The sequence below is a fragment of the Balearica regulorum genome, chromosome 5 (genome assembly GCF_011004875.1).
Source record: "Balearica regulorum gibbericeps isolate bBalReg1 chromosome 5, bBalReg1.pri, whole genome shotgun sequence".
Lineage (NCBI taxonomy): Eukaryota > Metazoa > Chordata > Aves > Gruiformes > Gruidae > Balearica > Balearica regulorum.
The window spans coordinates 16,719,144-16,863,322 of record NC_046188.1 but is presented as its reverse complement, the minus strand read 5'-3'; the positions used below and the strand labels follow the sequence as shown (position 1 = coordinate 16,863,322).

Here is a 144,179-nt window from a genome sequence, read left to right as displayed (position 1 = left end):
AGGTTGAAATATGAAGTCGCATTTTATGAACGCAGCAGGTCTCGGACACAAGGTGCAGCGGGAGCAGCCGGACCTTCCTTGCCGCAGCCGGTGCGGGGAGGTGTGGGGCCGGCTCCCCTGCTCCCGCACCACTGGCACCTCCACATCCTGGGCAGCTCTGCAGCAAGCCCAGGCGTGGGAGAGCTCAGCTGAGAGATGCTCCAGAGGGACGGGTTCAACAAGCCGCAGCTAGGCACAAACTTCTGCCCCTACCCACCCCAGGTGGGTCCAGCTGATCATCTCGCTCGCTGTGTAAAACCAGCACCCAAGCATCCACGCCCACCACTCTAAAAAAAGGGCAGAAATGGGGAACAGGTCAATAGCAGCACATTCTTTGCACAGATTCATGTTAAAAGCTTTTCTTAATATTTTGAAAAGGTGGTATATGTCTGACCTCATTGCACGAAAGAGAAAATACACCACTTTCAGTTATGTCACTGCATGCTACGTAGGAAAGCACGGACATTAACAAAGAGCCACAGCAAAGCATCGAGTGCATCTGAATTCTTTGTCTGCAGTCCAGGCTTTTCCTGCCTCACAGTGACAGGATCAGGGAAGAATTTTCTGTGACTAATTAGGTTTTAACTTGCCAGAGAGAACATGGACATTGGCAGTCTATTGTATAATAGCGAAGCAAAGTTTGAACTAGATTGAACTTAATTTCCTTTTCACTGAAAGGAAAGAAAGATTAATGAAATATCCCCAAATCCATCCTGTTAGCTTTTATTAAATCAGCAAATGAAATTTAACCTCCAATTCTGTTATAAAATCTTTTCCTGTAGATTAAATTTCTGCAAACGTAAATGAAATAGACATACTCTCCTCTGCAACATTTTAGATATGAAAATTACATTACTTCAGTCAACATCAATGTTACTTTAGGCAAATGCCATATTAAGAAACAATTATTTCTTGTGTTTCTTGTCACAATGTTACCTAGGTTTTATTAAATGCCAGAACTTTGCTAGTGATTTCTGAAAACCATTTGCTGATATTCCAATATGTCCCTGCTCTTTCTGCCAATAGTACAGAGTTAACCCTCCAGGAATACAGACCTTTCTTTTATTAATGTTATATTTCTCATCTGAGGGACTCTAAGTCATGTTCTTCTCTCACCTTCTCTACTTCTCAGTTCTAGTTATTGCATTAACATCTTGGCTGACTCTTTTCCTAAGCATCGCACTGAAGTCAACAGGGTTATTACATCAGGAAAACCCAGCCCCCCCGCCTCAGTAGATGAGGACAGGTACTTGCATTGGGCTCAATCAGTTCTCACGTGCTCTTTATGGAGAATCAGTTGGCCAAGGTTGCTCCCTAAACTTGCTTCCAGACATAACCTTGATGGATCAGTGGAGGTGAGATCTGCCTGGAGCATCTGTAACTGCATGCTGAATTCTGCACCTTAGGAGCTATTTACCTGAAAATGTTAAATCAAATGTGTTGGGGGAGGCTTTGCTATTTCTCACCTGGTGAGTTAAGCAGAACTGTAAATGTGAGCAAAATGAGCACATCCTGCATGGGGGATGCCCCAGCCCTGCTGCCTGCAGACAAGGCCCTCATCCTGCCAGGAGGTGGGAACGAGAAGCTCTGAGGGCTCCGACATGCTGCTGTGATGGGCAGAACCGCGCAGTGCATCACCTTCGAGGATGGGGTCCGGTCACTCCTCCCAGGTGAATGCTCCCACCATGCCGAACCGGCCCCACCAACACCGAGTCTTCAGAAAGCACAAGGCGCTGCAGGGGGAAAAACATCGCTGCCATAGAAGTTAAAACATTAACACTGTTTACGTCAAACCACCAGTGCTCAGTACTACACAAGACAATATGAAACTGTATAAAATATTTGCAATGATTGCCAAGAAAGTAGACGCTGCCAATACTCCAGAGCACATCCTCTGGAACTGATTACTTCTAATCCTTTAGAAAATGTAAAAATAAAATGATGCCAAGACTGATGGACAAGCCAGGGCACCTACTCATGTTTCTAATATATTGCCTTCCCTCCACCCCCTTCCTTTCTCTGTACAAAATACTCTCCTTTTTTAGTAACTTAAGTTGACAATCATCAAAAGAAATCAAACTGTATATAAATGAACATTCTGAAGCATGTCACAGTATGTCAGAAACTATTGAAATCTACTAGAAGTCTCCAAAACAAGTATTTAAATCTTTTAGTAATGCTTTAGTAGAGTGATTATTTAACTTACTAGCAAGAATGCACCAGAGGCGTTTACCCTTAGAATTAGCTACTCAATCACATAGCCTAATCCCAGAGGCCTAATCTGCATGTTAGTGGGAACACAGCAATTATCTACATTCATTAGAAATTAGAAAGGGGGAAGGTGGAGGAGAAAACCTCAATGGGTGGATAATTAGTTTCACATACTCCCATTGTTTGCATGGGGCCAAATCCATATTGCCATTGAAGTCAAAGGAGCTTTTACTAGACTGTCCTGCCTTTTCTTGCCGTCCAGACCACCAGCTATGATCATCAGGGCTGCTTGTCTTAGCCAAGGAGACACAAGCTTGTTCTAGCCTTAAATATATTAGAATGGTCTTTCTTTCTCGTAAGTGTCTAGTAAGCTAGAGTAAGTGGATTTCAATAGCCTGCTTGTTGGTAACTGCAGCTGGTGCCTGCTTTGGGTTCTTTATTTTGTGCTTAACACAATACTGCTTTAGAACAGATGGATTTAGCAAAGCCTTTAGCTAAGACACTAAATAGGGGTAGCATGTTCTTAAAGCAGCTGGACACAAATTGGGTAAACGTATAATGGAAGACGGTTTCTCTCGTTCTCCATGCCCTAATAAACATGTAATGATTTATCATATAGCTGGAGAACTGACATTCCTCTAAATGGAAAGGTAGTGTTACGCCTCACTATGAGTCATTTATGTTTAATCCCAGATAGGAGAAGAGAACAGTTTACTCTTGCAGCCTTATTTCTGCAAGCTCATTATAATTACAGCTGTCCTCAACCTGAAGAATTCAGACATATTTCATGTCTCCAAAGTTTTACTGTAGGTCTTTGTAGCAGCAGTTCCATGTTCATTCTGAGTCAATGCCATGGTAGTAATAAGATGTTCTGCGGTATCCTGCACCGTTATAATCCTCTTCTTCTAATGCCAGAAATTGGCGAAACCGCTGTTGCTGAAGACGTTTGCACTTGTCCATTCACTCCAAGTGACCAGGAATCTGTGTAAGACCCATCCACAGATCCCTATCCCAAGCTCAGAGTCAGACAGTGCTATTTAGAGATGATCTGCCTTTATTATTAACACACCATAAATATAAATATTAAGTGCTTTCTAGCATGAAAAGCTTGGCAAATGCTTATAATTCTCTTTCCTTTGAGAACATGCGTTGAAATAAGTCTTTCTCCTAGGTCAACTGACCAAGTCTATATACAAGCAGGAAAAATGTGTGCTTGAGCACGACTGATCACTGAGCCTGTGGTGTAAAATGTGGATTCCTCCACACATGAGATTCACGTTCTCTGCTCGGTGTAACACTGATATTTGCAAGGCCCCTGCTACACAAGGCAAAGGAGAAATAGAAGGATGAGAGGAGGTTAGCATGAAGCAGGGTGTGATGCATCTGTGTAGCAGTATGTTAAGGAAGTATTTGATGCCAGTTGCATTGCGACTGCAGAAATGACCTGAGAGTGTCTCTGAAGACATTAAGGGATTTTTGAGAGAAAGAAAAGACTACAGTTTCCGGATCCATACAAATGGGTTCTCAGCTGTGGCAAAGACCAGTTACTTCACATTTACTATAATTGCACGTAGGGAGATATGGAGGAAACAAAAGGTTGCAGAACATTGCCATGCTGCACAGATGCTAAAGGACCACTTCTTCATGGATACCCGAGTACTGTAATGCCCAGCGTGGCTCTCTGCTACATGAAACCTTGGCAGACATCTCATCTGCAAGTGCTTAGTGATAAAAAATGTAAAGTGGGAAGAACCAGAAGAAATTCTAGCCTTGAGTTCATTTTCAGAAGTAGATGGGGGAGATTTTTTTAAAATGCATGTAGGATCATAAGATAATTAGGTTTGGAAGAGACCTCAGGAAGTCATCTAATCCAGTCACATCCCTGCTGCAGACATGTGTGCCCCCTTTTACACAGAGAAACTCCTTGTAATGTGGAAACAAACAGTTAAAAGGCTAGCATTAACCAAGGATTCCCTTTTGCTGGAGTGATATTTCTACAGTTAAAACAGGGAGTAAAAGGCCATTCTGATGGCAAGGAGGTGCAAAAATGCTATAGTCAAGGACTGAAACAAGAATTTATAGGGGTGAAGGGTTTGTAGGAGAGTAATTAATTTATGAAGAAAAATCTGCCTAATATAATGTTGGAAACTCTATTAGGAAGATACTGGAAACAAATCCACAAAGCAGGAAGACAGAGTCCTTCCATGCAGCCCGAAAAGTTGCATGGCAGAAAAAAGAACTTGAAGATGCTTCCTGGAACAAATGTGAAGAGCTCACTGAGAGCTTCTTTCCAAGATGTGTGTTGTTGCTTACCCGCTTTCTGGGTGGTGGTGGTGGTGGTTCTGCTTTCTCATGTATCAACTCAGCCTCAGACACAAACTCATTATTATGTAAAATACAACATGCAAACTCAGAATCTAAAACCCTATAATCTTGAAATCCAGCATATGGAAAATGTAAATAGGCGGTATGGTGTGAGAAGCTGTTTTCATCTACTTCTGCCAGCAGCTGATGCCCAGAAGAAAAAAAAAAAAAAAAAAAAAAAAAAAAGAGAAGCTTTGTTTATGTGCCATTCTTACACCAAAACAATTTCCAAAGAGCCATCATCTGTCCCAAGTGAGGCCACTGCTCGTTCTGTTCAGAAACCTTTCAAAACACAACTTCAGCAGTGTGAGAAAATGAATTTAAAGCATTTTACTGAAACAATTTTGTTCTTTCTATGGGCATAAAAATAAAACCACAGACACTCATCTTGCGACTACTGCTTATTCATTAGGTAAGACAGGAGCGAAGTGGGGGTGGATCCTGGTCCCTTCTCCTGCCGGTGGCTCGTCCTTAGGCAAAGGCAGCAGGGGAGGGGGTGGCAACACTGCATTTCCTAAAACTACGCAACTGAACAGGGCATGGGGTCACCACCGAAAGGACTTTGGAGAACCAGGTAAATAATGGCCGAGGAGAGGTTCTGGGAGCAGCGCAGGTGGTCCTGCCGCATGGGGTGGCACAGAGGGACGGCAGCCTGCAGCGGGATGGAGAGGAGCCTGTGGGGCTGGGGACCGGCAGCTCAGGGAGAAGGAAGGGATTTTGTAGGACAACTGGAGAGAAGAACTTGGTCAAGAGCTACCAAAGACTTTCAGAGTTAAGGTAAAAGACAGACCTCTCTTTATGAGGAACTTCTATCTCTGGTTCACAAACCTGCCTTAAACAGTAATACTGCAGGACAGCTATTGTTTTGAGAGGCTTTAAAGTGCAGCTGCTCAGTGTATCTATCCATATTCTGTTGTAAGCATGCAAAGTAATATACTTCAAGCAATATATTTTCACCAATAGCCTGGGCCCAAGTCGTAAAGACACCATTGTAAGAACCAGTTAAAAGTATGCCATAAAATAACAAATGCATGAGCCTCCAGAATTATACTGTTACAAGACATAGAGCGTTAAGGGGCGCAGCCCAAGATTACAAATATTGCTACAGCTATGACCACGTTTGATAATCAATCTCATTTAGTGTTTAAAAATCTCTCATAGGTTTTAAATTAAACGTTAGAGGATACAAGTGATGGTTTTTGCTGTTGCACAGTATATGTTTATCATGAGATTAGTTCTGGTTGATTAATGTGCATGCACTCAAGGCAGTTGAGAATATTCTGCTTACAAGGCATGCAAAGTCTGCTTGTACTGTAGCGTACCTCAGCCACAATTCGCTGCCATGAATTTATTTTCAGGGAAGTACTACCTATTTTAATTATCTTTACATTATAGTGCCAGGTCAACAGATTTAGCAATTTCACTCAAATCTTTGTCCATTTTTAGAAATTAACTGAGGTGGATATTAGCCTACTTACTTACCTAAGAAAAGGAGGCTTTTGCAGTCACACTGTTTTTGTGTGTATCTGTGTCTGTCTGTCTGCATGTGCTTGCCTTGGAAGTTTTGATCTCCTTAGCAAAGTTCAGCTGAGCTTGACAGAGGTGGAAAGTCTCTAAGATACTACTTTCCTGTGTTTCATGCAAACAGGCAATCTTCTGGAGAAGATGAACTCTAGTATTTTCCCCACCATGAGAAAAGCTGCCTTATTAGACACCAGAAAACCTATGTAAGAAAGATAATTCAAACACCCTCAGTCACAAGAAATATTCCATAGGACCATAGGGTATTTCAGGCTGGCAGGGACCCCAGGAGGGCTCTTGTCCAATACCCTGGGCAAAGCCATGAGGCCAGAACAGGTTGCTTAGGGCTTTGGCCAGACAGGTCTGGAGGACCTCCAAGGATGGAGGCTGCACAACCTCTCCAGACAACTTGTCCCACCACTTACTGTACCCAGAGGGAGAAAGTATTTCCTGTACCCAGTCTGAAGCCCTCCAGTTTCAATGTACACCTGTCACCTCTTGTCCTCCCACCATGCAGTGCTGAGCAGAGCCTGGCTCCATCTTCTCCGTGGCCTCCCTGTAGGTACCAGAGGGCTGCTGTGTGGTCCCCCTGAAGCTATCTCTCCTCCTGGTTGAACAAACCTTGGTCCCACAGCCTCTCTTTGGTAGGTCTGTGCTCATCACCCACTGTGCCCAACACCCCTGCGAGGCCTTTCCTGCAGAGCTGCCCAGCCAGGCAGTGCCAGCCCTGATCCCTGCCAGGGGTCTTCTGCCTTCTTGGGGGCAGCACTTTGCCTTTGCCCTTGTTTGAAATGCCAGGAAGCTTATGAAATGCAAGCCGCTGGCCACCCAGCTGCTGGTGTCACAGCCTGGCCATGTGGGGTAGTCCAGCCATGCCCAGTGGCTTTCCAGCACACCAAGAGCGATACAGGACATCTGCTCCCAAACAGTGTTTTGGCTAGGCTGGCTCTCATCTCTGTGGTCAGAGCCACAGCATGGCTCTATTTTAATGTCTACTTATTTTAAAGATATTTTGAAGGCAAAATTTTGCCCTCAACACTTGGCAGAGGCTAGGAACTAGACTGACACAAGCTCATCTCCTGCCACCCTGCCTGTGCAGGACTGGACACACACTAAGGTGCTTTTCAGCAGGAGTAGCATGCATTTCCCAGAGGTGCAGACCAAGAGAGGAAAGAAGCAGGTTTCAGATTCAGAGTAAAACAAAGGAAATCGTGCTTCATACAACCTGCAGGTAAGTAACTGTCAAAACTTAACTCAGCTTCATACAGCAACTGGATAAAAGTGAAAACACATTCACAGCTATCATGTGAGACAGCCTCTGTATCAGAACATCCCTAAACTTAATATCAGAGGAAATTGAAATTGTATTCTGGGGAATATTTTTGCCTTGTTTGTATACATGTACTCCTTCCTGGACATCTATGGTTGGCTACCACCAAAGATGGGATGCCAAGTGCAATAGGTACCTAGCATTGGCCTGACATAGTGTGACTGTTCCTTTGCTGAGCCAACATGCAGGATTCATGGAGTTAGGTCACTTCCTACCACTGAAGTGCCCCTTCATGTGCTCCCATGCCATCGCCCTTCCCCCCGACTCCCGGGAAAGGTGACCATGCAGGCAGCCTTCCAGGCCTTATCCCCCACTCAGACACACGGCACAGCACAAGATAACGTCCCTATCCATTTAACCGGGGTTAAATCTTCATTCCCATTCAGGCAGTAAAGATTACAGAAATTGCCCAGTTTCAAACGGGACCAGAAGCCCGTCTGCTCAGTGGGCTATTTCTCACTCTATCAATGCTTTCTTTAAATACGTGTAGTAACGACTTGCTGAAAAACTAGGTTATTTGACATTGTTTTGAAGTTCAGGCTGTCTTCAAGGCCCTTACCTTCAATTCACATGTTGTAAGCCTTTCGAGTCTGGTATTAATAATAAATATTATTGCCGTGCATCCTTATTTTTTCCTTAATTTAATTACAGAAAATGTAATAGCCTTATGAAAACAATATATGAGTTTTCAAACCTAATTAACATGATACAAGTGCACAGGTCACTAAAACAGTTGTTTTATCTGGAAGCCTTCCATGCAAACAGATAAAAACAAAACTACATTTAATTCAGCAACTTCGGTTGGAAGTTAAATCAAAGATGACTAGTTCTTGCCTAGGGGTGCAGCCTTCCTGGTAATAAATGCTTTCCTCTTGTCATGATTTTAGAAAAAGAGAAAGAGATATGAGAACTCTATCAAAGAGTTTAAAGTATGTCCAAGTCAGCCATGACCAAGGCTTAGCTATTAGACCAACCCTCTATCACCAAGGAGAAAATCAACCCAGATGTATTGTATTGTATTGTTATCCTAACAGCAAGTTTTATATTTAAGGTAAACTCACCCATTTCTCTCCTTCCCCACCTTGGTATACCTTCTTTGCCATGTCTTAACACTCCCAGTCTGATCCTACAATTGCTTTTGGGGTAAAACGTGTCAGCAGGACCTCTGTGTCCAGTGAGACAAAAACTGAGTCTTATGCTTTTACTCTCATTTTACATTTTCTTGAATATTCTTCAAGTATTGCCCTGAAGGAAAAAAAAAAAAAAAAAGCTTGATAATGACAGCAGAGCCATTTGTAATTCAGGCCTGCAGACCTGCATTCAGCAAGTGGTTTATTGGTCCCAGTACAAAGAGAGGCAATTCCCTCATTTCTTGGAAAAGGGGAAAAAAAAAATGACTCTGGTATCCAGGATGTCACGTGTCTGCCTACCCACAGGCATTTGTCTGTCCATCAGCCAAGGAGAAACAACTGCCCACTGACAAATAGACAATGCTGTTTGACAGACATCAAGGCTGATTCATCAGAGGACTAAAGCAGACAAATATTTTCTCTATGGCAGTTGAAGAAACTCCCACCTACCACAACCTTGGATGGTGTTCCTGCTCCTGTACAGCTACTCGGTGCCCCTGCAGCTCCACAGCCAACGTGTCCTCCTCACGTCTGCATGCATGGCCATGCTGCCCATCATGCCATGAGAGGACCATGTTGGATAACCCTCACCCTCAAAGGGAATTCCCTTGGGTTTTCTATGGGTTGCATCAGAACAGAGGGTCAAGCACAGGGGCAGAGGAGAAACCTTGCAAAGGAAATACTCGAAGACCTGCATCTGTTGGGTGCAATTTGTCAACCACACTAGACGAGCTCAGAAAGTCAGTCTAGCTGCTTGGGTACATCAGGGTATGAAGAAACCTTCATTTTAACTACAACTTTCAGGAAACTAAAGCTATTCAACAAGCCCAGATGCACATCAATCAAGGATAAGCTGAATTTTTAGCACCTGGAAAAGACAAATCCAGTTAGGGTAAGCAAATCAGCAGTTCCTTCACTGACCAGTACCTCCAGCTGGCAGGTTCAGTGCACACTGGCAGCACCGAGGTGAGGGCATGGCAGCAAATGGCTACTCTCAGTCAAAAACAAGGCTTCCCAAAATGACGCAGTGGTTATGAAACCCACTCACAAAGCAGGAGACCTGCTCTGGGGTCCTTCCCAAGCTGAAGGTTTGTACCCACCTCTCTCTTCATACATCAGAACAGCCGAATAATGCGGTGCTTTGGTCTGAGCCCTGGAGAAAGAGCACACCTGGCTTCTGGCCCCTGCCTGCATACTCATTAATTTAAAAATACCACTGCAAAAGCTATACAAGCAGAGCAGCAGGAGATGCAGAACTCCAGAACTGTTGGTGGTTTCCCCCTTCCTGGTGCCAGCTGTCCTGCTTGTGATGCTCCCTTGGCCCGGGGACTGGCATGGCTGCCTGCACTGGCCCACATTGCTGGGGCAGGCTGCCCCATCCCAGCCTCACCCACGGCTCCTCCGCTCCCCAAAATATCCCCTCCGCACAGCAGATATTTCTGCAACAGAGCTGTAAGTGACGTGATGTGGAACCCCACCTGCTTCTCTAGGAGCTTCAAAGGATATCAAAGGGGTATGTGAAGACATAAAAATCCACATATCTCCATAATCCCCATATTCCAGTGACTTTCTCTGTGCAACAATCCATTAGCAGATTTTTAGAAACGGGCTCACAGCTTTGTGAGTATAGAGCCAATGTCACAACTCAAAGCCTGTATCTCCCCTTAAACTAAAACAAACCCCATTTTCACTTAAAGAATGAGATTCAAAATTTAATGCTGTTTTTCTACTTAGTTCAAACTTAAAACATTGAAAGATGCTACCAACTAAAATCATTACCTCTGCAATCCCGTCGGAAAAAAAACCCCACATTTTTTTTTCTATATCTTGATATCAGGACCTTCATTATTTTTAAACTTCTCTGCAACATCTACAGCTAATTCATGACAAAATATCCATTTTACAAGAGCTCATAACAGCACAAGGGCAGGTTTTGGATGAGTGCAGAATTACACAGTGAAACCAAGCAGGGTTTCCTCAAAGAAAGGCTGGTCATATGGCCAGCAGCTGTGACAGAGCAGTATTCTTATGTAATGTGAAAAGTAGTAATAATTACCATTTCCTGTGTTCCCCATTTCAACGATAAGTAAATGATAGCTTAGAAGTAAAAGAAGAAAGGTAATGTTTCTTTGTAAAGATAAAATAAAAGGTGAAGATTCAGGGGGAAAAAAAATAAAGCTGAAGAATGAATGAAAGGAAAAATACTTCAAATAGAAAAAAGAAGCTTTTGTACAGTCATACTTCCCCAGACGCACAGAGCGGCTTGCAGTCTAGAATTACTAGGGACAATTAAAATGAAACAATAACAAATGTGTAGTCCAAAGGCGAGGCGATCCCTTTTCCTCCCCTGGTCCCGCTCTCAGCCTGCAGCTGATCCAGAGAGCACAAGGAGGTTTGTCCCCTGCAGGCAGGTAAAGCTATGAAGTATGGGAGAAAAAGTCACCACAGGTTCACACCAAAATGAATATCAGCGCAGGTTTCCCAATAGGAAAGGACAGCAGAGATTTTGCGGTCAGCATCAACACTGCTAAATATAGATATTTCTCCCATCTGTCCTCCAAAGGCACTCCCTTCTTGAGTCACTAGAGAAAAAACAGCAACCCATCCCTGTCACACGCAGGAGAAGATGTAGAAAATGTTAGGTCTGACTGAATAATTAGAAGCAATAAGGAATAGTTATGAACACCCAGAGATTCCTGTGAAACAAGGAAAGAAAGACGTGACAAGAGCTACCAGCTAGAAGAGGAGACAGAGCGAGTGATGACAGGACCTAAAATGGCTTGCAGTTGCTTCTGGGCTGCTGCAGCTACTCTTTGCTATATTTAAAGAGCCAATGGCCAGAACAGCCTTTTGGGAAAACATTCCTCTCACCGAGGCACTCCTGCGCTAGAGGATGTCGCTATTCATCAGGGGAAGGAGGCCTTGGGAATCTATTTCAAGCTCATCGGCTGCTGATATGTAATAATATATCTGGTGATGAACCCCAGCAGATTTATCTTGTCAAACTTTTTTGAAAAACTTCCTCTAAGCATCACAGTCTGAAGGAACAGCTCCTAAATTTTGGATGCAGAGAGCTACAGAGATTACACTGTCATACATCACCAGTGGCACTCTCCCACCCCTGTCTTGTGCCAGCCCCAAGAGGTTCATATCCTTCACTCAGCACCTTTCTGTGCCCCACAAGTGCTCTCTGGCAAGAGCCTGATTTCCACCCAGGGCCCAAGAGCCACAGGGCAGCTCCAGGAGCACACAGCTTTTAGGTCTGGAGTCCCTGAATCAGTCCCCACTGTGGTCACTAGGACAGGTGCTATCACATAGACACGAAGCAGGACTTCACAACAGCACGTGAGCCAGTTTGCTCATCTATCAGGACAAACAAAATCAAATCTGAGATGAAAGCATGTGTTCCCCTGCCTAAGGCACATCCCTGTTTCTACTGGGGAGGTGTGAGACCAAAAATATGAACACAACAGGGCCACAGCTTTTCTTCTCTTGTACCACTTTAGTTAGGATGTGTTCCAAGGCAGCTTGGTTTTGGCAATTTCCTCTTTTCTCTACTCATTTTGCTGGCATTTCTATTTCTTTTCCTAATCAAAATCTCCAAGGCCAGAATAGCAGGCAGGAGTGAGAACTGCATCAGTCTCAAATCTCGACTAGTGATGAGGAAGCAAAGTGCAGGGTGAACACTGTTTGCTATAATCCCTGCCTGCCCAATACCCACAAAAGTTCAAGGATTCAGGCTGTGATCTGTTCTGCTTAGATTTTAACCTGGGATGTCGTGCTGAAGCAGCGTGAAGGGCTTGAATTTGACAGCAAAGAAACTTCAGGAGCATTTCTTATGAAGGTTGTACTCAAGATGGCAGAAACCTCAATATTTTGGCTCTCTTCCCGAGAGGAACTGGCTAAATTAAGGCCTATTTCAGTTGTGGATATAACCCTAAACCAAAACCACAGGGATCTGACTCAAAATCTGCCTGCCTGAAATTGAGGCAGCTGGAATTCAAAGCTGGAATTCAAAGACTTTCAAAAGGAAGGTTCAGACTTGCAAAGGAAAACCTAAATTTCTCAAACCCAAACAAACACATCTCAGCAGCAAGCTCTGAGCCCATCCTCTGCCTTCAAAAAGCCCCGTGTTCCTCACGTCCCTCTGAAAATGTAGAGCAGTCCTGTTATCCAAGTTCCTGCTTGCATGGAGACTGGATGGGATGGAAGGAAGTGACTGCTGGCATCATTTTGCTTTCCAGAGACCAGCACTGCCCAGGCTGCAGTTGCAGGTGGAGGATGCACTGCAGCACGGTGGAGACGCACCTCAACTTGCTCAGGCACTGGCAGTGATTGTCTGCTGCTTGGAGAGCTTCATGGTGGAGCTCAGCTACTGAACTTCTCCCCAAAGCCCAGAGGCTGCAGCATAGACAAGAAGTATCCTCACTTTCTTGAACTCTATAAATCAATGGTGAGTTTGACCTGGGTTTCTGAGTCTTGTTCATCAGGTGTCGCTGGACGAAAAAGAAAAAAAAAAAAGCTTGCTGCAGCTTTGTTAAAAATGTACTTTAGAAGCAGTTTAGGAGAGGGCATGTGGCTGCCCTTACAGCCCCCTTGGGATGCCGTGCTTGTGGGAAGTGCAGCGATGTTGGACGAAGTCTGCATAGCTCTAAATCTGCTGCAAACACCCCGCTGGGTCACAGCCAGGTGAGAACAAGGACTGAGGTGCAAGAGCTGGAGGCCACATCTTTATATCCGTGCAGTAGGGCATGGAGTCTTCTCTTTTCTAATCTCAAACAGATGGACCTGCCATCAAATGCACAGCACCCTTTTGATAACGCCTAAACCAAACCAAAGGCAGCTGAAAACATAGATGTCCGTTGTGCGTCTGCATTTTGCCCTATGGGCACCATTGCTAACTGCAGTTAGGGATGGGCCTGCCCCAAACCTCATGTGTGCCTTTCAAGCACACCCCAGACTCTCTTTTCAGAGCTGCAGATGTAAATGGGGTGAAAATACGGGTTCAGCCTCTGTATTTCAACTTGGATTCATTCCCCATATTTCCACTTGGATCTATTTCTAATTTTAACTACATCCATAATAACGTTTAGGGTTTGTTTTCCCTTCTTTAAAATAGCAGGGCTCTCAGCTCCACAGACAGCCTCGGCCGTGTTTTGGTTAATGTGTGACTGCACCAACGGATTCATGTCTCTGCAGACACGGGTGAAAAGGCCAAATGCAGCTGGCTGAAATTCTTGCCCAAAGTGAAAACACTATGTGACGTTTCAGTGACACGGTGACTTTGACACAAGGCTGGCAGTCCAACAGCCTGTTGCATTTCTCTTTAGGCTGTCATTCTGCCAAAGTTTGATCAGAGAGGAGCACCCAGGGCAGCAGCAGTTCCTTGAGGGTACCACAAAATTCAAGTATGCTGAGATCTGTGTGGCCAACACACAGCATCACTAAACAAACAAGCATAAGGGAACATCCCTCCTGGGGATGGGATTATGATAGTTTCCCCTATGCAAAACCCCTAAGGCTGCAAGCTTGCACTTGTGATTATTGTCTGATTATAAAGCCTGTCTCTTTGGTTTGGTCTAAATACAAATCTGTAACAGAAATTATTTACATTCTTTTCTTTTTTATTTTTAATGCATATGTGTGCATTAAAACATTTGATGTGCACAAGAAACTATAAAGAACTCTATATTCCTCATATTCTCCTGTACAAAGAGTTACAGAGACTTTGCTAGGACATCTCCTAGCAATTTATAAAATGAGCTAAAATATTTGTAAAAAGAAATCCCAATCCTCAATAAGAAATGTGATCCATTTCTATACAGCTCAGCATTAAGTAAACGTAAAGTGAATTTACTAATGTACTGTGCAATAACCACTCAGACTAATATGGCCTGATTGACCTCCTAAATTTTCTCACATCTATTGTCTCTTATCTTCTAGGATCATGTCTTTAGGGCAGAGGCCATTTCTTTGTTCTGTATTTTTTCAGCATCTTGTAGTTCTTGTCCACACCAGGGACGCCCGAGCACTGCAATATTGTTATTGCACAATATGGAACGATTGAACTACAATACTGTTAGTGAGCAACACAAACACAGGTACTTACCTAGTTCGAAAAGCATGTATTAGTACCACCCTGCCTGCAAAGCTGTCTGACTCTACTACAACTAAAATACATAATTTACCCAAATGTAAAGCACTGCCACAAACAAAATCAAAAAACTGGCCTCAGTTTCCTTTAATACTGCACTGACCTCTCCCTACAGCCACTGCCTGGCCGATTTGAAGTTCTCATGCCTAAAACCTACATGCCTTGTCCCCTTTACTCCCTGGGGCTTCAGCTGTCATGCAGAATAAGTATTGTGTCAGGAAACAAGTTTTCTTGCCAAGTTTATAATATTCTAGACAAACTGAGAATTGTCCTGGGCTGAGGTCTCGTGCACTTCCACTCTTGGGAAATTCAGTCTCATGTCTTAAGATGTGGTGTCTTGACACCAGGTGGTACCTGTATGTGCTTCCATACATACAGGTTGCGTACTGTTTCCTCTTAAGATAGAGGCTACAGCATTTTTTCAAGGTGCACAACAGAGCTGGTCATTGGCTGCTTCTTCAGTACAAATGAACAGGAGTAGCAGCAAGCTGAGTCACGTGAGTGCATTCAACACAAAAACCTTCACAGAAGCATTTACCATGTAGTCAACAGGACCATGACGTGGTATCCTCTTCTTTCATCTGTGGAATACAAGACTGCATCTGAAATGGGAGCTTCCAAGCCATTCCAAGAGGTTAGATATGCATTCAAGTTTCTTTATGTTCCAGAGAACTGGCTAGGGTACAAAAGTCTTATCCCAAGACAAAGATAAAAGCATCCCTTTTAAAAGGAATTTCTTGTTGAAGAACATGGGACAGACATTATGTCCCTCCCGAAGGGAAATTAGGGAGCTTCCACAGCAGCTCTTACACCACTAGCACCTATGCTAAGACAGGAGGTTGGAGGAGATTAGAGACCAACTAAATCTGAATTAAAATTAACATTATAAAAAGTTTCCAAACTGATTCTGGGAGTTAGGCTGTGATCTTATTTACATGGATATTAATCAGGATAAGCTCTAGTGGCTGCCTAGAGGATAATAACGTTACTACAGGATTTAAACTACTGTAACTGGGATCCAAATCTGAACTACTGGAGCTACTCCAGCTTCATATCAGTGAAATTAAGCAAATAATCTAGGCCTTCCTATCCCAATCCCCCATGGAGACCAGGAGTGTAATGCTGAGCCTAAGCAATCCACTGCAATGTATAATCGGGGAGATGACCAAGTAACTACACTTACACCTTTGTTTCTTACTTCTATTTGCATAGTTTCTTTATATTCTGATTCTGCCTTTATCTGAAATGATGGTTTAAAATAAATACATTTTTAAGCAACTGGAACATTGTCTCCAAAAAGCTGGCCAAATTCTAATTTCTTAACCTGTTGTTCTGGGAAATATTTTTGCTGTAATGTCAAAACACTTAAACGCACACCAATTCCCAATACCCTTACCTGTACTGTCTCCTTTCCCTTCTGAACACACCAAGTCTTTGGGAGCACATGAGCAGTTGCTGTACTTTAGTACAATGACAAAACCTAGCCTAAAGGAAGCAAACATTTTCGGACTGAAATTCAAGGTGTGGTTTAAGATCTACTAGAGGCAACGGTTCTGTGATCAGCCCATGGAGTGTTTACTTTTGGGGGGCAATGAAAAGAAAGCATTGGCACAGTGAGGACTCTCTGATATTAGGGATGAGTGGGTACCCACTGCTGATGCATACATGATTTGCTTGGCCTCAGAGGTTTTCAAGGCTGCTGTGGATGGATATTGTACGTAGGCGGGTGAGCAGTGAAGGTGGGTGCCGAAACCTGGACCCTGGGGTGCAGAGCCATGGGGCTTCCCTGCTGCTGCCTGGCCAGCACGCACCAGACAACTCCTCGTCTGCTGCAGAGCCTCCCTTCAGAAGGTGAATTATTACAAATTATGGAAAAGTTTCCTAATAAAGGAAAGGGAATAAATCCATCAACCTCTCTTCTGCCAAAGTCCCATGGCACTTGTTAAAGTTTGTGGCTGAAATGGGACCATAGGTAGGTTTTGATTTAATTTTGGCTCTGCTGAAGTAGATGGCAAAAAAAACTTGCTGAACTTCAGGAGGGGAAAAGATTAATACACTAAACCCCTTGTCCCTTAGTGGTTCTGCTTTGCAGAAGACAAAGTATCACCGCTTGCCTGAAGCATAGGCGAACAAACTCTTGCTGGCTGTAGTTTATTTTCTGGGGTATGTAGAAGTACTTGCCACTCTGCCCATTTGTGTCCTAGCTCCCTCCTTAAAACCTAAAGTGAACTCACTTACTCCACTGTGCCAAGTTTTTGCAGGAAACAGTACAGATAGTGAAAAATAAATAATTCACACTGTTCCTAACTTCCCATTAGAGCAGTCTTGCCCCTCCATCTCCCTGTGAATGCAGCCTGGTCTAGTAGGCATCTCAAAGCTCCTGTCTTGGTAAAACCAACCTTTGCAGCCTCCCTCGGGTTGTCCCCATTTTGCAGGGCTAGCAGGGAGTATAAGAGGTTCAGATTTTTTTGGGGTCATGCGGTTCATGAGCAATGGGGGAGAAGCCAAAACCATCAGCTCACTATTTTGTGCTCTACCACTACAGATGCCAGGTCACCCAATTGCTTTTTTTCACCAGTAACAGACTTTCTTTTGAAGAATAATAGAAATACTTGCTAGATAAGGTGTTTCCATTAGAAGGTCATGGAATTTTGTAATATTCCATGCATCAGTTGGTATCTTTAACCCAAGGATTTTCAGATTTTTGGCATCACTAGCGCTGACTTATTTTTTCAGACCTTATTTCATGATATTTGGAAAAGCTTATTTATAAGACTTGCCTTGAATGTATTGTCTTAATTCTCTATTTGGTTACAGTCCCAGTGGATAGCATTTTCCAGTGCCTACTAAAGCATACAGAAGGGGCCAAAATGACAGCTAATTCAATAAGCTCAAAAAAACACATAGATTCTGCTGAAGACCAAAATCCCATAAATTGAGTCTGTATTTTCATTGTATTCAGAAAAAAAAATTATTTTTTTTAATATTAAAAAGTTCTGGGTTGATCAAATTGTTGCATATTTCTTTCTGGGTAAGTGGTAGTGAGTAGAGATTTCTGACAGTTGTATATTAAATGCAGGTGGCTCTGTGAATGCTATTCCTGTCTGATACACTACATTAACCATAACCTGCAATTTCTTCCAAAAGAACTGGAATGAATTAAATTGTTTAATAAAACCTTACTTACCTGGATAAACTCATTTCTAGTTTGCATTTAGCTTCCCCTAATGCATCTTTCCAGATTATTGTTTGTAACATAAAAAGCTAGAAATGTTTACTTAGAAAAGCAAACATCAAGTGTAATCCTGGTAATTGTTCAAGATTTTCCTTTTTAAGACTGAACTTGCTGATATACCTTTTCTTGCCATATTCTGAATTGCTAAATATTTCATTTAGCATAAATTGATAACTTCATTCCCACTCCACAGCTAAATTCAAGGCTCAAAGACATACCCTTCTGCATCATTTACAGTTCAATACACCTCTTTTGAGCCTGCCTATAAACGTGGATTCAGGGACTAAAGACGTCAAGAGGTTTGGGGGTGGACATATCTGGATGCAAGTTTTTTTGCTTGTTGCTGTTGTTCAGTTTAAAGCAAATCCACAGAGCAGTGTAAAATGCAGCATCATGGATCCATACCTTAATAAGATCATCTCTCATTGAAAGGAAGGTTTTTAACACAGAAGCAATGCAAAGCAGTTAAATTTTATCAGGAGTACAAATCAAAAAATGATATTTTACTTTGTGCATGGGGAATACAATAAACTTAAAATTTTTGCTATTTTAAAACTTATTTTAAATGCCAGAAGAAAGTACGCTTGGGATAAGATAACAGCTTTATCTTGTTTTCATGGTTAAAGCAAACCATAAAATTCTTTGTAACTGAGAGTGGCTGAGGCACAAAATGCAGCCGCACGATTCCAAGTGTAGCATCATTCATATCCATAAGCAGATTAAATTTTAAAAGTTGTCTCAATACCACTGACCAGAGGAGCAATGTCATTGTTAGAAAACACACACACTGGTTACCTTATAATCAAATTTTCACTGCCCTTTCTGACAGGTTTTTAAGTTACTTAAGGGATCTATTTATATGTGGAAGCATCAACATCATGCAGTAAATCCAACCACAACTCAGTCACATATTTTATTAAGTTTAAGTTCAGTGAAAGTGCAGAGTAAACTAGGGCCCTATGTCTCTCAGTTACATCTGATTTGCGGTTGCTATAAAAAGGCCCACATGCCGCTCTTTCAGATGTGTTTTGGATTGAAAATAGGATTAATGTGCTAAAGTGTGATTAGAATGGTTAAACACGATTAATTGGAACAGACTTGTATTGCCAAGGGAGCTCCGCTGTTACTGGCCGGCCTCCAGTTTACCAAGTGAACAAAGCAGGCCAACTGTCCAAGTTTTTCCATGTCTTTGCTTATGTGCCTTTTCCTTTGCATTTTCTCATAGCCAGCTTGTCTCAGAGCAGATTAAATACAGCTGAGAATGTTGGTCTAGGTCTGCAGCGAGGATCCTCGGGGAATAAGCAGGAACCTCAGGCCCAGACTTGGCTTCTCCAGCGCTGGTTGAAAACTGCCATGCACCTAGGGCAAGGGTCCAGGTGGATCGACTAGGGAGTGGGAGTAATTTGGGGTTTTTAAAATGATCTATTAAACCCCTGAACTTTAATCAAGCTGCTACCATACTGACAGCTGTGATTTACTCGCACACGGCTGCGAGGGGTAAAAGGGGCGAGGACTGCAGAGCACAGGTACTTGTCCCACGCTGGAGACACCACGCGTGTGCCATGCGGGCGTGCGCCCGCCAAATTAGCATGCTGGGGTGTTTTTATCGCGGGCACGTTCGCATGCATCTATGCCACAGAAAATCTCTTTTGCTTTTGTTAGGAGATATTTGGCTGGACGTTCAGCAAATCCTGCCCCTCTCTACTAACTGCCCGCCCCTGCCTTTTCCAAGCGCAGATTAAGGATTTAAAGCTTAGGTAATCAAAGCTGATCCTGCCTGGAGAAGTCAGAATGGTTTAGTATATTGTTCTAAAAACAGAAATACCTCAGTGGTTTGTTGCATGGAGATATTAAAGCTTGCACAAATTAAACTCAGGAGTGCAGACATTTTGAGCTAAATTCCTGGCTATAAGCAACTAAAACCTTCGTAGCAATTAAAACCATGTTTGAATTTTTTTTTTTTTTAATAACTCCAGACGCAGTTCAAATCACAATGGGATTGCCTTTCCCAATAACTAAGTCATTGTACGGCTTGTGGAGTAACACCGTTCTCTCTGGGAATGGGCTTGGAAAATGCACATACATACACGAGATCTCCAAGGCGGCATGCACGTGTGTACACAACAGCCTTTCAATATTTAGTATTCTCCTTTAAAAACTGTCTAACCACTGGGGACAAAAGGGTAATCATATATTTATCTGCTGGGGTTTGAGATCCTGAAGCAATTATTAGAGAAAAAAATGAAAGATAAATTCAGGGATATTTCTTGCTGCACTCTAGTTCATTTATGTGACTGTACATAAATTTCCATTTCTCTGAACAATGGAGAGGCAAAGAGCATGCACTATCCTTGCTCATAATTTACAAACTTGCCTTGGAGTCAGTTCAGTGTCGCTTCCCCCTCAGGGACGCAGCAACAACCCATTCACTTGCTTTCTGCTGGCTTTCCCTCCTCTGCCTTCCCATGTCCCACTCTCTCAGCTTCACATACAGCTTCCCAAAACCAGGCTTACAGCTCCTATGTTTGTGGTTAAGGAACATCTCCACTCAGCCAGCTCAGTTTCTGATCAGGCTTTGCTATGAAGTCCATTGTGTTGGGTAGATGATATTGCTTTGGGTCCATAACTGGTGTTCTTCCAATATTCATTTGAAAGTGCGCTTAGCACACCAGAGGAGGCCCGAACAAAAAAAGACAGGAATCACAAGTCTCTTCATGAGCTTTCTACCTGCCCTTCACGTAAATGCAGCAACCTCCTTCAGCGCTGTGCAGGAAGCACTGGTGGCAGCAATCCCTTGCAGAGGTCTGATTTTAAGCTGCTGCCATATGTTGAGTTAAACTCCTAAGATTTTCTTGTATAGGTAGATGCTCAGCACCTTTAAAAACTAACTCCAGCTCCAGGAGAAAACAAGGGCAATTGCAGACATATGACACATTATAAGCTCTGTAGGCATCTAGGTGCTCTTGAAAACACCGTCTCAGTGCTTGCAGTGAGAGACTCATCCACATAAAGATACTCTCAGTGTTTCCCTTTGTTAGTGTTGGTGAGATATTAAAGCCTTCTTGGCAAGCCGAGATCACGCCTTTTACTCCTGGTAGTTCAAGGCATGCCTCTGCAGCTTGCCAAGCCTGCCACAAAGCACACCAATGGGTACCCTCCCACCCATCTTTTAACACCTGCCTCGTCAAACTTGTTAGCCCCACATCCAGAGCACATAACTGAATGTTCTCTAGGAGAAAAACGCATCCAGCAACGAAGGCAAATCCATCCCATCAAAAATGCCCATTGAAAGCACGTTTCCAAAGCCCCACACGTGGACAGTCCTTTGAAGTAGTCTGGTTTGTCACTAAAACAATGAAGTAACAATCCAGATGCTTTGAAAACCTCTCATAAGGACTTTCCTTAATCAAAACATGCTCAATTCACAACGCTGCTTTCTTTGAAGTGCAGTTTTACAACGCACTTGCAGACACTCAGAGGACAGTTCCCCCCCTGTTACACCAATGTGGATGAGATGCAGTTTGACAAGAAGAGGAGCAGTCTGTGGTTCACAAGTTCTGCCAGTTCAAGTTGTGATGGACAGAAGTTGCTGCTCCTCACCTCGCCAGGCTATCTACCCAAGTTACAGTACCTACGTGAAGGTGGGAATACCAGGCAGCCTGCCTGTTCAGAAGCCTTCAATGTTCACAGCCTGGTATACAAACAAAAAGATCAACATTTATTTCAATTTATGTTACTGTGCTGGCTACTGTGAAATAACTCAAAATTCCCATCGGGTGTAGCTGTTCTGGCTGATGAAGGCACCATCCAACCATCTTCTTCAGTCACCACAGCTTAACCCAACAGCGCTTGTTAATCAGAGCCCTGGAAGGGAATTTTGTCTTTTAAGACTTCCCTGGAGGGGAAGGCTCAGCATAGCTGATGTCAACAAGGTTGTCACACAGAGATCCCCCAGTGATGTGGATGTGTGGATGCCCCAACCTTGGCTGAGAGCAAATATTTCAATAGCATCTCCCAGAGAGCTACTGTATTTTTGACTCATCAGAAGACAAAATGAAAGGACAGTGTTTACATCTTTGGTGTGGTACAAACTGGAAACAATCATTATTTTTCAGGCTACTGTTGCACTCTGCTAAAATAAGTTTTAAGAACAGAAAGCTCACTGTCAGATGGGTTGGATAATTCCTCACCGTGTTCATGTCGTGGATGTGACAATTACAAAGTCATCAGACCATAACAGTACTGTTACCAAGTCCAAAGGTCCAGGCAGACCTGTGTCCTGTCTTTAACACCAGACAGTTACATTTTTCACACCCAAAAATGTTTGAAAGTCACCTTTTAATTGTAAACTGATTTTTCAGTTTGTTGTGGAGTACACTAAGAAAGCACAAGGTACCACCTCCCCCTTGACACCACCACCACGCATTGGAAGCTGTCACTGCTGAGGAGAAAGCTTCAGCTGTGCGTCCCATGGTGCCTGGTGTAAGCGATGTGACCGTCCACACATTCTGTGCCTTAATTATGCATTTGGGGATCTTGCCTTAGGGGAGGTTTCCATTTTTGCTTTTTTTTGTCAGATATGATCAGTTCTTAATGCATATGCAGACACATATAAGACCACTTCCAGATTTGTGTAGAAAATAACTGTAAGTGTCTGAGAGAAAGCTATTTACTTTGGTACTCATGTCTGCCGTTAAGTCTTATGTTAGTTACCTAACCTCAGCTTCAGTGATCTAATCTGTCACCTCCTTATCAAACGCGAGATACAGCAGCAGAGAACCTGAAGCTGGATGGTAAGCTTTCCTACAGGAGACATAGAGCAGTGACATGTAAATGGATGGGATGGAGTTACAGGAGTGTAGGTAGAAGCAGAATTGGGACCCACGCATTGAGTTAAGGCAATTCAGAAGTTACAGCCTGAGTACGATCCCCGCGTCTTTGCATGCCCATCAATTTTTTTGTCACCTATGGAAGTCACTTAGCTTCCCTTAGCTGTACATCCACAAAACTGGGGTACCAGCGTGACCTGGCACAGTGCAGTGAGAATAAATGCACAGAAGATGTAACAGGATGGTGGTAATTGCTATTGTGCAAGTAAACTGGATACATCACATTTGTTTTCCTACTAAGCCTTCCCCAAAATAATACTTTGACATTTATAATTCATGAGTTTTTCTGCTACATAAAGTGTAGCCTCACAAAATCCTTGCAAGCTGAGGACCATTACCTGCACTTTTACAGACAGTGAGGGAAAGAGAGAGCTGGAACAAAAACATCAAGGACTGAATCCAATAAGGTACTGACTGCTCCAACCCTGTTCAAGGAAAGCACAAGCACTGGTTACACTGAAGCCAGTGAGTCCTTCCTTTGATTTCAATAACATGCTTAAGTGTTTTGTTGGAAGGGGGCCAGAGCCTTCAGCACCTCTTAGGGCTGTGCACTCCCTGTGTTCCCCAAAGCCACGCAGCGAAGCAGCAGCAGAGCGGTCGTATCGTGGGAATATCTCCTCTGGATTCCTGAACAGAATGACGGGGAAATTAAAGATAAAAGTGAGTCTGTCCCAGGTTTTACACAACGCTCTGTGCACACTGGGAGAAGAATTTGGAAAGCTTAGTTACTGCTGCCTAAGTACATAGTCAGAGCAAAATTCTTTTCTACATGCACCTGGTTTGCATGAATGCCATGCTTGTGCGTGCAAGGGAGGCATGTACACGACTGAAAAGAGGAGCCTGAATAAAAGTGACCCCTAATTACATATGGCACAGCAGGGGAAAAAAGCCAACTTTACACGTACAGGTGTATGTAACTTTCTTTGGATCCAAAATCCACTGAAGGACACTGAAGTCTGAATATGATATCTCTGGTTAACTGGAGTGAGGCCTTTTGACTTGAGAATGATGCTCGTCCCATTAAGGAACACAGAAGCAATATATTGCCCACTCTGCCTGTTAAAATAGAGGGGAAAAAATAATCGGTCATCAATCCTTTAACATTTCTGCATTGTCCTGCTAAATCCTCCCACTTTTGGCTGAACCACACCCTTTGGGGAGGCTGAGAACTGCCATGATGCATGTGGAAAACACGCAGAGCTGGAGAGCGGCGTTTGGGGAGGAGGAGAGCTGACCCCGGGTCCTGCCGGCCCTGGGAGCCACTTGCAGCCCCACACAGGCATCCTCTCCTCCAGGCACCACCGAGCCACACAGCAGAATCAGGCCCTTCGGCAGGGACCGAATGTAACGTGCAGGCACTCAGCAGCTTTTTATACATCTTTATCTCTTCTGCCGTAAACTGCAGTGCACAGCACAGATTTATGGGAATTCTTTCCATGTTCACAACTTATAAGTATTAATAACCCGTCCAAGTTGGAAAATAATACACCATTCCTAACTCTATTAACTACAGAAAATCTGGCTTCAGTTAAAATAAGTTCCCCTTTAGCAATGCCCAATATACAATAAATATTATATATAAAAAAGGCAGGCCGCATCTTATCTGAGGTACGGTAACAGTAATGTTTTTGCCTGAGGCACTGCAAACTTCAGGCTTAAGAAGTCAAAATGATAGGGTGCAGATGATCACTGGAAAGTTATCATTTTTAACCCAAATAGTTACCTTAAAGTCTTTTTTTTATCTAATAATGATTACAGACAGGCAAATTCAGCATGCCCACAAATCTACACTGAGATATTAAAGTTGTAGATACCTTATTAAAAACCAGATTTTTTTAATATTTCTGTTTCTGTCACTGCTCTGCAAGTAAAAATGGCATTAGCATTTCTGCTACTGCTATACAAAAGTGACTCTGAGTTTCCTAAACAAGCAGTTTCATCCAGTTACCAGTCATTTTAAAACTACTTGCCTTCTAATTTAAGACTAAATCCTTCAGTCCTTACTCTTACAAAACCCCTGTTGCAGTCAGTGGAAGGTCTTTGGTTGAATTAAGACTTCAGGATTCAGGTTAAGATCTTCTAAGATATTTAAATGCCAGATTTACATGTTTTCAGTAGATGTTTGGTACTTGAATACCTAGGTCTGAACCGTACTGGTGCATAAAAACTACATCGATGTGTTATAGTATCTCAGTATCTTCCAGGATTAAATATGCCAGGAGATGTCCTTAGGGTTACTCAGTGAAGCCTTAAGTTGGAAATGCTTCAGAATGCTTCAGTACAGCCTCACTGGAGCTGTAATTGCATGACTCTCACCCTGCTTTAGTCTCACAGAAGAGACTCGCTGCATACTCTGCCTTAGCAGGGGTCACTTGCAAAGTCAGCTGCAAATCTGTGATATGCAACCTGTTGGAGAACGCAAATGCCTCCAGTTATTTACTGAGAACAGCCTGCCTCTGGCCTCAGAAGTTCAATTAACCTGATATCCAGTTAATTAGAAGTTAAAACCAGCCATTGTCTCAGGTACTACTCAGATGCCCAATTCCTGTGCCTCTGTTACCACATTTTACCCTTTTCCCCTCCCCTTTGGTGGGGGAACCCCCAGCGTGGCCTCCAAGGACAGCATTGGAGCGGTGGCCTGTCCAGGGGCTGTGTCACAGACCACGTACAAAATCCTGCTCCTAGAAAAGCATTAGCCTGTGTAGCTATGCACTGGTGGGAAAAATCTGTGAATTCATTAATTATCATTCCATCAGTAGCTATGATTACTATTTGCTCCATTTCTGACATCCTCAGAAATTCATGGTATTCATTCATTCAAATTCCCACTTTCTAGCATTATTTTGTGGCCTAGTGTTAGTCAATAGGCTAGATACCAGTTTAAAGAGTTCAGGACCAAAATTACCTGGAATTTGCTTTTATTCGAGGGTGTGGATGAAACTTTAAGAAAAGGAAACAAGCTAGTGATGCAATTCACAGCAGCCCATGGACTCTCCTGTACCTACAGATGTTAAATCCAGAACATTAGTTTGATGACATCTTTGTTAATCACATTGCAATACTGGCTGGCTCAGGATTGCTTTTTTTTTTTTTAGTGGTTTTGTCTGAGCAGAGAAAGTCAGAAAATTATCTTTTTGGCAAACAAGCTCTTTTCTTAATTTTTTTTTAACATCTTTGTCCAAGTTGCCAGTCTAGCAAGCTTAGAACGACTGAAAATTAAAGTCAATGGAGAAATTGAAAGGTTTCACATGCATACCAGAAAGCAAACTCATGTTCAGAATGAGATTTGGCCACTCTGAACATGACCTCATGAATCTGGCAGCTCTGTTGGCTTCCACCCTTCAGCAGAGTTTGAACTCTTTGGTGGATCAGTGGCTTAATCTCTGACTTACTTTTCATTATAACAGTGAGAGGAAAACCTCAATAATTTTGCAGGATTTTGCAAGCGTCAAATCATTCATTCATCAGACTTATGAAGAATCTGCAGCTGCTGTTGTTTTTATCCATTTAAGGTCTGTTCTTTACCTAGTCAGCTTCTGGTTTTTGTTTCTTTTTGTTGTTGTTGTTGTGAGTGAAGTGAGGAATTGCTTAGGGTCCCCACGAATTCTGAGAGAATGGTAATTTTACCCCAGAAACACACCCTTAGCCAGATTACACAAGACCTGAAATCCCCAGAGCCAGCACTTTCACTTGAACGATGTCCATTTGCGACATAACTCACACCACTGACTTTAGCAGGAAGATGTGAGATTTGCACAGGTTTGCACAGGGAAGCGGGCCCCTAGAGTTACTGTGCACATTGCTCCTCCAGTGATGCCAGGCTTTTCTGCTGGTCCAAACCTTTCAGACTTAACCAGAAGCAAGCACGGGACACCCTGGCATGCATTCAGACACGTCCCCACACCCGTCACCGTCGAGAGTCATCATTTTAACCAAGGGAGTGGGAAATCTGAAGGAAAGATGCTTCCACCACAAATTGGATGTTCAATAGTGTCTTGGGAAACAGCTGGACGCCAAGCTGCAGGCGGTGCTGGGGCAGACGGGTTTGAATACAGACCGTTCTGCTCTTGAAGTATTTTGGGAAAGAAACAAAGGGCTAAATAATGGGAGTGCATCAGGGTGGGGGAAACTCTTAGTTTTATTTCCCATTATAGTTTTCATCTATGAAAGAGGTTTGGCCAAACTCACTGCTTTCTGAGCAGCAGCATTCATACTTAGGGGAAAGATTGTGAAAACTCTGGAAAAATTGAAAAATACATTCTTTCATAACAAAGTATGAACTAAAGGACTTGCCTGGTTTCTAATATAATTGTCAGAAATTTGTGAAAGACATGAAAAAGAAAAAGAGGGAGCTTGCTTTGATCATCTGCATGGAAGAAAAGAGGTCTTCAGAAGTTTGGATTTCAAAGTTATCTTAGACAATTATGGCAGGTTTTGAAAGTCGTTAAAGGCTCCTTTCACAAGAAGGGTTTGGACTGGCATTTCCTCCAAACAGCCAGAGCTTCCTCACTCAAACAAATGAAATTTTAAAGAGTGTCTTTAATTATGATAGTTATTGTTGTTATGGAGGCCGAACGCATTTCCTGTTAAAAATTGCAGGGAAGTTTTTTATAGATTTCAGTTTGGACTCAATGGCTGTATCTTGAGCTCCATGCTCAGCACAGTGACATCCCACCTCCCACTCCAGGCTGACCAAAAAGCAGAGGGCCCATTGTACGAGGGCTCGCATGTCACCTGCTGCCAGGAACATCCACTTTGTGAGTTAAAGAGGACTCCTTTCATCCTTATCCAGTCCTGTTCTTCCCTTGGGACCACGGAAGTTTGCTGCCTGCGGTAGCTTTCACATTAATTTCAGGGTTCAAACCAATAACACCTAACCCACATACTAGTCCCATTGAAGTGAACTGGAATTACTCACTTGTGCAGAGATTAAATCTCTTGAGAAACTGTAGGAAAAAAGAGTCGTGCTCTTAATAAATGCTAGAAACATCCAGCCTCCTCAAGCACAGCCGTTTTAAGTAATTAATTTGCTATAGATGTAGTTAGCTGATTTAAAGAGTCAGATTTATTCTGATTAAAGCATTTACTTCAATGTCAGAAGAAGGAAAATTTACTGCCTCAGGAAAACATAAATGTCAAATGTGTGCTTGGATATACAGAGTATGGTAGATATAAAGAAGACGATGTTTTCACAGGCCATGTGCTTAAAGGTCAGTCAGGTTAAAGAGTACTTTTTTTGTTATTTTAAAGCTGCCATACCTGAAGAAGGAGTTGTGCAGCTGTAGGAAAAATGGCAAGAGGGAATGTGCTCTGATGTCCATGGGAAGAGCACCAGCCACTCAAAAGGAGCACATGCATAGAAACAATAGCTGAATTTGGCTAAAGACCCATAAAGGACACTTTTATACAATATTGTTCCAGTGCCAGAACTACTGCTTTTCTTGTCTGATGCACATTGGCAGTTTTGGTTTTTTGTATAGCCACAGTAACCATGGGTACTCTTCTCTTCATAGACTTGCAACATCTAAGATTTTTTATATTTGCATTAAAAGTTGCTACATCCAAATGGATTCCTATCTGGGGAGAATTCCAGCCCCCAGAAGACTAAGCCAGGAACATTTCACGTGCACAAAAGCAGTGGGAACATTAGAGAGAAATTATTGAAATAAATTAAAACCTACCTCTTCCATCCAGATATTCCTGTTGGACCTCAGGGAGCAGTGCCGGTGCCTAGCGCTAGGTATTGAGTGCTGTCCTGGACCTCTGAGGGTACCTAGCACGTTAGCACAAGGCCAGCGGAGATGACAGAGGACCCCTACATGAGACTCGTGCCCTTATGCAGTGGTGGCTGGAAGCCACCCGTATTTAGAGACTTAAATGTCTCCTTAAGGAACCGTAAGGGTGGGAGTTTTTAAAGCAGAAATTAGTGCAGAAGCCCATGAAATTCAGGCTACCCTAGACAGAAATGGGAAGGGGACGATGACTCCTGGAGTTTGTGTGTTCTGGGAACCAGATCCCACGTTCCCACCAGCAGTGCTGGCAGGGACTGAAATCCTGCTCTCTATTCCCAGTAACTTCAGGTCTAATCCTCAAAAAGCCTAGGCTTCTGCTGGCTGTGGTCAGTTTTGAAGCTGCTCACTCAGCACCTCAGAAGAGGTGTTGCAGGATGAGGCCATTAGCCTGTATTTACATTGTCTGGTAATGCCATCAAACGTTCTACTTCTAGTCATTAGCAATCCATCCCTCCTGCCTTTCCTCTCCCTGAGGAAGTGCTCTACAAAACCTGTCTCATGAATTTCTGTTTTTTCATTATTGTTGTAGTCTCCCCAGTTTATCTTGCTCTTTCATTAAATACAAACCACAGATACGGTTTCAACCTAGCAGCCTGTTTGCAGGAAACTAACCATTCAGGAATAGGAACACATCCTTTGCACGTTCTTTTAAAATTCATTTAACATGATTCATTGCTTTATTCTTTGCTTGAAGCATGTTTCACTTACATTAATAATATTTTACCTTTCACTTATAAATTCAAACACAAAAGCGGTTGCAGTTCTCCAAATGCTCATATACGTAAAATATTACAGTATTATCACTTTCCAAAGGTCAGCTTCTCTTCTTTCCCTTAATTAGGATTCAAGATTTCAATAAGTTGTTGGAGCAGATGTATAGGTCTTTTATGTTTACTAATTCACATCTCTGCTTTTTCACTTTGCAAAGAGGAAAAAGGAAATGGTTTTAAGTGGGATAAGTACACTTTTTTCTAAACAAAATAAAAGGAGGAAGTTCCAAATATGGGGGAAACAGAAGTAATTGGTGATCTGATTCAGTAAGAATTTATACACAGAGTACATCACTTCTTGAAAAGTTTATCAGTCAGTCCCCATAAAAGCCACATTGGAGTGAAGTGGTATCAGCATCTGATGCGCTGTGTCTTATGTGCCTGGACATGCAAATCACAGTTCCTTATTAATAGAGCTCCAGTCATGAAATGGATCTTCTCACACCTAAAATGACAATATAATATCAATATCTTGACCTTTATGTCATTTTTTTAATGTTCTTGCAGGAGTAGATCTCATTTTGTGACTGATTAAAATAAAGGGCAGGATTTCATTATGAAAATATACCCTAATTTGTCAGATAATACCTGAACGGAAATCATTCTTGTTTGGAGTGAAAAAGGTGTGTTAAATCAACCAACCTGTCTGGGAGGACAAAGATAAACATAGTGAGCAGTGTTATTTCCTGTAATATGATTTTGCTGCACCTAAATGTAGAAATCTCACGTAACGGGAACTGTGTCCTTTGGGTCCCACAACAAGAACCTTTCCAAGGGGACATAGACAAAGTTTATAAATGTGCTATTGCAAAAAATGTCGGTTGGAAAAAAAAATAAAACTTGAAAATGGGGAAAAGCGCAAGCGATCCATACACAAGGTGTTGTCTTTATAGCAAGAATTTTTCTTGATATGATTCCTATTGTTCTGATTTCATGTTCCTGGTATTCCCCCTAACCTGGCTGTGCTACAAGGGAAGGGAACTTTTTGGTTTGGTTACAAACCCTCAGGGTCTGGGCTGGATCCCTGCCTCTGCTGGAAACTGTCTGTGTGTCCATGAGCAGATGACTCCATTCCTCCCACGCCTCAGTTAGCATTTGCAGGATACTTGTATTTTCCTGTGGCATCCCTGCGCTTCCCAGCTCAGCACAGCCCCTGTGGTAATGCCACTGCCACAGACAGGGACAACAGCATCCAGAAAGTGGCACCTGGACCTTGTCAGCAGTCCAAGGCATGGCAGCCCTTCGGGGTCCAGCCTTGCAGTCACCAGTACCCTCCAAAAGCAAAGCTCCTGCTAATTAGGTTGCATGCAGTTTCCTAGCCCGGATGCCAGCGCTTTGCTTGGGAATCGCTGATCGCCTTCTCCGGAGGGAGCTGCCTTCCCGGGCAGAGCGATGGCGTTTCGGCCCCCAGCTGCCCCTTCCAGCCCTGCGCTTTGAGGTTCCAGCCCCGCTGCGGAGCCAACTCAGATGCCTGTGGAGCCGTATCAAAGCCACGGCAGTTCACAGCACAGTGTAAACCAACCCCAGCTTCAAATCACCTTCAAACACCAGCCAGTTCTGATGCGAGTCAAAGTCCTGAGTCCTCATTAATTCCTAGATACAGGTTTTAGGTGCTTTAATCCTTCCTCATAATTCCATTTCCCTGGATTCCCAGTCACTTTAACATCTCCTCTTTGAAGTTCTTCCAGTTTATCTAGATCCTTTTTGATAATAGGGTGCCCAGCAGTGAATGTAATTTTGTTTCCCTATATATTTTCTAAATCCTAGCTCTTAAAGCATTAGAGTTTTATGTGTGCATATATATTCTATTATGTATTATAGTATATCATATTATATATAATGTGAAGAATTTGCCTTCATATCAGTGATACCAATTTTATTGGGAGAGAAATATTAGCAGGATTTGATTTTGAGTCACCAGCCGGGTTTTTTTTAAGGTTATTTCTTTCCTATTGGTGTCCCAGTGAACAACTAAAATGTAAACTAAGTTAAGACTTAACAAAACATTGAGATGATTCATACAAGCATAAAATTATATCGGCCCAATTTTTTCTGAAGTGTCTCCAGAATGGTTTGAATTTACTGGACAGATTTCAGGCTGCTATCACAGAAGTTCAAAACCAGACTGAACCTTCTCAAGGCTCAGATATCTGCCATCCCAAAGCTGCAGTGCCATTTCTCCTATCAAAATCCACTTGCTGCCAAGCTTGGGCAGAGGAAAAACAACAGCAATGGTCACAGTACAAACTGAGTTTTCAAATATCTGTGCAAACACTTTTACTCCAGGTCTGAGGCAAAGGTCAGTGATATTAATAATAGACTTTCAATCGATTTTAGTGGGAACTGGCCCTTATATCCACAGAAGAGAGGTGTGTGTATCAGCAGATATCCACCTAAGTATAACCAACATACATTGACCCAGCAGAGGTTGGTGCCTCAGTAAGAGAGCTGTGTCAACATGTATAATCTAGGTGGAAAGGCTCAAGCAGAGCTATTTCAGAGTTAAAAAAACCAGAAAAGTTATACATGAAATACGAACCTCTAGTTCAATTCTGAAATCTGCCACAGACTCCTTAGTGATACTGGGCAACCTGCTTAGTCTGTCCCCAGATTCTTCACTATAATGAACATCTTCCTTGCTTCTTCCAAAGAGGAGATCCATAGGACCCAGCCCTCGCCCACTGTGATGTTCTTGATTATGGTAATGACAGTAATGGGCTTCAATGTCTTTGTTTCTGGGATTATTTGTTAGCTTTTTGTGTGTGTGTTTCTTCGGACAGAAAACTTTTCGGGAATTGGAGTGCTTTTGACCAAGTGAGATGACAGCAAAGGCCGCTTGCTTGCAGCCCACTGCCAGTTGAAAGGAAGGGGATCCACACCTCCTGAGGTGGGCAAAAGCAGGGGGCAAAACCCTGGCGGGGGTGAGGGGTCATTTTGGTTGCGGAGGAGTGGCTGGAGAGCAGAAATTGCCCCTGGGCTCCATTCAGAGACAGAGTCAAAACTGGTCTCACGCTGTCTTGCCAGAGGGAGCATGCTGCTGGTAGCCTGGAGCTGGTATCAGCCGTGCTTTGGAGGTACCATGCGGTGAACAGTGAATTGAAACCAGTCGCCGCTGAACAGACCTGCGGAAGTTTGCCTGGGCTGTCCAGCACACCCAGAACAAGAGCAACTTGCTATAAATTTGTTAGACGAACCTGGAAAAGGACTTTGCAAACTTAATGATGTGTTCTAAGATAGTAGTATTTCATTTTCCAATTAACTGGAAAAAAAAAAAATTCTCCACTGTCCCACACCTTGTGAAACAGCCCACCTAAAGGCTGGGCTTATGCTAATTTTGCACTGGTCTAAATGACAGCAGAAAGTAATAGAAAATCACACGTGTACCAGGCTGAAAAACAGACGAAACTCCACTTTTCCATTAAACAACCATGACTGTAAGAGGGGATTCATATAACCTCTCTGGCCCAATAAAGTGCTGCATGGGGTGAGTACTGTTGTTTAGGCTGAAAATCTTTGTCTCTACCAGAGATAACAGATGCTGGTAATAACCTCCAGAATATCAATCGGTGCTGAGCTAGGTATGTTTTTTTAATGAGAGCTTTGAAGGATTTAAGTAATTATATTAAAAAGTGCCTCTTTCCTTTGTAAGATACACAGTTACATACTATTGCAATCCACTCTGAAACTATTAAGCTAAAGGCAAGAAATAGAAAAACATGAGGACTTTTGAATAGTGAGAATTTGCACAGGGAATCAAAGAGGTTTCAAGTTCACTTAGTGCAGATGTTTCTATAATTGAGACACACTAGAAAAATGCCTTAATGCACAAATCAGTCTTGCCTACAGTTATCTGAACCATAAAAAAATGTCCATAGTCAGGATATAATTCCCTATTAAATCCAATAGGATAGTTAAACCCAGAATAACATAGGTTCTTTTTTCCTATTAAATTCTTTAGGACTTTTTCAGTGGGGGAGTCCACAGGGAGCACAAACCAACCTCAAATCTGTTGACCAATTCACCCCATAACCCCCTTTCATACACTCACCCACAGATACTAAGGACCTGAATTTTAATGAGGCCAGCTAAGTGCAGCTGGTGACCTGAAAGATTTATTCAGGTCCTGCTCTCGCTCCCATTTAAACCAGTAAGACTTCCTTTGGAACTGGCTTGAGCTCCCTTTACTGCATGTGTCCAGTCAGCCATCCAAACCAAGTGCAAATTCCTGCATGCAAGGGCAGGAATTGCACCTACACATATGCTGCTGATGTAAAATGCACAACCGTTTCACAGGGAGAGGGAGAACAAGGAGTCTCTCTGGCTTTTGACTTCTCAAAACTGTAATACTTGAAGCATGGAGACTAGTCCAAGGAAAGAAAATGTCTAGGACAAATCCGAGGCAATCTGAAAAGAGTAATTCAGTCCTCATCTTTCTAAATATGACATAATGCTCCACTTTTATGATCCCATATATATATAAAAAGAGAACTGGCATGTTCTTCTCAGCCATAAACAGTCAGCTCCCTATCCAAAATCAGCAAAGGCCAGCTGTGCCCTGCTGTAACATCCTTCAGGAGAGATGCCTTTTCTGCAGGTCTAAAATCCCCAGGAGTCACTCCTACCTGAAGGTTGCGCATCTATTTGCTCCCCAAGAACCCCTCAGGCACGCAGCCTCCTGCTGCTATGCTAAATTTTAACAAGGATGTCCTAACCCCAAATCCAGAGATTAATTAAGATTATCAGGTGCTGGTCCCCAAACGTATCTGTTTACCCTGCGTTGCTCCTCTAAAAGAACAGCAAACACTACTTTTTTTTTTTTTTTTTCTTTTTTTCCATTGAGACCATGATTGCCTTGATGGATCAAAATAATTATACAAACAAGAAGGAAATTGTGTCTTTCTGTTATCTCAGCCCAGCGGGAGGCGGATGGATAAGTATGAATAACAAATTATCTTGCAGTGGATTCCACTAATCAGCCCCAGGGCTGGGCTGGTTTAACATGAGGCAATTCTTTGCTTTTTGCAGTGCTAGTTTAGGACTTGGGAAGAGGACCCTACCCCCTAATTAAGAACCTGAAACAAATTGAAAACAGCTGTGAATAATTAGACAATTTAAGTGCTGTTAAGAAGGAATAATTTTTGTAGCCATCGTAATAAATCTTATGCTGTCTGAACCCATACTTTTTACGTGAACTTTTTTCTGCTGGTGGGTTAGTGCATTACTCATAAAAGAAACAGTATCCCTTTTGTTTTGATTGGGCCTGTTTAATAACAAAAGAGCATATCACTATAAGTGGAAGTGTGATGACAAAGAGAATAGCCTTTACTTTCCTTAATTTTCAATCGTTGCGGTTCAGATCCTATGTCAGATTCCTGGCATGCGGGTTTGCTGGAAAAAAAAGAATTCTTGATTTGCACTGTAAATAATATCTGAGCCTAAGCTACTTAACATTTTTCAGATTTTTCTGGAAAAATACATGTCAGGAAAATACTTAAAAATTTAACAACCGACTCTTTAGCCTTATGTAGCAGATAGGTTCTTAAGTATTAACTAAGACTTCAAGAAATCTATTTTTCTCTGAAATTTCCACCTTTTTTTTAATCTTCCCACTTGTCTGGAACTCAGTTAAATAGTTTCACGGAAAGTAATTTATAGAAGGAAAGTTTTCATCATGCACTGCCAAACTGTTCAGGGCTTGATTCAGCAACCCATAACTGACTTTATTGGAAATTAGTTCTGTGAACACCTAAATATATATTTAATTTTTATGTTACATATAGCTTTTCTGAAGGTGATATATCTGCTCATACACTTAATGGTAACACCATTCTTAAGTCCTTGTAGGATACAGCCTTTGCTTGGATAATGGCATTACCTGCAAACAGGATATGGAATGAACTTGATTATTTAGAAGCATGCTTTGGCTTTATTACTATCTTAAAATAACCTATATTCCTCTGTCGTTTTGATGGTCTTATATGACATAATTCAAATCTGGACACAGATTCTGATCACCCAGTTTTTAGAGGATTCATGAGATGAATCCTTCCATTTCCAGAGAAAAGAAAACAGATCTCACCTTGGCAGCCACGTGTTTGCAGTATTTGCGACCCAGCCAGCAGAAATGCAGTTGCAAGGAAATACCTGATGCAAAATACCTTTCTGCTGTAGGTCCTACAACACCTCTTGCTCTTCTGTGTCTGCCTGCAGACGAGATCTGTGGCAGTTGCACCTGTACCTGAAGCTCTCCCCATCCTTGACAATATTTAGCCAAGGCCCAGTGGACCATTTCTTCAAGTTGAATAACCATTTGTATGGCTTATCCCCAACGTACCTGCTGCCTATGACATCATCATGACACTGCTATGTGGTGACTCCTATTCTTTCCAAGCTTTCCATGACTCTATTTCTGCCCTTACGTTGGTATTTGGGTAACCCGCACGTGGAATCAGTGGCCCCTCTGGGTATGAGGACCTGAGATTAAAATTTCAAATGTTATAGCACCTAGGAGCCTGAAGACTACATATAGTAATTAAGAGTCTGCTTTGTATTAAAATATATTTCAGAAGTTGTAGAAAAGCCAGGATGTCCCACAAGCAGGATGACAGTTCTTTGCTATGCTTTCTGCACAGAACCACGGCAAACATTTCAGTCACTGGAACTGATGGAGATCAAAAGCAGATCCAAATGATTTGGTCCTAATAATACTTTAAAGAGCAGTAGCAATATAAATATGCTATCCCTGCTTTTCCACCCTTCAGTTTTCATTCACCTTTTTTGCAAGTGCATGTATGAATTTCTTTTTCTGGGAACAAAGATTGAATGTCTTCGCCAGAAAAGTGCACACCAGTGATTAAGGATTCATGAGCAATTCTTCCGGACCAAGTTAGTGGGCATGTGATTTGGAAAGAAATGCTATTCAGCAGAGAAACAGTTTCCAGTTTCCAATTTTTTGAGGAGTTAGTGCTAAGCAGAAGGACCAGCAGGCAGGAGAGAAAGATTTTGAATGTTACAAAGATGGCTTTGTAGTTTCCTTTAACAGAAACTGAAATTGAATTGAAAGTGATTTAATATTTATCGAGGCTTGGACAGACCATGTCCATTACATTACTTAAAAGCCTAGCAGGAAAGTGTAGGGAGAAGCACTGGTGACTTGGGATACTGGCAGCGAGGAGGGACTTAATAGATTGATTGCTCCCTCATCAAGCAGGAGCAGAGGAAATGCCAGCAGAGACATAGCTATCCATACATACTTCTCCTCTTTCCTCTCTCTCAGGCTGGTGTGCTCTTTGGAGGACCAGTGTCTAATAAAGATCCCCAGAGGTTTTTTAATTTTGGCAGAGGATACAGCTAGAGTTTACAGTGGCCAAAAGAACCGTTCAGTGTTTCAACAATACGTACTGGTTTGGACACAAGCCATCGGTTGCATCGGTGCTCAGGGCTCGCCGTTGACCCCAGGGACGAGTTCTGGGTGGGTCAATACAAGTCCTCAGGGGCCAACAGGAAGATGTAGAGGGAAGCAGATGCAAATCAAAATCAGCTCCTTTGGTTCTTGTTGGCCTCGATGGAGTTGCGGTAGGGGAAGGAGCGGCTTTGGCCACCGAAGGAAACGCCTGCATGTCTGCCCACCAGCAGCCACTTCTGGCCCTCAGCTTCTTGTTCCATAAAATGGGGCTAATAGTTCCTTACCCTGTACATGGCTGCAAGGCTTAATCACCAAAGGTTTATAAGGTGCTTTAGGAGCCTTGACTGCACATTGCTGCAGACTTGCTAACTACATTATTTCAAAATAAAATAAACACATTTTATATAATCTAAAGGAAAAGAAAAAAAAAATTCACCACCCCTTCCTTGCCTCCAAATTAGCTTCTCAGGACTTCTCCAGCATGCATTGCACCGTGCTCCATGCTCAAGGTTTCACAAATAGACATAGCTGGTTGGCCAAGAGGGTTTGTTTTTTTTTTTTTTTTACCCTGGTGTTTATAATTCCAATTGGTGTAAAATTTCCTGATGGTTAACACATCCCGTTACAGACACTTTTGAATGAATGACTCATTCCCAAATAATTGACTAGCTTTGTAATTTGGGAAGTAAAAATCACATTTATGAGTCCCTGGGGGGGAGGGCCTATAATGTTGTGCATAAAAAGTAGATAAATCATAAAACCTGATATTTTTTTTTCGTTTGTAAAAGCTTCCATTAGCCTTTGTGTGCACATTAAAGCAATGCCCTCTAAATGTGTGCAGCTGCTTTAAATCACTGGTGCACTTTAAAATCAAGTCTTTTTATATCTTGATGTTAAAATTACATGTTGGTTACTGTAATTCTGTCTTGTTTTTTGTGGGACATCCTTGGATCAGATTTGCTTCTGGAAAGACCTCTCCCTTTGCACTAAGTTTTCTAATCCCTGTAAGCAGAAGAAGCCTAAGTGTAGTGCAGCTGGTGTAAATGGTATTTATCAGGTAAACAAGAGAGACAAACAAAAAGGACCACTCAGTGCCGGTGCAATTAGGACCCCATCCTCACTTAGCAAATGCGTACATTTTAGATTGAGGTTTCAAATAAATGTGCAATGTGATTCTAATGGGATTTGACAAGGGCATTTGATGGCTGCAAGGCAAATCTATTATTATCTACAAAATATCTAGTTACAACTCTAACCCCCTCCCCAAAGGTGGTACTGAAACTGCATAATATTTAAACTCCTGAATGAAATGGCCATGCTACTTGCCTTGCCTTTGCAGTCTAAAAGTCCCCTATACCTTTATGCTAGCAAGGCCTTTTCCCACATTTTCAGAGTACTGTAAATTAGTTTAGTATGCTTGAAAGAACCTGTAATTGTAACTGCTCTTGTTGACACATCAGCTTGATGCCACACAGAGCACGACTGGGACCATATCCCTTGGTTTTGCAGCTACAGTGCATTTCAAGTGCTTGACAGGTCCAGCGCTAAGATGTTCTGAATTAGATTTGAATTACAACCGCTAAATGCCCTTGTCAAAGCTTGTTATGCCTGAAACTAGCCATATACATTTAAATGACTATTCCTGTGGAAGGTATACTGCTTAAACAAAGACATACTCCAAAGTTTCATACAGAATTGTCAAAATATAATTGAGTTAAAAAAACAACTAAAGCATAAGAAGAGCAATCTTTACTGCCTTTTTCCCCCCTTTTCCTTCTTTGAAATAAATCCAAAGGACAATTTAGTGGAATCTTAGTATAAAATAAAAAAAGCATATGCAGTTCCCACAGAGACATTGAAATCTATACGAATACCGGATTCATCCATACAAGTTGATCCCAGTGTCATGAAAGGCCACAGCAAAACTTCAGGATCTTGCCCTGTGAAAAAGGTTTCGTATCACATTCCTGGCATCAGAGAGCGTCTGGTGCTGCAGGAACACAATGAACTGAAGCTAACACATATACCAGAATCTGGATCAGGCCTTGAATTCTAGAGGACCCCAAGTTTGCACTTCATCAAATAAGGGCAGCATAATATTTATACATATTCATGTGTTTATGCATGCATATATCTCTATGCCCATATGCAATATGTAATGCACATATGCAATGTTTGTACAGTTTAGCCACACATAATAGAAACTTCCTTCTAACTTGCAGATGCATTTGTGATCACGTACTGGTTGTGTGAGGCTGTAATCATACATTCTTAGGCTACAAAATAGCAACCAAAGAACACAAAACAGATTTAGACATCTTTTGTCTACCAGTCCTTGCCATGGAGGTCGCAGAAACTCATCGGGGCTGCGTTGTGCTGCTCCTTGCTAAGCCCTGGGCTACTGACACTGGCTGCCTGATGGCTGGAGTGGTCTGCTGAAGGCTGTCCTGGCTGGAAAACAAGTGCTGGTTGTAAGCACTGTTGTGTGCAAAGGCACTGGGCCAAAGCTGAAAGAAAAGAGTGAGGATCTCCTGCAGACTAGCTAGCTAGCTTAAACCCTCTTTGAAGAAGCAAGACAGATTTGCTTAACCTAAACCCATGACAGCTCAGGCAGTGCAGAAGAGGAGGAGCAGGCTGTTGCGTCCATTGAAGACGAGACAAACATGGGCATACTTGTGTATGTGACACAGCATCATGAGCTTCTCTTCCTCCCAAATTCTCCTGTGTGAATGAAACAAAACCTCTTGGGCAAAGAGCTGTTGCTTCACCACATATTTCCCAGTTGAATTTGAAAGTTAACTTAATCTGGAAAGTTGTCTAGACTGGAGGGCAGGTGTTTACTAGGACGAGCTCCTGGGTTTGTGTTCCTCGGCTGACCCAACCAGAGACATAGCTCTTGGTGCCCTCCCTTGCTGCCTCTCCCTCTCTTGCGATGGGAACTGTGAGTGCAGGAGATTTTAGAGGGGAGTTATGGGGCTGCCCCAGCAGGGAGGCAGCACATGGCAGAGGCGTATATTCAGTAGGATCCCACATCCTTCCACCAACAGTAGACATGGATGGAGCCTCAACATCAGTCCTCCACTTTCAAAATGAGGAAAAAGGTCCTTCTTCTGTGTGCCTTGGCTTGTAGACTGTATTTTCTTTGGGGAAGATACTGTCCCTCTCTGGGAAGTGCATAAAACACCCAGCACAACAACGTGCCGTTTCATCCGGGGCCTCTAGAAGGTACTATAAGACAAACAGAGAATAATCCTGCCTTACAGATGGACAAGGGCTAGACAAAGACCAGGGCAGCTGCAGCAGGGCTGTGTTCCCATCTCCAGTGGTGTGGTGATGCAAACAGATCGGGAGCACACAACTAAGATTTCTCCCATCTGAAGCTGCCCTAGGCATTACCTCAAAAGATGAATTCTCCAACAACTACAACAACAAAAAAGATTTCTAACCCCATTCCAAGAGCAAAATGTGGCCTGAACTGGTCAAAACCTGCTGACAGCCTTAAGCAGCATGAGAAACCTGTTTCATGATGGCAGTTGGTTATTTTAAAACTGAGCTGAAAGATTAATGGTGAGATTTTAAAAAAATGTAGGCTCCCAATGACAGGAACCGACAATTTGCTCATGCAATTTCCCATTGCTATGTGTGCAATAGGGAGAAACGGGTGGGCAAAATGACACCGCCATTCTGCGCCCGCACATTTTCTCAAAACCTTAGCCCTAAAAAGGCAATAAGCAAATAAGCAGAGCGTTTAAATGAAAGGCAGAAAGACTTAGGCTGAGAGATACATTGATATTCTTTGTTAATTTTTTTATTCAATTAAGAGGCACATGCTGATTATTTTTAGCAGTGTCGCCCTGATACAATTCAGATGTAAATCACATTTCTGTAGTCAGCTGCTGCTGTTTAAGCAGAAATATTTTGACACTATAATTATAGGGTTGAAACTATGCTTTACATTAGTGTATAAAACACTCATTAAATTAAAATTCTTCCATGAAATCATGAAAATAAACAGTCTGTCTGAACTAGCATCAACAAATTCACAGGATGCTTCTGCGTTTTCTCAGGGCTGGCCTTCAAGTGACTGTATTACAAGGACCTTATTTAACCGTGAAGTGTTAAAGGTTCACATTCTTTTGAAGGTCCCATTCTGCTTATTTTTAAAATTATTGCTTTAATTGTTTTTACAACTTGTAAGATTTTAAAGCTATTAAGCCTCAAAGTTGTGGGAAAAATTAAAATGGTGATTATTATAACTTGCATAAGTCTGTGAGATGGCAGTGGCACAGCATTTTTTTCAAAGGGTGGATTAAATAAAAGGGGTCCGTGGCACCATATGTGGCATGTCACATTGGTCTATTATGGCTGAGAAGCAGGATATGCAATGTATACATAGTGCCTTGTGGGACAGAAAAGAAACCAAAAGCTCAGGGTGGTAATGGTGTTAGGGGATCCTTCTTGCCCTCTCCCTTGTTCCCCACCATCTTCCTGCCTTTTGTCCCCCTCCCATCCATCATGGACCTGACAGTTTTGCAGACGATGGGTCCTACTGTCTGTGCCCTGAAGCAGGCAGAAGTTTTCGGCAGGAGGTGCCAGAACAAGAGCATCCCAGTGGGGTCCATCCATGTTGCAAGAGAGGGACAGAGAACATGTATCTTAGCCCTGCCCTGCTAACACAGGCATTCATTTATCAAGTCTGTTTTAATTTACTCCACTCCCCACGGATAAGAAATTGTTCCTCATCAAACTTTTAGGTGTCCCAAACTGAGGTCACTGTCCACAGAAAGATGCAGTCTCCTTTGGCCCAACGGTTTCATTAAAGGCACCCACTGATGGGCAATGGCATCAACCCTGGTTCCTCCACCACCCACCATGGGCTTGAGCGAAGCTTGTGGGGTGGGACCATGGTTGAGACCCCAACCCTCACCCTCCACTCCCTGGGCACGTTAGTAAACCTGGATATGTTGGCACACTAATCCCTGTAAGCCCTGATTGGGTTTTGTTTGTTTTCTCTTAATCTGTACAGCGTCACTGATCTTTACAATGCATTGAGTGAGCAGCGGCTGTGCTGGGCTCGGGAGCGAATGGCACGGGATCTTCAGGATGCAGATGATGTAATCACAGTGGTCTGAAACATTTTTGCTACATCTATATTCCATTGAAATCCACAATTATGGTTGACTTTTCTTTGATTGAAGATATTCCAGAAAGATGGACTGCAATGGTAATTGCACCGTTTTATCTTAAGATACGAATCTGAGACTGATCCCTCTGGTCTTATGAAATTACAGTCAACATGTTATTTTCTCCATTTGTGCACGAAACATATATACAATGGTGGTTGCCGCAATGTATATTTAGTCTTAACTTGTCAGAACCATCAGCTAAAAAATATTCAAACCCTTCAACCATTTTATTAACCAGGATTATGCACAAGAAAGTCTGTTTCAGAGTGTAAGTTTTAGTACACATTGTAATTTAATAGTAAAGATTTTTTTTTTAATGCTATAGTTGTCTTCCTTCAGCAGCCACATGGATGATTTTTTTGTCCAGCATTACTGGTATTATGGTTATCCCTCCTCTCCCACAGGATGACATGTTCCACACTGGATAGCAGTAACCTTCTTTTCAGAGGCTATAGTCCAGTGAATTTGATTAAAATTTTCCTTGAGGTCAAAAGGAAGAAAAATATTTTATCACTGGAAAACATTATTTTTTTAATCCTAGCTTCAGATTGTCATGAAACCTGTGGGCGATATTCAGCATGGTTTTGAGAAATCCTACTAATAACTGAGCATAAGTTACCCTTTTGTTTTTGTTCCAGATCATTCCACAAAATATTTTTATTTCTCAAATTAGATAATTGGCACTTTTTTTTTTTTTTGCTTAATATGTTTATTCAGATTAATTGTTGTAACTCTTGATCACTAGATTTTTCAGGTCCTACACAAAATCTCATGAGAATTCTTTCAGATTTTTAGGCACTGTATACAGAAATTTTGGTCATTGAAAGAGGAAAGAAAGGCCAGAATAGAGAACCATTTCTTGGTTAATATAGGCTCCTTCAGAAGAAGGATAAAGAATTTTTAAAAATCTAAATGTCTCTTCTCTTTAAAAAAAACCCAAAACCTCAGTGCAAAATATATTTCTAGTGAGCAATGAGAAATATCCAACGTTAAATTTATTGAACACATTCCATGTTACTGTCTCTGTTTGGATTACCACAAGAAAGGTGTTAATGTGCACTCTTACGTAGTTATAGTTTACTTTCCACTGATATTCTCTAGTATCTGCTTGGCACTCATTTTTCCTGAAAACATCACTGTTTGCGAAGTTGCTTTCTATAATATTCACAGAAGACAAACACAGCTGAAGTTTGTCTGAAGGACCTGGCTTAACAAAAATGTTTTTCTAGAAATTATTTGCTGGGACTATCTCTCATTAAAGATGTTACATATATAAAATGTAATTTAGTGACAAGTAAGTGGTGACACATTAGCATAAGGGTGAGTATAAACTCTGAGGACAGAGTGACTTAAACCAGTACCTAGTGATGGCAACATAAACAGACATTAGTAAACACTTGCAATGACAAATGCCCAAATAAATCAGATTACTCTGCAGTATATATGTTTATACAAATAGTCATTTTGGTGAATTCAAGGCACTTCAGAAATGAACCTTACATTTCAGAGCTGCATGACCTCCCATCCATGGCAGAGGATTTAACTGCCTGGATCTACCTCTTTGGCAGAGGTTCTGGAATATTTTTGAGTAATGTAAATGGAGGCCACAAACAAGACTCCATAGTCTTCATTTTCCACCAGGATGCTGCCTTCCCATTTTCCTCCTGTTCTTGGAGCAGCTCTGAGGATACTCAGAAAACACAGAGCTACTCATGCTTGAAGGAGACTAGTTGCTGACCACCAGAACTAAATACCCAGACCCACGTGTTTCAAGAAAGGTTGTTTGACACCCATTCTGCTTTCAGCTTCAGTTTACTCCAAGTACCTTCCCCTCTCTCGGGAACAACTCCATTTCTCTTAACCTATGCTAGGCTTGTCCATTTGTTGTCCCTTACTTGACCAATGATGATGGAGATGGAGAGATCTGCATTCCTCAGTGTCCAAGATCAACAGCTGACATCACCATGACTACAGACTTCATCTTCTTGCCCATGCCCGCCTCACTTATGGAAGCCCAGGAGCTTGTGGCTTCCTCATCTTCCTCACGGGCAGGAGGCACCAACACAGTCCAAACCTTTGGGAAATATTAGAGCTTCCCCTACCTTCTGCACATTTGTCCACCTTTCCTTATATTCTCCAGGAAGAAGTTATCTCTCCCTTACCTTCTCACATACAAGAGTCAAAAGAATAAAATAAGGACTAATTCCCTCTCCTTGTTAACATCCTAAATGATGACTTCTGCTATGGAGTGGTTCAGGCATCTGGGTCATCACTATCAGCTGGCTTTGCTGCCAGCCAGTTCAAGAGACACAGAGGTGAAGGAGGCAGCATGAGGAGTTATGACAAATGAGCTGCTCATCCTCTCAGTAAAGCAGCTTTCCACAGGGAATGGAGTTTTATTTTTTTAAAGTTGAGGAAGCTGCAGCCTAAGTCCTCCAGTGGTACAGCCTCCATCCCTGGCCAGAAGGGCTTGGTAGGTGGCAGAAATGGAGGTGGCCAAGCAGACAGACAGTCTTTGGAAAACATGAATGTATGACCTCCCACACACCACGGTGACAAAGACTGTTAACGGACGACCAGATCGCTGCCTGTCAGTTTTACAAATGGTAGCAGATTTCGATTTAATGTGAACATTTTTCCTGAAAACTGGAGACATGCCTTGGGCACCTGTTCTTCAGAGACTCAGGAAATATTTAGGAGGCAAAGAGAGTGACCAGCCCCCTTTCTGTGCCCAGGACTTCTTTTGGACTCACTCCAGGTTGGCTTGAAGGCCAAATTCATGCAAGACCTCTGCCCAAGCCAAGTGTGAGGGTCTCCTGCAACACCCAGCAGAGAGCAAAGCTTCCTTCAGAGATGCAGTTTTTTACTGCTTCTCCTCTCCCTTGATTACCAACCGTGAGACAGAAATAAACAACTCAAATGTTGGCTAACACACTCTTAAGTGCCAGTGTGTGCCTGAGGGCTTCAGGAGGTGCTGGGCTAGGCGCCTGCTAGCTGGTCACAGGGAAGGTGCTAGACGCTTGCCCCATCCTGAGTGTGAGGGATGAGCCTCCTGGGCAGCACACACAAAGGGGCATCTGGCCACCCTTCTGCCAGAAGGCATTCAGCAACGGGGCGTCAACAGCCATCCTCATCTCAGTGGACTGTCCGATGATGAGGTTAGAGCATTCACCCTCAGAATGACAAAGAAAAAATTAGGTGGAAACATTATTTGGCCTTGCTAGCAGCTAGAGCCCCCTCTCTCCACAACCTCCACCTCCCTCGTCCTCTCTCTCACACATCCCCAGGCACACTTGCAGCCTTGGATCGCTTTATTGCTTCCAGGGGGAGAATGTTATTTGGTCTTTGCACAGATCTCTGTGCCTTCCCTTACATCTCTCTTTCTTCCCATCCCCAACTCCTGAATATGTTAGTAGTACTAAATAAGCAGCACTTCAAACAGTTTTGAAGCTTTCTCTGGCAAAACCATAAAATCTGTACTGGTTATATATATATATATATATTTCTGTCCCAGATTCCCAATCTGTTTCCTTTAAATCCAATAAAATTTATATCATAGGGCTTAAGGGCAGAGGGCTTCATACAATTGAAACTGATTCAGTAAATGCAAAACATAAAAATAAAGTATTGGTATTTGATATTCCTATATTTCAATATTGCTTTGATATTCCAGTATGAAACTTAAACTGGGTTGGGGTTTTATGCATTCTTTCCCCCCCCCCTTTGATTTCCCCCACTTCTTTCTTTGAATTTCTTCTCTTTAATCACTGGACCATGGATCTGAAATACTTGCAACTTGTTTGTGGAAGGCCAGAGTCTAAAGCAGCAGCTTGTTTAGAGAGTTATTTCACCATCTGTTCTCTCTTTTTCCATTAGATGGCTGGTTTTACATACAGATTCATTTTATCGAGCTCTCATTCGCTCTGTAGTGCATCATCTTGTTTCATTCACATACCCACACAAATGCTCACCTATCTCTCTCTCTTTGCACACAGTACCTATTTGTGCAATGATACATTGAGATCACACATACGTCAGCAGGCAATATTCTCCACTGACTTTCACTGATACCAAATGTAACTCATTGGAGCCAGGGTAGGGTTTTTTCTAAAATTATATAATAGATCCAAAGATCTGATGGCTGAAAGGGGCTGTTATGATCATCTAGTCTGACTTTTGATATAAAGAAGGCCAGAAAATAATAAAGGTCAAGAAGTGATCCTGAACCAAACTGATACCTTCTGGTTGAGCTGGAGAACGTTAACAGAGATCTCCAGTTTGGGCAATCCACTACAGTCCTGGAGAAGTTGTTCCAGCAGTCAGAGGGAATTGGCATCTTTTTGTGAAGAAAACACCACTGCCTTGTAAAGTTTCCCTTTTCAGCCACTGATTTCTATTCCCTTTGCACTGATAAAATCGAGACCTATCTGATATCCAAAATCTTCTTCCCATAAGGGATTTTGGATGCACAGGTGGCCCCCAGAGCAGTGGGCATGCATCTGGCCGTCCTTTTTAGCAGCAGTGAGCTGCTGGAGTTGTTCCTCTGTCACCTGCTAACGCACACTGCCGGCTTATGTTGAGCTTCTCATCAACCAACACCCCCAAGTCCTTCTCCTCATGGCTGCTCTCAGTCTATTCTCCTCCCAGCCTGTATTTGTGCTCGGGACTGCCCTGACCCATGTACAGGACCTTGCACGTGGCCTTGCTGAACTTCATGCAGTTCACATGGGCCCACCTCTCAAGCCTGTCAAGGTCCCTCTGGATGGCATCCCTTCCCTCCAGTGTGTCAACCACACCACACAGCTTGGTGTCATTGGCAAACTTGCTGAGGGTGCACTCGATCCCGCTGTCCATGATGCCAACACAGATGTTAAACAGCGCTGGTCCCAATACTGACCCCTGAGGAACACCACTCATCACTGATCTCCACTTGGACATCACAGTAACCACGAGCTCTACGGCCTGAAAGCAAGGCCAGATGGCAATCTGCATAGATCATGCACTTCTGATAGCTTCAAAACCTTCACCAAGCTACGAAGATGCAGATTAGACTACACACAACAGATAAAGTTGATCCCACCTCAGCGGAGAAAGGAGGAATAGTTTACTTCAGCTTCTTTCCAGCCTTGTTTTCCATGAGTCTAAAATATGTAAAATTCACAAGACTGTGTAGTTAATGTTTATTTGCCTACCATCACCTGCATTCAGTGATTTAGGCATCTCCCTAAGGCTTTCCCAATACCTAAGGAACTTCAAACAGCCATTTTAAACACATACATATAGTAGAAAAACCTTTTCTTTCTTTCCTCCAAAATTTAGATTTCTATACCGATATGATAATTTTTTGACATCTACTCTTTTCAACATCTAATGTGATTAAGTGACACTGTTTCCATTTGTAAAACTACCACAAGCTGACAGGCTGGCGGCTCACAGCCTGCAGGGTGAGATGCTGGAGCCTTCCACTGCTAGAAGGATGGATGGAGCTGGAGCATGGCAGAGTGAGCCAGTACTTGTCCCAGCCCTGGAACCATTCAGGGGATTAGACATTAAAATCTGAATGGCTTTAGCTTTAGAAAAGCTAATTTTGATGCAGCTGTTTATTTTATTTATTACAAGGTAAAAATTTCCACCGAAAAGCGATATTTGTCAATGAGCTTTTTCCAGAACATCTAGCCCTTAGCTTCTCAAGGAATTCTTCATGAGGAGAAGATTTGTACTGTTCAATGATACAAGAGAAAAAGAAACCCAGGAAACTTCTTCATCACTTTTTTTTTTCTTTTTTTTTTTTTCCTATTTTCTGACTAATTCTTATTTCAGGATAATCCCCTCACATCCGTGGTCTATTTAATGTTACAAACTGTTCTGGTGTTACTAAGAATAGCACCTGACTATGATTTCCTCTTCTATGAAGGTGAAAGGATGTGCGTCACCTTCCTTATGCTACTTGGTGGCTGTCAGAATTTTTCAGGGTTTTATCTGATATACAGTTAATCTCAGAAATTCATTTTTCATGTATGCACAGACATTGTACAACAGAGGTTTGAAAGGGACAGAATTCATCTGGAGTATCACAAATTCTGAAACATCCTTTTAACATCCAAATAGCTGACATCTGATTATTGGAAAGATGCTCTGGATAATTCAGCCCGTTCTGTGGTCCCACTGTCATTTTTTAGTCATATCATGCCTGTCTCTTAGTGCAAATTGCTTAACACATCCACCCATTTTAAGACAGCAAAAAATCAGTTTGACAAGCATTCATTATTCTGAAATCACATATTAAAGAAAGTAACATTTGCAAAAGTACCACAACTATTAAGGGAGAAGAACTTATATGAGGTATAACCTTACTGTGCAGTGGGTAACAGAAGCATTAATAGGAAAAACCTAAGTGGAAACAGTTGACAAAATAAATTAAAGCACAGCTCTCCCCTGAAAAGTGACTAAAAATGGCATCCTAGGGTCCCACGTTTATTATGTGTTACCGACTCCAGATCAGATTTGCTCAGTATACAAATAAGGGGTGAAATTCTAGCTGGGCTGAATTCAACTGGAGCTTTGCAGATGACTTCAGTGGGGCCAGGATTTCATTTTAAGAGACTTTTTTTTTTTTCCTTTTTGAGCAGCCTGTGGAGATTTGACTTGGAGGATCACAAGGCTGGTTGAAATGTAAAACAGAAAAATCCTTAAAAATTTCAAAATTGTTTCCATTTTGTGGAGTTGAAAACAGGCCAGTTTTTCACTTCTGTGTTTTATAGCTGAAGATTTTGCATACGATGTTTTTAATCAATGTTCTTATCAAGGATATCACTGACATGTTTATTAGCATTCTTTTCTGCCAAAAACACAGAATCTGGAAAAAGGTAAAATCTAAATGATCATGCTGGCATTGATCTTGATAATGCTTGTCAATAAAAATGTCAACAGAAAAAAAGAAGCCAAATCATGACATGTGAAAAAGTTTGGTTTTCTCTAATGATCTTTGTCAGCTTTTCAAAGATAGGAGGAGAGAAAAGCTTTCCCAAAATAGGGACTTGCTTTCCCCAGTGCTTTGCGTTCCTGGGCCAGTTTTATGGGTGCCTTGGGTGGCTTTTTACCCTGAAGCCCATGAAAGCTGGTGGCTGCCCGCTCTGGGAATTTTCGGCGGCGAAGCCTTCAGTGAAGGATAACCCGCCGTGCTTCCCTCCTCCCTGGCGCTGATGGGGCTGGGGAGCGGGGCCGGGGAAGGAAGTTTGTTTTGCCATTTCCCGTGCTGTACTCTTTCTGTGGTTAAAAAGAGACTCCAGACTCCAGAGCTGTCAATCTGGCACTTTTCACTAGCACTTAAAAGCAATTTCAAAATCTATTAAAAAATTTAGATCCCAAACCTGCTGTATGTGAACAGACAACAGCAAGAGGCGTATCAAGGGCTTTGATTGTAGGCAAGGCTGGCTGGAGAGAGTCGGTGCTGTGCGGATATTACATTTTATTTTTGATAGCGCAGGACCTCTCTGTGCTTCTGTCATGTCTAAGCTGTCTGTTTCCATCAGGGAAAGGTCTTACGAGCACAAAACATATGGGCAGACTTTCGGCCCTGTTTCAAATTTCTGCAACACAATAAATCCGTTTGTTTTTATTTCTTCTTTCTGTAAACATTTCTCCATCTAACATAGTAACTGCTGTTTATACAGCGCAGTAAAAACACAGGTCAGAGCACAATAAGATTATAGTCTTACTTCAATATGTCCAATCCATAATAAAATAAAACCTTACAAAATATCCAGAGGAACGGTTTGGGGTTCTCTTCGTATTAATGTATGTCATATGGGAGGGTTGTATTGGGGCATAATATTTTCCACAGCTGTCAGGACTTATTTAAAAGGCAATATCCTTTTTCTGGGATTTTATTTAGGTTCTGTTTATACCATGTGTAGGATTGTTAATCCCATGATGTATGACTCAGCGGTGTATGATTACTTGAAGGTAATATGTACAAAATGAGCTAAATATTTTGGGATAGATCCTTGGGATCTGACACACTGGGCTCACAACAGCAGGGGGGGTGTGATAAGGAGGGAACAGAAAGATAACAGCAAATTACTTTTGTGTCGTGTGCTTGGCCCGATGGGAAACCATATCCATCCTACTAGAGCATTATTAATAATAATTAATGTGTGTGTTCCCCATTCTCTATGGCACCATGCTCCCTTCTGCAGGGAAGCACTGGACAGAAGCTCGGATGCTTTGTTCACAGCTCTCTGCATTATATCTCTCAGTGCTGGGTAAGGAAAGGGCATTTATTCCCTTGCTCTGGTGTCCTGGTTTCAGCTGGGATAAAGTTGATTTTCTTTCTAGTAGCTAACATAGTGCTGTGCTTTGGATTTAGTACGAGAATAATGTTGAGAACACACTGATGCTTTAGTTGTTGCTAGGTAGTTGTAGTGTCTACACTAAGTCAAGGTCTTTCCAGCTTCCCACACCCTGCCAGGTGCACAAGAAGCTGGGAGAACACAGCCAGGACAGCTGGCCCAGACTGGCCAAAGGGATATTCCCTGCCATATAACGTCGTGCTCTGGATATAATTGGGGAGGCAAGCTGGGAGGCGGAATTGCTGCATGGAAACAGACTGGGCATCGGGTTGTTTTTTTTTTTCCACAGGTGGTGAGCAATTGCATTTGTGCATCACTTGTTTTATATCATCATCATCATCATCACCCTCTTTCTTTGTTATCCTATTAAACTGTCCGAGTTTTTTCCACTGGGGAAAGGGGTGAGTGAGCGCTGCTGGTCCTTAGTTACCAGCTGGGGTTAAACCACAACACCTGGCTCTGCTCCATCCACTGGGGCATGCCTGAAGAGGCAAAAATCCCTAAAAGGCTAGCTATGTCAACTTTCATGGGTGATTGCATCACGAAGGACAGAAGCAGGCTGAAATAGCTTTGTAAGTGTTATTTGATGTGAAACAAGAAACGTAGTATGTCTTCAGATTTAAATGACATGAAACATGGGTTCATTCCAGAGACTGTGTGAATGTGCTGAGATGTGCTTTCTATCGGCTATGAGTCCTTTGATATGGAAAACAGAGGCATACCTAAACCCACTGAGCTAAATGTGTCCCAAATGCAACTTCATTGGCCTTAAATCAGGAATGTGTTTGGCCCAGTGACTCTATAGGTATTTATTTTTGCCATTTAGTCAAGTTCTTTCCAAGTGAATGGAAATGAAAGGAAACCATTAAAAGGACGTAAACTACCCTTACTATTAGGTTGTTCATTTTCTCTTAGTTATTCAGTACGTTTGGTAACCCACCTCTTTGGTTGGAGAATTTGCAGGGACACCACCAGCTTCTGTGCTCCCAAACTCTGGGTGCTCCTGCAAGGAGATGAAATATGTAGAGATTAAGCTTGTTAAGGTGCCAACAGGCCAGAATTTTGTAAGCATTTAAATGCTTGGAGAAGCAGACAGACTCCTAAGGGGATTTTTAAAAGCACCCATATGCCTGACTCCCCCAGGTCATGGGAGTGCAAGTGAGGAGGGAAGGAAAAGCTCAAATATCTGAGTAAGATGCCAGGCCAGGAAGATTTAACAGTTGAGATCCTACGAAGAATTTTTGCCATTTTAATGCATAATATAGGCAATTTTTGAAGGATATAAAGCAGGGCAAGTCTTTCTTGAAGCACAGGACCTGAAAAGGACTTCTCAGTTGCTGGGTGCATCACCAGGAGGCATTACTGTGAAACCTTGAAACCTCTGAGACCTTGGCTTGTCCCAGGCCTGCAGTTACCCTGAAGGATGTTTCTGAGCCCCGGACATGCCTCTGTATTTAAGTACTTCGCAATTGCATGAAACCACTGGGAACAACGCGTGTTGCTGTAAAGTGTTCAAGGTCTCCTACGAACAAAGACAGAGTGAGGGGTGCCCCACCAACACAGGGCTGCCCAGGAGGCAGGCAGGTGTCCTCAGCCCCAGTCATGGGCAGATGAGGGACAAAGGGGCAACAGCAAAGGAAGGGGAGAGGAGATTCCCCCTGTGGCAGGAAGGTCCTGCTTTACGTGAGGTTTAGGCACCCACCCAGATGTCTTGTGTGGGGTGGAAGGGTTGCAGCCCTGCCAGTCCCTCCTCGCCCTAGGTTGCATGCTGCCAGGTTTGGTGCACTGAGCAACACAGAGGGGACAGGAGACAGCACAGATGAGAAGGACTCACAAACCTTGAGGAATACTGGAGAGGTGCCTTTGTGGGACAGTATGGGACAAGGATGCTCAGCTGTGTTACCTCAGCATGAAGAAGTTGGGAAGAATATGGCCTGTTTCAGAGAAAATAGATGGTATTGAGGCACTTTCATCACTTAAAGCCAGATTCAGAAATATTTACATATCCCTAGATAGAGATATGAAACCTGACTAGAGGGGAAGATTGGAAGACACCCAGTGTAGCGCAGCTGTGGTAGGCTGTACTTGTACACACCCCAGATGAAAACTAATGTTCAAACTTGGCTCTTATCCAGGTCAGATAATTCTGTTCAAGCCCAAAGCAGCCATACAGGCAGCCTTGGCAGCATAGTTGAGGGCAGCAACTACATAAAGTGGGGAGATGAATAAGAGAGCAGGTAGGGTGGTGAAGGCACTTGCCAGGCTGAACTTCAGTGATGCAGTCAGCCATTCTACGCAACATTACTGCAGGCAATGCTTCACTGCAACTCAAGCAGCAACCTCGGTTACAGTTGAGCATTGACCACTTTGACGGAAAACAGTTTTTAATGGGGTGAATTGGATAACTGCAATTTTCCTGAAAACTGTCAGTACGAGACTTACTCAGCATGGAAATGGCTCTTAAGGAGAGTGGTAGAGCTTTTCTCACATAGGGTGTTTAACACCACAGGATGTTACATGGGATGTTACCGAACTGTCTGTAGGTGAGAACCCAACCAGACTGCATCGCACTAGCCACTGCTGGCTATGGACACAGGCTCTCTTCCCCCCTTATTCCCAGACACTACGTTGCATTAAAAGAAATAAACAAAATGTGAAACTGTACACAACATTATTTTCCCCAATGTCAAAGTGTTTGCTGGAAAACCACAGGGACAAAATGTGACTCCAGAGAGGGGGCAAGAGGCAGTGGGATTCATCCTGCCTGTGCAAGAACAGCAGTGCAGCCCCACAAAATCACGACAGTAACTTAAAAATAATCTATATGTGATTGATTTACTTAAAAAGGCAGGGCAACCGCAGCCTGCTCTCCCGCTCTTCAATCCTGAATAGTGAGCTTGCTTCCAGGTTTTAAGCTTTCTGTGTCACCATGACATCTAAAAATTTACATTTCTTCATTCAGATGAGAAGGAATATTGTTTGTTTAGGTTTGCCTTTTTTTTTTTTTTCCTAATGACAAAGTGGGGCATTGTGCAATATACTGGATATCATGATACTGAGTAGTTTTTGACGTAGTGTCTCCATTAACATACAGCCACAGTTAGAAAAAAAATTGAGAAATCTTATGTACACCTCATAATCCGACAGACCTATCCCATTTATCATTTCCATGGGCCAAATCCTGAAGATATTTATTAGCTACGGATGAGATCCTTGTTTATTTTTTTAGTGCAGATAAAAGACCTTGTCACAGAGCAGTACCTTCTGCTGGATGTTGTACAAGCCTTCCTTTTAATTTAGGGAAAAGAACATTTACACAGTGTTCTCCAGGCAAACATCAGCTCACTCTGCGTGTGCTCAGAGCACGCTAAAAGCAATGGGGTCATGCTAGCACAGTGTTGTATCTATCCTAATCTACTTTTCTAATAATTAATAGAGTTGCACTAACCATAACTTCTGGTCAAGACAGGCTATAGCAGAAAAATTTTGCATTTGTTCAGAACAGGGTTAAACTACTTCAGAAAATGGGCAGACAAGGCTCATATGTAGACAAACTGTAAAAGTGTCTTGCAGAAACTGTTAAAGTAGTTGAAGGATGTAGGATTTAGTGCTGCAATTTAATAATCTTTACACATAGGAGATGCTGAAGCCCTTCTGAAGCCATAAAGGTCTCTGGTGAAATCCATAGAAATCAATACAAGTTTTGTCTAATCTTTCTGTAAGCACTGTTTGATGACGAAAGGAAGGCCAGAGTAGTATCTAGTGTTGATAACTCCAGTGGTTTTTACCATGCGGCCTTACAACTCTTTGGAGTTCCCTCACCACCCAAACCCCACTGTTTCTATGTAAAACCATGTTCCCACGCACCATATTCCCCTTCCCACTCTTCTCTGGAGCTGAGTGACCTCCGAAGAGGAACTTGCTTGGAGAGCTGGTAGGTGAAGGCTGATACAGTGCCCACATTTTAGGCCCTGTCAGAAGACAGAGTTTTCATTTTCTGCATCGTCCAACACAGAAAGCAAATTGAACTTCCATGTTTGCACTTTTGAGGCAAAGAGGTTCCATGGCAAGCCTGGTGTGCAAGGGCAGGGGCTTTCCTCTAATTCTCATTATTCGTGACAAGCTCTGGTTGCATGTAAGTAACTCCTGCGCACCATAACGCTATTATCCAGTAGTGTCTTTTTCTTGCCTTTCTATATAATTGTCAAGTTTATTTACACGGCCCCTTGCTCTTCAGTTAACACCCTTCCAGACATACTATTTTCCTGCTCTATAATTATCAAGCCATTGTAAAGCTAAATTGGCAGACACTATATTGTCATTCTGGCACTTTTAGCCTAATTGGGGATAACCACATCAAGAGAAGATGGTCAGTGACAAATGAGCATTTTTTTCCCTGAAAGATAATAGGTAGCTGCTTCAATCACTTTTTTGACAGTTCAACATTTCTGTATCTTTTTGAATATATATTCCTACAAGGAGAAAGCTATTACCAATACACCACACAAGCATCTCCTGTCCATAAATCTTTTTTTTTGTTATGGGAGAGCTTTACAACTCAAGACAGTGAGGGCAGCTTTCTGCATTAATGTCAGTAGGCACATCAAGCAGGACCTGCAGCCTCTCCACCTGGTGAAGCAGGACCAAGCCCTGCTAGACAGCCTGTGGGCCGCTACAGGGCTCATGAAAAAGCTTAATGGACATATCAGAGAAACGACAGATTTTTTCTGGACTCAGGACAAATGTATGATAGAAGCAACGTAAAAAACCAGGGCTGCTGTCCGTGGGATTAAAGTGGATTTGTACAGTTTGAAAAATATCTCGTCTCATTTGTGACATACAAGCCTTGGAAGTCATACAAGTATTGTGAGACATTAAACGCATAATGCCACATGGTGGCAAATGTATGTTGCCAAGCGGAGGGTAATGCAGGCTGTGTCCCCTGCTAGATCTGCCCAGGCACACGTGTGGCATCCCAGAGAAGAGGCTGTCACCACACAGCCTGCCCACACTACGCTGCCCCACCAGGCAGTTGACCACCTTCTCTAGGGCTTCCTTATTAGTTCCCTTGGCCAAAGACAAAAGCTTTGGCAAGAAGCAGCATATTTTGTATGCTTTGATGGGGGGGGTGTTGATATGAGCATAGCACTCAGTGCTGGGAGATGCCAGTGCAAACATCTGCCCTGACCTACCCAGCAGCCAAGCCACCACAGATCTCTATGAGGCTGTCAGAAGAGACTTCAGATCCTCCAGAAACTGCCTGTGATACCACAATGGCCACCACCGTGCAATGGACATCCTGCCCCTCACAAGTCTCCTTTCTCCCCTCAGGTCAGCTTCAAAACCCCTTCGTTCTGTGGGAAGGTACCCCAGGAACCCAAAGCACTCTCAATGAGTGGCTCTTTCACTGCACTGTTGTGTTGGTATCTAGAGCAGCACAACAATAAAAGGACTCAAATCTTTCATAGGCTTTTAATCCAAGGGTTTTAATCTATACATTTGTACCTCTCTTAAATATCTTGTTTCTCTGCCTCCAAATTTCTGCATAATCCATCCATCCCTTACACCCAATACCAAATGTTTTGCCTTGTCATCTCCTTGTAAATAGAGGGTGTCAAATACGTGGCCAGCTCATGGGACACAGCTAGGGAAATAGTTTAATCTTCCCAGTGGAGTAATTAAAGAAATCATCCCAACTAGCCGGTCTACTCTAGCCACACACTTAATCAGCACGGCTGGAAGCAGGAGGCTTGTGATACACATGCATTGGGAAGGGGAAGGACGTGCGGGACGTGTGGTCATACATGGAGAATTCATGTCTTTGGCAGCTGTCCCAAGGATCCAGCCGTGGGACTCAGTTGGAGAAAAGTGCTCCTAAATGCTGGAAAGATGCTTAAAAAGCCTGTGATGGGCTCTCCTGCTAGCTGCTTCAGGAAAGGCAAATCCTTGAGTTCAGCTGGGGTTGTGAACATTTTCTCCCCAGTTGATAAAATTGCTACCATGTTTTGGGCAGTAACCCTCCAGCTGTAGTCATGAGTAAGGAGCCTTGCCCACTCAAATGAGAAGAAAGTTATCCATGAAAGCAAGAACTACCTTTCTGCAAGTATTTGTCTAGTATTTTTCAAGAAGTACCTACTGCATTGTATCCCACCATGTGCCTGTTACAAACTCTGAGCGAAAAGGATTTGATAACCCAGAGACTGGAGACTCCTCTTTTCCTCATATTCTTGAAGAAGGTTTTTTCTTTTTGTCCTACTTAGTTTTGTGCTGCATGTTAAAAAAATAAAAAAAGTAAAAACAAAATAGTCTGTTGTGACAAAACTCTAACTTGATAACAAGTCTGGAATTTAATTAAAATCTCTTATTTCAGTCCTTCTGTGTACACGCTAGCAATCCTTGAACTTTTCATGAACCTCCTTTTTTGAGGAGCCTGGCAGTTTGGTAGAGGAAAGAATGGAGATCAGTAAACCTGAGAAATGCAATGGCATCACGGTTCTTGCTGCTGTGTTTAATCCTTCAAGGGGAGACAAGAAAAGCAACTTGACCAACAGTGAGAAATAACACTCATTTTTGCTGTGTCCCTTCGTGGGAAAGCAGGAATTGTTTCTTTTCTTGCCTTTTTTTTTTTTTTAAGTAAGTCCTTAATGGACTTACTTCCCTATTTTTCTTCATCCCCATAGGGAAGTGTATTATCTTTTCCTTTCTGTTTTATTTCCATTTGACTCACAAAAGGAACCCTTCTTAGAAGAGGAAACTACAACAAAACTCTTTGTCCTAATGTGCTTTGAGCATGGTTCCATGTTTATAGATGCAACTTAGCTGTGCTTCTGTTATGTGCTTTAATTAAGCCAAAGTGCGAAGTCCCACCATACCCAATAAAAACCTTTGCCTTGGAAGCGTGACTGGAGGCATCAAGGGAAACAAGGAATTCAGTGGAACGAGGTAGTCGGTGCACTAATTAGCATTCAGCAGCTGCCTCAGAGGTTTGAAAAAGGTAATATTTGGCCTGCAGCTGAAAGGACATGAGATGTTCTTTCCTTCATGCTCAGCCACATGTACATGTCCCTCATGTTCACAGCAGGACTCGAGGGGGTGATGTCAATTGGTTGAGGGAGTTGATCTGGCTGATAACTAAGTCTAAGGGAAAGGACAGGAAAATCCAATACAAGTAGTATGTCTCTGGATGAGGAGGAGGGAGCGGCTGGTTTTAAAACTACACCTAGGTATATGGAAAATAACATTTAAAAGATCTGATCTATAATTATTCAATGCTGTACATCAGTAGAATATCCTGTTAGCAAAGAATAAATTCACCCCAGAGTTCTCCTGTCTCAGTTCACCAGAAAATTTGTATTTTTAAGTTCCCAAACTCAAACACAAACAGGTTTCTTTGAAGGGTGAAGTCTGCTTGGAATTCATAATACATGTTCTTGTATTCTGGGTTATGATATTTATTTTAACTTTCTGCAGCACCAGAAGAAAAATGTTCATTTGTCAAATGATTTGGTGCATTTCAGCGGGAGAAAGCTGCTTCCATAGGAGTGTCTGTCTGCTGCTGTTAGGATGAGAAGGGCAGCAGGTCTCAAAACCCAGGGAGTTTTGTCTGTTTATACTAGAGGTCTCAATTAGGTCAGTGTACCTCGTTTGCCGAAACAGGCTGCAATGAGATTTCCAAGCTGACATTACTAAAATGCTGTAACAGAAAGAAAAATTATCTGACTTGTGAACTGAAATGAGGCTTTTGATAACTGCAGAACTAGAATACATCCTATTCATCAGTGACATTCAGATGGGCCACTGTGTAAAACACGTCAGCATCACTGATTAGACATCTGCCAGAGAAAGGCAAGCAAACCTCATAGGAGAAGACATTCTTCAATCAGCAGGGCTCGTAACGCTCCCCGTGGAAGCTGCTCCATTACAAACAGCTCTGTTTCCTCTACCGAAGGTGTGGTGGAAACAACTCATTTCTATTTAGCTGATCAGACAATCATTTCTTTGCAAACTGGAGTGTGGTATAAAACATTTAGAATGAGGTCTTTAAGAGCTTATACGTTTTCTTGGACAGTTTTTAATTTTAGACCTCTGAGTCTTGTTACTGTCCAGCCAGAGCTTGCTAGCACTTTGGGAGTGCCAGTTTCCTTAATGTTTGAAGTGACAGCTACATGAACTGTGACATTTTAAAAGCATGATGTCTGCTAGGCATGTCTCAAAAGTTGTATGTGTTTGTTAAGCCCATAAATCTGCATGTTCACTTGTTGCATTACAGTTTTAAATTCAGATTCCAACATTTGCTTCTTTTTGCCAAAAAAATTGTATATGCCAGTGTTTAATATTTCACTGTAAATTTATTATAACTGGAAGAACTCCTGTAGTGTAACACTCTCAGACAGAGGGGGTGTCTACACTGCAACCTGGAGGTGTGACTGCAGCTTGAGCAGACAGCGGAGCTAGCTGTCTTCTGGCTTGCCGGGTACTGATAACAGTGCAGTCATGGCAGCAGAAGGCTGAATAACCCACCAAGAGCCATGTGCCTCGCTGTGGTCTCCAAGCACTCTGAGGCTGCTAGTTTCAAGCTAGGGTGGAGGGCTTTTGTGAGCTGCAGTCCACTTGGATTTCTGACATGTATAGACAAATGGACAAGGAGGCTATATTAGAAAAAGACACTTTTCAAAGAAATTATGCCAATGGCTACTATGGCTGTCAGATGAATGAGCCTGGAGTTTCAAAAAAGGGTCCGAAACCAAGAGTTCTTACCCGCTTTTCCTTAGACCTAGTCTCTTCAAGGATAAGGGCAATATCCTCTTGCAGGTTAATAAAAGGCTGAGATGAAAGGTATTCAAAAATCCGTGTGAAAGTGAACAGAGGAAAGGTCCCCCCAGGACTGTGAGAATCAAAACAGATGCAGCCTCCTGGCCAAGAAATTTCCAAGCCACAGACTGACATAATATGGAAAATATATACAGAAAATATCGCAGTATAACACCTGGTTCTTTCCCTAAGCATCCACAAGCCACTGTCAGAGAGACAAGGCTGTGGGCAAGATGCATTTCTGCTCTGACCCAATATGGCCATAGTTTCCTTCTTTTGAAAAAGCTAGAAGAACCATTTTGCATCTCCCCAGTGCAGAGAAAATAGACATAAGGAGTTGTATCAAGGAGTTTTTCCTGGAGCTGTGCTCCTTAAGCAGGCTCAAAACCAAGGAAATAGAACTCAGTCTCATTGCAGTTTGTCCTCTGAAAGTATCAGCTCTGGGATTCACAGTAGTGTAAAGAGCAAACATGATCTTAGAGTTAGGAGAACACAACCACAGTACTCGCTGCCCTGCTGTGTGAATGCACAATGCTCCCATGTGAATCCCTGGTAGTTTTGGCTGCCCACCTAGCAGGATGAGCAGAACTGCAAAAGGGAAAGGTAACAAGCATGCTGGAGAAAAGTCCATCGAGGGCAGTGAAAGACAAGGATGCATTGAACTTTCATACATGGAAGCAGTTGGTGAAAAGGGTGCTTTGAAAAGAAATTACTAAGTGTGTTGAGGGTGGAGAGGATAGAAGCATGTAAAATCACAAATGCTACAGAGAAAGTACATAGTCAAAGTTTAGATCTGTTGCAAGGACAAAAGGAAGTCAAACCTCCTGCTTTGGGGACAGGGTGCAAAACACAGATAAATGTTTCCAAGCCTCAGTGTCTCTTGCTATGCCCATCTGAGAAGAGGTGCTTGAGCTCTTCTTTGGAAGAGTGGAGTAAGGGAGCAACCAAAGACTCTGAGATGTCTCAGGATCTGCTGGATGATAAGCTGGGAGGAGGCAGGAGGCAGAAAGTATAAGAGATGCCCCTGGGGCCATAACAACTCGTGGGAATGACTGTTCAGTCTTGTCCACCCCATGGGAGTGGGCCAAGCAAGGAGGCACCTTCTCACCCAGGGTGTAATTACAACATTGGATGTCACTGCCACAACATGTAGTGGAGGCTAAACTATAAAAAGGGTTCAAGAAAGAATAAAAAACTTCAGTGGCCATTAAGCCTTGTGGTGGGAACACAGCCTCAAGCTCCAGCAGTCCACAAGGCATGAAGTGTCACAATCAGATGGTCTACCAGGAAGGATAACTCTACACTTACTCCATTGCTTATATTCTTTCCTCAAACACCTATAGATCACTGCAAAGGTGCATCTTGAGCAGAGTGGTCTTTCAGTCTGACCTGTTCTGACAGTTTTATGTCACACCCTTACGGAGTTCACTCCCTAAACAGACTGGCTTCCTCTATATGTATTTTTTAATTTCTAATGAACAGCTTGTCAGTGAGATGAAGTGACAATGAATCATTCAAATAATGGTAGTCTACAAGAGTGACAGATCCGGGATCAAATAAGATATATTTTTTAAATCGGTTGAACAAGCAATTATTTCCTGGAGCACAGTAGGAACCAGGGTGAGTGCTGCTCTATCCGCTCTAGAGCACAACATCTGCAATACCGAACATTTAATAGGAAACACGTTTGCCAGAGTGGATCAGACCAGTGCTCTACTGTCTTCATCAGTAGCTATTCCCAGAGGCTTCACAGGAAGGCACAAGACATCCCATAATAGGCCACTAGGAAATAATTTATCCGTAAGAAAACCATCTCCTTAACTCGTTTTCGTTAATGATGTCCTCCCTACTTTGAAGGTTGATACCTTTTCCACTTTGGACCTCTTATTATTCATATAAATTCCTAACCCTGCAGAGCGGTTGGCCTCAGTAATACTTCCTGGCAGAAAGTTCCACAGGTTAATTATGTGTTAATTATTTCCCAAGGTCCCTTTAAAAAAACTGCATCCAAGTCAAAGAAAATCCTCAGCTCCCTTTGGTTTCAGTAGACTCAGGGGCTCTCAGACCTTGGCAGTTGGGGGTGGCATTGACAAGGTGGTAGGGAATCCAGCTATGCATGTAGTTTGCGTTAAATGGAGCATACTCCAGCTGCCCCCATTTTTGATAGAGATCTGAGAGCTGCAGAGATTTAAGGTTCCCCACAGTGATCCATCATGACTTGAGACACAAACAGAGCTGCATTCTGGGATGTGCAGCTCCCTGCGGAGCGTTTTTCCACGCCAACAAAGAAGTCATTGTGTGTGTGTGTGTGCATGTGCGTGTGCGCGTGTAGCGGAGGGGGAAGGAGGTGAGCAGGAGTGAGCCACAGCACACAGACTGGTATCTTCCAGAAGTATTAAATAAACTACTTCTATCTCACCACCAAAGTAAATAGCTAAAAGCTTGCTGTGTCTGACACGAACACACTGAGGTGGTGCTTTGATCCGTGCCTCCATGCGGGCTCAGTTTCACACCACACTTAGTCTGACCCAGCCGCCGACTGCTCCCGAGAGCAGTGGCCCAGCTCTCCCTCTCCCACCCATCATCACCCATTTCTGATGCTTTCTTTGTGCTGGGATCGTGCGGCCGCATCCAGACACATTGTCTCATTGTGTAACCTGAGCATCAGGGCCAGGGCTGACCAGGGCCAGCTCCGTGATCGGTGTGATGGGAGACAGGCATTGGGAGCACACCAGGGGAACCGGAGACTGGTGTCAGCCCATGGCTCCCTCACCTTCAGCAGCCCTGTCTTCTCCCTCGTGTGGATGCCTGTGCTCCTGAAGTCATGCAATAGGTCAGATGAGGAACCTGATCCAACTGAAAGCTAATGCGACCATAAAACAGGAAAATACCCAAAGATACGCTGCAATGGGGATAGCTCCCTCGCCCAGCTCAGCATGCAGTCTGCAAACACCGCTACTGGTGCTGGGGGGAGAGGGAGGAACACAGTGCTGGGAGGGCAGGGGAGGGCAGGAAACCAAGGTTGGATGTCACTCTACACAGTGGTTAGCTTACAGAGACTGAAAAAAATCATATTTTTTTTCACCTTTCAGTCCTTACATTTGGGAAGCTGTAAACATGCTTCCAACATAGCCAGAAGCCTTGGGTTTGCACAGCACATTGCACATAGATGCCAGTCCATCGGTGAGGCTGAGCGCTCCCCAGAACATGCTGCATTACTCCCATGCACGCTTCCCGGCGCAGGGGCAGGATGTGAAGGGGAACATGAGATCCAGCAGGAACTCAGATAAAGGGAGCCTTGCGAAGAAAGTGAAAACAAACAGCATGGGGGTTTTCAGGGACATGAAATCAGAAGAGGACAAGGTGAGGTAGAAGCAGATTGGTCTTCCAGGGCACATAAGCTTTATCACAAGAGCTCTGAAACGTCGCATGCTCACTAGGTTGCTCCCTCTGGAGACAGTATCTGCTAGGACATGGCAGGAGGTGACACTTTATAGATTGGAGCCTCTCACCCAGGTCTGAGAGACCAGACAGACGCAATGTCCCTGCTAGACAGGATGGACTTTTTTTTGCAGACCAGAACACCAAAGCTATTAGCCGTACTTAATGTCGCCAGCGTTTCGGTCTTATCTTAATGGATAGGAGGGCCCTATTTTTAGAATCAGTCAAGAATCTAAGAAGATCAGCTCAAACAACAGTTTCCTCCAGCATCCAGATTACGTTGCTCTGACTTTGAGGAAAGAGAATAAACCCAGAGACCACAATTTCAAAACAAAAGAACAGGGATATTTTAGGATATAATTTTCACAGGTCACGGAGTGCTTGATGGATGTGGCTGAACGTGTGCTAGCATCAGAACTGCTGGCTCCTGACCCAGTAGCCATTTACTTCCATATTTCCAGACAGAGAATATTTTTTTCCATACTCGTAGTGCTACATTAAGGAGGGCAGCACAAGGACAAGGACAGCTGGCTGTGCATCTACTGGAGCTTTCCTAGAGAAAGAAGCAAGGACAGATTTACCCGTTCCAACCTCAAAGACAAAGGAACAAAGTCTGAAAATCTGGCCTTCATTCTTTCCCTCTGTAAATGTTGGGGGTTTTTTAGCAAGCTAAAAATTATGGCGCTTAAATACTTGGGGGAGAATAGCCATTAAGAACATTATAAGCACTTCTGCTACACCTTGGCAATAGTAGTGACTATTTTCTTTAGAAGCTTCTGAGTGGCAGAAAAGTGGAAATAAAGAAGAAATAGTTAGAAATTGTACAATATTCAAGCAGACTGTAATAATGTTAAATACCATTTTAAAGCCCCTAAACTACTTTAAAAACAACAAAAAAGGGACTGATTTACAACCTGCTTCACAACTGAAGGGTAGAGTCCAGTAGGAATATTTGCCTTTGGATATGCTAGTAAAATAACAAACCTGTATTAATCCAGCCTTGAATATAGTTGCCAACATTTTGAGTGTATCTGTCTGTTAACAGTATAGCAAAGCAGTCAAAACAGACTTTGTTTTAAAAAGGAATAAAAAGATGAAGGCACCACTAAGACAGAAGTCAGTTATTCATTATAATGCTTTTTGCAGCAGTGCTTCACATCAGAAGCTGTGGAGCTGGTTGTTTTCTTTGTTGTCAGATGGCTTGACATGCAAGTCGTATATGAGAAAGTCGTATACACATATGTATATATATAGTGTGTATATATAGATATAGATATAGATACACTAAAGATTGATTTAGTAAATTTTACTTGGGGAAGAAGCATGAGGTATAGATATACATTCCATTGCACAAAAAAATCATATTTTGGTCTTGGTTCATGGGCACAGTGGTAGAATAAGGTCACCTACCATGTACTCTCTTTTGACCCAGCTTGCCCCAATGTCATTAGCTAATTGGCATTAAGCAGGAAAGCAACTACCTTCAAAGTCATTCAACTGAATAAGCATTTTTGAATCATGTCATCATTGCCCAGCAAAAGGGGGAAGAGTTACCTAATATCAGCAGCTCCTGCGTTACGCTGCCCTGTAGGAAGACGCAAACTGCAAGATCAATGCAGCTGTGAGCAACAGAACGGCTCAGCGACATCTCTCTGCAAAACTCAGCTGATCAGATCATGGTGCTAACAGGCTTGCTCAAAATTGCTAACAGCTTGGCGATTATTCACACCACACAGACTATTACAGGGACTGAGCTGAGATGTCTCTTATGGAAACCATTATAGAGCAAACCGTTGGGCCCTATCTTCTCTGTGTAAACGAACAGACCTCAACTGAGTCAGCAGAGGTTCCCCTTTTTACAAGAGCAAAGAATGTGGCCCCCCTGCTTTGAACCCTCCAAACGTGCCAAAACTGTCACCTTCGAGGGCTGAGTGATCAAGGTTTGCTCTTTGCATCCATAACGATTCTTTCAGCAAGTCCTTGAAAATAGGTAAAGTAAAATAAAGTAATTGAAACATTCCAACCCATACTTAAAAGAAAATTAAATAGTAAAAAAGACAAACTTACTGCAAGAGAAAGGATTGTGCTTGATTCTTGGTGCCAAAGTCTTCCTCAGTGAGAAGTTTAACTTCTGCCTATTTGGCATGTAGTTGCAGACAGCATGGCAGAGATTCACACCTGCCCCAACACCAATACCTGGCAGGTCACACACATTATAAGAGGAAAACACCTTTCTGTGGTACATTGGGATCTTTTAGAGTCACATTGTTTATTGCGCCCACCATCGCTAGTCATTTGTGAATAAATAATAGCATCCAAAGATGTCTTTTCACTGTGCAGGTTACTCTACAAACGTGAATGAAGAAACCTTCCCTGTACAATGTAACTTCAAACACAAAAAGCAGAACTCTAAGGGCATAAGCACGTGCAACTATAAAATAAAAACACGGTTTATAACAGACAGCTGACCTACACACCTGTTCCAAAAAGGACTTGTTGGGCATCCCTCGTTGTCCATGGCAGAATGGGTACATTTTGGGTTGCAGACGACTGCTATCACCATGCTTTTGCTTTGCTTCGTAGTACAGAGAAGCAGCCCCCCACCTCCGCACCATTCTCCAGTTCACTTTCTGCTGGTACATCCACATTAAATTCAGGATGACACTGACACCCCAGCTAGCTAGCTCTGTCAGCTCCAAAATGACACCTCTCATTTTAATGAGGAAACTTTATAATTATGTTGTAACTCATCCTTTACTTGGGCTCCTGGGTGCTCTCCTCATGTAAAGCAAAAAAATGTGCCGGTGAGCTCCTGGCAAGACTGAAGCCAATGGGACTCACCATCAGCATCAAAGGTTCAGGATTTCAATCCATACTCTAGCCCAGTCTATATTCCTGGCTGGGCAAATCACTTAATGAAACATTTAACAATCTATTGCTTTTGGGAGAGTTACTTATTTCCCTCTGCTTTTGTTTTGTCCTCTGACAGGGATAACACTCAGAGCTTTATAAACCATAATTAGCAAGTTTCAAAGGCGCTTTGAGATCTTGAGGTAACAGCATGCTACAGGTGCACAGCGTATTTATCCTTTACACTTTGGGCCAGTGGTCCCTGACCTAGGAGCTGCAAAGCTTAGGGAGATGGGTTGCAAGTTCAGTGGAAGTACAAATGGCAAATTAGTGCTCACAAGTAGAAACCGTGACACGAACCCAGAAGTGGTATTGGGAGTGAGGTCACGAACCTGGTAGTGAAACCAGAAGACAGGTCCATCAGTTTTGCTAGTTCCACAATGGCTTAAAAAAGCAAGCTTTGTACCAATAAATATGTTTCCACTCAAGGCTAAAATGCAAGGTCTCACAGACCTGCTTTTCTGTTGAGCTCTCCCTCAAGAACAACAACAGAAAGTTCTGCCTATGCCAGTGATCTACTCAATTAGATTTTACTTCAATATGTGTTAAGAGATTGGAACAAGATTTTAAACAAATGTTTACCCCAAAAAAAAGCCTTAACAGACTCAAACCTTTATTTGCCATGGGTATACATAATATAAATAATAATAATAAAAAACCTCTGGGACATACTGTGAACATCAGATTGGCTACAAGCTTTACTGCATGGAAAACTTCCCGGCAGGTGGTTGTAATCCTTCTAGAAAGGATCAGGGCTGGATCAGCAGCGCCTCGGGGAGTTAGGTGCCCATCTCTTATTGGATTTACACTGTGATAATCTAAGTACAAAACTGGTGCTTCTTGGATTACTTCATTAAAAAGCTGAAATTTTGGTTCATGATGCCATGTCTAATCTAAACACTTGGCTTGCAGTCAGCTTGGTTTCTGAGTTTATCAACGGTGAATGATCATTGTCTTCAACTTTTACAAAGCTTATTGGTTCTTCCTGGGCATTGGACTCTCTCTTAATCCTAAAAAGCATATTTAATTTTTCAGGAACATAATTTTCTGGAAAATGTTTTTCATAGGGCAGTAAAAAAAAAAAAAAAACAAAAAAAAGAATCTCCCCCCCCAAGGGTTTTGATTTGTCAAATATATATAATTTATGCCCACATAAGATTAATTCCTTAAAATAAATACTGAAACCTCAGATAAAACCCTGGTGCAGGGTGTGCAAAGGGAAAAAGTGCCGCGTAAATGGGAGCGGTGGCTCGCTGCAGCCCGAGCCCCGCCGGTACCCTGGGCGAGCAGAGCAGCAGAGCGGGGTTTTTACTGGCCTCTGCTGTGTCTGTTGAACTGTTGCTCCGTCGTTAGTGAAATCTCGAGCAACAGAAATCCTCTATTAAAACCACCTGCGTGGCTTTGTCAGCCGAGCTCCGTGCTGTCAAGTAACTTAGCTTCTTAAGCCAATACAAGTCATTAAGAAGAAGGTGAATTAGAGATTTAGACGTTGCCGATAGTAACTATCTCTGATCAATTGATATCTTCCTCTGATAAAGCGGCGCTCCGCGGGCGACCCCCTCCTCTGCCTCATCCGCGCAGACCCCAACCACTGGATCTAATTACGGGTGAGGAACACCAGGCCCTCGTCAGCGCTGAAAGGCCATCAGTAGGCCTATCCATTAATAACTCTCCTGTGCGCTGTACATTGTAATTGTCAGACTGCAATTTACAGTAATCCTCCAATGCAAAAACTTAAATAGCTGCAGCTGATTTGAAATTCATACAACCAGTTGAAAGAGAGAAAAACAAGATGCACGGGTTAAAAGGCCAAATTGTGCAAGTGTGTGCGCTGAGTGACAGACATTTTAGTACTAGCCTGGGACCATATTTTAAAAGGTCACTGAAAACTTTTGGCTTGGGCCCTCTGACAAACAATGAACTTTCCATATATTTATTTGCCATCTCTTTGTTTTTACAGCAAGCAGAATAAATGAGTTAAATGACGTTGTGTGGGTCTGCACATTGTCAGCACAGGTTATAAGTCATTATTAAACTCCATCAAATCAGACCAAACCCGGTCTAGGCAATGAGACTAAAAGTTATTTGCATTCCTTCTGTCATAAAAAATCATATCCCCTTACCCAAGACTTTCGTTTCTTTATTAAATGCAGCCACAAGAGTATTTCAGGTCTGGCAATGTGAGCTCAGGAAAACCTACTCTGTATAACTCAGTGTAACAGCTTAGAACCGATTCCACTAAAATGTCCCAGTTGAGTGTATCTGGGCACTCAATCAAGACACACATATTACTTTTAAATAAGATTAGCCTTTATATTTTGCTGCTTAACTTAAAACTTTTCATGTCATTCTCTCATTTTATGTAAACTCCAACATAATTCTGTTTTAGAGAATACTTCAAACAAATTAAAACCCTCAACTCGAACGTGTCTAGCAAAACTTGCCTAATGGCATAGCAAGCTGTTTGGTGACACTAAAACACTTTTAAATAAGATGAATTTTCCCTGCGTTGCCCTGGCTTTGTAATTACTGCTGCTGAGCAGCATACGCCTTTGGTTACAATGGCAAAAGCAGCGGCTTGTGCTCTGAAACTTATTTGACAAATAACTTACAAGTGACCTGCAACATCTGTTTAAAAAATTGTCCTTTGGTATCTGCCTCAAGTCGAGTTCAGCATTAATTATGAAATGCAAACATATCATCTGGGGCCAAGGGCAGCTTTTACACATACACAAGGCATGGCGTGGGGAGGGGGGGCGGGCTGCAGACGCCTTCCTTACGCCAGTCAAGGGGAAAGAAAATGTTTAAGTAAACCTCCATCTGAGCTACCAGCTTGTAACGTTGCTCTGGTGAGATCCAACTCAATGATGGGCCCGATCCCGGCGGTGCTGAGCTCCCTGGAGCTCCGGGATGCACGAGCAGCCATGGTGGGACCAGGCTTGGAGAGGCGGGCGGTGATGCCCAGCAACTTCAGCCACCCTGGACATCAGCTGGAGTGGTGGGAGCACAGCACGTCCGAAAGCTGTCCCTGACCCTCGCTCGTCTGGAAGGTGCCAGCAATGGCCACGGAGGCGTGTAAGTCATGGCAAACCCCTCGGAGCTGCAAACACCTATGTGAAAAGCAAAGGACTCCACACCCTGAAGAACGCCGGCAATAGGCTTTAATAAAACTAATGACAGCCAAATTTACACTCACAAAACCCTGTAGCGATAAAGAAGATGTGTTCTTCAGTCGCTAAGTTTTAAAACCTCTACCCAGCCCTGCCTCTAGATAGTTTACTGCTGTGCTGCTTGGGGTAATGTCAGCTCAGGACGAGATTCAGCTCATAGTACAAAAGCAGATGGAAGAGTGAAATAGAGCACTTTTCTTCAGAGAAGGGAAATGTTTTTTTCAAGGTCTTATAAGTCTTTTTTATGTGGAAGTCAGTAAAAAACAAAAATAAGAAATTCTGACCCTATGTAATCCTGAATTACATTATTTTGGATCTGACTTAAAAACTATCCGGCAAGGTTTGATTCAAATAACATGTGCAATACAGATATCCGTTCACATCAATAAATATTAATAGTATAACTATTGAATATAAACTTTTAGAGAACTATTTCATTATTGCAATCAAAATAAACTGCTTCTAACCTATATGGAAGCACATGTAACATACAGTTGGACAATCCCCAAAATATTGATTTCTGCAGCTTTAAAAGATACTTGCTTGTAAGAGATCAAAGACAGATCTAAAAGTTCACTCCTGCAGATCTCTTTTCTCTGCACCGCTTTTTTCATTTACCTTCTTATACATGAACTTAATCAGCAACCAAGCTCAGCCACCAAGTGATAACATTTCTGCAGCTAATTGTGGCATATTGAAGTCTAGTAAGGAATATTATTAAACTGTCCTATAATTCACGTTTCATGCGAAAAACTGGGACTTGAAAAACACCTGCCCAAACAATTCATAAACACACTGCACAGCAAATACCTATGGTAATTCACTGGATTTACAACCGTCATATTATATTAAACATACAGTATCAAAATTTATCACCCATTACACAGATTCCTGTTTTAATAATATCTTGTACTTGTACAATAGCACCTTCTCTCCCAAAGGGTCCCAAAGCACTTTAAAATCATACATACAGGAATTGCTTCATTCGCTGTGGAAATACAGCTGCCTCTGGGGTGGAGCGGGGGTGACGGGAGGAGAGTAATTGTGCACAGCAGTTATAAACACTGACACTCGAGAGAGACGGTTGGGGATGGGGAGTGGAGAAAATTATACCAAGGTCTCAGGAGCATAATATAAAAGGCATAACCCCAGTTACCGGAGAGGGAGGTGTGTAGGCAGCCGTGGCAGGACATGTGCTAATTTGGGGTATCTTTGGGGTAACTGCCACCGGTGAGCAGTCCCGACCGTAGGGCTAAGCCGCAGCCTTTGGCTCCAGGCCTCAGGCGGTGGGTCAGGGACCGGGATGAGCCTCCCTGGCTGCTGAGGCAGTCGAGCCGAAGGCTCCATCTCCAGTATTGTCACGCCGCATTGCTCAGATTTCCCAAAGATAACCCCAGTGGTGCTTCCAGAAAACCATGGGACCACTGACCAGAGACCTCTGTGGTGGGCAACTGGGTGAAATTGCCCCAAAATAATGAAACATTAGAGAAAAATCAGACAGATGCATGGATTTATGGCTAGGCCATTGACCCAGTTAGAACCGCTCAGGACCTCAGAACCTCTTTGGTCACGGTAAGGAATCAACTTCTGAACATCAGGTTAGATTTAGCTTTTACAAGAAATTCAGTCGAAAGCTTAAAACTGTCCCCTGAAAATCACCACTGACGGGCTTACTCCTGCCTATCAGACTTCAGTCAGACAACTGACACCCTAAACTGCAATTGCTTCTCTCTAGTTTGAGACGTGTTAGCTAGGTGAAGGCTCAGGGCAGAGATGCTTTTTCAAAAAAGACAGGAGACAGTGCCAACATAGGGGATGGGCAAATGTAGCTCTCAATATGAGCAACCACAACAAGGGAATAACAGCAGAGGAACTACAGTCTTATATCTAACAGCAAAACCAGTTTCCCAGCTATCACACACAACCCTAGCGTGCCTGCTCTCCGCGGCGTTGCTGGCACAGTGGACAGAGCACGGCTCTTCTCACCACAAGCCTGCTTTGGATGCGAGGCAGAATTTTCACTATTGAAGTTAAGCCATGGAGTCCTCACAGGGTTGATGTCCAAAGAGTCACAAACTCCACAGGGCTTGTTTTAGACCTCAGAGGACTAAGTTCAGGGACATTAAAGGCTTGAAGTTTGTTGGAAGCGGCAAAACCCGATAAGTAACTTCTGCAGTACCCAGTAGCCAAGCTCAACCTCTGCTTGTTGCACAGGTTGCACTTCAGTTGGCCTCTTTTTCCCAATCCCTCCTGCATGTCCCACTGTCACCTTAAAACTTGATGCTGGAATAAGCAAACTTTGGCTCTGCTTCTTTCCACCGCTGCCCAGCCCTCCTCCATGATGTTCTCCCCTTTCTGGGGAGCTGATTTACGAGCCGAGTTGCCCACATCTGTTCCCTTTCCTCTCTATGTTTGAGATGTCTCTGAATCTTGGCATTTCTTCCTAAATATTTCCAGCCTACAACTTTGTCTATTTGTTGATACGACTTGGGTGTTTATGCAGGTTCTCCATCACTCCTTGCCTCAGTCACTGCAGTTTTGGGGATTTTCTGACACACCTTGACACACTGTATCCTACACAAAAAGCAGCCGCTATATATCTAGCATAGATTATATACTCATGTTTAGTTCCTGCAGCCTATGTGCCATAGGTTCTGTTGCAACTTATTTAGCTGCTGCCTTAAGTAACTCTTCGCCTTAGCTAAACTGCCAATTAACCAATGTTACAAGAAACCTCCCACAGAGGTTGCTGTATGGTTATTTTATGCTAACTTAGTGGCTTGCAATTAAAGGTTAGGCAAAATGAGTACCCTTGCGATGCACAGGCGCAAGGATCCGTGCTTGGTTCGGCTCTGCAAGGTGGGTCAGGAAGGTCTGAACTGCCCTTCTCTGCCTTGCTGTACCTGTCTGGCACACCGGCGCTCTTTGGGAGTTCAGCCCTCCACAGCAGGCAGTGCTCAGTGCAGGAACCCTTCTAGCTGATGGATTCCAAGGAAAGGGCAACTTTTTAAATACCAGCAAAGGATTTGGTCCAGGAAAAAATGGTTACTACTTCTTTCATAGATCCTTTCCCATCTCTACCACCAGCAACTTGAACACTGTTGTTGAGGCAGAGTCCTGGGAACTTTTGCCCTTGTTTTGAGGGAGCTTTTTGCTGGCACAGTGCTGCACAGCAGCCAGTTGGCCAGACAGGGAGTAGGGCTGCGTGCCACGCTTGTTTGCATAGTGAGATCTCGTTTGCCCGGAGCACATGTACTATGGAAAGCTGGGAGGAAGGTGATGAGTGTTGCTGTCAGGAACATAATGCCCTGCTATTCCAGCTAGAATCACCCCGAAAGCAATAATTTCTTAATTTAAAATTGGTGCTGCAAAATACTATTAATTGCTATAGATGTGTGAGAATAGGGCAGATCTTAGCTATCGAGATACTGAGGCTCTCCTGAATTAGGGAGGGTTTCGTTCTGACACCAGGGTCCTGCCTAAATTCAGGTGCCTGGAGAGTGAATACATGAAGACAAAAATGGCTGCTGTAGACAGCCGTGGTATAAGAACATGGAAGCAGATGTCTATGCTTAATGATATCTGTGTTCACTGACGCTTGTGCTTATGCTAGTAGTTGTGCAATAGGCAACTCATACAACCATAGCACTGCTCCTCTATGTTACTTAGATTCTCATTCATAAAACAAAGTTTAAAACCTTACCCTAAAATTGATGGCAAAGTGCCACTCAAGTACTTCTGTGAAAAATACATTGTTAAAGGATAGTTGAAAGCTGGACTGGTGATCCTGCAGTCCCCTCCTGTAGCTAAGTGCTTCAGAGTCAGGTGAGTGAAGTCTGCAAACTTTGCATCATTTTATTACAAGTGCTGGAACAGCTGCCACAGCTCATATTCACCCCCTTGCTTCAGGTCAAGTGGCAGTAAAGAAGAGGGGATCATCCTCACCTTGGCAAGAGATGAGCATGACCCTGGAGTAACTAGTGACTCCGTGGCCATGCTGCAGCTAGATGAAGTCTCTCCTCCTTGCCCCACCACTTTCCCTGAACAAACATTTCCAGCTTCAAGCTGCAGCGTGGGACACATCTCATCAGCTGAGTGGCAGTGCTGGGGGGGGGGAGGAAGGGGCCTCTCTCATTCACCCCCACCCCCACGTTGGAAGGCTGATCTAAGGGCAGGAAAACCAAACGGTGCCCTGCGGCTGCTGACGTGACTCCACTGAAAGCAGAGTGGAGTTACCCCAGATGCAGCTGTCGGCAGAGCGCGCGCCCAAAGTTAGCTGACGCATCCTAGGTGTTAATAAAAGCTGTGAGGAAGATTGTCCTCTAAATCTTGCCCGCCTGGCAAAAGAAAATGGAGTTGGATATTCACCACAATAGGTGGGCTATCTCAAAAGTAGGTAGCTGGCAAATGTGCCATCCTTTTTACTTCAGAGCCTCAAAAATAGAAGCAAACCAGAAGAGGCTGCCTTTGCACATCACTGTATTTCTCAAGTTTTACTTGACGTCTGGAATTCACACTTCTTATATCTGAAGGATTTTTGCGCTAAGTTCAAATGCACACAAATTACAGACCCCAAGTGGATGTCTTCCCAGTGACTTCAGCAGGAGCTGGACAGGAACCCAAAACTACAGGAAATTTTCAAGTTAACAGAAGAAAATTACTTCAATTTAAGAGTTAGCATGAGGCTTCCAATAAAATATATATATAAAAAAGTAATGTTAAAAAAAAATATAAGCCAGATAAGTGGAGGTGATTAAGCTGCACAGTAAATGATACTGTTTTCATAACATATGGAAGGCTCTTGGTTATTTTACTCACCAAAATGAAAGTATTCACATTCTACAATAAGGAAGGACATAATCACAGCTATGAGAAAAATAAAACCCACTTACATGTCAGTACTGCCTGTGTTCACTGACACGGAGATTTCCTCTAAGGAGCAGATCCTGCACCTGGACTCCAGCAGAAGTGTTAAGGGAAACCCAGCCAAGCACCAAATCTGCTCCACTGTGTTTCTGGACTTGAGGTTACGATTAGCTTTGTTACTACCTCTTTTCAGGGCAAGCATATCTAAAACTTAGTCCCCTCAGTTTTCACTCAAATTCCTTTTTCTGTATGGTTTTACTTCAGGAGAATAGCAGCTAACCAAATACATATCTTAACTCTATTAATGCAATTATGAAACACATTTATTCTTATAATGAGAAACCAGTACCTGTAAACTTTTCTTCCGATACAGGTATTGTCTTTTCAATTCCTATAGAGCGGCCACTGAGGTTTGTCAGGGTGACAAACAGTAACTATCCTGAACATTCCTGTCTTGATGTTATAGCTTTACTAAAGTTAATTATTCCTCTTTTTAAGTCAAGCCTGATGTTCCTTTGGGTGAGGGAGGGCAGGGAGAACCAAGTTGTTGCTGCATACTGAGCAGCTTCAATTTAAAAACCTAAAAGGATCTTTATGTTACGCAGTTTCAAGACCACTGCTAGTAAGTTGTACTCAAAATCTACACTAAGTAGGTGATGCTCCCATACTGGCAAAAAATGCAGTCACCTGCCTTTGATGCAGAACTCTTACTGATTTTACACTTGGACTTTCTGTAGAACTTTGGATGCCTCACATTACCACCCAGTGAGGGATGGACCACTTCCTTGGAGACTCAAGTTTAGACGGCCATCTCTCCACAATGAACAGAAAGATAATGGCATCTTCAACTATTTTTTTTTTTTAATTATTATTTTCAAGCATATTTTCCTGTAGAAAATTTAGGGAAATAAAGTTTTCCAATTTGACCCACTTGCTAGAACTTGGAGGGTGGGGGCTGTGTTGTCATCCCCTACTATGGCTTACTAGCCTACACACTGGAGGTTAAAGGGCCTCACCTATCCATGCCATCACTGTCAGAGCGAACCTAGAGGGGGAAGAAAACAGCTGGAAAGCCACAGAAGATCCACAAGGTTCCTCAGGATTCTCAGCTGAGAATTACTTCCTTCATTACAGCTGAGACAAGAACCAAACTTGACACTGTTGAAAGACTTTGGTGATTTGGCCCTCCCCCAAGTCCCAGAAAAAGGTACCACCGTGCACATCAGCAGTTCAGCAGGCTTTTCTCTATAACCCAAGGCAAAAGGTGTTGTAGAAGTCACTCACTGCAGATGCCAAGAAACTGACTGCTGCATTGGGAAGTTTTCAAAAAAACAGACTCCTGGTCTTTGATGGGCAGGTCTGGCTCATCTCCATAAAACACAGACATGACACTGGTGTGCCAGTGAGAACACTCTACAAACATGCTTTCAGTATTCAGGATAAGCGAAATACTAGTAGAAAACAAATGGAAAAAATAATTAAAATCAATGTTATTAATGTTGAGACTACTAGCAAATATTGACATGTTATTCTGAAAACATGTGCGGAATTGCGCAAACTTGTGTTACTGAACTCTTGTGCTCTGGGGCCTCCCAGCCCCAACAGAAATTTTGCAGGTATAATGGTCATCACAGAGATCAAATTGTAGCACGTACATCATCATTTTTAACCTGAGTGTCCCTTAAGAGTCTTCACAGAGCTATGGAGACAGTTCATTCATCAGAGGAAGGAGACAAGCAGACTTGTCTTTAAACAAAGTCAAGAAATAATGTTTTCACAGATTTTTTTTTTTTATTTAGACTGAGACTGAAAAGCAATTTTTTGTAAACTCTAGAAGATTTATGGAAAGATTAAGAGGAACTAAAAACAAAGGCAAAAAGACAATACAAGGTGAACAGACCATAACTTTATTGGAGATATACTCAGCTACAATTATTACAAAAAACTATTAAAGGTAATTGTGATCCATAAGGTGCAGATTGCAAACTTCTGCAGCATGATTACAGTATGAATGAATTACATTTTATGTCCCTTAAAGACAGCTGCAGCATGTGATGGTAAATATTTTATTGTCCATCAAATTATATGTTATTCATTCTACTTGATTTTAACCATCTTTCAGTCAAACTATTTACAATAAAAATGCCTGCAATTTCCAATTCTTGTTCACAAATATTTTTCTCTCCAACTTGCTGCTGCAGTAAATTCTGAGTGCATCTACAAAGCAATTAAAGTAGTCTGTGGTTGCCATTCAAATAAAAGAGGGAAAAAACCCAAGAACTTCATTGGATAAAATTTATTTTTAAGAAATGTAGTTAGCTTTGACAGAAGTTAATTTTAACTGCTAGTGGAGTATACTACAATGACCTCTAGATATTTGCTAACATAATTCAGTTTGAGTTACAGTTGATATTTAGATTACATTTCATGGTCATGAACTGTAGTGTTTTAAGCCTAATATGAAAGTAAAGAAACTAACTTTTACTCCTTGAAAATTAGAGCAATTGGAAAAGGATCAGTGTCAGTAATTAGGTACCAAAACCCAAAATCCTTCTCGCTTCACTCATGTGATAAATACAGAGATTTCCTTGAGCCTGTTTTTGTAGGGAACCCCACCCAAACCATACAAACCCAGAATACTGTCAGACAGGCAAGTGTAGTATCGCAGCAGACCACAATGCTCTTTGTCATTTTTGGATTATGTGTGCTGCTGTGACCGGGATACAAAGATTTCACGTTCTATACAGATAAATGCATGTAGCATAGTTATCTCATATGCAGTGACATAAACCCCACATTTTCCAGTTTATGGTTCTGTATTTGCTTACAAGGAGGAAACCCTAAACTCTGCAACATACATATAAGCACAAGATCTTCAGGTATGTAAAAGAATGCAGTTCCATCGATTAAAATGATACCACATCAATTTGCACTAGCTGAGGATCTGGCACCTCTGTATTCCTCCCCAGCACGGAAACTGGTTCTTGTCCAAGTTCTGCACTCTGCAGTCACAACACACTAGTGTGTAATGAGACTTAAAAACAGTAGGCTTTTTTTCTGTATGGACTTGAGCAGCATCAAGCTGAACAAACACTTCACAAGTCGCTACTGGGCACTCAATATTCAGACTGAGCAGAGATTTAGTCGAGGTTGACCAAATTACTAGGGGCTGTCTTCTTGCAAAAACTACATTATATGCATAAATATGTTGGCTTCTTCAGAGATAATTACTGGAGTGTCAGAGGTCATTCTAATTTTAATTACTTCACATAACAGTAAAAGGATGTAGTAGAAAAACAATAGCTTTAAAATACAATCAAGAGTTGTTACACATCTTTGTTGTATTTTTCAACATACAGTAAAAATGCCACAGACATTACAAATGACCTATTTAAGTTGTGCAAGTAAATGACACATTGCAGGCATTATAATTATCTTTTTTCAAATTCAGTAAATCAGAACAGCAGCAAGGCCAAACCACATTTTTTCCTCTCTGTTAAGCATTTTTTCCTTGAAATGAGGTAAAGCATGGTACCAAGTGCAATGCTTATTTGTGCTACATGAACAGAACAGCGCAAAAAAAGCCATAAAAATAAAAATGCAGCATAGTTAGGAGGACTGTTTAAAGTACAGTATAACAGGACTTAGATTAAAAAAAAAAAAACAAAACCAAACAAGGTTCATGCCAACTAACCCCCACACTACTTATGATGAGCCTGTGTGGTTGCTTTTGAAGATGGGTTGCAACAGTCCGCTTACACTTGTGCTTATAGCATGTCAAGTGATTTCTATCCCAACCTTCAAATGATCAGATTTAGGTCTTTAATAGCATACACTGTCCAATATCAAAATTATATCAACTGTAGGGTAAAACACACAGATGTATAACATGGAAACTAATATGAATTTTCTATCTCAAAGGATAAAAAAATATTTCAATGAGGTCACACTGGAAAAAATTACGGCATTTAAAACGCATTTAAAAACGCATCAGCAGCAGAAACTACTTTATAGTCAGCCACTACACATTTCAGATTTCCAATTCATAGGCTTTATCTAGTAACAAAGTGATCATTAAACTATTCTGAAACACAGAGCAAGTTCAGTTAATTTTCTTTGCATCAAAACAGCCTAGCACTTCACTGCTAACAATCACCTGAAACCCCTGAGAATCTATAACCTTGTAACAATCAGTAAGAAATTGTAGGCATTCAAAGACTAACTTAAAATTTGCTTTTTCAAAATGCAGTTAAAACTACTTAAGACTTTCTAGATGGTTTTTCTAGATTTTATCTGCTGATGGATGTCTGGCCAGAAACACATAATTGTTAACATCAGTAATCATGGATTTTTGCTAAGAAGCTTCACTCCTACCACGAAGAAAGAGCTGTAACTTAAATTGGTGATTTTTTTCTTTAAACAGCTAACTCAAAGCAATTTACCTTTGAAAATTTAGACTGCATGTTTTTACTGTTCCATCTCATTTACATTTGTTTTATACACATAAAGACTTGCAGGTCTTATGACTGAAGTACCAACCAAATGCTAGAATTTTTTTATAAGTTAGTATTTTAATTCTCGGTCTGACTACTGCTAACAATCCTGCTTTCAAATACAAGAATGGTCCTTCTTGCAGAATGAAAAATGACTGAGATAGAAAATATGTGAACTTTTGAAAACTGTATTTCAGAAAAGCTTAATGTCTACCCCTTGTCACTAAGGCATTTATTTTTATTTTTTTTTGTTAAGAAAGCAAGAGCTGACAGTTTTTGTTTTGTTTTAGTGTGCATTTGTGAGGAAAGGAATAGGGTTTAAAAGCAGGAAATACAGTATTTATTTGCAATTTAATACATAAGACACAGCATCAAGTTCAAACTATTGTGCTGGAAAACGTTAAAACACCTTGCTCTGCTTTCTCAAACTTCAAGCATAATTAACAGGGCAAAATTGCAGCAAACCTCTACTGATATTGGTGGGAATACGAGACCCACAGCTTTTTTTAAAAGGTAAATTAAGAGGTATTATAGTTACAGTGCAAAAAATTAAAATTTCAAGCATAATATATAAACATAGCACCAAAACAGAAAAAAAAAAAAACAATGCATGCAAAAAAAGAAGGAAAAGAAAAGAAAAAAAAAAAAGAACTGAGGTATTTAAGTGAAGAGTGCCTACAAAAATCTACTTAAAGAAGTATAGGCAAAGCCTAAAAAATAAAAGTATGATTTTCCCCCCCTGTCCCCAGTAGACCAAAACACCAATGAGCTAGTTTCTCTAAATTAAGGACCTAAATCACAGATGTATCAAAAGTACGGCAGTTATATCTCAAACATCAACTTTCATGTTATTTAACAGCACAGCTTTGGTAGGTGAAATATGCATGCAACTCTGAAAAGTACAGTAAGAAATTTACGTGGAAATATCTCTAAGTGTAAAGGTGCTCTGTTTGTTAAATACGTAACCAATTGACTATAAAATCTGCAGCATATTTTAGGTGTGATATGTCTAAGGTTATTTTGTTAGAGTGACAGTTTGCACTGTGCAATTATTCATTACTGTTTCCAGTACTGTAACTATCTAGCTTGCAGGTTTGTGTAAAACTGGAATTTTTGCCAAAGACCATATTTTGTTTATGGTATAAAAAAACTGTAGACTAACCACCTCCTCAGAACTGTTAAAAATAACCTAATTACATATATATGAATACAATTTCTATTATAATCCTGTAATAAGTCACAGCTATAGTAATGTGTTGTACTGTAAATATAGAGCTGTATCATTGTAAAATGCATAACAAAATGAAGGGAATGTAAAACAGTTTGTTCCAAAAAGATCAGAAATTAAAGATTATTAATGAGGGTTTATTTATTTTTAAGGCAAGAACCTTTTTTTTTATGCAAGACTGTGTGGCATAAGGAAACTGAAGTTTCATTCTACCAGTATGCCAGCCATTTCAATTGAAATCTGTCCCTAACAAATAAGTGCAATAATGATTGGGAATGCCATCTTAATGTAAAAAGATGACATGGAGAGGAAAAAAAAAAAAAAAGAAAAAAGAATACTGGCACACTTATTCTTTCTTATACCAAATCATCCAGTACAGTTTAATCAACTGCTTTATGACTGGCACTAGTGCACAGATTGAAGAATTTCAAGATTACTATATATAAATCTAGCAACTGCATTAGGCATAAGCTCCCTGGCCTTCTAACACTAAGCAAAGCTGTACTGACAATAAAAGTAAACCAAAAAGACCTGACAACAATTATTCTGAACACTTGCTAAATGTCATCATTAAAGCACTCTCGTGATTAAACAAAGCAGAAGTGAGGAAAGAAGACAAGATTGTGTTTGCGCAAAAAACTATAACTACAGTTAGTTCCAAAATTTTATACATGTTAAATGTTTTGTTATCTATTCTGTTATCAAACAAACTTTAAATTCTGTCTTCCAATTTGTTCCTCTCAACATCAACTTTTTTAAAAATTTGCTTTATGTGTATGGTTTCCCCCCCCCCCCCCGATTTTATTTACTTTTAAGAGGAGTCTCAGCTGTTTGGGACCTGAGGTTGATTTGCTTTGAGGCTTCGTAGTGCTCTTCTCGCAGCTGCAGATTTGGCAATCCTGTAGCTTCTGCCAACACCTTTAAACTTTCCCTTTCCTACAACTTCCACTGTTACTCTGACCTTTCCATCGTAAGTTCTTTCTGCAGGACTGCAAAAATATATACAAGAATTACTTACTGCCTAGGCAAGTTAATGTGAATTAAGAGACCTACATTCTGTTTTCTACAGAAGTTAAATCAGTATAGTTAAACAGAAATCATTACTTTTCTCAGAAAGTTATGCAAGAAAAAAAATAAAAATCAGCGAACACAATCATGCTAGCTGTTTAGTGCAAAAGAAATTAAAAGTAATTTGTGACATATAAATATCCTCAGTAGTTTATGAAGCACAGCTTAAAACATTTTATAGCAGCGTGTACCAAAGGAAGTGTATTCTTACCTAAATTTGGCTGTCTCTGGCTCCATCTCCAGCAGCTCTCGCACAGGAGAGCGGGGCACATTAGCAGAAAATTTTTCTATTTGGAAAAAAAAAAAGTTAGCTTTGTTCTCTTCATACCAGATGGCACTTAATTATTAATTTTTTTTTCTGAAAGCTGACAATACCTATTAATGGCCTCATCATTGGATAGTACACTTGCCAAACCATTTCCAAAGACATTCCACTATCCATGTAAATGGCACCAGCAAGGGACTCAAATATATCCCCCATGGCCTTTGGTACTTCAATGTCTTCCTCTTTTTCTTCATCTTCTTCAGATCTTCTGAGCTGTTTGCAATTAAAAAAAGCCGGGGGGGGCGGGGGGAAGAAGAAGGGGAGGAGAAAAGAAACAATTGCTGCTTTTAAAATAAAACAAAGATCTGAGAAACATAAGCTCTCTCACATCCTATCCTGAGCTGCTTCCTTTAAGTTCTTCATTGACAACTTTCTGCAGTGAAATTGTTCTTTTATTCCCCAATGAAACCAAGTTGCTGGATGTATCATTTTTCAAATGTGAAAAAAAAATCCCAAACACCATTGTGTACAGAGACCTTACATGCTTTGTGAATTCCTCCTGCAATAATTTGGTAGGATTTCGCCATGGGTCTGTTTTTTCCCCAATAAGAAACAGACTTAGCTCTATCAGTTAATACTAGAAAGCTACTCATAACAAAGGGAGAGTTCATACATTAAACATCTCCTAGAAGACAACTTTAAAATCTGTCTCTGGATGGAAGTTGCATGTACCTTCCCTTGCCTCATTTACCCCAGAAGACAAGCATGAAACAAGCATTAGTAAAAATAACCAATTAATAACTGATAACCAGCAACATCAGACTGAACTAACAGGCACATGAAGGTATTTTTTTTTAAATGTAGCAGGCAGAGTTTTCTTCTATGCTACCAATTATAGACAGTGGTCTATTCTCACTATTAAAACTAAACTTTCGCTATGTGTCTTAAAGGTCTTGAGTTTATCTAATCCTTTACTAAAAATCTCAAATACATATAATATACCTAAGTCCAAACAAAGTAACCTGAAAACAAAGGTTCTGACCATCACTGTCCTCTGCTTAAAGAGAAATAAATTTCTGTCAGTCTTTTCCCCTAGCAGCTACCTTCTCACTCCGTTTGGCCCCTATTCGGGGTTTAAAACACGATTCGGTCCTCTTAAGAGTCACCATAATACTTCGTAAACTATCTCACCCCATATTTCTACCTAAAATAAATTAAACAAGAAGTCAGACCTGATGCATACACACTCCAAACGGGAATTCTGATGTTAAAAAACAAATTCAACCATTTTGAATAGCGTATTTCATACCAAGTGCAAACTGAAGCACTTTTGAGTTATACTGAAATAACAGGAGGAGAGAGAAACTAAGAGCTATAAGGCAAGGGACAACAGATGTTTCAGGAGTGAGATTCGAAAAAAGAAAAGCAGATGACGTGGAGACACACATGGAAACTAGTCTAGCTGGCATGAACTGCAGAAACAAAGACTCTTACTGAAACTCTTATTTCATCAGAGTAAATGCAATTCAGTGCCAGACCAAGATAGGGAGCAGGCATAGGGAAAGTGAAACAAGAATTTTATTTGAAACAGCTATCACATAATTTGGTTGCAACTTTGGTGGAAGTTTCTAGGCAATCTTTTTGCATACTAGCAAAAACTGAACAAAGCTAAAAATCACTACTATGAGCTCTTAAAATAAGTTTTTAGCCTTTTCACTCATATTGTGAGGAAAACAAGACAGATAAGAGTTTCGATCCTCTGATGTAAAATAATTTATATTATCTAAATTTCAGTGACAAGTTATTTAGTCAATGTTTTCTGAATCTTCTCATAAAACATACGGATTTTACTCTGCAACAGCATGCAAGGGCTGTAAACACCTATATGTAACTAAGTATTTTGATTCCCAAGCTTTTAAATTGTGTATCAGAAAGAAGAAGTTACTAAAGACAAAGTCAACATGTTTATGTAGTACTGGAATATTCTCAGAGAGAATATTTTCTAAGAGATTGGTCACAGTTTTTCAGAAGACAAACTATTAGGGATATCTATTGGATAACACTTTTAAAGAAAGGATAATGAGAAAGTCCATCTTTTCCAGGACCCTATTAGAATTTGACTCACAAGGCCCTTGCTTTTACATATTTTCTGGGCAGCTTATCTAAATTAATTAGTTTTAGTCCATTCTCCAGCAAACAGATGTTCCACATCATTAGCTTTCCAGCATAGCAGAGCTATGATCTGTGTTTGCAGGTCTTCAGTTAAACTATTTTTCAAGTGCCTTATTTGAAAGATGCATATAATGTTTCCCTGGCTAGCAGACATAAAGCCTTTAGGAGCATGTCAAATGAACTTCAGCACAGTACAATAACACCTGCTGCAGTGGAAATCATCAGAAGAAAAACAGTGGAAATCTCTCTCATTGAATAATCATTAATCTGCTACATTAAATAATCCCAGCATTGTGCCAAGGTAGTATTGTTCATGATGTTGAGTGAGTATCCTATCCTTAGTCAGCATTATGTGACTTAGTAACTCTTCATCACAATTTTATGGTATAGCTGTGTTTCCAATCAGTCAGTGAAGAAAGCAAGGTAAGAGTTCCCTCCCCCCTTCATGTTCTCAGAACAACATAAAAGTAAAATAGTGACTGAAATCAAGCGTCACAGAAAAATCTAGAGGCAAACTGGTTTCAATTTCATTATTTTCTGGATGTTCTTATTGACTTTATACTTTCTGAAGACTGTATTTTACTTTGCACATTGCACGCTTTATTACTGGGAGCCTGCTTCTTTGGCTGCTGTGTGCATAAAACTAGAACATTACAAAAATGCGCATCATGCTAAGAAATCCAGTGACATGCTTCAAATCAGATACTGAACACATTTCTTCTGCTTCCACTAACCTCAGAATCCATTCCTTGCATTTCATTCTTTTCCATTTGAAACTGCACAAAGTCATCAATAACATGAAACAGTTCAGGAGAGACAGCTTTGAAGTACTTGTGGTAGTCATACTTTACAGCTAATGATGCAAAAATGGTATTATTGACTAGAGCAGATCGTAGGTCAGTAAGAACTCCTGGAGAATGTTGCCGTGGGTCTTCATAAAGGTGCTTGGTTATGAGGTAGTCCAAAATTGCATCTCCCAGGAATTCTAAGCGCTGGTAACAATCTTAAAGCGTTGGAAATAAAAGAACGTACAACAACACAATTAAGTTTAACACCCACATTCTTTCCAGGCCTTTCTGGATAAGAGGTTTGGTACACTGCCATGTAAATTCCACAAACTAACCAATGCTCAGAGAAGACGATCTGTTTTTGAGAACAGGTATCCTTGTGTTCAGATCAGGCTGATCTGAAAACAGTAACAATTAAACCTCAAAAAAATTAATAAAGAAATCAATGTATTAAAAGCAGAGGGAACATACAATCTGAGATTATTTTTTTTTTAATCTCATTTGCCACATATTTAGATTTCTCAAAAAAGCATTGAACAAAGATTCCCATTCAGAATGGGTCTTTTAAACTGGAAACTAAAATTGCCAAGCCTTTGTTGTTTGGAAAATTGACAGGGGATGCTGCAATGGAGGGTTATGGAGGTCTACTTTTAGAATATAAACAAAAGCAAAAAACCCTCCTGAAAGCAAACGGATAGGTGGGTTGAGAAGGAAGGAAGACAAAATTACTACAAACATCACATGAGAGTGAAATGGCTAGTACTAAGTTGCTTTTATAGCAGCTGAACCTAAGATGCTGCCAGATCTCAACTGCTAGTTACTCCTCAAAAGTTACAGGTAACAGCAATTCACAGTCATATTACTTGGTAAACAGAAATGGAATCAAAAGTTTCTGCTACCAACAACATAATTTCATCTAGACACTATGGCTCAAGGCTTCTGTTTGTTCGTGTGTGTATATATATTTATAAAAAGGAATCATCTACCTTCTGTATGTTTTGTGAAACATTTGTAAACAGTAAATATATATGGTAATATTATCTAGAATGAAAAACCAAAGGAGCATTTCAGTGTTTTGTCAGAGCTGTTTCTCAATGTACTAACATTTCAAAATGACTTATTTCTTTAATTACAGCAGAGCTTTCTCACTTCTTGGAAGAAGGAACCAATTCACTATGGTGAAAAATTCAGACGGCTGACTGCACGGGAATTTGCCATTCACTTCAAATAGGGTTGGAATTTTACCATTGTTTGGTTTTAATTGCATATTATCATAGAAAATATTTGAAGTTTTAGAATGAACAAATACTAAATTAATTAGAATAAGCAAAAGTAATTCAGTAAGATTTCAGAAATACAAATTTGTACTGCTATAAAATCTTTTATGAGATTATGTACAGATGCATTATGCAGTTAACCTAAAATTAATATTTAATCTGATTTAGTCAATTGGTTCAAACTTTGACTTTAAATACTTACTCAATAAAATGCCTAGACTTAAATTAAGCCTTCCAATTCACAGCCTCAAATGGAAGTCTCCATATTTTGCTATCCTATGGACTATTCAGCTAATAAAAGTTGTATAGTCTACTTTTAACCTTTCAGAAATACAAAGGGTAATAATCTTGGGATTAAAACATGGGACAAATTTGCTAAATATATTTGCAAAACATGATCGCTACTTCTAGAGGTACACTGCAATTTTCCAGAGTTCTACAAGAACTTATTTCAGCTAAATAAGGATCTAATGTCAGTCATATACAACTACTGATACAGCCTCAGAGATTGAAAAATGTTGCTCTTTCCCAAAACTTGGTTAGGCTTCAGTAAATCTTGTATCTGTATCAAGTCAAAATATGAATAATCATTGAGATACAGCTTCAACAAGTATCCCCCTCTAAGTAAGTGGCAAGATAGTATTTTCTAAGATTTTGTATTCAGAGACTATTGACTTCTTAAAGTAATGTGATATCTAAAAAAAAGACTTCGTATGGGAACAGAACATATACTGCTTCTCTTACATTTAGAATATGGGAAAAACCCGTTTCTTTAAGACAACTTACCAGTAATGGTATTATAATGGTATGAGGCATGAGTAAATGCCTGAAGAAGATAAGCCTTGTTCTTAAAACTGTAGTTTATTTTCTTCTCAAAGTTTTCAAAACCAGAAATAAGGTGATTTAGGGTTTTTTTCAGCATCTGGGTGATCAAACATACACCTCGGTGGAATCTTCAAACAGCCATACTCCAGGTCTTTATACAGAGAAGGCTCCGAGCTAGCTACAGAAGCAGAAACAGAGTTTGGTGCAAGATTTTTCTGCTCACTGTTACAAGTCTCTCTGGTAGCACACAAAGTGCCTTCCCAATCAGTCTTTTTAATTACAGGGAGCACCTTCAGCCCCAACGAACACAGGAAAAGCTGAGCAGCTCTTTCACCACAGCTGGTCAGATAGCAGCCCAAGAGGGCTTCCACACAGTCTGCAATGCTTTTGTCAGCAATACATTGCTCTGTATGCAAGTCATAGGAGATAGACTGTTTTCCCGCATCAACACCACAGTTTTCTTCCGATGGATTCCAGAAGCCCACTACAAAATCATCCTCTTCAACAGCCTTGCTAGGATCCAGATAGCACATTGCATCCCAAGAGCTATAGTCAAAATCATCAAAATCTGATGAAAACTGAACATTACCCAGGGATGACTTTTTGGGTGCTTTCCATTCATAGTTTGAATCAGTGGTTGAAAAGTGTGAGAGAGAAATTTTCTTCACAAAAGCCCCTGATCCCATTAACATATTATCAATGAATTTGATATGCTCCTGATCATACTCCAGAAAGTCATCTTCAAAGTCTGTTTCTTCCTTCGGTAACCTCCACATTAGGTCTTCATTCTCTTCACCAACATTATAATCATCAAGTTTACCATTAGCCAACAAGTTCTCCTTTGTCTATGAAAGAACACAAAAAATATGGTACTGAAGAAGAAAATAAGAAACTTTTATTCCAGAACTGTCAGAAGATTTCAGCAGTGTCTGCTAATCATAAGACTGGTTTTTTAACTAATGTTCCTAATTACGGTGTATGATCAGATGCACAATACAACCTCAATTAACACTAGCACTGTAAAAATAGAATAATTGTCTTGGAATACAAAACCTTTATTACTAACCTGTAATAGTGTTATGTTCTACATATAACACATGCTGCATTTCATAGGAACTTGTGCTTATACTGGAATGTGATGCACACAGAATTAATTTTAAAACCACTAAACATTATATACCTGCATGCCAAAGTAAATAGAAGAAGGAATTTTAAACGAACAAGTTTAGAGAAGTACAAGAAACAGTTTTGGGTGCATCCTCCTCTCTAGCTGCTAAGTAAGGCTATTACTTATTACTATTACTATTTTGAAGATTCTTTCCACAGCAAATACTAAGGGGCTTGCAAGGTTTACTATAGTCACAATCAAAATAATCTGTTTTGGAACCCAATGGAAAATGCATTCAATGAAACAACTGTAAGAACTTCTTTACCCTAATCTTTCAATAATCATCACTTGAAACAGCAAAATACATTTATCTATGCTCTCAAACACAGTTAGCTGCAAATTAATTCAGTCTACTTAGTAAACTAGTAGAAAGCTAGTTTAGTGAATCAAATGTAGGTGATTTTTATATTACAGATCAACAATGAGAGTCTAATACCAGTTAGTTGGCAACAATCTAATGCTGATGTGGGTGACAGTTTTGACTGCATGTGTTGGGGATTCAGTAAGTGATCCTGCTGTTTATTAGACATTAGATATAGGCCAGTTTTTGGTTCTGTACAAATTATTAACTTGTACTGTGGTCCTTAATTTTAACAAATACGAAGTCTCCAGTTTGTCATACAGTTAATATTACTGGGATTTCAATATAGCAGGTCTAAAAATGGAAAAGCACAAAAAACGCCACACCTCTGTAATATAGGTTTTTGTTGTTTCTTTTAAAAATGAATATTAACATATACATTAAATCATGAAGTAGGATAATAACTCAATGTGAAGACAACTAGTATTAATTCTATCCTTTAAACAAGTACATATTTGTTTCAAGTTTTGGTTTTTTTCAGGCTATGCTTATAGCCTTAACTAATTATAAGAAAAGTTAAACTTGTCACCAATTTTCTAATACTTACATACATACCCACAAGAGTAAAGATAATGATGTCTCATGTCTTTTCCCTGCTCATATTGAGCAAATTGGTATGGAGTGATGTAAATTACAAATTGAACACAGATATGCCCAAACTATACAATGCTGTACAATTTGCCATGGCCCCAATCCAGGAAAGCACTTAAACATATTAGCTAAATGCACAAGTAGTCTTCCCAACATCAAAAGGACTATTCACAGGCTCAACCCAGCATTGCTGATGTCAGTGGGAATTCTCCCACTGAATTTGATAGGAGCAAGATCAGATTCAAAGTGCTTTTCTGGATTGGGTCCTGAAAGCCAACACCATTTTGAATCAAGTGAAACAGCCTGTATCTGCCCTCAATCTATGTATGTCACATCCTAGGTCTCAAGTCACTCCATCTTGCAAATCTGTGAACCAGATGCTACCACCGGGGACCTCTCCCTTTGGGCCAAATACATGACTCTAGAGGTGTGGATGGGTGGCAGCTGTAAGGTGCACTACGCAGCGCTTGAAATCATCTAAGGAGCAAACAGACCATGACGTTCCTCATTAGGATGGAGCAGGCTTAGGTAGGTTTAGTAATGAGAGGAGAGGAAAAAAAGTGGCTATAGAAATTCATAGTTTAGACATTTTGCCAAAAGAATTTCTGCTGCTGTAATTACCCATCTCACATAGACACAGCAGAGATTTCTGTAACTTTAATTGATCAGAAAGAGATTTGAAAGAAAAACATTTGATTTGAAATAATTACTTTGGATACTAGGAAGAGTGTAATACTCAAAATAATACCAACTAGAGCTAGTGCAGATTTTTTCTTGTTACACACAACCTGTCATATCTGCCACTGATATAAAAATACATTAAATGAGACATGTCTATATGGACAATTCAAAATGTATTTCAGTGTCTGTTTTCACAAAGATACAACAAATGATACATTTCCTTTTTACTACAGTTTCATTTACAAGCTTCTTCAAATAATTTTAATTAGCAGGACAGCTACATGAACTATCCTAACATTGTCTGCACATCGCTTCTTGTACAAAAAAGAAATAATAAATTCTAAGTAATGAGAATGAACAGTAGGCAAAGGAGCCAGGAAGCAATTGTGATCACTGAATTTTTCATCACTAGTCAGCATTTCAAAAATAAATCAACAATAAACCCCAGAAGAAAGAACCTTTTCTTAAAGAATACCTGACAGATTTTTAATAAGTTATGGCCACTTACAAGCTGAAGATAAATACATGTAAGTGCTTTTTTTTTCCATGTTTTTTGGAAATCAGCTATTTGATCAAATGAACAAAGAAAGATCCTTCCTCTTAATAAAGCCTGATAATACAAAAAAAAAAAATCAACATTTGACTAGGATTTTTAGTAACAACTTGTCATAATGATGTAAGATTTCTAGCCCCAGTCATAGACCATCAGATCATGGATAGAGAATGAAATTTACATCCAAGAAAGAAAAATATCTACTTGGCACAAAACCCCCACTACTTAGTTGCATCACTGTCTGCATTTTGGTCTGAAATTGCGTGGTTTATTCACAAATAAACAGTGACTATGAAAGAGGAAGAGGCCACTGAAAGCTATGGAGAACTGAAAGCTTCTAAAAGCAATGATTAAGCTCCTGTCCCAGATGTGCTATTTTATTTTTTAGAAAGGTATAGCAGTAAGCCTCTTTGAAATGAAGTCTTGGCACAATACAGAACCACAATAATCAGGTTGTTTTATTCTGCAATAAACATTTATTTGCACAGCACATCTACCTAACAGTCCTCTCGTGTGCCCTCTGGTGGTTCTACAATCCAAGTGTGGTGTTCAGAACATACATACGACGAGTTTAGTCAGAAAACAATTTGCATCGTTCTTCATTAAGATCTGTCATTCCAAAGCTTTTGGAGATAGACAGTGAGGGTGCCTAAGCCAGCACTGTATTTTGGATGAGAAGTAGCTCTCAGTCATACACATGGTGCAGCTAACAGCAACCAATATTGAGCAGTTACTCAAGACGGTTCTCATCTTCATTCTGCCTCAGTTTTACGAAAAATAGCAACTCCTTTTCATATATTCTATAAACGTGAACTCATTATTTATTAAAAAGCAGACAGTCTTCTGCCTACACATATTACAGCAAAGTCAGTAATGATAATTCCATTTAAAGTTTCCAAGAGAAATTTCAGAAAAAACTTCTGAGAGCATGCTAACTACAAGCCAAAAAGCTTTTCTTCTCTGCTTGTCTATTAATACACACACTCATTATTGGATGATATTCAGTAAGTTTCCTTACTTTGGGTTCTATTCACGATCAGTTTTTCCTCTCATTTTCCATAAGTTATAGTGAAGTTTTAGAAAGGAAATAGAGAAGCATTTTTTTTGTTGTTGAAAACACAGCAAAATATTTGGGGGTGGGAGGAGGTAGGGGTGAGAGAATACAGACACACGAATAACTATTCCTCATAGTTAAATAAAGTCTTACCATTTCATCTTTCTCCCACTTATCAGTGTTGCTCTTGTCCTGGTTTACTATGTAACCAGGAGGAAGCCAATTGACCGGGGGATCAAAGATCGATACCACCATACGACTAGGCAGTCCTTTCTTTTTTCCAAGGCGATACAAGTTACAGTTGCTGACCTTGAAGAAAAACATTCTGATAAAACTCTGTGCATAGATTTTATATAAAAATAGGCTAAAATGCAAAAGGAACAAAGAGTTTAACATGTCAAGCCAGATCTTGTACCATTATGCATTTTTCTCTAGTTCTCAAAAGGGAGTTCAGCTTTCTTAATATAGTACAACCAATTCACAGCAAAGGTACAGGTTGGTTTCTATTTTAGCTTTGTTTTTTTTAAGGCCAAGCATATTAGCTGTGACAATTTCAGTTAAAGAAAATCTGATATATTAAATTCTCTTTGCAAAATAAAATTATTGCTACTTTTAAAGTAATAGTAAATATAACCTGTACAAGTGTCATTAATTACCAGTATTAATAATAAACATTCAGACTAGATTTGAAATGAAAAATAATTGCTATTATGGGTAGAGTGACCTAAACTTTGGCAGTAGAAAGTGTTTAAAACAGTTCCGTATAACAAATCTTATTAAGTCATAATCCAGATGTTATTTTGATAGCCTCTAAAATTCTTTTAAATATTTTAAAGAGAAGGGAAAAAAGCACTCACATACACAAACATACTTCCTTTTTCTTTTTAACTATCAACTTCTGATCTTTGTTTCTCATTTTAAATGCACTTCCACGTTTCTTTTTAAAGTCTTGAAATTTGAACTTGGATATTCAATCACCTCCTTTATTTGAAAATTTAGCCCTCCTATTTTCCCAAATTAAACTACTCAGTCATTTAATTCTCAATGATGCATTTTATTAGAGATAGACAATCAAATCTTTAGCATTTAATTCAAGTTATCACATTATGTAGGGAAAAAAACCCAACCAAAACAACCTTTCACATGATTGATAATTACAGAGTTTAAAAACAGCAGCAGCAGCACTGAGGACTCTGCTCACTACTGTTTACATTTACTTTAAAATACTTTCAAAAGTTTTGATGCAACAGTTCTGTAAGATTTTTTTTGTTGTTTCATTTTTAGTGTTCCTACAAGATTATCCTAAAATTTTTCAAGGAAAGTAGCTTATTGAGGGGGAACAAAAAAAAGGAAAAGTGAAATAAAGCCACAATTGAAGGCTCTGTGCTGCTAACTCTCACGCCTTCATTCAGGCTCTCCTGTTAAAGAGTTTATACTCAATACAGCCCTAGTGTTCAGTCCATCAAACATCCTCACTAACCCAGAACTTTTAGTTCTCTTCAGTCCTGTCCTTTCCCAGGCTGGTAACCAGGTGGTTTAGATTTCAGAATGAACCGCAGAAAACAGTTTCAAGCAATCACAGTTATGGCAACATTAATCCTGTAGTCCTGTATTTTATTCCTAATAGGCATACCACCCAACATATAATTGATAAAGCTGTAGAATTAAATTGACCTGCTGCCATTCAATCTTCTAGTAAAAATTTTATATATAAAGCATGTCTTTTACATAATATCATTGCATTGTTACTGCTTACCTTTTTGCTTCTCATATATGACAGCCGTCCCTCGTGAGCATCAGGGTAAGTGCAAAACAAGTATGTTGTGATGGCATGCTTTAAAAATGAATCACCAAGCATTTCTAGTCGCTCCAGATTAAATCCATCACTAGCATTTGAAAGAGTCAAAGCTTGAAGAATAAGACCAGGATTAGGACCGAGAGTTTTTGAGGAGTACCCACTGGAAGGGTTCTTTTCAGAATCTGCTCTGTCTTTTGAAAGATTAATAGCTTTTGAAGTACTGGTCGTCACTGCCATTTTGGGGCATCCATCTGAGGTAGATCTGTTAGCATTTCCATCAAGGTATTTATTACTCAGTAGAGTACATTCATTGCTGGGCTTGGGCTGGTTCTCACTGCTGTATAAACTCTGAATGGGATATGAGGTAGTTGGTTGTACAGGTATTTCCTGCCTGCAGTAATTCAGCTGATTTCCTTGGCAAAAGTCTCTGTTAACTAAATCACAATTGCCATTGGCAAGATTTTTATTATAAGAAACACCGTTAATTGCTGCAAGTTCTGCCGAGACATCAATTTGGAGTTTACTGGGTGACTCATTGAACAACGTTCTGTAACTCACAGACATTTGGTCATGGTTTTCTGCAGAATAGGTTCTATTAGCACCTTGATGTGCAGCATTTTCAGGGACTACAATTGTGCTGTGCTTACAGTAATTTTCATTCTCTACTAAAGAGGAGTTAGAAATAGAGATGAAGGATTTGCTGTCAATAGACTTTTTCCATCCGAAGTCCAAGTTAGGATATCTGTAAGATACATGCTGATTTTGTTAAGAAAATATTATCATGAGACAAGAAAACTATATGCACATACATGTTTAAAAACAAGCCACATTCTGAAAAGAACAGTGACTACAGCATCTAACATCACAATTCACAATCAAGTCTTTTTAAACTATGTTTCACTGAAAACTGACGCGAGTTAAACAAAGAGTATCAGTTCATATGGAAAAATACTGTCGTGGTTTAGCAAATACGTATTGAAAAAATACATGCCTGAAATCTGCAGGAAGTGATTTAACACCTACACCAGCATCAGTGGCCGTTTGAGCTCTTAGTTCTTCTGCTGTCAAAAGGCAGTGCAGGCGATAAAGTATGCTGGGGAGGCAAACCGCTTTTCTCCACAATGACGCTGGAATAGGATGTATAGCACAGAGCTCTGGAACCAGTATCTGGGGAGAGGATGGGAGGAGAAAATTTTAACTGTAAAGGTAGTTGTCAAATCACTGTTAAGAGAGAGGCAACTTGAATTAGATACTTCTGTTTTACCTGCTTATTCTGCAAACTCTCCCACTTTGCTTTCCTCTTCTCAGCACTGCTTAGTGGAAGTGCTTTCCCCTTCTGATTCAAATGGCGAGGAGTCAAAAGATTAAGTCTAAAAACCATGTGAAAATACTTTAATGTAAGTACATTACTAATGAATAGAACTTACTAGCCTAAACTTTCTGAAGTGATGGCTTATTCTTAATATTCAACGTTAACACACGGTGAAGTGACAGCACTGCTACCTCTGGAAAAAAAATGGACTCAAGTTATAGTTCTTATAAGTTAAGTACTCCTCAAGAAAAAAAATCAGTAATTATTCTGGAAGCAAATCCTCAGATTTATCCCACAATTTGAAAACAAAACAAAAGGCACTTTACTGTCAAACTACAAACATCAGACACAAATATGACTGTTGTTACCTTGAAGATGTGTGGTCCACATCCAGCAGTGGCTGGTTGAGATTGGTCAGGTCAAGATTATACTTTGTTTTATAATATTCAGCAAAAGTTTCATATTCAGGGGAAGGGAATTTACTGAGTGGAGTAAGATCAGTGTATACATCAGCTACATAGAATCGATGAGGCTGATCAAAATTTCGATACCTAAAAGAAGAAAAAAAATTTGGCATATGTTGTAGCCTTAAGGTAAAGCTTATGCTTAGTTCCTCATGTTCTAATATGGTCAGGTGATAAACTGTTAAATAGCTCACTTGAGGTTTTTGGTTGGTGGGGTTTTTTTGTTGTAGAAACCATTTGTTTAGCTAACTCAAATACTAAATGAGAAGTGTACTAGAAGATAAAGAAGGAAGGAAGGCAATTTATAATCTACAGAATTCCCTCCACTGAAACGTTTAAATTAAATGCAGGATTTATGTCTTCAATATCTAATACAAAATCAAGCTCCTGGTAAGAATCTCCAAGAATAATGCTGCAAATGATAATTGCTTAATTCCAAACACCTACCGAACTTTGTAATTTGGCTTTTTAGTGTCTAGTCTCCTATGTGCTACAACCAGTAGAAATGGAGTTCTACTGCATACAAAGACTGTACTACCTCACATCTAAACTGGCATTTTAACCAAGTTATCCTCCAAATAACGTTGAAATACAAATACCCCAAATACTTAGCAAGGTAAATTCACAAGTCTTCCAAGGACAATGTAGTTCTTGTAATATAGGCAGAATGTTAGAAAAATAAAGCCAGAATGCTTGCAACAACTTTATTGTGGCTACTGATGCTCATTGGATACTATGGTGATAAACATGCACAGGAACATAATAATAACAACAGTAATATAATGGAATCAACATTCAATATTTATATCTGCATATTAGCTTATTTTGTGCTTTGATCTGCTGCATATGTCACTTTAAGCTTCTATTCAAATATCTAAATAAAATCAACACATTATTAATGAGTCTTTTTAGCTTTCCTCCAAAGAGAAAAATAAAAAAAAGCATATTGCCAGGCTGTTCGAAATTTTCATTGAAGAATATGTTGGTTAAAGGAGCTTTCAGGAAATCCTTTATTCTTATCTTATTCACAATCATGCGTATTCTGAAGAATTCAATCAAAACTGTACCAATACACAGTCATTGTGTTATGCTTCCCCTCCCTGAAGAGCTTACAACCAAGTAGGATAGAGAAGGCCAAGCATGTATTTCCACCATTTTTATGTTGACTGAAAACAGAAGTACTTGAAATTCTGAGATACCCTAATGTATGAAACAAGGTGAAAAAGTTTTGGCTTTTCCCATGCCTGAACATTACCAGATGGCAACTAGCAATTCTCGTAGAGATGTACTCAGCCCCCTATGCCAGCCCTACCCCCAAATAAAAAAAATAAAGAGGGAAGGGGGGAAAATAATAGTAGTTTAGGCACTGGGGCCAGATCTTCTGGCATATGAAATACCATAGCTTCATTGAAGTCCAGCAACTGTGCTAATTTGCATCACTTGTGTGCTACTTCCATGCCATTAACTCTGATCACATGAAGTAATGGTTATACACAGTGATGGTTTGTCACCACTTTTTTTACACTAGCATTTTTACCACAGTAGTCACCAGCACAGGTAGGAAGACATTTAAAGAAAAAGAAAAAAGTTTATCACAGATGAAGCCAAAACAAAGTACTAATATTTATCTTCCACATATATTCTGCAACTACCGTTGTTCACAATATACTAGGTACAAGCACAAGCCAGTCAGCCCATTTTCTTTTTTCATCTCATGTCAAACATGACATAGGGAATAATTAAATCTCCACAAAACCTACCAATTCTGGAGAACCTTTGCATATGCAGTATATAAAATGATGTAAATTTCTCCTCTAAATAACAGATTCTTTTAACTGGTCTTTTTCACCTGATTATCTTGCCATCTACCAATAGCATCCCTTCCTTTAGCAGGCCTTTGGTGTGACTAAGCAGTAACCAGAGAAGAGGACTCCCATTTAATATTCCAAATTAAATTTGGCTTCAATAGGCCAGTTCTTGATGAAGTTGCAATGTTTTATCAGAATATGACATTAAGTTTTGTGGTGAACTCTACTATTCCTAATAAAAAGGTAATGAGTCTTGGGAGGTCTAAACACTTAAATTCTACTTTTAACTACTGACTACAAAAATTTTTAAATTATTCGAGCCACCACCAGATATCTTCAGATTAATAGCATATATTTCTTACAAGCAATTCTGTTGCAGATACTAAGATCCCCTTATTACAAGCGTTTGTACAAATACAATAGGTATATACCTAAAGTATGTATACACTACTCACCGTGGAATGATAACCGCATCCTGGTAATCTTCTAACTTGAAAATAAAAGGCATTTCTTTTGTGTATTGTGTACTGGGAATGCCTGTACGCGCCTCAGATTTCTCAATGTCTTCCATAAACTTAAAGTCAATGTCCAAAGTGCTGGAGTCATCAACTTAAAAAGGAAAACGCGTAACTCAGTTATTCAAGGGAGAGTTTTCCAGGCTGAATTTTTCTGGGAAGTTGTAAATTACAGATTTTTTTTTCTTATTCTATACACATATTTAATGATTTCCAAAAAATTTCAAAGGAGACATAAATATGATTTTAGATCCTTATGGAATCAACTGAAACCTACAATAAATCAACTCACATCACCACGTTAAAAGTAATTTGGAATTGTGAAGTAATAAAAACATGAGTGACAAATTTTCATACTACCATATATGGTATTATTTCTACAGATAACACCTGAAATTTAACATAAACATTAACAAACATATTGCTAAAGGAATTCAAAGTGAATATTTAAAAAACAAGAGCTCTGTTCTTACCAACATTAAGAGGTAGAACACAATAGGCTGAATCAGCTTCTGTAGGTTTGAACTCTAGTGCAGGTTTCTCAAGACGAAGAATATGTGAAAAAATGTACTGGTGGAGTCGCGTTATCAGCTCAAGCATTTGCAGAGACAGAGTAAAACCAGATTTCTTAAGCTCAATAGATATTGTAACCTCTCCAGAGCGAGTATACACAGGAAAGTGAGGAATCTAAATAAGAAAAAAACCAAAAGAAATCAAAGAGAAAATCCAGAGTAGGATTCTTCTACAGAGGACCGGTTCTTCAGTTCACATGCAGAGGTAGTGCTTGCCTGACCCCACAGCAAACTGCATCACAATTTTGATCTTTGATGACCTTCAATTATATATGAGATTTTGGAAGACAAAGAATGACTGATTTTTTATTTTTTTTTTAATAGTTATGCTTGTGTTTTACAGCTCTTTATATAAGATCAAGCACCAAATGGAAGTCTTTTCCATTATGGAGGAAGAAATGTGAAAACAAGCAATATTCCTGAAAAGTTTTCCTTCTCTGGGCAATAGAAATGTAATTTGAAAAAAATCTCTCAGCTGAGTCTCATCCACAGAAAATGTCTATTAAAAATTTTCCTAAGCAAGAGGTGCCAATTTCAATTAACATGGCCTACTTTTTCTGCTGCTGCAGATGAGGAATGCTGAGAGGACTTGTTACTATAGCTTTCGTATAGCTAAGGTAGCGCTGCAAGGCCAGCTCTGTAGCTGATATACCACTCTATCACATCTCATACAAAAAAGGAGGAACATTTTAAATCTGCTGCTGCAAAATAATAAAAATAAAGTTGCAAAACAACAGTTTGTCAGAAATAGAACAGATTGTTCCATCACTAAAGACAGAAAATGGAGTGGTGACTGGACTGAACGGGTATTATTGCTTATTTTCTGGAAGTTACTTGATACAAGCAGCACCTTACGGTCATTTCCAACTTTTCAGTCTCGGGGTGGGGAATAAGTGGAAAATGACAGGTTGTAAGGCATGTGGAGTAAGGAAAGGAGGTAGATTCATTACCTGAGGTATAGGTTTGGCTGTCAATATGCCAAAACATCGTTGTTGTATCCTCAGGAGGATATAGCTTTCGCCTCCTGAAGTTGAGCTCATCAGGTAGAGGATGTCGTTAACACCATTCCGATTACATACAAGTAACAGGGCTGATCAGGTTTGGGATAACTATCCCTCAAACATTCTGGAATCTAGAAATAAAAAAAAATTTTAAAAAAGAAAGAAAGAAAGCAAGCATTAACATGATAAAAATCAGCACAATTCACCTAAAGATTATTCTTTGAACAAGCCTTCACATATTTATTTGGAAAGGTATTGCTAAAAAAGAGGAATAAAAATATTAATCTGGAACTAAGTAATTTTTTTTCTTTCTTAAGACCGTTTGGTCAGCAGCCTGGCCTGGCAGCCACGAGAACTGTCCAAATACTTGCATCAAGGGAGCACGATGCTCCCAGATCTTCCTGTTTGTCAACAGGCAACTTCAATTGCATTCCTAAACTTTCTCCACATCCATCCTGTGTTAGAAATTCAAGTCTAACTGCAGGGCACAGGCAGCACTTCACCATAAATACCAATGAAGTCTTGATGCCAATTTCCATAATTAGCCAGTAACTCTGGAGCACACTTTATATCCAAGGCCTTTGGACCTTAGCAGTAGGAGAAAGAAAAAATAAGAAAAACGTTGCATGCACAGAAAAAACCTACCTCCCAGTAATTCAATTTTCATATAAGTTTGGCAGAACCTACAGCTTCATTAACATGATTCTTTCCCCAGTAGAACTGTTTGAAGCTATCAAAAATGGTTTTTTTTTATACACCTGAGACAAACACACAAAATTTGATACACTGCCCCTTTGCCCAGGCACTGCACTGTAGAAGTTTTCTAATAACAATTCTAGCTTGCAGACATGAATACTCACAACAGCCACAAGCATTTTTAACTTTGCTGCTCATATTTGTCATAGACCTTAAGAGACCATTTTTAACTCTGCTGCTCATATTTATCATAGACTTAAGAAACCATGCTTCATATTCAGTAGGAGTTCATTACTTTGCAGGTCTCAAAAATGATCGTCCTGTTTATCTGAATCTAAACTGCAATACATGTAGTCCTAAATTTTAAAATTATACTGTAGCAAAACTATGGCCTTGGCTTAATGGAAAATTACTCATAAATTTAATAACTATATTAAGCCCAAGAGGACCTTGTAGACCTTCAACGTTTGCCAAAGCTTCTTTTCCAGATGTGAAAAGTTAGGACAAAAGTAAGAAAAGTATTCTGTAGTGAAAAAAATAATCGAGAAAGAATGATGCATCACTTGACGAATCAACGCCTCTGAATGAGAGATACCATAATCGTGCATTTTATGAGCCACCCCTATTCCAAAAATCACTAGTGATGTAAGAGGACTGAGAAAGGCACTTGTTACAAGAAGCACCAAGAAACACTGTGCAAAGATTCAAACTGTTAGTGAAATCTTGCAAGAAAAAGGTGTTCTCATGTGTTGTCCCCTCTGTAATATACTTTGTGATGCCACAGTATCCTTTCCTAAGCCTTCCTCATAACGGATTATTTAAATTACTAATAAAATTGTGGCACGTGGAAGATGCCAAGAATGGAATTACTTAAGGGCTTTCACCATAATTGAGGCTGCACATGAACATACAACACAGCATCGTACACTGTGAGCGTACATGCTGACATTCCTACACATGACCAAAGGCTGTAGGTTTCTTCGTGAAATGCAAAGATTATCAGAAGCTACTATGCAATCTATTCTGAACAAATTACCTGTCCTGTTCAAAGGACCTTAGACAGAGCTTGTAACAATTGCAGGGGAAGGAAGGTAGGTTCCGGAGCAGTTGTAAAATACTTTGACAAACTTTCAAATACTTCAAAAGTAAGAGAAAATGGGGAAAAGGACATTCCCCCATAAATACTGTCTAAGAAGTCCAATTCTACAACCTGATGTGGCTGAAACCTGTTGTAACAGATCTATGGATAAGTTACTTAATGCAGAGGTATAGTAAGTATCTTATGTTACCCCTTTAGTGTATTAAATATAATATTTAGAACTATTTTAAAAGTAAAAAATATTACAGGTATGCTTGTTTGATATTCTAAAATTTAAACAAAAAATTCTGTGTTTAGCACCTAGCAGGTAACTTTGACCCCCGGACATCTCCTTCAAACTTCAATTATTTGTCTAGAAAGCCAGTAATTCTTCCTTTGCTCTAGTACATTTACAAAAGAACTTTTTCAAAACTACATTCAAAACTACAAAAGTTTTTACAGATTATTAATGCAGGACAATTTTTCCTCCCAGTTATTTCTATACCGGGCAAATACAGTCAACAAGCTTTATAAAAAGGGCACATTCTTTGAACTACAGGCAGGCTTCCAGAGCATATGGTGCCATAAACTCTGTTCAGTTAGTAACGCAACTTTCTAGATTGTTAAAACTCTGTATTTCCACTATAAATGCAAGACTTGTTGTAAAAGATTCTTATCAGATAAGAATAAGAGTGACAATTTTGTCGTCTTATCAGTACATAAAGCATTTGACTGGAGATGTGGACAGCAGCGAGTGATACTAACAGCTTTAGGATAGCACTGTCTTCGTTTTGTAGAGCCTGGCCTTCCTGGAACACTGGTTTCCTCTTCGTCATGTAAATCAAGCTCCTCCTCATATTTAACCGTTTCTTTACCAACTGGCATCAAATGATCATCCAGTTCACCTGAATATTATGCGAATAGAAAGAAATAGCATCATGAACATAAAGTCTTGGTTTCTTCGGACACTACAAAGTAGATGTGAGTGCTCACGAAAACATCTCACCTAAATTTTCAAAATACACTTAGTACTGCAAAGCTCCAAAAATGTAACTTAGGGGAAAGAGTGATAAAGGTTTGCTTTTTAGCAAAAATACTTATTTTATAGTAAAAATCCCTGAAATTTTAATTAAAATATATAATGAAAATATCAAAGAAAAATAAAACTCTTTTTGCCCATGAAAAACAAACAGTCACTGAAATAATCATTTAAAAATCACTTACATGGAGTTATGCCAAGAAAGAGAGAACAGTTATATTTCTGTATCATTCTAAAAAGGGAATTACTACTGTTGAATATGCACTCTCAACACTGAGTTGAGCCATCATGGTGTTATTCTTGGATACATTTATTGGTATGAATTCAGTGATCAAAAGGTTTAACTCAGAAAAAATACAAACCCTAGACCTACAATTATTTTTTGCTTAAAAGATACATAAATACTTCTGTACTTCATCAAAGCACCCATAACATGGAATTCTCCTTAAAACATTCCACCCTAAAGAACATGCTCCATTATGCTTACTAGAGATGAGAACTGAAATAATCCTGCAATGCCCTCCTTCTAGTAGAGAATACAATAAATTTAGGGCTGTGTATATTTTAATTTGCTACAATTCACTTTAAAAAACAATCTATTTTTTGACTGCAGGATTATAGGTCCCTGACCTATAATCAAAATCTTCTAGAGAACAAGATTCTTTTCCCCCTTTATATAAAGTATATTCAATGTCAAAATCTGCATGTCTTATATTAACATTGTATTTGCTGGTTAAGACAAGATACATTAAATAACAAGATTCCTCTGCAAAATTTAAGTTTAGCTTACAAGGTGTAAGCTACATTAGTAAGTGCATGATCACATCACAAAAGGCAAGAGAAAGGAAGCTAGAGCAGATGGCTATAGCAGAAATGCAGGTATATGTGTAACATATGTACCACGTTCAATTTCTCAATTATAAAATATTCTTTACCAAAGAGGTGTTGCTTTTCCAGTTCTTACCAATTTTGTGCAGTTTTTCACAGCAAATAAGAGCTACAACTCTTTCAGCCAGTCTTGCACAACTCATTGGAGGACCCTATAAACATTTAAATATTTCTTTAAAACCTTCGTTGATTAGGACATTATTTTTATTAATATGTTACAAACTATTAGTTTAACACAAACATATTAGGTAAGCAAAGCTTTGTAAAAAAAACTACACTGATGACAGCTTTGAGAAGATATTCAGGTTTATGTTGTTTTTCCACAGAAGCCAAAATTACAAGTTTTTGAACTCAACATACTAGTGATCAAAACCAGTAAAGGATGTTTTCTTACAATTGATACATAAATGTGTGAAAAAACAAGGCACTGGGAAGAATATCTAAATATTTTTGCATTTGGAACAAACAGTAACTGCTGGAAAACAAATTATAACAGATACAAGCAGAGACCTAAACACAGTAACAGAGCACAACACAGGAAAAAAGATCATGTGATTTTCATTAACAACAATAAAACTGATTCTAGAAACAGCACTGACATCTATACCAACATATTCACTTATTTCCATACTTTTCCTTCCCCAAATACCTACAACAATTGAAGCTCGAAGAGGTGAGTTGATTGGCAGGTAGAGAGTAGAGTAAAACGTATGATCAGGTAGTTCTCGGGTTTTACACTTGGGAGCTAGGTGTGTAAATGGATCACTTGGTAATCTAGCGCAGTACCTAAGTTGACAAAACATTTTACAAATCATCAAAACCTGCAAATTGAAACCTAAACACATTTCATTGGAATCTTGCCTTACTGGTGTAAACACTACAGAAGATTTCAGGCCATACTGAGCACTGCAAGGGTGCATTGCTGACTCACATTCAACCAACTGCAGAGAAGACGACCTCCAAGTCTTTTACTACAAAGCTGGTCTCCAGCAAGGTGATTCCAAGGTTGTAATGATGCACAAGACTATTCCATCTCATGTACCCGAGTTTGCCTTTGTCTTTGTTTCATCTCCAGAGCTTACTGTTGTCCTATTCCTCCTATTTGTCATGGCTCCCACCTAAATGGTGGCCTTACCTCCACTGCACTCACTTCCCCCTCTCCCAACCTGGTGTCACACGCAAACGTATGGATCTTAAACTGTATTGGACTTCCTAATGGCCCACAAGTAATGCCACATATAACCAGCTGCCAGCTAGCCTTTGAACCATCTACCATTACATTCTTTGAATCTGACTGCTTTGCCAGGTTTTATTTACTAGGCAGTCCACCAAAATGGTCTGCATCTCAAAAATTTGGCTACTAAGGTACTACAGCAATTGCACTGAAAGCTTAAGTAAACGACATTCACTGCTTTTCATAAAATCAATCACTTCCTCATACAGGAGACAGCAAGGTTGGTCAGGCAAAACCTGCCCTCAATAAAACTGTTGGCTGCTGCCAACCTCCTTTTTCTTTAGATGCCTGGAAACAGCTTCCATGAGGACTCAGTCCATTATATCCCATATGACTAAGATAAAATTGACCAGTCTATAGCTCCTTGGATCTTCTTCCTTGTCTTTTTTGAAGTATCATAACATTTACCTTTTCCTGTCACTAAGGACCTCCTCCAAGTGCCATGGCCTTACAAAGATACTTGGCTAGTTCCCTTGGAAGCAAACCATCCTGTCTTGTGGACTTGTATTATGTTCAGCTTACATGACAACAGATTGCTATTACAAATGTGAATATTAAAACTGTAGTAAAAATCTTCCAGTTCTAACAAGCCGCTTTTTTTCCCTCAACAACCTAGCTTTAAAAAAAAAAAAAAACTTACTACCCATTTTGAAACCGAATGTTTTCAGGGCAGCTTTTAATAAATTTAGTGGTATCAATTCCTGTTTAATTATCAGAGCGAGAACCCCTGTAGAATAAAGAGACAAAAGCAAATCATCCCTTCAAATCGCTGTGACCACCTTCTTTAGTAAAGAATCCTGTCAAGATTCCTTAGAGGAAATGTGTACAATGCCCCAGCCTATGCTTCCATGTTGCAAAACAGACTAAGAAGCTTTTTATTGAAAGACAAGTAGTAAAAAACGAATATGCCTCTTACCTATTTATGTGTCCAATAGCAGTGTTAATAGTAACTCTTGGGCTGTTCTCATCTGGCCTCAACACATAGGGTGGAAATACATCATCATCATCAACAACAGGTTCAGTTTCGGTTTCATTGGTATCAACAGATTTTGAGCATTTGTTTCTGAGGATCTTAACATTTCAAGAAAAGAATGTGATGAGAGATTTTTCCCTTAAAAAAGTACTATGATAAATTTAACAAAACCAGGCACATTCCTTTGACGTCATACCTTCTCAATTGCTTTATACGTCTTAAGATCTTCTTCAAAACTTTTGATTTTGTCTGTATCTGCTAACATGATGTAATTGGAAATTGGTGCTCTAGCTCTTCCTTTTGACTGCACATAGGAACGGTATTCTGTGGGCAAATCAAAACGTACCACCAAGTTGCATTTTGGTATGTCAACACCCTCTTCTACAATACTAGTAGCAATAAGTAGGTTGGTCTCATGTGCTCGAAATTTTCTAAGAACCTGCAAAAGTAATGAAGACAAATTTGAGAGATTAGTCTGAGACCTGTTTCCATCATCAGGTTCATCAAAAGTCAATAAAAACAAGGACAGTGGATCAGATATTCCAAAACTTGTCTAAATATGCAGTTCTAAAAAACTATTACAAAAAAATCTTTTCAGAAACACAACAAGACTATTTATCAGAACAGGCAGATTTCTAGGAATCAAATGTGGTATGTGGAATGACGTGAGTCCAAGAAGCTACTACAGCCACTAGCAATGGAGAGGAACCCACCTATTTATTTACAATTTTTCATCTCTAGTATATTTAAAAAAAAAAGATGCTGCTTTCAGGACAGCATCTTTTCCAACCATTTCTGAGATGAAAATATCCTCAAGGAGTGGGGGACGCACATTCCAGAGCTGGTACTTCTGATATCTACACTATTTACTAAACAATACTAAGGAAAGGTCTGAGGGGTGGGAAGGTCAGAAACACAATCCAGCTGGGGGTGAGGGATAAAAACATTTGCTTTCAAGATACCTTACATGCTTTAAGTGAGGTCAAAATCCTGAGGTTTTATATTTACATCATTTAATGATTTACCAAATTCACTTTTAGCAAAGATAAATATTAAAACCAGCTTAACTATACAAGATGTCAGGAACTCTGATTTTCTTTACAGTATGACTGTACTACTACTACTAACCCAATGCAGAAAAATTAGATGGTTGATGATCTGACTAGACACAAACATGATTTTACATGAAGTTTTAATTTCTGTTTATATAACGTGACATAGCAATATCTCTAAACGTGCTGTGTTTTTTTAATGAAGAACATCTGTATCTCCAATAAGTACATATTTTTGTTGAACCAAGGGTATTCCCTGAACTTCCAATGACTGTGCCCCAGCCTGACTGGTCTTTTGTTTTGTTTTTAAAGAAACACACACACAAAACCAAACAAAAGGTTCTGAAGGCACTGTTAGTTTCAATTATTTTTCTTGAATTTACCTCTTCCTGTTTTCTGAATTCTACTTCCATCTGCTTGTTACGAGGCTGGTTCTTGCCAATGCCATGTCCAGTTATAAAATTGCTACTGATGTAAGCCAGTTCTGGATCTTGCTTGCCAGCTTCTTTTATCAACCTAAAAACATTACATGTATTTTTAGAAGTCACACAACCCAGAAAATGGAAGACAATATTTTGTTTGCAAGACCTACATTAAAAGAAAACATAGAAGCATGACAATTAAGCCATGCTAACACATACACTGACTAAACCCGCTAGTTCTAGTGAAAACTTCTGTAAGGATAACAAAAGATAGACTGCATACATACACAGCATGAGTGTGCATGCATCACATTTCAGACTTATCATGGTAAACCCAGATATTTTTAAACCAATCCATTACTCTAAGGCTCCCTGTTGTTAAGGCAGTCTACTTGCAACTGCTTTAGTTAATGTCATTTCCTGTACATGATGACTGATTTTAGCAGAAAGACCTGTACCCGCTCCCTAAATGAAGTATGTTTCCTCAATAAAAGGTGTTAATATTTAGGTTAAAACATAGATTGTTATTCTCCTTAATATAAGAATACATATTCTGCTCAGATATACTAATGACAAAATGTTGACCTGTTTTCCTAAAGAGTGATGCTCAGCCTACTCGGCAAGACGTTTACTACTTTTGAAGTTAACCCAGATGTAACTAGAACTGGAGGATTTAATCCAATTCTTTTAAAGTAGCACTGAACAGGGAGGTGAAGATCATCTCTGCTCTCAGTTTATTCCCCTATGTCCTCCTTCAGGTTACAGAAGCAGAAAAGGTTTGCTTCTGCAGTGTTTGGATTTCACAGACAAGGTAGAAGATGTCTCATATAATGCACTGAATCTAGAATGAGGCATTTACGGATTTAAAAGCATAATTACATTGTGCAAAGTAATTATGCTGTAGCATCCTTAGTTGATCTGTGTTCAGCATGGACAGAACCTGGGATTATCTCAGTCCTAACAGGTTTTTGAGCAGCAGAGCCAGCAAGAGTCAGGAGACCATCATATACAAAAAATTACATCCCTTGCATGTCTCACTATAGCTATCCCAGTAGCACTTTGCTCATAGCACATCACCAGGTGCTTCTCATATCCTCTGTATACCTCCAGGTGCTTCTCATATCCTCTGTATACCTCCAACAGTAATTCACACCTTTCCCAATCACAGCTCTAGCAGTTCTACCTCATGGAGAAGAGGACAACCCTACGACCTGTCCTGCAAGCTGGTGCCAAACCAGATGGAAAATGGCAAAGTTCTCCCTGCCCTTTCTACCCTTGGAAAACTACTGAAGTCTCTCCCCTTTACCTGGTCGCTGTTTCAAACACAGATTTATGGGCACATAAAAGACCTTGAAGACTTCCTTCCTTTGCAATCTGTTAAAGTTGGAATGGACAGGGATTATAGGCAAGAGAATGGAGGAGTGGCAAAAAGCTTGGTACCTTTACAGAAACAAGACTAGACAGATCCTCCTCTACTGAGAATGCATGTGATTTGTTACTATAATGCTAAGCAGATTCAAATGTCTGTATGCAATCTAAGCTTGAGATAGACTAAAAATGTTTGAAATGCTTACTAGGTACTCTTACTGAAGCTATATGACTTGACAGAAATGCCATGTGGAAAAAGAAATATATAAAAAAATAGGGTTTTTGTCCAGTTATTAACCCACACTTTCTTAGTATGTCTATCTCATTTCTTATACAATTGGACAATTAAAACCATCTGAATAAACATTTCACTGTGCACATCTTTGGCAAGTTCTCAAGAAACATTCAAGACTTCAACCTTGTGGTTAAAGAAGCATTACTAGTGGAAGGTAATGTGCTGTTTTTCAAATAGATACAAAAACTTCTGCTTTTAGACCCCTCTCTAAGGGAGTTGAGAGTTGAAAATGGAAGGAAATTGAGCTTTAGAAAATGTTTTCTCTTCTGAAAAGGAGCGTATAGGCACCAGAACTCAACTGTATACACCAAATAAAACAGTAAGTGAGCCACTTCATCAGTTGTGTGTAATAATCAAAGAATAAGTTGAGGGTTTTTTCTAATTTGTAGTATTTACAATACCTGCAGTGGCTGTTGCTAAAGATCTCTTAAGGATATTAGCTCTAATTACTGCTTCAGAGAAAATTTCTACCCATTTCTCCCAGAAAGTACATCCCACGCCACGCATTTTGCTCTTCCTCAGACATCATGGACTTCATAAAATGGGATTCTAGTCTCTAAATACTACCATAATACATTTTTTTAAAAGAAATTATACTTCTGCTTTAGCTTAGTTCTGTGTAACAATCTATAGTGGATTACTGGAAGAAGAAGTGGTTTTGACATACTAATTCAAACACTCATTACCTCCTCATTCAGGACACAGTCTTCCCACCTGTGTATACAGCATAGGCATAGCTCCAGGCAGTAGAGGCCCTTGAACTAAACCCACTCAACTGAAGTGAGCCTACAGTGAGGTTCTCCACTAAAGGCTTTCTGTCTTAATTCCAACTGCACAGGTCTGCTGATCATCCAGGTATTTTGAAACCAAGTGTGTTATATGAGGTAAAGGAGCATTTTGAGTCTCCTAGCTAGCTTTGAGAAGTGGATAAAATGTTACATATAGTTTTAATTTTTGCTGCCAGTAACCTATAGCAAAGATGTCTAAAGCTTAAAGATGGCTGAACTTGTTTACCTATTCGATCTAGACATCATATTCTGTCAGGTTCAACAGCAGTTAGGATACAGTGTAGTGCATAAATCACAGTCTATAAGAATGCACAGTGGAAAAAGAGGATCATTTAAATCACATCCATAACTTAACAGAGAAGAAAAGAAATTTAACAATTCTGGTCACTGCCTGTAGGGTAATGAAATACTTTTTTCAGCTCAGCAAAAATTTATCAGAATCTGTTAACGTTATTTCTTCAGGAGTTATTAACAGAACATGTCTATTTCACTGAATGGCTTAGTTTGCCTCCTATTGCAAATTTATGTAAACATATTCAAAAATGCAGAAGAGGCAAGGAAAAAAAGATGCTCACTAAAAACACAGACAAGTCCGTGGAACAAAGAATATATTATGCACTCAAACCGTTGACTCAGGCAAAAAGGTAACAGAAGGGTCAAATTCAGAGGTATCCAGAATGCAATAAACAAATTGCACGGGACATTTAGCACACTATCAAAAAAACTACCAAAAAACCAAAATCAAGATAGGTAAATAAATCAGATGTCATTTTTGGTTTGTGGCAAATAGCACTTAACAATTAAGTGTTATGTATAACCAACATGGATCACATTCAGGAATAAGAACTGATAAGGAACTAGAGTGTTGCAAAGTATATCTTGGCAAATATTCCAGGGTTCATATTTTTCTTGGTGGAGACTGTAAGAAAGTGCTTAGTATTTGACTGAACAGGCGTTTTATAAACATCAACCATTAAAGTAGTACTGGTAAATCTTAAGAGCTATTTGTGCCAGGGCACATTTGATTTTCTGTAGACTTGGATCATACAAGAACATGATTTAGTAAGGTAATGGTAACATTTCCAGAAGTATTGCGCTCAATAGGTTAGAAAAGTTTCCAGCATAGATTGCAAATATAAATTTAAAGACTGATTAAGACAAATCAGTATATGGCTATTTTACAGGTTAAGTACGGTATTTCACATTCTGCATTGTAAAGGAATCAAACTACAACCTCAGGTCCAAAACAAGCCCTTGAGTACAATTTTCAAAGACACATGCTCTTCCCATCCACCTCATATACACACAGACTGAATTATGTTGGGTTTTTTTTGTTATTCTTTATGCAGATCCAGCATGATCTCCTAAACCAACTTTAAAATAGAGTTCTGAAAATACACGACAATCCCCTACATATACAAGATATTAACATCCATGTGCTGGCAGCTGAGTCTGCCTTTTTTCTTTTTTTGAATGATTTTTTTTAAAGAAAGACTTTTACCTATTTAGAACAACTGCAGTGTATCTTCTTTCCACAAAAATAATTCCACATAAAATATTAGTAAAGGGAGATGGGAAATTAGTCTCTGGCTTCTCTTTCTCCTCAATTTCTTCATCCTCCTCATCATCTTCAGAATCACTCCAAGATACGTAATTATCCTGATTCCTATTGTTATACCATTCAACACTTTCAAACTGCTGCCGTTCATATGGTTTATATTTGCGCAAGATTTCAAGCAGCTTTATTACTTTTGGGGTTACAAATTTCAGGTCAAGTGAGGCAGGCGAGAAGTGCTCTTCACAGAGTGCATGTATTTTCCTTAGGAAAGTGTCTGTAAACAATAAAAATTTCCTGTGCAGCTCCTCTTGTTCGTGTTTGATATACTTCTGCAGCTCTCTCACCATCATCCCAGCTACCTTATCTGCACACCAGGGTCCCAGAACAACCAACACAGCTCGACAGTCTGACAATATCTACAACAAATGAATTCAAATATCAGTTCAAAGAGTACATTCATGAACTATTCATTTAAGACTGGGATCTTGTTTCTCATATACCACAATCTTGGTCAGGATTATGACAATTTTCTTTTATAAAAATATATATAAGTCTGGTTTTGTTATTTAGATGACCGTGGGAACTTTGGTCTTTCTAAAGAAGCATGTTTCCCCCTCCCCCCTAAATTACTTAAATTAAACTTTGATCTTTGTACATTTCTGAATCTCAAGAAAACTCAAGTTTAAAAAATATTTTACAATTTTGTGGAATTAATAAATAAATACTTCTTGAGACAGCTAGATAAAGCAGAAATTATTATCCTATATATTGAACTCAGAACTAATACAATAAATGCTTTACTGGGCATTTTTACTTTCTTTGTTAATGATCCTTGCCAGGGTTTCAAGAATATCTAACCAGAAAGTTGTACAGTGGCCTCAGGGTAATATTAACAAGTTTAGCTTCTCAAAGGAAAAAAAAAAAAAATAGGGGTTTGTATGTATGGGTGGAATAGGAAAACCAGAGAACTATACCCTACTCAGAGTATAGCATAGGCACTTGAGTACCATCAACATCTTATCTGATGGCAGGTTGTTTCCTCTTGAAGGGTCAAGTGGTCAAACAAAGACTCCAGAAAAGGGGTACATTGATAATACTATTAAAAAGACTTGTGATTTGGATGTATTATTACAACAAAAGAACTATGACAGAACTATAACAACAGTCAGGATGCTACAGTTTTCAGTTGCTGCTTTAATTTCTCTTCCTTCTTCCCTACTGTGAAGGAGTAAAGAATAAGTTATCATCCTCTGCACGCTATCCTCCCTTAAGTTTGTTAGCTGTAAGACTTAAGGGCAAAATTTATCTAAATTAATTGTAACTGCACATAGAGGCTTAATGGTCTCCAGTGCCAAGACAAAAAGGCACCTCAGGCTGAAAACTGATTTCTTTTTCTTAATATGGGTGCCTCCATCTTCTTGGAGAACTACTAGATCAGAAAACAAGTGCAGAGAGTGACGTGCATTAGAAGCAGTTAATCCACTCTTCCTGACTATGCAAATCCTGGTGATTGTCATCAGCTTCCAGCATTCCCTATATATTTTTTCCTGTTACATTAAGTTTAGCACAAAAGTAACCAGGACTTCCTTTTCCCATGCAGCTGTGACAGGCTGCCTTAGGTATCAACCTTCCCTCTGGCCCAAATAATCTTTTTCTGGACAGCATCAGATTGCTGCGTTTCTAAGAATGTTAAAGGAAACTGAAATACTTTGGGCTGAAAAAAGAAATACATTCTTGAACTTCCTCAGCGACTATTATAGAAACGTGACTCGCTACTGACTTCTTTGTTTAACAAAGACTTACATACCTACGTAGCTGTACCTCAGGAGGCAATTCCAAACCACAAAGCCCAAGAGGGAAAAAAGCTGCCTGGACCTCAGATCTCACACGTGACAGGTCCCTGCTCAATACAGCATGTCTTCTGGACTCTTCTCTGCTATCTTGCATGACAACATAGGGGCAAACTCATATAAAGTCAGGAGCAAACTTGAGGCTTAAATTCCATTGCAGCAAGGCGTGGCACTAGCCCCAATATTGTTCTAAGATAAATTGTAGAAATTTTAGATCTAAGGCAGACTTTTTGCCTGAATTCTTACTTTATCATCTTTTAATACACCTGGGTACAGTTTTTCTAAATACTTCCTGAGGCATTAGTTTGCCTTCTGTACTGAACTATTCAAAGGTCACAGGAGATCACAAAGATGTCAAATTCTTCACTTCAGAAATTAGGACCCACAACAACAGGGTGCAGAATTATTTTACTGCCTTAAGCAAATCTCAATACAAGATTCTCAAACCACATCAAGTTCTAATCAACAGTTGACATTCAAGCCACACTCATTTATGAAAAGACCTGCACTGTTACTGCAAAAAATCTGTAGTCCTTTTGCTCAGATACTCAAGGCTGGCTAGCTTATGAAGTTTCATTAATGTAACATACATGGCAAAGAAAAACAGTAGTAAGATTTCTATTCCCAGGTTTTTCACATAGCTTAATGTCCTTACCTGCTTAGAAATTAATGTAGAATCTCTTTCTTTTGAATGTACAGATATGTTGCAGTCATTTAGAAAAGCAAGCGCTTCATCCACTTCCTTCAATAATCTTCCATACAACCCACTTTTGTCAGTATATGGTCCACAGTCTACAACAATCTCACATGGCTGAGAAGTATATCTTAATTGAGGGCAAAGATCAAGTTAAACACAGCTTCTGAAAGTCAGAGCTATTTCAGGCTGTTAAGGTTACACAGCAAATAACAGCAACATGAAGTGTATCCAAGTACATTTCTTTCCCTTCCATGAACTAATAACGATGAAGGATTATACAGTTAAATACTTTAAAGCAAAAAACCTCCACCAGTTCAAATTAAACTACTTCATTCTAAAATACTATTCTTTCTACAATGCTCCCTTAAAAAGGAGGTTAATATCACTATCTTAATTTCAAATATTGGAAAATTTAAGGCAAAGTGTTTTGAAGATGGTGGTCAAGTAAATTCAGTTTTGGTTTTCCAAATTGTACTCTTTAGATATGCCAAACAAATAGACCTAAGTTTACATTATGTGGATCGTATACACTTAAACAAGTAAAGTAATTACTGTTCTTGAATGGCAGAAATATGAGCAGCAAATTCTTAAATACAAATGGTTCATACAAGTTCACAAAAATGCATTTAAAAACCACATCCACGCAACACCTGTTCCAGAACATGAAATAAGCATCTTGGACTTTGTCTGAAACTCAGTTCATACAACTCAGTACAGCTAGGGCAAGAAAATATGCTACATATGAATCATTTCACACTAATTTTCCTCTACAACAAATCATCACGTTATCACCACCTTTATTTTAAACAACATTCACAGGATTCTACATTCTGTAAGAACACAAAGGAAAACACGCACTTGCCTCTGCTATTTAAATATTGTTTTTACTACTTCCTCTCATCTCCCTGTCTTTCATCAGCCTCTAAACCCAGATCACTCATTTGAAGAAACAAAACCAAAAACCATACACCTTTTCTGGCATCAAGAACATCTTGCCCTGTGGATGTTGCAACACTTTTCTAAATTAAAGAGCAACATTATGGCATACACTGAACACGAATCAGTTGCTCTCCAAACATAAGAGTGCACTTCACATTCCACAACACATTTCTGAACTTGTAAATTTTCTAGGTTAGTGGTGCATTGGAATTTTTTTTTTGGGTTGGTTGGTATTTTTTTTTTTTGGTTTGGGGTTTTTTTTTTGTGGTTCATTGGGGTTTTTCTAGTTGTTTTGTCAGGTCTTTTTTTGGTTTGTTTTTTTAACAACTACAGAAAATCTCTGAATATCAGGGCCAATCAGCCTTTGTACTTAACTCTAAGGAAAGATGTACCTTTAACACCGATTACTAAAATAGCAATTTGACATTCCCTCCCCACTCCAAATAAAAGAAATGGCATCCCATACACGCAAACTTCCCTAAAATTTAAAAGGGAAAGTATTTCTACTGGCTTACTCCTCTATGCAAAATGAAGATGCAGGCATCAATTTAGCAGCCACAATGTACAACATACCTGTCTAAGACCACCAGATCAGTTGCAGTTTCAGCATTGCTCTTCAAAATTTTCTCCAGTTTCTGGATCTTCTCCTCTAACTCAGCAGGATCACATTTCCCATTTAAAATGGAAGCTGTTAATCCCAAGATTCGAGGACAGGATGGATAATCCTCACAGATCTGCGAAGTAAAAGAGAATGAAGTACCTTAGGACAGTTATCCTGCAAATCTACCATCAACCTAGAAGACTGCAAACTTAGATGCTCAATTGAAACACTAGTATTTCAATAGCAGGTGTTGGAAAAGGAACCAAACATGAATGAATATTTTCTATTCTACTGGCTGGAAGTTAAACTAGAAAATGAGTAACATTTAACAGCAATCATCTTTAAAGGTAAATATTTACAATGTGGAAAAATATAAAGAAATAAACAGTTAGCATTACACAGAATACCCTTGCCACATTTACACCACTCATATCATGGTACTCCCATACCATGTGAAAACTAAAGTATCATCTAAAAAAAAAAATAAAATGTAAGACACATGCTCTAGTTAAAGAGAGATTTGGAAAGATATCTATTACACAGGTTTCTCATATTGTATAAGCCAAATACCATGTGCAGCCAAGAATATCCCAAAATGGCCCTACAAACATCTTTAGAAATCACTATTTTAACAATAATAAAAACTGATTCCCAAACTCAGGTATTTTATCAATAAACTTACAAAATTCCCCTAATTCCATAAATTCTCTTCTCTGTTAACACCAGATTTTTCTTAAATCCCCACTGTAAAATACAGTAAATAAACTATTTTTCTATCTTGTAATATCACTGAAGTCTTAATTCATTACAGTAATTTCACAGTGTCAGAACATGCTTAAAATACGGTTCCACTGATATTTTTCCTTGGTAGCAAAAGGTGCCTTAAATGGTTCCCACTTCTCCAGCCCTCCCACCTGACTCATCCTCCTCAAGCAAGTATTAAAACATTCATGCAATGGAAACCCACCTTCATAATTTCACGGTATGGGTGATCCTGGATTGCAAGATGGCACTCGTCAAACACCAGAAGATTAATATTTGACAGGGATAAATACTCATTTCTCAAAACAGTCAAAGCAACATGACATGTCATAACCAGAACCTAGATTGAAAGGGGTGGAAAAAAAAGCGTCAGTATAAGAAAAGTGCAAGCATCTGATCAAGCCATAGTGTAGGTTCTGCTTATATTTATAGTTTATACTTAACACATTACCTGATGCTTAGAGAATTCCTGACTCCACTTCTCTTTTGTCCATGATTCAGTTATCTCTAAACTTGAATACTCTCCCACTTTAAGATCTGAATGTGTCCTGACAGCTGACACTTGTTGAGCAACTTGATTTGCTTAAGAAAAAAAATACAAAAAACTTCAGTCACATAAAGGTCTTTTCACATATTCATTTTCAAGATGCGTGTCATGTTACCTAGCCGCATGTTTCATAACACAATCTTTAGCTTAGACTAATGTTAAACCAGGCAAGTGTCTCCATGTAAAACCACAGCAAGGAAACAGACTGGGAACTAAATTGCACTCAATGTCTTAAATTTTAAACCAGGAAACAGAAGATGTCATAAACAGGTCATATTACATGGCTCTTAAGTAAAAGATGAAAGGTATCACATTCTTCAATCGGTTTAGCATCCTTGCTGTTGAAGACTTTATGCAACAGTTTCTCCCAACTTTGCTTTCACATAACTTCTATTATGGAATATTCCATGCAAATATTACCTGCATGTTTAGGAACTTCGTAAAATTTTCCTCTTACCTGAGTTGACCAAGAACACAGTTCTTTTTCCATTTTTGTTGAAATCTCCCCTGATCTGATAGGACAGCTCTTTAGTGAGTAGTACTGCAATAAAAGTCTTCCCTGAGCCAGTGTTTAAGCAGACTATTGTATTATGATCCAAAGCTGCTTCAAGCAGTTCAACCTAGGTTTAAAAAAATAATAATGTCCTTACTTACAGCTATGCAGTGAAAAAGCTCACAAAAAATAACACAAGTGGCAAATAAACTACAGACAAGTGAGTAGTACCTCCACAGATCTTTACAGTGCCACTGAATTGACACATCTCTTTTGTAACAGTGTATTGTCACGATCTTTCAAAAAATATTAATACACACTATGTGTAGTCTTTTAGTATCACAATTTGCCGCTATTTTAAGTAGCTTTCTAACTATATCATTTTAATAGATGATTCTGTTGCTAGATACATTGTGTGAAGAAAGAAACCACACCTTTTAAATCTAACCATTACATCAATTCAGCCAAATAAGCAGGTATATTAGTTCACGGTAATCTAAGCTTTTCAGTAATACTAACCAAATGCTAGCTTTCAGGCACCTCTGCAGTGCAGACAGAACTGAAATTCTGGAGCTCAGATACAGCTTTCCTTAACAAAATGAAAATAAGTGCTCTAATGGGGTTTTCTGACATTACTGAGCTGCTTTGACCAGTATGTGAACCAGAAATCACGGTTTTGAAGGTCAGAGGGGGAAGGAGACATGATTGTATGCATACAATCAAGTTGCACAGCATAATGTTTACTGTATTTGTCCCTAACAGCATTTTGCAGAAAGCAGCAAGAAAATAGCTTAAAAGTTGGTCTGCTCATTAGAGCAAATGGAGAAGAGGGGACATTACAAATGTAGAACAGTCAAGCTCAAGAAAAAGAGATGCATAATTAACTCCCAACAGGTGGAGCTGTGAGAGAGACAAGCCTAAACTGTGTGCAACACTGCACACTGTCCAGCTACTCTGGTTCTTTTTCTATTAAGTTAATGGATTTAATTGTACTTTTTTCTGACATTACTGTATTATCACCAGTACCTGATATTTTCGTGGCGTGTAAATGTTATCATGAATTGCTTCTTGTTGCCATGGTAGTCCAAAAAATGGACCCATTGGGGAGGAAGCAGGGGTCATGAGCTGCAGTCCCGCCATGCTGAGGGATTGCAAAGCAGGGCTTTTCATTCATTCATCCAGTGTTTCTTTCATTGCATTTTTGTTCCAGCACAGTCTACTATGAAAAGAAAAAGAAACAGTATTACATACAGTCACAATATAAAGCAAAAAGAGAAAATTTATTTCAAGAACATTACTTGATTTTACTTCCAGTAAGTGCTAAATCTCATAGCATTTTCAGCAGAAAATTAATTTTAAATTTACAGGCACTCTTCCACTTAAAGAAGTGTGTTTATCAAAGTATCAAACAAATTCAAAAGGAACTGTACTTTATGGGGCAAAGCTCATTCTAGGCATTTGGATTTACACACGTACATTTCAGAAAAAAGTCCCATTTATGTTCTGACAGAATCCCATTTAAAATATCTTTAGGAACAAATTTTAGAAAATAAAGCTGTTTTAGCTTTACTTCAGGAAAGAAAAAAAAGATTGATTTTCTAGAGTACAGGCATAAGTATCACATTTTCCATTTCTCTCTCCAACCAAAAAGTCCCTATGACCAGTCAAAGCTTTACATACACACACAGAAGGAACTTTATTCTAATCAGCAGGAAAAGACAGTAACTACACAAGAACCTCAGTATTTTCAAATCAACATATTCTGATAAGGTTACCTGTTTAAGGAACTGGCAAAAGTATTATAAATAATTGCTGATGACTCTGATAAAGACTAATGGAGAAAGGGACCCTTATCAGGTTAACCACCAATTTCCAGAAAGATATTCTAACTGATAAACAAACAAACCATTCACAACCTGACGACATTTACGCACTGGAAAACACCGTCCTAACTAAGACTATGAAGTCCTCATCACTGGAGGGTTTTTAAAATGTTTGATATCTGTCACGAATGATCAAGGTTAAAAAAAAAAAAAAATCAACTGTATCTTGCCCAGGGAAACTGATTAGGGCCATACTCTACTCAACAAAACAGTTTTTTCAAAAGTTTTCAAAATTCCTAGATACTTTATATTCATTTTAGCATCAATCTTAGAATGAGAAAGGCATAAAATTGCCAATTGTTTCGAATTTAATCCTTTATTAGAAATACACGAGGAAAAGCTAATTATCATCCTATTGCATAGAAATGTCCTTGCTTTTCTATATAATGGGAAAGTTGATTAAGTTTTGCAAATGTGCAGTAGGGTTGAAAAAAACCTGAGAAAAGTATGAAATGGCATCTAATAGAAAATATTAGCCACTAATGGTTATGAGCAATAACTGCTTTGAAAGATTACAAATCAAGCAGTACACTTTAAAAAAAAAATATATTCATTTATTTTTGTACCAAGATGAATTTTTATTTACCATAGTCTTCCAACTAATAAAACACTGTAGCTCTTTGTTGTATATTCACATTTTTAAGTTTGTAATATTACAATTTGGGTCATGTCTAAACACTGACTTCTATTCTAACTTAATAAACTATGGGAAGCTCTGGCAAAAAAGATCAAACCAATTCACTCTAGTTTTCCATCTCAGGTATATCTTGTAAAATAAAGAGAAGGCAATACATTGAATTACATGATCACTCCTCTTGCAGAAGTAATGCCACTTTATATAAAGTCATCTGAAAAAACTGAGACAAAGCATTTTCTCCAAAGGAATTAGGGGAGTCCTGAAGGATAGTGTTGTTAAGTTGAAGTAACATTGTTCTATTCCACTACAAAGAATTATTTCTCTTTTGAAGTAGTAAATGCTACTTAGCAAAAGGGTAAACGTAACTTCTTGGTCTTTGTCTCAGCAATGTACTTTCCCCTCCATCAAAAACAGTATTTCTTTACTAAGCGAACTGTGTTGATATTGCTGGAATATTGTCTGATATTTTAATTTAAGCTTCACAGAAACTGTCAGGGTGAGAAAACTGCAGAAATGTACATTTTCATCGCACATACTAAAGAATGCTCTTGACATTTTATCTGATTTTTTTTTCTTGTTGCTTTTGAATAAATCTTAAACTCATGTAGATCTTCTCATTTACTTTTTCAGTCCTGTAACCTAAGCTACTGTTTCAGCCTGAGTCTTTCAGATTCTCTAAATAGATAAAATGAATCAATATGATACTGCTTTATTTAGCTGCAAACAGGAAACAACATAGTCTACGCACATCATAAAATCAGTAATACATCATTATTCATTTCAGTTATAATACAAAAAGACTCCTGTAGATTTTAAAATTGTTTTTATATGTTTCAAATAATGCACACATGCACATGCAGGTTCTGTTCTAACAATTCAACTAATAACTTTATAGAGCATTCAAATCTGGCACAACTGAAAGATGTTTTGGTTCAACCTCTCTTTGGATCTAGTGGCTTCATGGCTCTTCCTCCACTGGGCCTCCACAGCTCTGGGTGATGGGAAACAACCAGCAGTAAAGATGTGTAGGTATTACACGGTTGCACGTAGCAAAGATGGTCATCCTTGACAGTCTGATTTACTGAGCATTTGCACATCAAATGTATTGATGTTAATCAGTATGTGACTAATCAAATTAAATCAGCCACGTAGCAAGGACAGTAACATAATACACAATCTTCCCCAGCCACTGGTAGAAAGCATCTGGAAACTCTGAGCATTGCTAACTTAGTGAAGCTTTTGTATAAATGGACAGCTCAGGTGTGTAAGAGCAGAGCAGAAGGGTGAAAATGTAGGCAAAGGTGTGTGATCCCTTACTGCGCCCCCCAGACTTACAGATGAAACTCCCCTTTAAGATATCTAGCTTCTCTTTTTATATTCCAATGAGTGTCATGCTAGTTGGTAACACATACAAAAAAAATCCTTTGAAGAACAGAGAAGTCTTTATCATGACTACAATATTTCATCAAAATGGTCTCAGGCATGTTTCTCTACTTACATACAGCAACTCATGTGGAAACACAATTAGTGTTTACTTTGTTTAAAATGAGACCTCATCACAGTCATCATAATTGCTCAAGGCTAGACAGGACCTGGGAAAAAAAACCAAACCTTTTGCATAGTAAAAGCTAAAGCCAATTCCCCAATCATTCTTGTATCTAAGCCTAGCAACTTCAGTTTTATAAATCACTTCAGATCAGCAGTGCTTCCTCTTTGTTTACTATTCTGCCTATTTTCTCTTTCTTTTCTGAATCATAAATATAACTTTGGGAACATATAAAAACAGCTATATCACATCACCAGGAGGGAATTAAGGAAATAAAACCAACCTTATTTAAGAAGGCTGCTAATAAAAAACAAACATAGGATCTAATACTCACAAATAAGCATTTGTCCTCTGCTACACACTTTGTGACAATGATACTAGATTAGCTACCCCACTGCAAGAAGCAAGGGGATTTATATGTTTATGTATGGTTACAGCTTGATCTGGAAGAGCTGTGAAACAACATACACTCTAAACTACAGTTTTGGTTTCTGTGTATCTTCATGAAAGACCTGTCCTAAAGTAAAATCATGTCATTGAGATCAAAAAGCATTCTCAAAAAAAACCTTTGAAGTGCAAAGGAAGAAGTACATGCACATTTGTAACTCGAAAAGTAAGCACAAGCAAAACAGTATTGCCTGCCACTGTTAACCATACCATTATTACCCTGTAACAATACACACACACAAAAAAAAGAATTTAGCTGTGATAAACTGCATGACTAATTAGCAAAACAGAGTTATGTTCACATGAGGCACAACACACTTGAAACAGCTTAAATTCCCTCCCACTGTATGCTAACTCAGGTAAAAGGAAAAAGTTCTCTTCCCTAAACTGTCAGTGCTACTTCTGCTATGCTAAAGTTTCCTAGTCCTGGCCTTCACGTGTATTGCAAGTATATAAGATCTGACAAGATCAATGTCAATGTTATTACAGGAGTAAGCCAGAATAATAAAGTGATTGTATCATTCTAAGTCTCTATTTAAATAGCAAGGAAAAATATCAAATTCTTCAGTAAAAGAAAAGCAGTACAGGACCATCTAGAAATACAAAGGGGAAAAAACACATCTACTTGAAGAAGTAGTTATAAATTGAAAACATCTGAGATGTAAGTACACGTGTTCAGAATTTGTGGACAGAACTGAGCCTAGCTAACTGAAACTACCTAACAGGGAAGCAGAAAAAGAAAACCAAACTAGACCTGATCAGCCAGTGTGAGTACTTGCTAAGATGTTCCATCTTTATCCACTGCGTTATTTTCAAAATTCATAGAACAAGAAGCTGTAAGAACTTGCTGAAGATGAATTTGGAGAGAGAAACATAAGAAACAAGCCCTGCTTCCTGTGGCTTTAAACTAGGTTACAGAAGCTGGATAAAGGAGCACAGCACCCAAGCATATCTGTTCTACTAAAATTATACTGAAAGGTCCGGTTCTATGGCTATCAATCTTGATAGTTTCAAGAGCAAAACACACAACTTGATGTTCTTCCTTTAATGCACACTTATGTGAACAGTGAATTGCAGAGCTGAAACTAACCTCTTGTTCTACTATTTAAATACAGAACTGTATTTCAGAATAGCACGAGGTTGGGAATGAACAGCCAGCAAGTTTAAGGACAGTTTAATAGCAGTTTCTTCCAGTCTACAACAATTCTGGAACTGTGGTGTAAGTTTTTGAGTCACAGGACTATACCCAAGTTGAAGCAGTCTCTTGGTGCACAAAAAATTTAAGGTTTACTGCCCTAACGAATACAAGCCAAATCAAGTAGGGCACTCACTTGGAATGAGAAAATCCTGGATTTAGTCCTGCTCCAAGGACTGTTTAAAACATTCATGGACTGACACTCTGAAATAAACAGAGAAGAGACTAGAGCCCTAGGGACTTCAAGTTTCTATCCCCATTTGTGTGCATAGTATGTGTTATATTCATACCAAGTTAATGCAAAACTACAACTATCTCCTATTAACAACAAAAATTTATTAGTGCCATATGTAATGTATTTCATCTGCTTTCTTCACTAATGTTGATTTGTAAATTTGTACCCAATATAATCCTTGTGATACAAAAATTATTTCTAATGCTATAGGTTTTCATCTTTGTCCAGGAGTGTCTAAATTTATTCTCTAAAAACACTCTCATCCAGAAAGAAAAAGTTAGCCTCAAGGGATGGAAAATCCACTTTAAAGTAAATGAACCACAATCTATGCAAAAAATATGAATCGAATCTTGGTGTTTGAATATTCTCTTACACGAACACCTAGAAAGTCTGAATATTGCATTCTTTAGAGTAAGTTTTGTGTTTGAATGTTACATGAATCATTAGCTTATTGAAAGATCCAACACAGAAAATTCTTACTTGGGTAATGGAGGAACAAATAAAAAGAAAAATGTAAAAATATTAGAAATATAAAATATAGAGTAGTAAACTAATATTTACATTAACTTTCAAAATGTAAAATATTCACTGAAGATCTTCCATACCAACTACTGCAGAAGTCTGCAGTAAAGTGACTTCGACTTACACTACAAGCATTTAGTGGCAAGAATTAGTTTTGCCCAAGTGAAGATCAACATACCAGATTCCTACATCATCTGGTTTCTAAATCTGTACTTAAAAGTATACTTTTTAGAAGTAGTTGACTTTTCCTATGATAGTCCAAAAGCATTACAAAAGCGTATTTTGTGAATATTACTCCTGTAACTTCAGTTCTTTGTGAGAACTTAAAAATGTGCAAGACAAGCACACGCAGTTTTTATTTGGAAAAAAAAGAACACAAAACTCAAACATTTCAAACAAATGAAAAGGCTTCATTTTCATGGGAAAAGGATTTTTTCCCCTTCATTTATCAGTCAATATAGGATATTTTGAAAATTAAACATCAAGATTTCTGCTCCCAGCTCAAAATTCAAAGTTTGTAAACAACATCATTTGGCCAAAAGGTCTAAAGTAAGGAAATACTTTCAAACAATATTATTCAATAATGAATCAGAAATCTCTTTTATATTATGCCATCTTTAACATACAACACAGCTGCACGAGGCACTCCGTATCTGTTATCCTTTAAAGACCTTCATACCACATGCATTGCCTAACAGCAGTTTTTATACTTGGTCTTACAATATTCTTAAAGGGAAAAAGAAAAAAAAAAAAAAATCGTATTTCAGACCTGTTCCCTTTCAAGGAGGGCAAACAGAACGCATAAGTGTTTACAGCGCTCAAATGTAAGTACATTCCTATAAGAATCAGCTTCCCTGGTTTCCCTAGCACAATCATCCATATTAATTGTGAATGCTCATCTTGAAATGGAAGAATTTTATTTGTTCTATTTCTCTGATACAGAACAAATCTAACAGCACAAGCAGAATGCTGGTCTCTAATAGCATACCAAGACATGCTAAAGCAGCAAAGGCTGTTTTCTGCTGTTCAGAAAGGCTTCATTAAAGAGCTTATTAAATGAAGATTACATTGAGGCTCTACATTTGAATGACCTGCTTCTGAAGAACTTCTACAAGCAAAACAGTATAGTTAACAGCCAGAATTCCTGGCAGACTCCTCCTAAACATCTGTATATAGGAAAGAAATGGAGTACATGACACTTAGCAGACTTAGGAAAATGCACGACCCCCTAAATCCTTCATCCAGTGTTCAGCCACCAGCATGACCAAACCTGGATTTGAGGCAAAAGCCTAATAAACACTTTCTGCTGCAATTATTCTAGCTCTATCAACAGAGCCAGCAACACACAGATCACACCAGCAAAGTTACGTTGCTGACATTGCAACAGTCTCTAAAGCAAAAGGATTATACCACTACCTATCAGCATAAGCTATGTGGGCTGTAGGGCATTCGCCAGTACAGAAATAAAACGTGAAGACAAACATCAGTTTTCTAGCATATCTATAGTGATACCAGTACATGAGGAATTCAGAATGTACGTTCAGAAAGGGAGTATTTCTCCTTTAACGAATAACAGACATGCAGACAGATTCTGGAACAAACTTTTGTTTTTTAAAACAACGTATATAAGGCCCTGTGCAACAGCCGTAACTATATAGTTGTTCAATCAGTGGTACAGAACTGGTGCTACGCAGATTCTTCTTTCGCCTTCTTAACACTGAGGACAAAAGTTAAAATGTAAAGTGTATGGCACCCAAGATGCAAGGCAAGGTGAGGACCAGTGAAACTAGATACATTTCTGTCTTCACTATGTTATCAAATGACATATCAATTTTTCTTCTACACAGCTTTAATTGGATAGGCTCTTTTCCTGCTTTTGCTGAACTCATAATTCAAACTGAAGCATACTAACAATTTACCTGCCACTTACTTTGTATCTCCTATCTGCAACAATGTATAAATTCAATTCTAATTCCAATCCTATCTGCCCTCTTCCCACTTTTTTTATTGATTGTATTTCACCAACACAACCACATTTGAATATAAATTCCACAATATTTAAATATAAACACATACAGTTTAAAAAATGAATACATTTCTAATCATATTCAGCTTCATAAGAAATATCAAAGCATGTGTTTCATAACAAACATCTTTTTTATCTATGCCATTGCTGTATCTAACTATTTATGGATAAAATAAAGTCGCTACTTTCATTATTCTTTCCAAAGAAATTCACAGTAAATTTCTGCAACCTCACACACGGAGGTTACTGTACTCGATGGTCCTGAAGAAGCTTCAAATATAAAATAGAAGAATATACTGAAGTGATACATAAAAACTTGCTTCTCCCATACTACAAAGCATAGTCTTACCGTTTTAATTTCTGCAGTCTCTGTGTTTATGCTTCCTGAACTGCATTTTGACATCATGATATCAGCTTGTAGATTAATCACATAATTTGCAAGCTTCGGCTCTTAAAAACAACAACAACAAAACCTATGAACTATAAAACCAGTTTGAAAATGGAACAATAGCAGAGTTAATTGTGGTAATTCTGTTGCTTATAAACATTTAAATGTGTCAACCCTACAAGAAAATAGTTAATTTTCTGTCAGCAAGTTAAAGTCCATTCTGAACATGAATTATTTTAGTTTAGTATTAGAAACAAAAATTTAAGAGTGATTTAAAAGCTAATTTCTGGTAGTTTAAATGTGCAAGTAAAGTGTACTTCCCTAATGCTATTTAACAGGTTACTATGATTAATGCTAATAACCGTTTCATGCGAGAAATACAGTAGCAGTACATTTTACATAATTTTTACTATGTTCTGTACAATTGCACTGCTTTTTCCATGCACATGTATTTTCATTTCACTTGAGTTAAATGCTAAAAAAATAGAATTCAAACTTCTTTAAAGTATTCCCATTTGAAGTTACAAATAATAAACTTTTGAAAAAGCAACAATCATTTCTTCCTAAATACATTAACACAGGTTTTTTTCATAAAATTAAAAATCGTGTGCAATTAAGACGGTGATTTGCATAAAAATAATTTAGCTGTACAAGCAGAATTAGCAAAGGTAGAAATTCATGACAAAGAATTCCATAGCTATATTAGCCATTCTATAAAACTACAACTTAAAAAAGTACCGCATCTAAGCTATTGTATCTACAATGTTCTCAAAGCTCAAAAATATTTACACGATGCATTCACCTAAAGTTCAAGTTTTCCCAGACCTAAAAAGAAAGATTCCAAAGTAAAGTTTTTTTAAATCAATACTGAAAACTTAAATGCAAAATGGATCTTGACAAAAATTTCTACTCCAATCAGTTCCATAAAGTTAACAAGGACACTCCCAAGATTACTTCAGTATGTTCATTTTTACCTCAAATGCTGATGCTGAGCTTTTCCAGAGTCTCCAAGCCTGTAATTTTGTTTCACCCTAGGTAACCTAAAAGGCAATATAAAAAGAGAGCATTTTAACATGAACTGCCATAAAAATCAATTGTGCCATGTGGTAGTCTGCTTTCTTGCATTTTAATATTTAGCTCTGTAACAACAACACATGGTCCTTCAAAATCTAATTATCATATGTCCTTTTTTGGCTAGGGATACAGACAGTGTCTGAAAGATCAGCCTTAGAGTGCTCAGGAGATATTTGCATATTTTGTTTTATCTGCTAAAGTAATTGCTTGCTGAATCGAGCTAGATTTACTATTTTCCTCCCCTGTGCTCCCTCCATGAATGTTTCACCTAATACAGTAATGAAATCTTGAAGAAAATTATCATTCAACACATTTTAAAAAATAATATGGTAAAGAATGTATGTTTCAAGAAAAGAAAATAAACAAACAGTTACTGCTTTATTTTACAACAAGAATATGTAGGGAGTGCAGCACAGAAAATCTGACAAGTACTGCGTTCACGTACAAAACAGACCTACAAAAATTTTATTCCCAGGGCTACTTTTTAAATTCATGTTTGCACCATACACATATTCTTTTTTGCCTGCACAAAATATAGAAAACTGGTGCTAAGATGCAGTGATTAGAATTTAAATTTATTATAACATGTCCCTGTTATGCCTAGGTTATTCACTTATTCAGCACCTCTAAAACATGAACCAGAATATGTATTCCACTGAATCAGAAAACAGCTTAACAACAGAAAACTGTCACACCTCCCGTAAAAATGCAGAAATATACTCCATTTTATATTTGCAAGAAAAGCAGAAAGGAACAATATAGCATTTAGTTACCCCACCATATAACAAACATGAATAGGAAAAAAAACCACCCCCAAAAAAACCCAAAAAGGTTCAACTCTGTCAGTAAAGCTAATGGCATCTATGGCTTCACACAGCAAATTTACTTTATTCCCTAATCATAGATTGCAAACAAAAAGCATACTGATCAGCAGGTAAGATCTGGGAGAACCAAAAAAAAGTATGTAATTCTCCACCAACCCCAACAATTTCCTTTGGCACATCAAAGCCATAAACCATAAGACTGCAGCTTTAATCGACTGGCAGACATGAATTACAGTAGGCCCTTTTAATGCCGAAGCCAATATAAAACCAGACAGGCCACATTCCTGAGATGCAGTCAAGTTCTAGTACAAAACAGCAAGCTTATATCACATTAGCATCTAAATGGTGTTGGTGCACCCCCTTAGACAAAAGCCTGTTGCAGTAGCAGGCGGTGGGGCGATGAGATCCTTCCCTACCCCTCTGCAGGCCAAAGGCATCCACAGCTTGCCAAGGATCCTGGCAGAACAATGGACACAGCTAGGGGTTACCACAGCAAGTAACACAACCAACCCTCCAGCACTGAACAACTGTAGCATTGGAGTCCAATCTGACAAGATTTTTTTTTTACCACATTAAAAAAAAAAAATCATATATCTCATTTTACTCCAAAGTGACTGGGGATCTTGGCATAAGAAAGTAAAAGGGACAAAAAGGAAAAATTAATGACATTGCTAAAAATTAGACTTCTAGAATGTCTTCTATTGAACGTTAATGTCACCAATTTTTTTTTTAAAGGTTTCTATTAAGAGCTCAATATTCACATATTTTATCTAAAGGTAAAAAGTGAGAGTTCCAAGATAACTAGCCATTTGGAGTGTCTAACCAGACACATCACAAACACAAATACTCGAAGAATAAAGTAGCAACATGGAAAAAAAAAACCGCAGCAAAAAAACCAGTTCCTATAAAGACATCAAGAGAATCAGCCAAGAAGTGTCACACCACTAACTTCTGCAAATCTTCAGTACTTTAGCAATCTGCAAGTGACCACTAGTTACCTCTCAGCCAAGATGTTCAGGTATCTCAGCTATTTGCTACTTAAACACTTGCTAATACAAAACCCCAAGTATTCAAATATATCAAAGAGTATACAGAAGAATACCTCAACAGGTTTTATTTCCTGGTTTTGTAATTCAGTATTTGAAAATAATCATGTTAATATGATACCTAATTGTTGCTATTAAAAAAGATTGTCAGAATAAGAATTGAAGTTTTAGAAGTAAAAGACCCACTGACACGCTACAGGCAAGAGACTGAATTTGAAACACAATCAACATTCTTGCTCTTCAACATCATCTACAGTTTGAAATTAAACAACTCTTCCCTCCATCCCAATAATTATATTAATATTTAATTAAACCATCATTCAAACTGTTAACAACCTGAAAATGAAGTTCTTCTCTTGCAAGAAGATCTATGCAATTGGACTCTTAAGCTCACAATAGAGCTATGATGAAGTGAATTATCTTCATGTAAATACAAATTAATTCTATCGTGAATCAGAGTCCAGCAGCATCAGAGGGGGTAAGGTAAAAACTACCATTATAACTGGGAGCAAAAAGTCCATCTGGGTGGCACACTGTCTCTCTATAATTACAGCTGGTCACAGATGCTGGGGGGAAGGAAGGGGTGACTATAAAACAGGACTCATCCTTCTCTTCCATGTGTCATTCCAGCAACCTTGTATTTCAAATATTTTTGTTTGTTTGTTATGGTACAAACAATAAAGTTAGTCACAAACCATAGTACAAACTCCCTATTGCCTCAGATCTAACTCTGAAACAAAAGGCTCATAGCGTCCAAGGAATTGGAATTATTCCATGTAATATCTAATTCAATTTTTTTCAAGCTTCTGCTTGAAAAAAAATCTACAGAACAATCACAACTAAGTTTATAGATCCTAATTTATGTAGGTAACTATACTATTATATCAGTATCACCAAAAATTGGATAACTGACCATATCTGTGAATTTATCTATCTTTTGGTCCTTTACTTGGTTACCAAATTATTTACTTGTGATTATTTAGTTTATTTAAAGGTTATGTTCAAGCCTTTCAGGCACCTACATCTTTTGACAGGAAGGCAATTAAGCAGACATTAGGGCAGGGATTTCTCTCTTCCCCAATCTGGGGGCAAGCTGCGAGGCAAGTACAGTTCCAAAGCACCAATTATTCTTGCTTATGATAAGTAAAAGCAGCAGCTGCCCCCTGAATATAACCCCATGTGGGGATTTCAATCCCATTATTTGCATAAACATAAATCCTTTCCATGTGGCAAAAAGTCAAGCTCCCCAAAACATGGGTTTGACAGTTTTCTGTTATCTCTGCGCCAGAACGTCCAAATTTACTAAGAGTCCTACATTACAAAAGGCTTTCTCTGAAGTCATTCATTGTATGACGCAAGATCTGCAGATATTTGGGTTTTAAGTCACGCTCTAGAATTTCCACCAAGTCTAAAATGAGAGTTCAAGTCTCCTGTAGTTGGTCATAATATCAATTTACATATTACCCAAGAATCAGTTTACAAACAATTGGCTTATTTTCAAAAAAGAATGTATTAATTATTAACAGTATGTCAAACTAACATCCTAATGCAACCTTAAAATACGGCAGTATTATGTACTGGTGAGCATGTTATTTTCTCCAATTACATTTTGGGCTTTGCAGTTTCTAATCTGTCATTGTAAAAGCTGAAAGTTTCTCACCAGTTACGCTATATGTCTGCCGTGTTCTTTGCCTGCAAAGACCTTGCGGGCACACTACTGGAATTTTCTTTTATATGAAGCTGGGATGAAGTCCATATTAAGTTCATAAAAATATGTAGTATAAAGAGACTATTTTTTCTCCCAAATTTAGAAGACATTCAAAGCTGCTCAGATGCCACAGAATCCAATCTCCAGAGATATGACACCAGAGGGGAAAACCAACCAAACAAAAAAACCATAATTCATTGACTCTTTCATTTTATTGACAAAATAAAAAGAATCATTGGTAAGATATTTCCATAAGCCCACCAATTTTTTCTTGGAATATATAAGAACGTCTGAGGGTGTAGATGAAAACGCTCTGTGGAATACAGTGTTGCAACAGCTCTCACACAAGTTGTGAGGAACAGAATCTCCCACGTTATAATTGCAAGAAAAGAATACATGTGCCTGATTGTAAACTAATCTGAAATAATTCCAGAATGGAAAGGGTCATTAGAAAGGGAAATTCTTAGTATCTTAACCTACATATCTGGCTAACCAACTTACTGGGCAGAGCAGCCAGAAAAGACTTTTATGTTGAGCCATTTCTTGTTTTAAGAGCTGAGACTAAACCAGGCCAGTGTTAATTACCTGTGCAATCATCATCTCCAAACAAGTACAGCACATCATGCAGCACTAATGGACCAACGCTAAAACAACTTTGTGCACCATAAAGCACTTCACATAGATTCCAGGTATTTTGAATTTTCTATTTTATAAAACTTAAAGTAACCTTTAACTTGACAGTAGTAATTAATGCTTTCAATTTGAGTCAAACTAAAAAGAACTGTAATCTTCAAGGCAGAGGCTTTTATACCCTACTGAAGTGCTAGGCCTCAGCATAGAAGCAGGTACATAGATCACACATACCAAGTTGAACATCACATTAAAAAGCTACAGCATTTTATAGATACTGTTATTTCCCTCCATGTAAATTTATGCATTTAGAATAGAACATGATAATTCCTTTACATTCTTTACAGTTAAACAAATTAATATAAGACTTCAGCAGGTTATATCAATTAACATTTTTTATTTAATACATCAATCTTCACTTTTCAATATTGTCCAATAAAGCACATAGATTTACATACTGAGGTTTAAAACTGGTAGGAAGCCATAAATATTACATTTTAACAGTATAAAGCTAGAAGCTTCATGTAGTATTTTCATATCACAGATTATTTGTAGCACTGTTGAACAACCGACATGATACTGAAATTGATTCAGATATATTCAAGAATTTACTTGGGAAAAAGTGATGGGAGAGCTGAAGTCCTTATCTGAGGGAAAGTGGCAAAAAATAACAGTACTTGATGAGACATGCTTGCTTAGTGTATTCTCAGTCCTGAACTACAGGTAAGAAAAACAGGAACGGTCAGCAAAGATTTGAGGACTTCATCTTGTGCTGTATGACTTAAAGTTTTCATTGAAGAAAAAAAAAAAAACCACCCTCTATTTTTAACAGATGCCTTACATGGAAGTCTTTCGTTTAAGAGTAAATATTGAATCATGACTGATTTTGTAAAATAAAAATATTTTAAGATCCACAAAATACATCTGGAATAGCTTCCTCTCCCCATTATGCGAGATTATAGGTGTCTAAACATTGACTGAGAAGGTTTAAATTTAAAAGGTTTTTTTTTTCCCCGTTTTAAAAGCTTTTCACATTCTGATCAACTGTGAAAGATAGCACAAACAGATAAACAGCCTACTGTGTTAGAGTTGTTAAGTAACCTGTTCATAAGGGCCCCTTAGTTCCAATACTGATGCAGCTAAGCACCAGTAACACTTGCAGCGCACAGATGCAAATCAGAAAACAGACCCATTCCTGATTCAACCATCTTCAATCGTCAATCTTCCACAGCAGCAGAATGAATGCAAGATGAAAGAGAATAATTGGAGATAAAATAGGTATCCTTGAGAGATTTCTCTGAATGTATATTAATAGGTATCTTTGCCTAATGCCAGGTCTACATTAGTTAAGAATCTTTTCAGTCCAGTGCAGCACTAGTCCAATTTTTTATATTAATTCTGCACATTACATATATAGTAATGGATAATCATACTAGGTGGCTAAAAAAACCAAACCAACCAGTATCCAAGTTGCTCCCTGTTGCTGAATGATAAAAAAAGCTTCAAAAACTGAAAAAAGCTGTTTTACTAAAGCCACCATTAAAAAAAATGGGTGGAGGGGGAGATAAGCTAGTTTTTTACCCTTCATTTCTCAGAATGGAGTGAAAGCTATTTCTGCATATCAGCAAAAGCATTCCCAGCTATGCAAATGAAAGGATGGTTCCAGACATCAAAGCAGTTGTGGTTTACTGAACACTGTATCGCTCAATTATTGAAGCAGGTTAGAAGGCAAGATAATGGAATATTGCTAAAAAAATTCCACATTTTCTGTATTATCTAAAACCACTCAGGGCTGAGAAATAATGCTTTAAAGGAGTTAAATCCCTGTACATGGTGCAGTTGAGGGTTTCTGACGCTAGTTTGGGTTCTGGAAGCAATATAACTAAGTTAATATAGTACTGCACCTGCCAATTAACTCTTCTGCTGAGCACAACTCAATTAATATGTTCCTACAGTTCTTTCAATTCCAGACCATGTTTGCATAACTGGCACAATACTGCAGTGGAAAGACAGACATACCTACAGGATCCTGGTCCACAGCCATCAGTCGAAGGGTGTTCCTCTCTTCCGTAACACTAAAATATAGCCCTTTAATTCAATCAGTTGTGAACTGTATTTTCAGGACAAAACATAAATACACTAGTTTCAATAGAGCCTCTTTTCTAAAAAAATCACTGTAGATTTTGCTTCACCTGAATTACCAGGCTCCACAGCACTTGTTATCAAATAACAGTAGTATCAAAAAATGGAAAATAAGCAGCAAAAGAAAGAATTCTCTCCTGTGCAAACTACAACTGATGTAGTAAGAACAGAAGTTGTCAAACCACACATCATTATGCCTAATATCATCTAATTACCAGGAGTATAGCAGCAGACATTTTACAGGTTGTTTGATGGCAGCAACATTAAGCAGCCAACATCAAACAACTATCAGCAAAAACTCTGAGGTGTTACTGCTTCACTAGTTCTGACTTCTCAGGAAAAAAGCAGCCAAATTCTGTGAGGTCTACCTGACAGCTGCATCAGCAGAGCCTGGACTACCTCCCCTTTCTGCTCATGCCCTAAGCTTCTACTCTGGGTACATTAGGACCTACCAAAAAACCTGACAGCCTAGCAGGTATATTCAATGCAGAAATCCTGGTGATTGACAAAGATAAGGAGATGACAGGAGAATCAGACAAGCAGTAGAACACATGTCCACCATTTTGAATTTGGGAAAAGAAAATACAGATTCACACATGATCTCCAATCTGGGCTAACTTGAAAAAACCCAGTGTTTCACATTTTACGACTCTTTCTAGGGCAGGCACATTGTGGAAACATTCCTTTACACCTTTTTGTTGGATAGGTCTGCAAATACTTCAATACTTTCACTTAGCAATGAGTACTGGATTAGGAGTACTTTCTTGCCCTCATTTATCCTCACAGTATCCTGCAGATGACCAATTCCAGCAGGTCAGACTGACTGACTATGTAGTTTTCCAGAGGTCAATCAAATCCAGACTCTCTGAAGACATCCACGAAGTAGCACAGAAGGGGATGGAGAGCAGAACAGCTGTAATGAATATGTAACCTTTTAGGTAGGATCAGAAGAAACACTGCTGGCATTTGAATAACAAAGAACTCAATCTAGTTATAAGGGAATAAAAGGAGAGGAGCAAGTTTCTAGAAGCAAGCCAAAAAAACCATGAATGCAATCAGTGTCTTGGAAAAGTAGAGATACTTCTGCTTAAAAAAAACCCCCACAACTTAGTACAAGTCTTAAGATACCAAATAATTTGGTTTAAAAGCAGGGGAGATAGTCAAGCATTTCAAGGTAAAGTACTCCACCATAACATCCTGATAAAAAGTCTGATTAAATTGAAGGCATTAACACCCCTTAATTTAATCTTGATTTATATCGGGAAACCTTAGAAAGGTTGGTTACATAAGAAACCTTGTATGTATCAGTTAGAAACTTATTTTAGTTTTGTAGTTTTCTTTAGAAACAAGTACTTCCACATTGATATTATTTACCTTGATACGCAACTATCAAATGCGGCATGTCATAAGGAGGGTAGGGTCACAGCTATTATTAACATTCAAGTGATTACATCATTGAGCTTATTAATTGGTAAATTCTATTATGTAGAACAATTTTTCACCCTGCCTATTATACATATTATTGTGTATTTCGAAAGAATTTACAACTCAATGCAAACATATCTTAAAGTTATAATAAATATTTATTTTGTATAATATAAAGTTTTATTTAAAAACAACTGGCTTTCAATTTCATTGTAATTTGCTTTTATCAGCTATAGTTAGTGAGCTGACTTATTTAAGTACGCATAAACAGATGCACTAAGATGCCTAAAGAGGCAGATAATTGATTGGTATGACTTTCAGAATGATTTAAGCCGATTACACGCCTAACTTTCAATGAAGATTTGAAAGATTTCCCACTTCTTCCTCAGCATTGCTTTCTCAACCTGAACAAAGAAGTCTCTAACTTCTCTTTAGTTAACAGATGAATTACAACACCTTTCTTGCACAACAAAAATCAAAAGTACTATTGTTTGGAAAAATACGTAGTCAGCTCTTACAATTTTAAAGACTGAATAGATAGTTACTGAAGGTAGGATACAATTTCAACACTCAAAAACTTTCCTTTTCTCCATAACTACATACAACTCATTAAAAATGGCCATTTTCATAATTTACAACTCAACCTACTTCAACATCTTTCAAACACATAGTAAAACTGGTGAAAAAAACCAACCCAAAACAACAAAAAAAATATCCCAGGCTATAAGTCCAGGCCTTTAAGACTTGCAATATAAAAATAGTTTTGAAATTAAATTTTAAAGGTATATTGTTTTTAAAAGATTGACTTTGCTGCACAGACAAGAGCTTAGAGAAATTGAGACTAATAAACTAAGGCAATGAAGTTCATTCAAAAAGTAAAAGCGTGTTAAGCCCTTATGGACAAGCTGTCACTGAGAAGAGTGACCTTATCACTCCTCTTCTAGTAGGATTAAACACAGAGCATATGCAGACATTTAACATACCATAATTCCACCAGATTGGTATTTCATTTGAACTCTCTCAAATATGCTCATAAAAATCTGTGTCTGGTTGTACAGTCAAACTTTTCTGAAATAATCAGAAGAAATATAGTATCTCTGATGTACACAAAATACTGGAAAATCACTTCATATTTTATCACTTTTCTTCCATTTTCACTCAGCAGTGCAACAAAATACTGTATGATAAAGGCTCCCAGATCACAGCTTAACATGCTTATAATATGGATATAAGAGCATCACTCTTATTCACTCTTCAACCTACATGCTGCCTCCAACCCTCTCACAGGCTGGCACAACTGTTTCCAGGTAATCTGTGACCACATCTAGAGACAGACCCTAAGAGAATAAAGAAATCACCCAGAATAAAATTGTTTCTTAAATGAATTAGTCTCCTTAATCCACTTTACCACACATCTTCAGAAATGGTTGTACAAGTAAAGCTTAACAACAGATACCACTAGCTGGCGACACACAGGTATTTTCTTTCTAGGCAGAAATGCCATCTAAAGCGCATGTCAAACTACAGTCCGAGATACAGCCTATGCACTTCGGATGCATAACAGGAAAAAGGATTTATTGTTTGAGTAGTAGCTCCATGATCATGTATCTGTAGAATGAAAACTTTTAAAAAATACATATACTCAACTAATATTCTTAGAAGAATGCCTGTAAATTGAAACGTAAATATTGTTTATCCCATATATCCAATGGGATACAAAAGTTTAGCCCACACTAAGTCCTGAACTCCCGACATTGAAAGGCACGTTGCTTACATTTTGGATAGTCCTGCTCAAAAATGTAATGTATCTTAACTATACTATCATCATCCAATTACATGTTTTAACAAAAACTGCAGTCAATTTTCACCATAAAACCAAGTTTAGCCTACTGGAAACCCCCCCTCCCTCCCACCAGTTCTACTGTGAAAACAAATTTATGGGGTGATGAGAAACATAACCTTACCTGAGCTGGGGGAAAAAAGAAAACCCAAAAGTTTTCCTGATTTATAAAGGTGACTTGTCTCTTTCAACTAGTTCAACTTGTTACTTTTCAACTTCCTACATAGTTATTTAAAGACTTCTGTTGGGGATAGTGCGGGGTCCTAAAGTTTTCATTTCAAATTAAGTATTACAAATCTCTACCATGTTGGTGGTAAACAAACTAGAGAGTTGTTTCTTTTTGGTTTGGGTTTTGTTTGGGGGAAGGCTGGGGGGGGGGGTGTGGTATGGTGTGCTTTGCTTTTTTTTTGAATCAGGACAATGACTTGCCCTTCCCTCACTGAAGCCCAACCACTCTGCCTTCGAGAGCTTTTAAACCTAAGCAAAGTACACCCAAGACCTTGAACACGTAATTGCCAAAAAACCCACACCATCACTTTCAGAACTGGATACAGGAAAACATCCTTTTTATTTTTTTTAGGTTAGTAGGCTTTGATTTGTATTTGATTATATATTTGATCAGAGGGCTGAAGCACCTCTCCTATGAGGACAGGCTGAGAGAGTTGGGGTTGTTCAGCCTGGAGAAGAGAAGGCTCCAGGGAGACCTTATAGCAGCCTTCCAGTACCTAAAGGGGGCCTACAAGAAAGCTGGAGAGGGACTGCTTACAAGGGCATGGAGTGATAGGACAAGGGGTAATGGCCTTAGGCTGGAAGAAGGTCGATTTAGGTTAGGTATTAGGAAGAAATTCTTCACTGTGAGGGTGGTGAGGCACTGGAACAGGTTGCCTAGAGAGGTTGTGGATGCCCCATCCCTGGCAGTGTTCAAGGCTGGGTTGGATGGGGCTTTGGGCAACCCGGTCTAGTGGAGAGGGTGTCCCTGCCCATGGCAGGGGGGTTGGAACTAGATGATCTTTAAGGTCCCTTCCAACCCAAACCATTCTATGATTCTATTATATTACTATCTTGGAATACATACTACATTTGGAATACACTACATTTGATGAAAATTGGAAAAAGTGTCCTAAATTTTTAACCAGTTTTTCGCACAGCTTCTAATTATGGAATCACAACTACATGTTACCACTAGATAAAAATGAGATGTTTTAAACTAGGCATAACTTCAGATCTGAATTTCCCAAGCTACCTGCTAGAACCTAAGTGTTCCATCTTGATTACTGCACTTTCTGATGGTTGTTACCTTTGTTAAAAAGCTGTTAAAGCCTCAGAATATTAGTCACTAAAGCAATGCAGTTAAACCTAATGGAATTTTTATTCCATTTTCATAACACACCATAAACTTCACACACACACACTTTGGTTGATATCCTAGATATACCACAGATTATTTTCAAATAAAAGCCCACAATATTATTGTAATAATACACCTATTTATAACAGCAGATATTAACAATAAGTGAAAAAATAGAAGGTTGAGAAAAATATGAAACAACTATTTTAGTTAATAGGTGAGAAATCAATATTCATACAGTAAGGAAGACAACCAAGTGAAAAGCAGCTTTTTGGGATTAGATTTCACAAGACTGCAGATCCAATCCCATGGAAATCTAGTGCTAGATGAATCAACCCACGCTCGCAGCTCCTTCCCTCCTCTAAACAATTTTGACACTTGTCTGACTCTTTGGGAGAAAAATAGTTCAACACACTAACCAAGTGATTTTTTTTTTTTTTTTTTTTTTTACCTAGGCAAGTTTTCTGCTGGTTCAGCAAGCTGAATTAAGTTGTTGATGATGATCACATGAGTATCAGAGCTGGCACAAGGATACAGTTGTCATCCATTTTGACAGCCGCTACACTGCCTACATTACAGAAAACAAGCAAATTGGATTCAACAGGTTTTTGACTGTCACTCAAAACCAGACACCATCTTCTCTCCTCTATTGCCAACTGTTGCTGAACTGTCTTACACTAGTGACAATAAACCCAAAAATTCCAGTAACAAATTTTCTTGGTGTCTAGTCCAAAACTAACTGAATGCAGCAAAAGGAAACACCGAGTGGCAGCAGACAGCAACAGCAGGATGAACTAATAAAAGATTTTAACAACTGTTAATAGTTGGCAGTCAATGTATAGATTAGTAGCATTGTTGGCATGCTACTAAAAATGCTTGCCAGAAATCAGCACCTGCTTCATCATTATGCCAGTCACTACATGCTTTAAAATCATTCAACAATTCCTTGTAGACCCTTATCCACTGAGATCCTTATCCACTGTCAGTAGGCAGTTTTAACAAATCATGAATTTTGTCACTGAAAACTCACTTTCTATTCAGTTTAGGTAACACAAAGTCTTGAGAAGACCATTTTCCAGACAATTCAGTATTAATCAAGGCAGGTTTCACTTCTCAGCCTCTACATAGCAGAGTATTAACTATGCGAAGATTACCATAGGGAAAATTACTCATCTCCTGGAAGTTGATCATATGTCTTTCAAAGATCCAGGGAGCTCATAAATGTTTTTGGCATTCTTCCAGTCCTTTTTCAGTGAACTACTTCAAGGTAAAAATGCAGGCCTACGATGTCCATTACCTTCATAAAACCTACACCTCCTCCTCCGGAGCTTTGTCATCTGTCACAGCTCAAACTCCTTCCTCTCAAGTCACAGGACAAACTCCTCAGTAGATGGTAAAGTCACACTTCTTCAGAGGAAGATTTCACTAAATCACAGTTTTTCTGATTATGACAGTAAACAAATCAACTGATCTATTTTGCATATAAGTCTATGGACTTGAATACCTGGCTATGCATTTCTCTTTTTTTTTTTTTTAATAATCTTTGAAATCAGGCAAACAGTTTTTTCTTGCCCTACCAGTTACAGATTGCTGTTTCTGTACTGTCAAAATAAGTCAACTCAGGAGGCTGATGCTGACGGAGTTCAATATCCTTTGGAAACAATGAAGAAAGGAAAAACTTCCCCACACACACTTTTTTTTTTTCAAGTAGTAAAAAAAATTGTAAGGCGGTCCATGGGATTTTGTTTAATTTTCTTAAGCTGACAGAAAATGCAGACCTTGCTTACAATAACTGCAGAAATAATGAGAAGGAGAGAAGGGAAGGATAACCCCATGGCTCTTAGTAACATGCTTCTGTCACTTTCCGCTTACAGTACCTGCCATTCATGCTGACTCTGTTCCCTACACTGGTAGAAACTATTAATTTCCTAGGGTCAATTTTCCTCTTATTTTGCTTCACAGAAGCAAGAAAGCATAAGTAGCAAGAAGAATAAGTGAAGAGTATACACACATCTTCCTGGGGACTCACAGAACATACAGCAGAATCTGTTGGGGTTTTTTTCCCTCTACCATTCATGCCCGTTAGCCGCCTCCAATAGTCATTTGGTTTCTAAAGTCTTGGAGATCATTGAGACAGTACCATGTTAGACAGCAAGAGTAACTAAAAAATGATCTTCAGTAACTTGTGATAGGTGGGGGGGTAGGGAAGGTAGAGTATCATTTTTTCCCCAAAAAATATTTCACAGATCTCCAATCACTTCTCAATCACTTAACATAGCAAATTGACAATATAGGCATTTAACTTCAGTGGAAAGATTGGAAAAGGTTGTGGGTCACTGAAAAATGAGACATCAAAGCTTTTAGTTGTATTGTAAGCACTTTCCTTCATTTTCTGTCCTCTTCAAAAAGGAAAGCCTGCTAGCCATTGACCATGAAGACAGTGAGAGACACAGGTTTGTCTGCTCAGAAATACAAAGCTTAAATAAGGAACTAAAAGTCTTACTTAAGATTAATCAGGATATTAGTGTCTGGGATCAAAGATGATCAAATATAATCAATTAACATTATGAATTCATAGAGCCAGCTTAAATATATCTAAATATCTTAATGTACAGAGGCAGAATATAAACATTTAAAAACTGTCTTTGATTTAAGCACTCTAAAGTTAAAGGAGGAGGTGAAAATAGAGATATCTGAATTAACTTGTCAAAACTCAAGAGTCAGAGAGAGAAGTTAGGTCTTTTGAATCCTGGACAACATCCTAACCATCAGATCACCTCAAAGTTTTTACTATCGACTATGAAGCAACCTCACCTTTAGGTATGTAAGCCTTGTTCATTTCTTCCCGAACAAGAAAATATACAGCTGAAGTCATCAAAGAGCCAGTAACAGTTGCAAGAAAGCTGTATGTAAGAAATTTGATCTAGATCAGAAACAAAGCAGGCTTTGCAAACAAAAGAGAAACATGAATTGCAAAGTTAGCCAGCCCAGACGTGCTTACATAGCAAAATCATCTCAATGGAGTCAAACAAATTAACTTTAAAAAGCAAGCAGTATTTGCCTCACTTCCTAATGAAAGGAAATTTATGCTAGCAGTATGTGGGCAGGTCTACAACTCCAATCCAGTTTTCAAAAATAAAAGATTTTTTTAAAAATCCTGAATTCTTAAGTTTTCCATGAGACTAATTTTTTTGCCACTACTCAGCTACTTATTAGCATCTGTGCTGAGGAAAAGGCTGCTGCATGGCTTGACAGTTTATCAGGAATCAGATTCCAAAAGAAGAGACAGGCACTGGAAACCAGGTTTTAATAATTAACAGTAAGGGGTTTGGTGGTTTGTAGGGGGTTGTTTTGGTGTACAAATGAAAACACACAAGGATACTGATGAGCAATTTAAAACAAACAAACAAAAATCCCAATGCCAGCCAAAATAGTCCCAACCTGATGGCCTCTGTTCCCAGAAACCAATCCCTCAAGTCAGCAGCCCCTCTGCTGAATCTCAGATATAACCGCACACTTATTCAGTGAACCCAAAGGAACCGATCCTTTATGAAGACTAATATAAGATGCAAAACATGGGCAGAAACTAATCATGCCAGCTTACAATAGTGTAAGTACTGAGCCATGGACGGAAAGAGGGGGGAAAAAAAGGCACAGCAAAACAAGTTTTTCCACAATACTATAATGTATTAGCAAGGATCAAGAGAACACTTTTGGTTCTTTTTCCTTAGTAAGAAGGGACCCAAAAGTAACACCTGTGCCAAAACAAAACAAGACACACAGATTCACAAGTGTGTTGCACTTAAATAAAAGCCATGACAACAGGTATTAATGCCTCCTGGATTCAGGAGTATTTATGCAAGAAATTGGAGAACGTTACTCTTCTTTCTTTTCCCACCAGAGAAGGATAGTTCAACACCTTCAGCTGTGCAACAATGCAAGTAAATTCCTTGATACTAGTTTCAGTTCTCTGCTTCATGACTCTAAAAGCTGCAGGAATTTGAAGGTGACAAATGTCAGGATAAGTTTACTTTACTAATGCAGTCTGCAATATAGAGCAGAAATAACAAGAGAATTTGAGATTACTGCTTAACATTCAAACCTGAAAAATGACATTACTAGGTAAGGCATGCAAGAACTACCAAAACCAAGAGTTCACCTAATACAATATCATTGCATATATTAAAGTGTGCCCTGCTTTGTCCTGTAGATCATGTCTTTTAGAATGGTTATTTTAATGACATTCCTACATCCATCCATCCCCCCCAAACAATCACCACAGTCTGAACATCAAACCTTCAAATCCCAACCACAGACTGCAGTAACTTCAACTAAAAAACGAACTTTTTGTTTTTATTATATATCAGGTTTCTTCTTTCCCAGTTTATCGTGATACATATGGAAGTCATGAAAGACTAAAGCATGAAGACGTCTGGATGGTAGTAAAGAAAAATCATGCTCTGCCCTCTACTCCCAATTGTTTTTAGCCTTCAGGGTAGAGTGTTCTAAAAGCATATTGCACACAATTATATAGAGGCTCCTGTTCTATACAATACTATAATTATACTTCTACTTTCTCTAAAGGGAGCCACTTTCTGGAAAAAAAATTATTAAAAAAAAAAATCAAACTTCTGTGCTATCAGTCTGAAGAAATTACTGTCGAACATACGAAGGTGATGGGATACAGATGGTCAGTGGTTACACAGCAAGGCATCAGGACAGAAGGGAAGCGGAGCACAGGAACCATCTCACTGTTCTGCCAACAATCTATCAAGCTCACTATACTCCCTAGTCTCTACAACCTACATGAGAGGGGAAAAAAACCACCACCTGGATTTTCTCACAGAGAATTACAGAATAATGGAGCAACCCATCTCAAGAAGTGTTTTGATGTTCTACCTACTGCCTGATAGACTAGATTATGCCCTGAAATAAAACTCCTGTCTGTAATCTTGGCACTTACTATAATGCTCGTGATCCCTAAAGCGTACAATCCTTTTCAAAAATCTTCCTGAAGTCTTACTCTCACTTATATTCTACAGCTTATCCAAAAAGAAATCAGAGTATTTCAACTCCAAGTTTATCATATCCATTTTAATAAATGGCTCCTTGCTCTTCTAAGAGGAATACACCTTTTTGTATTTGTTTTTGCCAGTAATTTGCGTTCAGTTACAGATCTATGCACATTTAGTCAGTTCATCCTGAAAGTGAACGTGGGTGAAGTAGTGATACTCAGAGTCTAATTACCTGTGCTAAAGCAACTTTGTGCAACCCATTAACATCTCTGAAAAAATGGGAAAAGTACTTTACAAATTTTTGAAGTGGCAAATGAGAAATAACTATGGAGTACACAAAAACCATAACAACCTTTTTTTTGAACTGCAAATTCGGCTTTTTCTTCTTCTCATAGGCTACAGAAGATCAATGTATTTCTCAAAAAGAAGTGTAACTTCTATAAAAACCTTAGTATAATATTATGCCAAACAAAGTAACTTTCTAGCTTGTTGGTTTCTCTCTACCAGTAATCAACAGAGGATGTGTACAAAGGAGTATAATAGCAAGGAAGCAGGAATACCTTGATGTTTGCTGAGTCTAAGATGCTCCTGTGTCTGATAGTCTCTGATGATTTTCCCTACAAATTAATTGTTCAACTTCTTTGTAAACTTTAGGCATTCCCAATATGCTGCTGCACCAGGTATTTTAGTTACTCATGGTGCAAAGAGGTATCTCATTTATTTGGGATCTGTAGAACACAGAAATCTTTCAAAAACAGGGGAAACAAACAAACAAAATAAACCTCAACAAGCTCCCTATCTACTTTCTTCATGACCCTAAGTTTCATAATGTTGCTTATGTCTCCGCTGGTATCTCTCTCCTTGGGTGAAAAGCCCTAGTCAATTTTCAACCTACCTTTCTCTTAGCCTAATATAACCATTTTGAGGTAGAATAGAAAGAGGGAAAAACCCAATCTGCATTTAGTGTTAAATATATAGCCCCAGAAAGGATTTATACAATGGTATATAAATACCATTTTCTTCTCAATTAGTTAATTCTAGCATTAATCACCTTTTGACTGCCAAGTACTGAGCTGCCACGCTCACAGAACCGGATCACCACGATGCTTTCACGAACAGCAGCAGTTAATTCAGAGTTCAGCACTTCTGAATAAATACATACATATCTTTTAATCCTATGGGTTAATAAATAATGAAGTAACAATACAATGATTATACATGTAAAAGCACCTTCCAGTTGAAAACTTCTAGTAGCATCTCCAAAGCTTTTAAATAGACTACAGATTATCTTGTAAACACAGACAATGGGAAAAAATCCTCCTTTTAAAAGAGTCAAGAGAATAATTATGGGATAATAGATACCAAGTTCAGTTTATGTCTATATCAACTTGTTAAACACCATCACACAACTTACTAAACATACACATGCAGTTTACATTTCAAGAGAGCATCCAAAATGGCTTATAAAAAACACAGTGTAAACTCAGTGCCTGCAAAGTTAATTCTGGTTTGATTTTCCATTTTGTCTTGTTTCTCTAAAACTGATATTCACCTCCCAGCCTACATACTTTCACCACTTGAGCCCACCACATAACTTGAAGTTCAAAATCTTAACATCAAAAATACTCATAACTAATCATCTGAAGCACCAAACATCCTCCAGACTTTTAGCAGTTTAAGTCAACTGAACCACTAAGAGAGTCACTTTTTTGAAACAATAATCTCTGGTTAATGATAAAACACAAAAAATATCCTTTTTTTTTTTTCATGTCTGTATCACAATCCATTTTCTACTCATTTGGTTTTTTTTGATTATTTCACAGAGCAAAAAAAACTCCAGTGCAAGAATATTTGTCTTTTTAACCTTTTGTTTTTCAATTAAGATCACACAGCCCAAGGTCTGCCTTAATCACGCTGCCACTACGTTTTTTCACTCCATGCGCTGCCTTCACTTAAACTGCAAGAGAACGGAAGGAAGCGAAGAGCTAAGAGTTTCTTACACCGCCTTTAACACGAGCACTTCAGAGTGGAAACTCTTGAACTACCCCTTTCGCTTTCCCCAAGCCCACCACAACACGGCAGAAGGGCTCCGGAGATCCCAGCCCCAGGAGGCAGAGGGCCGGCCCTCCGAGCGCCCACCTCGGCAGGCCTCCAGCGCGACCGCCCGGGGGGGCGCGGAGCCAGAGGAGACAAAGCCGAGAGGGGCCGGAGCGCGGCCCCGGCCGTGCGGGCCCCGCCGCCGCCCCACACGCGGGGCCCGGGCCCAGCCGGCGTCGAGGCCCGCGGGAAGTTGCGGAGGCCGATCCCAGGGCCCGGAGGTCGGTGCTGGCGGCCCCGGGAGCGGCGGGGCCCCGCAGGGCAGGAACGGCCGCTGGGACGGAGGTGGGGCAGACCTAACCGGGCCCCAGCGGCGGGAGGGCGCTACCGCCGCCATCCCACCCCGCTTGGCGGCGGCGCCGGGGCTGCGGGAGCTCAGGCCGGCGCGGGCGGCGGGCTCCGACACCCGTGCTTGGCCGCCATGCAGCTCCCGGGGCGAGGGGCAGGCGCGCCCGGGCCGCCATCTCCTACCTGCTCATACGGGACCCAGCCTGGCGCTTCCCCCCACTACAGGCCGCGTCTCATTGTGCTGCTCCTGCTGCCACCGCCGCCGCCATTTCCCCGCCGCCGCCGCCTCACTCCCCCCAACTGTCAGGTTCCTCCATTCACCTGGGCCCGGGACAGCCTCCTCCCCCTCCCTTCCCACTGCGCTGCCGGCCCTACGCAAACGGAGCACCTCCCCCACCTCTCCCACCCATACCAACGGGGGCCGCCCAACGCCCGCAACGCAAACCCGCTCCGAGAATTCCACCCTGCGCAGCTCACACGCTCCACATCCCCACGCTATGAAAGGAGCCAAGCGATTGGCGGTGAAAGGCGGGTAAAAGGTGAAAGGTTCACAAGGCAGCCAATGCGATAGCGGGATACATCAAGCGCCGGGAAGCCGCCGGGTGGTCCAGCGGCTCACGTGTGTGCGCGCTCCCCTCCCCCCGCCGAAGGGCTGTGGGGCTCTCGGCCCCCGGCGCTCTCCTCGGCGCACGCGCTTGGGCGGGTCTCTCGCGCGCGCGGGAGGTGGCGGGCGGCAGCGCTGAGGGGAGGGCGGCACCCGCCATCTTGGGGGTAGGCCGAGGAGAGCTGTGGGGGTGTGGAGCTGCTGGGGCAGCCTCCGGGAATCGCTCTTCCTTCGGGGAGACTGAACAGAGGGAATGGGTTTTCCTGTCGTACAGCTCCAGGCGAGTCCTGGGAGAAAGGCGAGTCCTTTGGCAGCAGTGGGGAGTGGCCATTGGCCAGTGTCTGGGCAGAGCAGCACTCAGAGAGCTCATTGCTGTGTAGCAAAATCCCACTTTTCCATATGCACAAACT

General features: G+C 39.7%; 1 protein-coding gene across 1 annotated transcript; it reads right to left on the bottom strand.

Moving 5' to 3' along the window:
* Positions 1 to 80,087: 80,087 nt before the first annotated feature.
* On the bottom strand, positions 80,088 to 143,529 carry DICER1 (dicer 1, ribonuclease III). Its single transcript, XM_075753635.1, is given in 32 exon segments — positions 80,088 to 80,285; positions 80,576 to 80,651; positions 80,740 to 80,902; positions 83,536 to 83,804; positions 85,653 to 85,779; positions 85,781 to 86,536; positions 90,253 to 90,408; positions 91,856 to 92,639; positions 92,889 to 93,064; positions 93,162 to 93,267; positions 93,578 to 93,760; positions 95,937 to 96,090; positions 96,470 to 96,683; positions 97,519 to 97,557; positions 97,559 to 97,618; positions 97,620 to 97,700; positions 100,109 to 100,248; positions 101,347 to 101,422; positions 101,924 to 102,056; positions 103,421 to 103,575; positions 103,674 to 103,916; positions 104,913 to 105,045; positions 108,904 to 109,376; positions 111,466 to 111,634; positions 113,020 to 113,180; positions 114,015 to 114,149; positions 114,261 to 114,391; positions 114,814 to 114,976; positions 115,876 to 116,068; positions 123,690 to 123,790; positions 124,703 to 124,768; positions 143,349 to 143,529. Coding segments are annotated over 29 exon segments (5,766 nt in total). The 5' UTR covers positions 116,020 to 116,068; positions 123,690 to 123,790; positions 124,703 to 124,768; positions 143,349 to 143,529; the 3' UTR covers positions 80,088 to 80,119.
* Between the last annotated feature and the right edge of the window lie 650 nt (positions 143,530 to 144,179).